The sequence below is a fragment of the Diceros bicornis genome, chromosome 36 (genome assembly GCF_020826845.1).
Source record: "Diceros bicornis minor isolate mBicDic1 chromosome 36, mDicBic1.mat.cur, whole genome shotgun sequence".
Classification (NCBI taxonomy): Eukaryota; Metazoa; Chordata; class Mammalia; order Perissodactyla; family Rhinocerotidae; genus Diceros; species Diceros bicornis.
Genome location: NC_080775.1, coordinates 36,303,211 through 36,447,389, shown reverse-complemented (window position 1 = coordinate 36,447,389; position 144,179 = coordinate 36,303,211).

The window sequence follows — 144,179 nt, the reverse complement described above, 5'->3', positions numbered from 1 at the left end:
GTTTAGCTCAGTTCTGGGCATCTTTGAAATACCTATACAAACTTGTTCCTACATAGTAACTTGCATCTTTGAATGAGAATGTGCTTGCTTACAGCAATGTGCTATATGTTCTGAATGCCCGAATTGGCAATCTGTGTCAAAACTTTGTTAGGAATTATGTGATCCTTACTAGCTGGAAGTAAGGGAGATGGGGCATGAAGTTATTTCTAGGAGTTGGACACATACCAAGTTTAGCTCAGTTCTGGGCATCTTTGAAATACCTATACAAACTTGTTCCTACATAGTAACTTGCATCTTTGAATGAGAATGTGCTTGCTTACAGCAACGTGCTATATGTTCTGAATGCCCGAATTGGCAATCTGTGTCAAAACTTTGTTAGGAATTATGTGATCCTTACTAGCTGGAAGTAAGGGAGATGGGGCATGAAGTTATTGCTAGGAGTTGGACACATACCAAGTTTAGCTCAGTTCTGGGCATCTTTGAAATACCTATACAAACTTGTTCCTACATAGTAACTTACATCATTAATGACAATGTGCTTGCTTACAGCAACGTGCTATATGTTCTGAATGCCCGAATTGGGAATCTGTGTCAAAACTTTGTTAGGAATTATGTGATTCTTACTAGCTGGAAGTAAGGGAGATGGGGCATGAAGTTATTTCTAGGAGTTGGAGACATACCAAGTTTAGCTCAGTTCTGGGCATCTTTGAAATACCTATACAAACTTGTTCCTACATAGTAACTTGCATCTTTGAATGAGAATGTGCTTGCTTGCAGCAACGTGCTATATGTTCTGAATGCCCGATTTGGGAATCTGTGTCAAAACTTTGTTAGGAATTATGTGATCCTTACTAGCTGGAAGTAAGGGAGATGGGGCATGAAGTTATTTCTAGGAGTTGGAGACATACCAAGTTTAGCTCAGTTCTGGGCATCTTTGAAATACCTATACAAACTTGTTCCTACATAGTAACTTGCAACTTTGAATGAGAATGTGCTTGCTTGCAGCAACGTGCTATATGTTCTGAATGCCCGATTTGGGAATCTGTGTCAAAACTTTGTTAGAAATTATGTGATCCTTACTAGCTGGAAGTAAGGGAGATGGGGCATGAAGTTATTTCTAGGAGTTAGACACATACCACGTTTAGCTCAGTTCTGGGCATCTTTGAAATACCTATACAAACTTGTTCCTACATAGTAACTTGCATCTTTGAATGAGAATGTGCTTGCTTACAGCAACGTGCTATATGTTCTGAATGCCCGAATTGGGAATCTGTGTCAAAACTTTGTTAGGAATTATGTGATCCTTACTAGCTGGAAGTAAGGGAGATGGGGCATGAAGTTATTTCTAGGAGTTGGAAACATACCAAGTTTAGCTCAGTTCTGGGCATCTTTGAAATACCTATACAAACTTGTTCCTACATAGTAACTTGCATCTTTCAATGAGAATGTGCTTGCTTACAGCAACGTGCTATATGTTCTGAATGCCCGAATTGGGAATCTGTGTCAAAACTTTGTTAGGAATTATGTGATCCTTACTAGCTGGAAGTAAGGGAGATGGGGCATGAAGTTATTTCTAGGAGTTGGACACATACCAAGTTTAGCTCAGTTCTGGGCATCTTTGAAATACCTATACAAACTTGTTCCTACATAGTAACTTGCATCTTTGAATGAGAATGTGCTTGCTTACAGCAACGTGCTATATGTTCTGAATGCCCGAATTGGGAATCTGTGTCAAAACTTTGTTAGGAATTATGTGATCCTTACTAGCTGGAAGTAAGGGAGATGGGGCATGAAGTTATTTCTAGGAGTTGGACACATACCAAGTTTAGCTCAGTTCTGGGCATCTTTGAAATACCTATACAAACTTGTTCCTACATAGTAACTTAGATCTTTGAATGAGAATCTGCTTGCTTACAGCAACGTGCTATATGTTCTGAATGCCCGAATTGGGAATCTGTGTCAAAACTTTGTTAGGAATTATGTGATCCTTACTAGCTGGAAGTAAGGGAGATGGGGCATGAAGTTATTTCTAGGAGTTGGACACATACCAAGTTTAGCTCAGTTCTGGGCATCTTTGAAATTCCTATACAAACTTGTTCCTACATAGTAACTTGCATCTTTGAATGAGAATGTGCTTGCTTACAGCAACGTGCTATATGTTCTGAATGCCCGAATTGGGAATCTGTGTCAAAACTTTGTTAGGAATTATGTGATCCTTACTAGCTGGAAGTAAGGGAGATGGGGCATGAAGTTATTTCTAGGAGTTGGACACATACCAAGTTTAGCTCAGTTCTGGGCATCTTTGAAATACCTATACAAACTTGTTCCTACATAGTAACTTGCATCTTTGAATGAGAATGTGCTTGCTTACAGCAACGTGCTATATGTTCTGAATGCCCGAATTGGCAATCTGTGTCAAAACTTTGTTAGGAATTATGTGATCCTTACTAGCTGGAAGTAAGGGAGATGGGGCATGAAGTTATTGCTAGGAGTTGGACACATACCAAGTTTAGCTCAGTTCTGGGCATCTTTGAAATACCTATACAAACTTGTTCCTACATAGTAACTTACATCATTAATGACAATGTGCTTGCTTACAGCAACGTGCTATATGTTCTGAATGCCCGAATTGGGAATCTGTGTCAAAACTTTGTTAGGAATTATGTGATTCTTACTAGCTGGAAGTAAGGGAGATGGGGCATGAAGTTATTTCTAGGAGTTGGAGACATACCAAGTTTAGCTCAGTTCTGGGCATCTTTGAAATACCTATACAAACTTGTTCCTACATAGTAACTTGCATCTTTGAATGAGAATGTGCTTGCTTGCAGCAACGTGCTATATGTTCTGAATGCCCGATTTGGGAATCTGTGTCAAAACTTTGTTAGGAATTATGTGATCCTTACTAGCTGGAAGTAAGGGAGATGGGGCATGAAGTTATTTCTAGGAGTTGGAGACATACCAAGTTTAGCTCAGTTCTGGGCATCTTTGAAATACCTATACAAACTTGTTCCTACATAGTAACTTGCAACTTTGAATGAGAATGTGCTTGCTTGCAGCAACGTGCTATATGTTCTGAATGCCCGATTTGGGAATCTGTGTCAAAACTTTGTTAGAAATTATGTGATCCTTACTAGCTGGAAGTAAGGGAGATGGGGCATGAAGTTATTTCTAGGAGTTAGACACATACCACGTTTAGCTCAGTTCTGGGCATCTTTGAAATACCTATACAAACTTGTTCCTACATAGTAACTTGCATCTTTGAATGAGAATGTGCTTGCTTACAGCAACGTGCTATATGTTCTGAATGCCCGAATTGGGAATCTGTGTCAAAACTTTGTTAGGAATTATGTGATCCTTACTAGCTGGAAGTAAGGGAGATGGGGCATGAAGTTATTTCTAGGAGTTGGAAACATACCAAGTTTAGCTCAGTTCTGGGCATCTTTGAAATACCTATACAAACTTGTTCCTACATAGTAACTTGCATCTTTCAATGAGAATGTGCTTGCTTACAGCAACGTGCTATATGTTCTGAATGCCCGAATTGGGAATCTGTGTCAAAACTTTGTTAGGAATTATGTGATCCTTACTAGCTGGAAGTAAGGGAGATGGGGCATGAAGTTATTTCTAGGAGTTGGACACATACCAAGTTTAGCTCAGTTCTGGGCATCTTTGAAATACCTATGCAAACTTGTTCCTACATAGTAACTTGCAACTTTGAATGAGAATGTGCTTGCTTACAGCAACGTGCTATATGTTCTGAATGCCCGAATTGGGAATGTGTGTCAAAACTTTGTTAGGAATTATGTGATCCTTACTAGCTGGAAGTAAGGGAGATTGGGCATGAAGATATTTCTAGGAGTTGGACACATACCAAGTTTAGCTCAGTTCTGGGCATCTTTGAAATACCTATACAAACTTGTTCCTACATAGTAACTTGCATCTTTGAAAGAGAATGTGCTTGCTTACAGCAACGTGCTATATGTTCTGAATGCCCGAATTGGCAATCTGTGTCAAAACTTTGTTAGGAATTATGTGATCCTTACTAGCTGGAAGTAAGGGAGATGGGGCATGAAGTTATTTCTAGGAGTTGGACACATACCAAGTTTAGCTCAGTTCTGGGCATCTTTGAAATACCTATACAAACTTGTTCCTACATAGTAACTTGCATCTTTAATGAGAATGTGCTTGCTTACAGCAACGTGCTATATGTTCTGAATTCCCGAATTGCGAATCTGTGTCAAAACTTTGTTAGGAATTATGTGATCCTTACTAGCTGGAAGTAAGGGAGATGGGGCATGAAGTTATTTCTAGGAGTTGGACACATACCAAGTTTAGCTCAGTTCTGGGCATCTTTGAAATACCTATACAAACTTGTTGCTACATAGTAACTTGCATCATTAATGAGAATGTGCTTGCTTACAGCAACGTGCTATATGTTCTGAATGCCCGAATTGGGAATCTGTGTCAAAACTTTGTTAGGAATTATGTGATCCTTACTAGCTGGAAGTAAGGGAGATGGGGCATGAAGTTATTTCTAGGAGTTGGACACATACCAAGTTTAGCTCAGTTCTGGGCATCTTTGAAATACCTATAGAAACTTGTTCCTAAATAGTAACTTGCAACTTTGAATGAGAATGTGCTTGCTTACAGCAACGTGCTATATGTTCTGAATGCCCGAATTGGGAATCTGTGTCAAAACTTTGTTAGGAATTATGTGATCCTTACTAGCTGGAAGTAAGGGAGATGGGGCATGAAGTTATTTCTAGGAGTTGGAAACATACCAAGTTTAGCTCAGTTCTGGGCATCTTTGAAATACCTATACAAACTTGTTCCTACATAGTAACTTGCAACTTTGAATGAGAATGTGCTTGCTTACAGCAACGTGCTATATGTTCTGAATGCCCGAATTGGGAATCTGTGTCAAAACTTTGTTAGGAATTATGTGATCCTTACTAGCTGGAAGTAAGGGAGATGGGGCATGAAGTTATTTCTAGGAGTTGGACACATACCAAGTTTAGCTCAGTTCTGGGCATCTTTGAAATACCTATACAAACTTGTTCCTACATAGTAACTTGCATCTTTGAATGAGAATGTGCTTGCTTACAGCAATGTGCTATATGTTCTGAATGCCCGAATTGGCAATCTGTGTCAAAACTTTGTTAGGAATTATGTGATCCTTACTAGCTGGAAGTAAGGGAGATGGGGCATGAAGTTATTTCTAGGAGTTGGACACATACCAAGTTTAGCTCAGTTCTGGGCATCTTTGAAATACCTATACAAACTTGTTCCTACATAGTAACTTGCATCTTTAATGAGAATGTGCTTGCTTACAACAACGTGCTATATGTTCTGAATGCCCGAATTGGGAATCTGTGTCAAAACTTTGTTAGGAATTATGTGATCCTTACTAGCTGGAAGTAAGGGAGATGGGGCATGAAGTTATTTCTAGGAGTTGGACACATACCAAGTTTAGCTCAGTTCTGGGCATCTTTGAAATACCTATACAAACTTGTTCCTACATAGTAACTTGCAACTTTGAATGAGAATGTGCTTGCTTACAGCAACGTGCTATATGTTCTGAATGCCCGAATTGGGAATCTGTGTCAAAACTTTGTTAGGAATTATGTGATCCTTACTAGCTGGAAGTAAGGGAGATGGGGCATGAAGTTATTTCTAGGAGTTGGACACATACCAAGTTTAGCTCAGTTCTGGGCATCTTTGAAATACCTATACAAACTTGTTCCTACATAGTAACTTGCATCTTTGAATGAGAATGTGCTTGCTTACAGCAATGTGCTATATGTTCTGAATGCCCGAATTGGCAATCTGTGTCAAAACTTTGTTAGGAATTATGTGATCCTTACTAGCTGGAAGTAAGGGAGATGGGGCATGAAGTTATTTCTAGGAGTTGGACACATACCAAGTTTAGCTCAGTTCTGGGCATCTTTGAAATACCTATACAAACTTGTTCCTACATAGTAACTTGCATCTTTAATGAGAATGTGCTTGCTTACAACAACGTGCTATATGTTCTGAATGCCCGAATTGGGAATCTGTGTCAAAACTTTGTTAGGAATTATGTGATCCTTACTAGCTGGAAGTAAGAGAGATGGGGCATGAAGTTATTTCTAGGAGTTGGACACATACCAAGTTTAGCTCAGTTCTGGGCATCTTTGAAATACCTATACAAATTTTTTGCTACATAGTAACTTGCATCATTAATGAGAATGTGCTTGCTTACAGCAACGTGCTATATGTTCTGAATGCCCGAATTGGGAATCTGTGCCAAAACTTTGTTAGGAATTATGTGATCCTTACTAGCTGGAAGTAAGGGAGATGGGGCATGAAGTTATTTCTAGGAGTTGGAGACATACCAAGTTTAGCTCAGTTCTGGGCATCTTTGAAATACCTATACAAACTTGTTCCTACATAGTAACTTGCAACTTTGAATGAGAATGTGCTTGCTTGCAGCAACGTGCTATATGTTCTGAATGCCCGATTTGGGAATCTGTGTCAAAACTTTGTTAGGAATTATGTGATCCTTACTAGCTGGAAGTAAGGGAGATGGAGCATGAAGTTATTTCTAGGAGTTGGACACATACCAAGTTTAGCTCAGTTCTGGGCATCTTTGAAATACCTATACAAACTTGTTCCTACATAGTAACTTGCATCTTTGAATGAGAATGTGCTTGCTTACAGCAACGTGCTATATGTTCTGAATGCCCGAATTGGCAATCTGTGTCAAAACTTTGTTAGGAATTATGTGATCCTTACTAGCTGGAAGTAAGGGAGATGGAGCATGAAGTTATTTCTAGGAGTTGGAGACATACCAAGTTTAGCTCAGTTCTGGGCATCTTTGAAATACCTATACAAACTTGTTCCTACATAGTAACTTGCAACTTTGAATGAGAATGTGCTTGCTTGCAGCAACGTGCTATATGTTCTGAATGCACGATTTGGGAATCTGTGTCAAAACTTTGTTAGGAATTATGTGATCCTTACTATCTGGAAGTAAGGGAGATGGGGCATGAAGTTATTTCTAGGAGTTGGACACATACCATGTTTAGCTCAGTTCTGGGCATCTTTGAAATACCTATACAAACTTGTTCCTACATAGTAACTTGCAACTTTGAATGAGAATGTGATTGCCTACAGCAACGTGCTATATGTTCTGAATGCCCGAATTGGGAATCTGTGTCAAAACTTTGTTAGGAATTATGTGATCCTTACTAGCTGGAAGTAAGTGAGATGGGGCATGAAGTTATTTCTAGGAGTTCGACACATACCAAGTTTAGCTCAGTTCTGGGCATCTTTGAAATACCTATACAAACTTGTTCCTACATAGTAACTTGCAACTTTGAATGAGAATGTGCTTGCTTACAGCAACGCGCTATATGTTCTGAATGCCCGATTTGGGAATCTGTGTCAAAACTTTGTTAGGAATTATGTGATCCTTACTAGCTGGAAGTAAGGGAGATGGGGCATGAAGTTATTTCTAGGAGTTCGACACATACCAAGTTTAGCTCAGTTCTGGGCATCTTTGAAATACCTATACAAACTTGTTCCTACATAGTAACTTGCATCTTTGAATGAGAATGTGCTTGCTTACAGCAACGTGCTATATGTTCTGAATGCCCGAATTGGCAATCTGTGTCAAAACTTTGTTAGGAATTATGTGATCCTTACTAGCTGGAACTAAGGGAGATGGGGCATGAAGTTATTTCTAGGAGTTGGACACATACGAAGTTTAGCTCAGTTCTGGGCATCTTTGAAATACCTATACAAACTTGTTCCTACATAGTAACTTGCAACTTTGAATGAGAATGTGATTGCCTGCAGCAACGTGCTATATGTTCTGAATGCCCGAATTGGGAATCTGTGTCAAAACTTTGTTAGGAATTATGTGATCCTTACTAGCTGGAAGTAAGGGAGATGGGGTATGAAGTTATTTCTAGGAGTTGGACACATACCAAGTTTAGCTCAGTTCTGGGCATCTTTGAAATACCTATACAAACTTGTTCCTACATAGTAACTTGCAACTTTGAATGAGAATGTGCTTGCTTACAGCAACGTGCTATATGTTCTGAATGCCCGAATTGGGAATCTGTGTCAAAACTTTGTTAGGAATTATGTGATCCTTACTAGCTGGAAGTAAGGGAGATGGGGCATGAAGTTATTTCTAGGAGTTGGACACATACCAAGTTTAGCTCAGTTCTGGGCATCTTTGAAATACCTATACAAACTTGTTCCTACATAGTAACTTGCAACTTTGAATGAGAATGTGCTTGCTTACAGCAACGTGCTATATGTTCTAAATGCCCGAATTGGGAATCTGTGTCAAAACTTTGTTAGGAATTATGTGATCCTTACTAGCTGGAAGTAAGGGAGATGGGGCATGAAGTTATTTCTAGGAGTTCGACACATACCAAGTTTAGCTCAGTTCTGGGCATCTTTGAAATACCTATACAAACTTGTTCCTACATAGTAACTTGCATCTTTGAATGAGAATGTGCTTGCTTACAGCAACGTGCTATATGTTCTGAATGCCCGAATTGGCAATCTGTGTCAAAACTTTGTTAGGAATTATGTGATCCTTACTAGCTGGAAGTAAGGGAGATGGGGCATGAAGTTATTTCTAGGAGTTGGACACATACCAAGTTTAGCTCAGTTCTGGGCATCTTTGAAATACCTATACAAACTTGTTCCTACATAGTAACTTGCATCTTTGAATGAGAATCTGCTTGCTTCCAGCAACGTGCTATATGTTCTGAATGCCCGAATTGGGAATCTGTGTCAAAACTTTGTTAGGAATTATGTGATCCTTACTAGCTGGAAGTAAGGGAGATGGGGCATGAAGTTATTTCTAGGAGTTGGACACATACCAAGTTTAGCTCAGTTCTGGGCATCTTTGAAATACCTATACAAACTTGTTCCTACATAGTAACTTGCAACTTTGAATGAGAATGTGATTGCCTGCAGCAACGTGCTATATGTTCTGAATGCCCGAATTGGGAATCTGTGTCAAAACTTTGTTAGGAATTATGTGATCATTACTAGCTGGAAGGGAGATGGGGCATGAAGTTATTTCTAGGAGTTGGACACATACCAAGTTTAGCTCAGTTCTGGGCATCTTTGAAATACCTATACAAACTTGTTCCTACATAGTAACTTGCAACTTTGAATGAGAATGTGCTTGCTTACAGCAACGTGCTATATGTTCTGAATGCCCGAATTGGGAATCTGTGTCAAAACTTTGTTAGGAATTATGTGATCCTTACTAGCTGGAAGTAAGGGAGATGGGGCATGAAGTTATTTCTAGGAGTTGGACACATACCAAGTTTAGCTCAGTTCTGGGCATCTTTGAAATACCTATACAAACTTGTTCCTACATAGTAACTTGCATCTTTGAATGAGAATGTGCTTGCTTACAGCAATGTGCTATATGTTCTGAATGCCCGAATTGGCAATCTGTGTCAAAACTTTGTTAGGAATTATGTGATCCTTACTAGCTGGAAGTAAGGGAGATGGGGCATGAAGTTATTTCTAGGAGTTGGACACATACCAAGTTTAGCTCAGTTCTGGGCATCTTTGAAATACCTATACAAACTTGTTCCTACATAGTAACTTGCATCTTTAATGAGAATGTGCTTGCTTACAGCAACGTGCTATATGTTCTGAATGCCCGAATTGGGAATCTGTGTCAAAAGTTTGTTAGGAATTATGTGATCCTTACTAGCTGGAAGTAAGGGAGATGGGGCATGAAGTTATTTCTAGGAGTTGGACACATACCAAGTTTAGCTCAGTTCTGGGCATCTTTGAAATACCTATACAAATTTTTTGCTACATAGTAACTTGCATCTTTGAATGAGAATGTGCTTGCTTACAGCAACGTGCTATATGTTCTGAATGCCCGAATTGGGAATCTGTGCCAAAACTTTGTTAGGAATTATGTGATCCTTACTAGCTGGAAGTAAGGGAGATGGAGCATGAAGTTATTTCTAGGAGTTGGACACATACCAAGTTTAGCTCAGTTCTGGGCATCTTTGAAATACCTATACAAACTTGTTCCTACATAGTAACTTGCATCTTTGAATGAGAATGTGCTTGCTTACAGCAACGTGCTATATGTTCTGAATGCCCGAATTGGCAATCTGTGTCAAAACTTTGTTAGGAATTATGTGATCCTTACTAGCTGGAAGTAAGGGAGATGGAGCATGAAGTTATTTCTAGGAGTTGGAGACATACCAAGTTTAGCTCAGTTCTGGGCATCTTTGAAATACCTATACAAACTTGTTCCTACATAGTAACTTGCAACTTTGAATGAGAATGTGCTTGCTTGCAGCAACGTGCTATATGTTCTGAATGCCCGATTTGGGAATCTGTGTCAAAACTTTGTTAGGAATTATGTGATCCTTACTAGCTGGAAGTAAGGGAGATGGGGCATGAAGTTATTTCTAGGAGTTCGACACATACCAAGTTTAGCTCAGTTCTGTGCATCTTTGAAATACCTATACAAACTTGTTCCTACATAGTAACTTGCATCTTTGAATGAGAATGTGCTTGCTTACAGCAACGTGCTATATGTTCTGAATGCCCGAATTGGCAATCTGTGTCAAAACTTTGTTAGGAATTATGTGATCCTTACTAGCTGGAAGTAAGGGAGATGGGGCATGAAGTTATTTCTAGGAGTTGGACACATACCAAGTTTAGCTCAGTTCTGGGCATCTTTGAAATACCTATACAAACTTGTTCCTACATAGTAACTTGCATCTTTGAATGAGAATCTGCTTGCTTACAGCAACGTGCTATATGTTCTGAATGCCCGAATTGGGAATCTGTGTCAAAACTTTGTTAGGAATTATGTGATCCTTACTAGCTGGAAGTAAGGGAGATGGGGCATGAAGTTATTTCTAGGAGTTGGACACATACCAAGTTTAGCTCAGTTCTGGGCATCCTTGAAATACCTATACAAACTTGTTCCTACATAGTAACTTGCAACTTTGAATGAGAATGTGATTGCCTGCAGCAACGTGCTATATGTTCTGAATGCCCGAATTGGGAATCTGTGTCAAAACTTTGTTAGGAATTATGTGATCCTTACTAGCTGGAAGTAAGGGAGATGGGGCATGAAGTTATTTCTAGGAGTTGGACACATACCAAGTTTAGCTCAGTTCTGGGCATCTTTGAAATACCTATACAAACTTGTTCCTACATAGTAACTTGCAACTTTGAATGAGAATGTGCTTGCTTACAGCAACGTGCTATATGTTCTGAATGCCCGAATTGGGAATCTGTGTCAAAACTTTGTTAGGAATTATGTGATCCTTACTAGCTGGAAGTAAGGGAGATGGGGCATGAAGTTATTTCTAGGAGTTGGACACATACCAAGTTTAGCTCAGTTCTGGGCATCTTTGAAATACCTATACAAACTTGTTCCTACATAGTAACTTGCAACTTTGAATGAGAATGTGCTTGCTTACAGCAACGTGCTATATGTTCTGAATGCCCGAATTGGGAATCTGTGTCAAAACTTTGTTAGGAATTATGTGATCCTTACTAGCTGGAAGTAAGGGAGATGGGGCATGAAGTTATTTCTAGGAGTTCGACACATACCAAGTTTAGCTCAGTTCTGGGCATCTTTGAAATACCTATACAAACTTGTTCCTACATAGTAACTTGCATCTTTGAATGAGAATGTGCTTGCTTACAGCAACGTGCTATATGTTCTGAATGCCCGAATTGGCAATCTGTGTCAAAACTTTGTTAGGAATTATGTGATCCTTACTAGCTGGAAGTAAGGGAGATGGGGCATGAAGTTATTTCTAGGAGTTGGACACATACCAAGTTTAGCTCAGTTCTGGGCATCTTTGAAATACCTATACAAACTTGTTCCTACATAGTAACTTGCATCTTTGATTGAGAATCTGCTTGCTTCCAGCAACGTGCTATATGTTCTGAATGCCCGAATTGGGAATCTGTGTCAAAACTTTGTTAGGAATTATGTGATCCTTACTAGCTGGAAGTAAGGGAGATGGGGCATGAAGTTATTTCTAGGAGTTGGACACATACCAAGTTTAGCTCAGTTCTGGGCATCTTTGAAATACCTATACAAACTTCTTCCTACATAGTAACTTGCAACTTTGAATGAGAATGTGCTTGCTTGCAGCAACGTGCTATATGTTCTGAATGCCCGATTTGGGAATCTGTGTCAAAACTTTGTTAGGAATTATGTGATCCTTACTAGCTGGAAGTAAGGGAGATGGGGCATGAAGTTATTTCTAGGAGTTGGACACATACCAAGTTTAGCTCAGTTCTGGGCATCTTTGAAATACCTATACAAACTTGTTCCTACATAGTAACTTGCAACTTTGAATGAGAATGTGCTTGCTTACAGCAACGTGCTATATGTTCTGCATGCCCGAATTGGGAATCTGTGTCAAAACTTTGTTAGGAATTATGTGATCCTTACTAGCTGGAAGTAAGGGAGATGGGGCATGAAGTTATTTCTAGGAGTTGGACACATACCAAGTTTAGCTCAGTTCTGGGCATCTTTGAAATACCTATACAAACTTGTTCCTACATAGTAACTTGCATCTTTGAATGAGAATGTGCTTGCTTACAGCAACGTGCTATATGTTCTGAATGCCCGAATTGGCAATCTGTGTCAAAACTTTGTTAGGAATTATGTGATCCTTACTAGCTGGAGGTAAGGGAGATGGGGCATGAAGTTATTTCTAGGAGTTGGACACATACCAAGTTTAGCTCAGTTCTGGGCATCTTTGAAATACCTATACAAACTTGTTCCTACATAGTACCTTGCATCTTTGAATGAGAATGTGCTTGCTTACAGCAACGTGCTATATGTTCTGAATGCCCGAATTGGGAATCTGTGTCAAAACTTTGTTAGGAATTATGTGATCCTTACTAGCTGGAAGTAAGGGAGATGGGGCATGAAGTTATTTCTAGGAGTTGGACACATACCAAGTTTAGCTCAGTTCTGGGCATCTTTGAAATACCTATACAAACTTGTTCCTACATAGTACCTTGCATCTTTGAATGAGAATGTGCTTGCTTACAGCAACGTGCTATATGTTCTGAATGCCCGAATTGGGAATCTGTGTCAAAACTTTGTTAGGAATTATGTGATCCTTACTAGCTGGAAGTAAGGGAGATGGGGCATGAAGTTATTTCTAGGAGTTGGACACATACCAAGTTTAGCTAAGTTCTGGGCATCTTTGAAATACCTATACAAACTTGTTCCTAAATAGTAACTTGCAACTTTGAATGAGAATGTGCTTGCTTACAGCAACGTGCTATATGTTCTGAATGCCCGAATTGGGAATGTGTGTCAAAACTTTGTTAGGAATTATGTGATCCTTACTAGCTGGAAGTAAGGGAGATTGGGCATGAAGATATTTCTAGGAGTTGGACACATACCAAGTTTAGCTCAGTTCTGGGCATCTTTGAAATACCTATACAAACTTGTTCCTACATAGTAACTTGCATCTTTGAATGAGAATGTGCTTGCTTACAGCAACGTGCTATATGTTCTGAATGCCCGAATTGGCAATCTGTGTCAAAACTTTGTTAGGAATTATGTGATCCTTACTAGCTGGAAGTAAGGGAGATGGGGCATGAAGTTATTTCTAGGAGTTGGACACATACCAAGTTTAGCTCAGTTCTGGGCATCTTTGAAATACCTATACAAACTTGTTCCTACATAGTAACTTGCATCTTTAATGAGAATGTGCTTGCTTACAGCAACGTGCTATATGTTCTGAATTCCCGAATTGGGAATCTGTGTCAAAACTTTGTTAGGAATTATGTGATCCTTACTAGCTGGAAGTAAGGGAGATGGGGCATGAAGTTATTTCTAGGAGTTGGACACATACCAAGTTTAGCTCAGTTCTGGGCATCTTTGAAATACCTATACAAACTTGTTCCTACATAGTAACTTGCATCTTTGAATGAGAATGTGCTTGCTTACAGCAACGTGCTATATGTTCTGAATGCCCGAATTGGGAAGCTGTGTCAAAACTTTGTTAGGAATTATGTGATCCTTACTAGCTGGAAGTAAGGGAGATGGGGCATGAAGTTATTTCTAGGAGTTGGACACATACCAAGTTTAGCTCAGTTCTGGGCATCTTTGAAATACCTATACAAACTTGTTCCTACATAGTAACTTGCAACTTTGAATGAGAATGTGCTTGCTTACAGCAACGTGCTATATGTTCTGCATGCCCGAATTGGGAATCTGTGTCAAAACTTTGTTAGGAATTATGTGATCCTTACTAGCTGGAAGTAAGGGAGATGGGGCATGAAGTTATTTCTAGGAGTTGGACACATACCAAGTTTAGCTCAGTTCTGGGCATCTTTGAAATACCTATACAAACTTGTTCCTACATAGTAACTTGCATCTTTGAATGAGAATGTGCTTGCTTACAGCAACGTGCTATATGTTCTGAATGCCCGAATTGGCAATCTGTGTCAAAACTTTGTTAGGAATTATGTGATCCTTACTAGCTGGAAGTAAGGGAGATGGGGCATGAAGTTATTTCTAGGAGTTGGACACATACCAAGTTTAGCTCAGTTCTGGGCATCTTTGAAATACCTATACAAACTTGTTCCTACATAGTAACTTGCATCTTTGAATGAGAATCTGCTTGCTTCCAGCAACGTGCTATATGTTCTGAATGCCCGAATTGGGAATCTGTGTCAAAACTTTGTTAGGAATTATGTGATCCTTACTAGCTGGAAGTAAGGGAGATGGGGCATGAAGTTATTTCTAGGAGTTGGACACATACCAAGATTAGCTCAGTTCTGGGCATCTTTGAAATACCTATACAAACTTGTTCCTACATAGTAACTTGCAACTTTGAATGAGAATGTGATTGCCTGCAGCAACGTGCTATATGTTCTGAATGCCCGAATTGGGAATCTGTGTCAAAACTTTGTTAGGAATTATGTGATCATTACTAGCTGGAAGAGAGATGGGGCATGAAGTTACTTCTAGGAGTTGGACACATACCAAGTTTAGCTCAGTTCTGGGCATCTTTGAAATACCTATACAAACTTGTTCCTACATAGTAACTTGCAACTTTGAATGAGAATGTGCTTGCTTGCAGCAACGTGCTATATGTTCTGAATGCCCGAATTGGGAATCTGTGTCAAAACTTTGTTAGGAATTATGTGATCCTTACTAGCTGGAAGTAAGGGAGATGGGGCATGAAGTTACTTCTAGGAGTTGGACACATACCAAGTTTAGCTCAGTTCTGGGCATCTTTGAAATACCTATACAAACTTGTTCCTACATAGTAACTTGCAACTTTGAATGAGAATGTGCTTGCTTGCAGCAACGTGCTATATGTTCTGAATGCCCGAATTGGGAATCTGTGTCAAAACTTTGTTAGGAATTATGTGATCCTTACTAGCTGGAAGTAAGGGAGATGGGGCATGAAGTTATTTCTAGGAGTTGGACACATACCAAGTTTAGCTCAGTTCTGGGCATCTTTGAAATACCTATACAAACTTGTTCCTACATAGTAACTTGCAACTTTGAATGAGAATGTGCTTGCTTACAGCAACGTGCTATATGTTCTGAATGCCCGAATTGGGAATCTGTGTCAAAACTTTGTTAGGAATTACGTGATCCTTACTAGCTGGAAGTAAGGGAGATGGGGCATGAAGTTATTTCTAGGAGTTGGACACATACCAAGTTTAGCTCAGTTCTGGGCATCTTTGAAATACCTATACAAACTTGTTCCTACATAGTAACTTGCATCTTTGAATGAGAATGTGCTTGCTTACAGCAACGTGCTATATGTTCTGAATGCCCGAATTGGCAATCTGTGTCAAAACTTTGTTAGGAATTATGTGATCCTTACTAGCTGGAAGTAAGGGAGATGGGGCATGAAGTTATTTCTAGGAGTTGGACACATACCAAGTTTAGCTCAGTTCTGGGCATCTTTGAAATACCTATACAAACTTGTTCCTACATAGTAACTTGCATCTTTAATGAGAATGTGCTTGCTTACAAGAACGTGCTATATGTTCTGAATGCCCGAATTGGGAATCTGTGTCAAAACTTTGTTAGGAATTATGTGATCCTTACTAGCTGGAAGTAAGGGAGATGGGGCATGAAGTTATTTCTAGGAGTTGGACACATACCAAGTTTAGCTCAGTTCTGGGCATCTTTGAAATACCTATACAAATTTTTTGCTACATAGTAACTTGCATCATTAATGAGAATGTGCTTGCTTACAGCAACGTGCTATATGTTCTGAAGGCCCGAATTGGGAATCTGTGCCAAAACTTTGTTAGGAATTATGTGATCCTTACTAGCTGGAAGTAAGGGAGATGGGGCATGAAGTTATTTCTAGGAGTTGGAGACATACCAAGTTTAGCTCAGTTCTGGGCATCTTTGAAATACCTATACAAACTTGTTCCTACATAGTAACTTGCATCTTTGAATGAGAATGTGCTTGCTTGCAGCAACGTGCTATATGTTCTGAATGCCCGATTTGGGAATCTGTGTCAAAACTTTGTTAGGAATTATGTGATCCTTACTAGCTGGAAGTAAGGGAGATGGAGCATGAAGTTATTTCTAGGAGTTGGACACATACCAAGTTTAGCTCAGTTCTGGGCATCTTTGAAATACCTATACAAACTTGTTCCTACATAGTAACTTGCATCTTTGAATGAGAATGTGCTTGCTTACAGCAACGTGCTATATGTTCTGAATGCCCGAATTGACAATCTGTGTCAAAACTTTGTTAGGAATTATGTGATCCTTACTAGCTGGAAGTAAGGGAGATGGAGCATGAAGTTATTTCTAGGAGTTGGAGACATACCAAGTTTAGCTCAGTTCTGGGCATCTTTGAAATACCTATACAAACTTGTTCCTACATAGTAACTTGCAACTTTGAATGAGAATGTGCTTGCTTGCAGCAACGTGCTATATGTTCTGAATGCCCGATTTGGGAATCTGTGTCAAAACTTTGTTAGGAATTATGTGATCCTTACTAGCTGGAAGTAAGGGAGATGGGGCATGAAGTTATTTCTAGGAGTTCGACACATACCAAGTTTAGCTCAGTTCTGTGCATCTTTGAAATACCTATACAAACTTGTTCCTACATAGTAACTTGCATCTTTGAATGAGAATGTGCTTGCTTACAGCAACGTGCTATATGTTCTGAATGCCCGAATTGGCAATCTGTGTCAAAACTTTGTTAGGAATTATGTGATCCTTACTAGCTGGAAGTAAGGGAGATGGGGCATGAAGTTATTTCTAGGAGTTGGACACATACCAAGTTTAGCTCAGTTCTGGGCATCTTTGAAATACCTATACAAACTTGTTCCTACATAGTAACTTGCAACTTTGAATGAGAATGTGATTGCCTGCAGCAACGTGCTATATGTTCTGAATGCCCGAATTGGGAATCTGTGTCAAAACTTTGTTACGAATTATGTGATCCTTACTAGCTGGAAGTAAGGGAGATGGGGCATGAAGTTATTTCTAGGAGTTGGACACATACCAAGTTTAGCTCAGTTCTGGGCATCTTTGAAATACCTATACAAACTTGTTCCTACATAGTAACTTGCAACTTTGAATGAGAATGTGCTTGCTTACAGCAACGTGCTATATGTTCTGAATGCCCGAATTGGGAATCTGTGTCAAAACTTTGTTAGGAATTATGTGATCCTTACTAGCTGGAAGTAAGGGAGATGGGGCATGAAGTTATTTCTAGGAGTTGGACACATACCAAGTTTAGCTCAGTTCTGGGCATCTTTGAAATACCTATACAAACTTGTTCCTACATAGTAACTTGCAACTTTGAATGAGAATGTGCTTGCTTACAGCAACGTGCTATATGTTCTGAATGCCCGAATTGGGAATCTGTGTCAAAACTTTGTTAGGAATTATGTGATCCTTACTAACTGGAAGTAAGGGAGATGGGGCATGAAGTTATTTCTAGGAGTTCGACACATACCAAGTTTAGCTCAGTTCTGGGCATCTTTGAAATACCTATACAAACTTGTTCCTACATAGTAACTTGCATCTTTGAATGAGAATCTGCTTGCTTCCAGCAACGTGCTATATGTTCTGAATGCCCGAATTGGGAATCTGTGTCAAAACTTTGTTAGGAATTATGTGATCCTTACTAGCTGGAAGTAAGGGAGATGGGGCATGAAGTTATTTCTAGGAGTTGGACACATACCAAGTTTAGCTCAGTTCTGGGCATCTTTGAAATACCTATACAAACTTGTTCCTACATAGTAACTTGCAACTTTGAATGAGAATGTGATTGCCTGCAGCAACGTGCTATATGTTCTGAATGCCCGAATTGGGAATCTGTGTCAAAACTTTGTTAGGAATTATGTGATCATTACTAGCTGGAAGAGAGATGGGGCATGAAGTTACTTCTAGGAGTTGGACACATACCAAGTTTAGCTCAGTTCTGGGCATCTTTGAAATAGCTATACAAACTTGTTCCTACATAGTAACTTGCAACTTTGAATGAGAATGTGCTTGCTTGCAGCAACGTGCTATATGTTCTGAATGCCCGAATTGGGAATCTGTGTCAAAACTTTGTTAGGAATTATGTGATCCTTACTAGCTGGAAGTAAGGGAGATGGGGCATGAAGTTACTTCTAGGAGTTGGACACATACCAAGTTTAGCTCAGTTCTGGGCATCTTTGAAATACCTATACAAACTTGTTCCTACATAGTAACTTGCAACTTTGAATGAGAATGTGCTTGCTTGCAGCAACGTGCTATATGTTCTGAATGCCCGAATTGGGAATCTGTGTCAAAACTTTGTTAGGAATTATGTGATCCTTACTAGCTGGAAGTAAGGGAGATGGGGCATGAAGTTATTTCTAGGAGTTGGACACATACCAAGTTTAGCTCAGTTCTGGGCATCTTTGAAATACCTATACAAACTTGTTCCTACATAGTAACTTGCAACTTTGAATGAGAATGTGCTTGCTTACAGCAACGTGCTATATGTTCTGAATGCCCGAATCGGGAATCTGTGTCAAAACTTTGTTAGGAATTACGTGATCCTTACTAGCTGGAAGTAAGGGAGATGGGGCATGAAGTTATTTCTAGGAGTTCGACACATACCAAGTTTAGCTCAGTTCTGGGCATCTTTGAAATACCTATACAAACTTGTTCCTACATAGTAACTTGCATCTTTGAATGAGAATGTGCTTGCTTACAGCAACGTGCTATATGTTCTGAATGCCCGAATTGGCAATCTGTGTCAAAACTTTGTTAGGAATTATGTGATCCTTACTAGCTGGAAGTAAGGGAGATGGGGCATGAAGTTATTTCTAGGAGTTGGACACATACCAAGTTTAGCTCAGTTCTGGGCATCTTTGAAATACCTATACAAACTTGTTCCTACATAGTAACTTGCATCTTTGAATGAGAATCTGCTTGCTTACAAGAACGTGCTATATGTTCTGAATGCCCGAATTGGGAATCTGTGTCAAAACTTTGTTAGGAATTATGTGATCCTTACTAGCTGGAAGTAAGGGAGATGGGGCATGAAGTTATTTCTAGGAGTTGGACACATACCAAGTTTAGCTCAGTTCTGGGCATCTTTGAAATACCTATACAAATTTTTTGCTACATAGTAACTTGCATCATTAATGAGAATGTGCTTGCTTACAGCAACGTGCTATATGTTCTGAATGCCCGAATTGGGAATCTGTGCCAAAACTTTGTTAGGAATTATGTGATCCTTACTAGCTGGAAGTAAGGGAGATGGGGCATGAAGTTATTTCTAGGAGTTGGAGACATACCAAGTTTAGCTCAGTTCTGGGCATCTTTGAAATACCTATACAAACTTGTTCCTACATAGTAACTTGCATCTTTGAATGAGAATGTGCTTGCTTGCAGCAACGTGCTATATGTTCTGAATGCCCGATTTGGGAATCTGTGTCAAAACTTTGTTAGGAATTATGTGATCCTTACTAGCTGGAAGTAAGGGAGATGGAGCATGAAGTTATTTCTAGGAGTTGGACACATACCAAGTTTAGCTCAGTTCTGGGCATCTTTGAAATACCTATACAAACTTGTTCCTACATAGTAACTTGCATCTTTGAATGAGAATGTGCTTGCTTACAGCAACGTGCTATATGTTCTGAATGCCCGAATTGACAATCTGTGTCAAAACTTTGTTAGGAATTATGTGATCCTTACTAGCTGGAAGTAAGGGAGATGGAGCATGAAGTTATTTCTAGGAGTTGGAGACATACCAAGTTTAGCTCAGTTCTGGGCATCTTTGAAATACCTATACAAACTTGTTCCTACATAGTAACTTGCAACTTTGAATGAGAATGTGCTTGCTTGCAGCAACGTGCTATATGTTCTGAATGCCCGATTTGGGAATCTGTGTCAAAACTTTGTTAGGAATTATGTGATCCTTACTAGCTGGAAGTAAGGGAGATGGGGCATGAAGTTATTTCTAGGAGTTCGACACATACCAAGTTTAGCTCAGTTCTGTGCATCTTTGAAATACCTATACAAACTTGTTCCTACATAGTAACTTGCATCTTTGAATGAGAATGTGCTTGCTTACAGCAACGTGCTATATGTTCTGAATGCCCGAATTGGCAATCTGTGTCAAAACTTTGTTAGGAATTATGTGATCCTTACTAGCTGGAAGTAAGGGAGATGGGGCATGAAGTTATTTCTAGGAGTTGGACACATACCAAGTTTAGCTCAGTTCTGGGCATCTTTGAAATACCTATACAAACTTGTTCCTACATAGTAACTTGCAACTTTGAATGAGAATGTGATTGCCTGCAGCAACGTGCTATATGTTCTGAATGCCCGAATTGGGAATCTGTGTCAAAACTTTGTTAGGAATTATGTGATCCTTACTAGCTGGAAGTAAGGGAGATGGGGCATGAAGTTATTTCTAGGAGTTGGACACATACCAAGTTTAGCTCAGTTCTGGGCATCTTTGAAATACCTATACAAACTTGTTCCTACATAGTAACTTGCATCTTTGAATGAGAATGTGCTTGCTTACAGCAACGTGCTATATGTTCTGAATGCCCGAATTGGCAATCTGTGTCAAAACTTTGTTAGGAATTATGTGATCCTTACTAGCTGGAAGTAAGGGAGATGGGGCATGAAGTTATTTCTAGGAGTTGGAAACATACCAAGTTTAGCTCAGTTCTGGGCATCTTTGAAATACCTATACAAACTTGTTCCTACATAGTAACTTGCATCTTTAATGAGAATCTGCTAGCTTACAGCAACGTGCTATATGTTCTGAATGCCCGAATTGGGAATGTGTGTCAAAACTTTGTTAGGAATTATGTGATCCTTACTAGCTGGAAGAAAGGGAGATGGGGCATGAAGTTATTTCTAGGAGTTGGACACATACCAAGTTTAGCTCAGTTCTGGGCATCTTTGAAATACCTATACAAACTTGTTCCTACATAGTAACTTGCAACTTTGAATGAGAATGTGCTTGCTTGCAGCAACGTGCTATATGTTCTGAATGCCCGATTTGGGAAACTGTGTCAAAACTTTGTTAGGAATTATGTGATCCTTACTAGCTGGAAGTAAGGGAGATGGGGCATGAAGTTATTTCTAGGAGTTGAACACATACCAAGTTTAGCTCAGTTCTGGGCGTGTTTGAAATACCTATACAAACTTGTTCCTACATAGTAACTTGCAACTTTGAATGAGAATGTGCTTGCTTACAGCAACGTGCTATATGTTCTGCATGCCCGAATTGGGAATCTGTGTCAAAACTTTGTTAGGAATTATGTGATCCTTACTAGCTGGAAGTAAGGGAGATGGGGCATGAAGTTATTTCTAGGAGTTGGACACATACCAAGTTTAGCTCAGTTCTGGGCATCTTTGAAATACCTATACAAACTTGTTCCTACATAGTAACTTGCATCTTTGAATGAGAATGTGCTTGCTTACAGCAACGTGCTATATGTTCTGAATGCCCGAATTGGGAATCTGTGTCAAAACTTTGTTAGGAATTATGTGATCCTTACTAGCTGGAGGTAAGGGAGATGGGGCATGAAGTTATTTCTAGGAGTTGGACACATACCAAGTTTAGCTCAGTTCTGGGCATCTTTGAAATACCTATACAAACTTGTTCCTACATAGTAACTTGCATCTTTGAATGAGAATCTGCTTGCTTACAGCAACGTGCTATATGTTCTGAATGCCCGAATTGGGAATCTGTGTCAAAACTTTGTTAGGAATTATGTGATCCTTACTAGCTGGAAGTAAGGGAGATGGGGCATGAAGTTATTTCTAGGAGTTGGACACATACCAAGTTTAGCTCAGTTCTGGGCATCTTTGAAATACCTATACAAACTTGTTCCTACATAGTACCTTGCATCTTTGAATGAGAATGTGCTTGCTTACAGCAACGTGCTATATGTTCTGAATGCCCGAATTGGGAATCTGTGTCAAAACTTTGTTAGGAATTATGTGATCCTTACTAGCTGGAAGTAAGGGAGATGGGGCATGAAGTTATTTCTAGGAGTTGGACACATACCAAGTTTAGCTCAGTTCTGGGCATCTTTGAAATACCTATACAAACTTGTTCCTACATAGTAACTTGCAACTTTGAATGAGAATGTGCTTGCTTACAGCAACGTGCTATATGTTCTGAATGCCCGAATTGGGAATGTGTGTCAAAACTTTGTTAGGAATTATGTGATCCTTACTAGCTGGAAGTAAGGGAGATTGGGCATGAAGATATTTCTAGGAGTTGGACACATACCAAGTTTAGCTCAGTTCTGGGCATCTTTGAAATACCTATACAAACTTGTTCCTACATAGTAACTTGCATCTTTGAATGAGAATGTGCTTGCTTACAGCAACGTGCTATATGTTCTGAATGCCCGAATTGGGAATCTGTGTCAAAACTTTGTTAGGAATTATGTGATCCTTACTAGCTGGAAGTAAGGGAGATGGGGCATGAAGTTATTTCTAGGAGTTGGACACATACCAAGTTTAGCTCAGTTCTGGGCATCTTTGAAATACCTATACAAACTTGTTCCTACATAGTAACTTGCATCTTTAATGAGAATGTGCTTGCTTACAGCAACGTGCTATATGTTCTGAATGCCCGAATTGGGAATCTGTGTCAAAACTTTGTTAGGAATTATGTGATCCTTACTAGCTGGAAGTAAGGGAGATGGGGCATGAAGTTATTTCTAGGAGTTGGACACATACCAAGTTTAGCTCAGTTCTGGGCATCTTTGAAATACCTATACAAACTTGTTGCTACATAGTAACTTGCATCATTAATGAGAATGTGCTTGCTTACAGCAACGTGCTATATGTTCTGAATGCCAGAATTGGGAATCTGTGTCAAAACTTTGTTAGGAATTATGTGATCCTTAGTAGCTGGAAGTAAGGGAGATGGGGCATGAAGTTATTTCTAGGAGTTGGACACATACCAAGTTTAGCTCAGTTCTGGGCATCTTTGAAATACCTATACAAACTTGTTCCTACATAGTAACTTGCAACTTTGAATGAGAATGTGCTTGCTTACAGCAACGTGCTATATGTTCTGAATGCCCGAATTGGGAATCTGTGTCAAAACTTTGTTAGGAATTATGTGATCCTTACTAGCTGGAAGTAAGGGAGATGGGGCATGAAGTTATTTCTAGGAGTTGGACACATACCAAGTTTAGCTCAGTTCTGGGCATCTTTGAAATACCTATACAAACTTGTTCCTACATAGTAACTTGCATCTTTAATGAGAATGTGCTTGCTTACAGCAACGTGCTATATGTTCTGAATTCCCGAATTGGGAATCTGTGTCAAAACTTTGTTAGGAATTATGTGATCCTTACTAGCTGGAAGTAAGGGAGATGGGGCATGAAGTTATTTCTAGGAGTTGGACACATACCAAGTTTAGCTCAGTTCTGGGCATCTTTGAAATACCTATACAAACTTGTTGCTACATAGTAACTTGCATCATTAATGAGAATGTGCTTGCTTACAGCAACGTGCTATATGTTCTGAATGCCCGAATTGGGAATCTGTGTCAAAACTTTGTTAGGAATTATGTGATCCTTACTAGCTGGAAGTAAGGGAGATGGGGCATGAAGTTATTTCTAGGAGTTGGACACATACCAAGTTTAGCTCAGTTCTGGGCATCTTTGAAATACCTATACAAACTTGTTCCTACATAGTAACTTGCAACTTTGAATGAGAATGTGCTTTCTTACAGCAACGTGCTATATGTTCTGAATGCCCGAATTGGGAATCTGTGTCAAAACTTTGTTAGGAATTATGTGATCCTTACTAGCTGGAAGTAAGGGAGATGGGGCATGAAGTTATTTCTAGGAGTTGGACACATACCAAGTTTAGCTCAGTTCTGGGCATCTTTGAAATACCTATACAAACTTGTTCCTACATAGTAACTTGCAACTTTGAATGAGAATGTGCTTGCTTACAGCAACGTGCTATATGTTCTGAATGCCCGAATTGGGAATCTGTGTCAAAACTTTGTTAGGAATTATGTGATCCTTACTAGCTGGTAGTAAGGGAGATGGGGCATGAAGTTATTGCTAGGAGTTGGACACATACCAAGTTTAGCTCAGTTCTGGGCATCTTTGAAATACCTATACAAACTTGTTGCTACATAGTAACTTGCATCATTAATGAGAATGTGCTTGCTTACAGCAACGTACTATATGTTCTGAATGCCCGAATTGGCAATCTGTGTCAAAACTTTGTTAGGAATTATGTGATCCTTACTAGCTGGAAGTAAGGGAGATGGGGCATGAAGTTATTTCTAGGAGTTGGACACATACCAAGTTTAGCTCAGTTCTGGGCATCTTTGAAATACCTATACAAACTTGTTCCTACATGGTAACTTGCATCTTTAATGAGAATGTGCTTGCTTACAGCAACGTGCTATATGTTCTGAATGCCCGAATTGGGAATCTGTGTCAAAACTTTGTTAGGAATTATGTGATCCTTACTAGCTGGAAGTAAGGGAGATGGGGCATGAAGTTATTTCTAGGAGTTGGACACATACCAAGTTTAGCTCAGTTCTGGGCATCTTTGAAATACCTATACAAATTTTTTGCTACATAGTAACTTGCATCATTAATGAGAATGTGCTTGCTTACAGCAACGTGCTATATGTTCTGAATGCCCGAATTGGGAATCTGTGCCAAAACTTTGTTTGGAATTATGTGATCCTTACTAGCTGGAAGTAAGGGAGATGGGGCATGAAGTTATTTCTATGAGTTGGAGACATACCAAGTTTAGCTCAGTTCTGGGCATCTTTGAAATACCTATACAAACTTGTTCCTACATAGTAACTTGCATCTTTGAATGAGAATGTGCTTGCTTACAGCAACGTGCTATATGTTCTGAATGCCCGAATTGGCAATCTGTGTCAAATCTTTGTTAGGAATTATGTGATCCTTACTAGCTGGAAGTAAGGGAGATGGGGCATGATGTTATTTCTAGGAGTTGGACACATACCCAGTTTAGCTCAGTTCTGGGCATCTTTGAAATACCTATACAAACTTGTTCCTACATAGTAACTTGCATCTTTGAATGAGAATCTGCTTGCTTACAGCAACGTGCTATATGTTCTGAATGCCCGAATTGGGAATCTGTGTCAAAACTTTGTTAGGAATTATGTGATCCTTACTAGCTGGAAGTAAGGGAGATGGGGCATGAAGTTATTTCTAGGAGTTGGACACATACCAAGTTTAGCTCAGTTCTGGGCATCTTGGAAATACCTATACAAACTTGTTCCTACATAGTAACTTGCAACTTTGAATGAGAATGTGATTGCCTGCAGCAACGTGCTATATGTTCTGAATGCCCGAATTGGGAATCTGTGTCAAAACTTTGTTAGGAATTATGTGATCCTTACTAGCTGGAAGTAAGGGAGATGGGGCATGAAGTTATTTCTAGGAGTTGGACACATACCAAGTTTAGCTCAGTTCTGGGCATCTTTGAAATACCTATACAAACTTGTTCCTACATAGTAACTTGCAACTTTGAATGAGAATGTGCTTGCTTACAGCAACGTGCTATATGTTCTGAATGCCCGAATTGGGAATCTGTGTCAAAACTTTGTTAGGAATTATGTGATCCTTACTAGCTGGAAGTAAGGGAGATTGGGCATGAAGATATTTCTAGGAGTTGGACACATACCAACTTTAGCTCAGTTCTGGGCATCTTTGAAATACCTATACAAACTTGTTCCTACATAGTAACTTGCATCTTTGAATGAGAATGTGCTTGCTTACAGCAACGTGCTATATGTTCTGAATGCCCGAATTGGGAATCTGTGTCAAAACTTTGTTAGGAATTATGTGATCCTTACTAGCTGGAAGTAAGGGAGATGGGGCATGAAGTTATTTCTAGGAGTTGGACACATACCAAGTTTAGCTCAGTTCTGGGCATCTTTGAAATACCTATACAAACTTGTTCCTACATAGTAACTTGCATCTTTAATGAGAATGTGCTTGCTTACAGCAACGTGCTATATGTTCTGAATTCCCGAATTGGGAATCTGTGTCAAAACTTTGTTAGGAATTATGTGATCCTTACTAGCTGGAAGTAAGGGAGATGGGGCATGAAGTTATTTCTAGGAGTTGGACACATACCAAGTTTAGCTCAGTTCTGGGCATCTTTGAAATACCTATACAAACTTGTTGCTACATAGTAACTTGCATCATTAATGAGAATGTGCTTGCTTACAGCAACGTGCTATATGTTCTGAATGCCCGAATTGGGAATCTGTGTCAAAACTTTGTTAGGAATTATGTGATCCTTACTAGCTGGAAGTAAGGGAGATGGGGCATGAAGTTATTTCTAGGAGTTGGACACATACCAAGTTTAGCTCAGTTCTGGGCATCTTTGAAATACCTATACACACTTGTTCCTACATAGTAACTTGCAACTTTGAATGAGAATGTGCTTGCTTACAGCAACGTGCTATATGTTCTGAATGCCCGAATTGGGAATCTGTGTCAAAACTTTGTTAGGAATTATGTGATCCTTACTAGCTGGAAGTAAGGGAGATGGGGCATGAAGTTATTGCTAGGAGTTGGACACATACCAAGTTTAGCTCAGTTCTGGGCATCTTTGAAATACCTAGACAAACTTGTTCCTACATAGTAACTTGCATCTTTAATGAGAATGTGCTTGCTTACAGCAACGTGCTATATGTTCTGAATGCCCGAATTGGGAATCTGTGTCAAAACTTTGTTAGGAATTATGTGATCCTTACTAGCTGGAAGTAAGGGAGATGGGGCATGAAGTTATTTCTAGGAGTTGGACACATACCAAGTTTAGCTCAGTTCTGGGCATCTTTGAAATACCTATACAAACTTGTTGCTACATAGTAACTTGCATCATTAATGAGAATGTGCTTGCTTACAGCAACGTGCTATATGTTCTGAATGCCCGAATTGGGAATCTGTGTCAAAACTTTGTTAGGAATTATGTGATCCTTACTAGCTGGAAGTAAGGGAGATGGGGCATGAAGTTATTTCTAGGAGTTGGACACATACCAAGTTTAGCTCAGTTCTGGGCATCTTTGAAATACCTATACAAACTTGTTCCTACATAGTAACTTGCAACTTTGAATGAGAATGTGCTTGCTTACAGCAACGTGCTATATGTTCTGAATGCCCGAATTGGGAATCTGTGTCAAAACTTTGTTAGGAATTATGTGATCCTTACTAGCTGGAAGTAAGGGAGATGGGGCATGAAGTTATTTCTAGGAGTTGGACACATACCAAGTTTAGCTCAGTTCTGGGCATCTTTGAAATACCTATACAAACTTGTTCCTACATAGTAACTTGCAACTTTGAATGAGAATGTGCTTGCTTACAGCAACGTGCTATATGTTCTGAATGCCCGAATTGGGAATCTGTGTCAAAACTTTGTTAGGAATTATGTGATCCTTACTAGCTGGAAGTAAGGGAGATGGGGCATGAAGTTATTTCTAGGAGTTGGACACATACCAAGTTTAGCTCAGTTCTGGGCATCTTTGAAATACCTATACAAACTTGTTCCTACATAGTAACTTGCAACTTTGAATGAGAATGTGCTTGCTTACAGCAACGTGCTATATGTTCTGAATGCCCGAATTGGGAATCTGTGTCAAAACTTTGTTAGGAATTATGTGATCCTTACTAGCTGGTAGTAAGGGAGATGGGGCATGAAGTTATTGCTAGGAGTTGGACACATACCAAGTTTAGCTCAGTTCTGGGCATCTTTGAAATACCTATACAAACTTGTTGCTACATAGTAACTTGCATCATTAATGAGAATGTGCTTGCTTACAGCAACGTACTATATGTTCTGAATGCCCGAATTGGCAATCTGTGTCAAAACTTTGTTAGGAATTAAGTGATCCTTACTAGCTGGAAGTAAGGGAGATGGGGCATGAAGTTATTTCTAGGAGTTGGACACATACCAAGTTTAGCTCAGTTCTGGGCATCTTTGAAATACCTATACAAACTTGTTCCTACATGGTAACTTGCATCTTTAATGAGAATGTGCTTGCTTACAGCAACGTGCTATATGTTCTTAATGCCCGAATTGGGAATCTGTGTCAAAACTTTGTTAGGAATTATGTGATCCTTACTAGCTGGAAGTAAGGGAGATGGGGCATGAAGTTATTTCTAGGAGTTGGACACATACCAAGTTTAGCTCAGTTCTGGGCATCTTTGAAATACCTATACAAATTTTTTGCTACATAGTAACTTGCATCATTAATGAGAATGTGCTTGCTTACAGCAACGTGCTATATGTTCTGAATGCCCGAATTGGGAATCTGTGCCAAAACTTTGTTTGGAATTATGTGATCCTTACTAGCTGGAAGTAAGGGAGATGGGGCATGAAGTTATTTCTAGGAGTTGGAGACATACCAAGTTTAGCTCAGTTCTGGGCATCTTTGAAATACCTATACAAACTTGTTCCTACATAGTAACTTGCATCTTTGAATGAGAATGTGCTTGCTTACAGCAACGTGCTATATGTTCTGAATGCCCGAATTGGCAATCTGTGTCAAATCTTTGTTAGGAATTATGTGATCCTTACTAGCTGGAAGTAAGGGAGATGGGGCATGATGTTATTTCTAGGAGTTGGACACATACCCAGTTTAGCTCAGTTCTGGGCATCTTTGAAATACCTATACAAACTTGTTCCTACATAGTAACTTGCATCTTTGAATGAGAATCTGCTTGCTTACAGCAACGTGCTATATGTTCTGAATGCCCGAATTGGGAATCTGTGTCAAAACTTTGTTAGGAATTATGTGATCCTTACTAGCTGGAAGTAAGGGAGATGGGGCATGAAGTTATTTCTAGGAGTTGGACACATACCAAGTTTAGCTCAGTTCTGGGCATCTTTGAAATACCTATACAAACTTGTTCCTACATAGTAACTTGCAACTTTGAATGAGAATGTGATTGCCTGCAGCAACGTGCTATATGTTCTGAATGCCCGAATTGGGAATCTGTGTCAAAACTTTGTTAGGAATTATGTGATCCTTACTAGCTGGAAGTAAGGGAGATGGGGCATGAAGTTATTTCTAGGAGTTGGACACATACCAAGTTTAGCTCAGTTCTGGGCATCTTTGAAATACCTATACAAACTTGTTCCTACATAGTAACTTGCAACTTTGAATGAGAATGTGCTTGCTTACAGCAACGTGCTATATGTTCTGAATGCCCGAATTGGGAATCTGTGTCAAAACTTTGTTAGGAATTATGTGATCCTTACTAGCTGGAAGTAAGGGAGATGGGGCATGAAGTTATTTCTAGGAGTTGGACACATACCAAGTTTAGCTCAGTTCTGGGCATCTTTGAAATACCTATACAAACTTGTTCCTACATAGTAACTTGCAACTTTGAATGAGAATGTGCTTGCTTACAGCAACGTGCTATATGTTCTGCATGCCCGAATTGGGAATCTGTGCCAAAACTTTGTTAGGAATTATGTGATCCTTACTAGCTGGAAGTAAGGGAGATGGGGCATGAAGTTATTTCTAGGAGTTGGACACATACCAAGTTTAGCTCAGTTCTGGGCATCTTTGAAATACCTATACAAACTTGTTCCTAAATAGTAACTTGCATCTTTGAATGAGAATGTGCTTGCTTACAGCAACGTGCTATATGTTCTGAATGCCCGAATAGGCAAACTGTGTCAAAACTTTGTTAGGAATTATGTGATCCTTACTAGCTGGAAGTAAGGGAGATTGGGCATGAAGTTATTTCTAGGAGTTGGACACATACCAAGTTTAGCTCAGTTCTGGGCATCTTTGAAATACCTATACAAACTTGTTCCAACATAGTAACTTGCATCTTTGAATGAGAATCTGCTTGCTTACAGCAACGTGCTATATGTTCTGAATGCCCGAATTGGGAATCTGTGTCAAAACTTTGTTAGGAATTATGTGATCCTTACTAGCTGGAAGTAAGGGAGATGGGGCATGAAGTTATTTCTAGGAGTTGGACACATACCAAGTTTAGCTCAGTTCTGGGCATCTTTGAAATACCTATACAAACTTGTTCCTACATAGTAACTTGCATCTTTAATGAGAATCTGCTAGCTTACAGCAACGTGCTATATGTTCTGAATGCCCGAATTGGGAATGTGTGTCAAAACTTTGTTAGGAATTATGTGATCCTTACTAGCTGGAAGTAAGGGAGATGGGGCATGAAGTTATTTCGAGGAGTTGGACACATACCAAATTTAGCTCAGTTCTGGGCATCTTTGAAATACCTATACAAACTTGTTCCTACATAGTAACTTGCAACTTTGAATGAGAATGTGCTTGCTTGCAGCAACGTGCTATATGTTCTGAATGCCCGATTTGGGAATCTGTGTCAAAACTTTGTTAGGAATTATGTGATCCTTACTAGCTGGAAGTAAGGGAGATGGGGCATGAAGTTATTTCTAGGAGTTGGACACATACCAAGTTTAGCTCAGTTCTGGGCATCTTTGAAACACCTATACAAACTTGTTCCTACATAGTAACTTGCAACTTTGAATGAGAATGTGCTTGCTTACAGCAACGTGCTATATGTTCTGAATGCCCGAATTGGGAATCTGTGTCAAAACTTTGTTAGGAATTATGTGATCCTTACTAGCTGGAAGTAAGGGAGATGGGGCATGAAGTTATTTCTAGGAGTTGGACACATACCAAGTTTAGCTCAGTTCTGGGCATCTTTGAAATACCTATACAAACATGTTCCTACATAGTAACTTGCATCTTTGAATGAAAATGTGATTGCTTACAGCAACGTGCTATATGTTCTGAATGCCCGAATTGGGAATCTGTGTCAAAACTTTGTTAGGAATTATGTGATCCTTACTAGCTGGAAGTAAGGGAGATGGGGCATGAAGTTATTTCTAGGAGTTGGACACATACCAAGTTTAGCTCAGGTCTGGGCATCTTTGAAATACCTATACAAACTTGTTCCTACATAGTACCTTGCGTCTTTGAATGAGAATGTGCTTGCTTACAGCAACGTGCTATATGTTCTGAATGCCCGAATTGGGAATCTGTGTCAAAACTTTGTTAGGAATTATGTGATCCTTACTAGCTGGAAGTAAGGGAGATGGGGCATGAAGTTATTTCTAGGAGTTGGACACATACCAAGTTTAGCTCAGTTCTGGGCATCTTTGAAATACCTATACAAACTTGTTCCTACATAGTAACTTGCAACTTTGAATGAGAATGTGCTTGCTTACAGCAACGTGCTATATGTTCTGAATGCCCGAATTGGGAATGTGTTTCAAAACTTTGTTAGGAATTATGTGATCCTTACTAGCTGGAAGTAAGGGAGATTGGGCATGAAGATATTTCTAGGAGTTGGACACATACCAAGTTTAGCTCAGTTCTGGGCATCTTTGAAATACCTATACAAACTTGTTCCTACATAGTAACTTGCATCTTTGAATGAGAATGTGCTTGCTTACAGCAACGTGCTATATGTTCTGAATGCCCGAATTGGCAATCTGTGTCAAAACTTTGTTAGGAATTATGTGATCCTTACTAGCTGGAAGTAAGGGAGATGGGGCATGAAGTTATTTCTAGGAGTTGGACACATACCAAGTTTAGCTCAGTTCTGGGCATCTTTGAAATACCTATACAAACTTGTTCCTACATAGTAACTTGCATCTTTAATGAGAATGTGCTTGCTTACAGCAACGTGCTATATGTTCTGAATTCCTGAATTGGGAATCTGTGTCAAAACTTTGTTAGGAATTATGTGATCCTTACTAGCTGGAAGTAAGGGAGATGGGGCATGAAGTTATTTCTAGGAGTTGGACACATACCAAGTTTAGCTCAGTTCTGGGCATCTTTGAAATACCTATACAAACTTGTTGCTACATAGTAACTTGCATCATTAATGAGAATGTGCTTGCTTACAGCAACGTGCTATATGTTCTGAATGCCCGAATTGGGAATCTGTGTCAAAACTTTGTTAGGAATTATGTGATCCTTACTAGCTGGAAGTAAGGGAGATGGGGCATGAAGTTATTTCTAGGAGTTGGACACATACCAAGTTTAGCTCAGTTCTGGGCATCTTTGAAATACCTATACAAACTTGTTCCTACATAGTAACTTGCAACTTTGAATGAGAATGTGCTTGCTTACAGCAACGTGCTATATGTTCTGAATGCCCGAATTGGGAATCTGTGTCAAAACTTTGTTAGGAATTATGTGATCCTTACTAGCTGGAAGTAAGGGAGATGGGGCATGAAGTTATTTCTAGGAGTTGGACACATACCAAGTTTATCTCAGTTCTGGGCATCTTTGAAATACCTATACAAACTTGTTCCTACATAGTAACTTGCATCTTTAATGAGAATGTGCTTGCTTACAGCAACGTGCTATATGTTCTGAATTCCCGAATTGGGAATCTGTGTCAAAACTTTGTTAGGAATTATGTGATCCTTACTAGCTGGAAGTAAGGGAGATGGGGCATGAAGTTATTTCTAGGAGTTGGACACATACCAAGTTTAGCTCAGTTCTGGGCATCTTTGAAATACCTATACAAACTTGTTGCTACATAGTAACTTGCATCATTAATGAGAATGTGCTTGCTTACAGCAACGTGCTATATGTTCTGAATGCCCGAATAGGGAATCTGTGTCAAAACTTTGTTAGGAATTATGTGATCCTTACTAGCTGGAAGTAAGGGAGATGGGGCATGAAGTTATTTCTAGGAGTTGGACACATACCAAGTTTAGCTCAGTTCTGGGCATCTTTGAAATACCTATACAAACTTGTTCCTACATAGTAACTTGCAACTTTGAATGAGAATGTGCTTGCTTACAGCAACGTGCTATATGTTCTGAATGCCCGAATTGGGAATCTGTGTCAAAACTTTGTTAGGAATTATGTGATCCTTACTAGCTGGAAGTAAGGGAGATGGGGCATGAAGTTATTTCTAGGAGTTGGACACATACCAAGTTTAGCTCAGTTCTGGGCATCTTTGAAATACCTATACAAACTTGTTCCTACATAGTAACTTGCAACTTTGAATGAGAATGTGCTTGCTTACAGCAACGTGCTATATGTTCTGAATGCCCGAATTGGGAATCTGTGTCAAAACTTTGTTAGGAATTATGTGATCCTTACTAGCTGGTAGTAAGGGAGATGGGGCATGAAGTTATTGCTAGGAGTTGGACACATACCAAGTTTAGCTCAGTTCTGGGCATCTTTGAAATACCTATACAAACTTGTTGCTACATAGTAACTTGCATCATTAATGAGAATGTGCTTGCTTACAGCAACGTACTATATGTTCTGAATGCCCGAATTGGCAATCTGTGTCAAAACTTTGTTAGGAATTATGTGATCCTTACTAGCTGGAAGTAAGGGAGATGGGGCATGAAGTTATTTCTAGGAGTTGGACACATACCAAGTTTAGCTCAGTTCTGGGCATCTTTGAAATACCTATACAAACTTGTTCCTACATGGTAACTTGCATCTTTAATGAGAATGTGCTTGCTTACAGCAACGTGCTATATGTTCTGAATGCCCGAATTGGGAATCTGTGTCAAAACTTTGTTAGGAATTATGTGATCCTTACTAGCTGGAAGTAAGGGAGATGGGGCATGAAGTTATTTCTAGGAGTTGGACACATACCAAGTTTAGCTCAGTTCTGGGCATCTTTGAAATACCTATACAAATTTTTTGCTACATAGTAACTTGCATCATTAATGAGAATGTGCTTGCTTACAGCAACGTGCTATATGTTCTGAATGCCCGAATTGGGAATCTGTGCCAAAACTTTGTTTGGAATTATGTGATCCTTACTAGCTGGAAGTAAGGGAGATGGGGCATGAAGTTATTTCTAGGAGTTGGAGACATACCAAGTTTAGCTCAGTTCTGGGCATCTTTGAAATACCTATACAAACTTGTTCCTACATAGTAACTTGCATCTTTGAATGAGAATGTGCTTGCTTACAGCAACGTGCTATATGTTCTGAATGCCCGAATTGGCAATCTGTGTCAAATCTTTGTTAGGAATTATGTGATCCTTACTAGCTGGAAGTAAGGGAGATGGGGCATGATGTTATTTCTAGGAGTTGGACACATACCCAGTTTAGCTCAGTTCTGGGCATCTTTGAAATACCTATACAAACTTGTTCCTACATAGTAACTTGCATCTTTGAATGAGAATCTGCTTGCTTACAGCAACGTGCTATATGTTCTGAATGCCCGAATTGGGAATCTGTGTCAAAACTTTGTTAGGAATTATGTGATCCTTACTAGCTGGAAGTAAGGGAGATGGGGCATGAAGTTATTTCTAGGAGTTGGACACATACCAAGTTTAGCTCAGTTCTGGGCATCTTTGAAATACCTATACAAACTTGTTCCTACATAGTAACTTGCAACTTTGAATGAGAATGTGATTGCCTGCAGCAACGTGCTATATGTTCTGAATGCCCGAATTGGGAATCTGTGTCAAAACTTTGTTAGGAATTATGTGATCCTTACTAGCTGGAAGTAAGGGAGATGGGGCATGAAGTTATTTCTAGGAGTTGGACACATACCAAGTTTAGCTCAGTTCTGGGCATCTTTGAAATACCTATACAAACTTGTTCCTACATAGTAACTTGCAACTTTGAATGAGAATGTGCTTGCTTACAGCAACGTGCTATATGTTCTGAATGCCCGAATTGGGAATCTGTGTCAAAACTTTGTTAGGAATTATGTGATCCTTACTAGCTGGAAGTAAGGGAGATGGGGCATGAAGTTATTTCTAGGAGTTGGACACATACCAAGTTTAGCTCAGTTCTGGGCATCTTTGAAATACCTATACAAACTTGTTCCTACATAGTAACTTGCAACTTTGAATGAGAATGTGCTTGCTTGCAGCAACGTGCTATATGTTCTGAATGCCCGATTTGGGAATCTGTGTCAAAACTTTGTTAGGAATTATGTGATCCTTACTAGCTGGAAGTAAGGGAGATGGGGCATGAAGTTATTTCTAGGAGTTGGACACATACCAAGTTTAGCTCAGTTCTGGGCGTCTTTGAAATACCTATACAAACTTGTTCCTACATAGTAACTTGCAACTTTGAATGAGAATGTGCTTGCTTACAGCAACGTGCTATATGTTCTGCATGCCCGAATTGGGAATCTGTGTCAAAACTTTGTTAGGAATTATGTGATCCTTACTAGCTGGAAGTAAGGGAGATGGGGCATGAAGTTATTTCTAGGAGTTGGACACATACCAAGTTTATCTCAGTTCTGGGCATCTTTGAAATACCTATACAAACTTGTTCCTACATAGTAACTTGCATCTTTAATGAGAATGTGCTTGCTTACAGCAACGTGCTATATGTTCTGAATTCCCGAATTGGGAATCTGTGTCAAAACTTTGTTAGGAATTATGTGATCCTTACTAGCTGGAAGTAAGGGAGATGGGGCATGAAGTTATTTCTAGGAGTTGGAGACATACCAAGTTTAGCTCAGTTCTGGGCATCTTTGAAATACCTATACAAACTTGTTGCTACATAGTAACTTGCATCATTAATGAGAATGTGCTTGCTTACAGCAACGTGCTATATGTTCTGAATGCCCGAATAGGGAATCTGTGTCAAAACATTGTTAGGAATTATGTGATCCTTACTAGCTGGAAGTAAGGGAGATGGGGCATGAAGTTATTTCTAGGAGTTGGACACATACCAAGTTTAGCTCAGTTCTGGGCATCTTTGAAATACCTATACAAACTTGTTCCTACATAGTAACTTGCAACTTTGAATGAGAATGTGCTTGCTTACAGCAACGTGCTATATGTTCTGAATGCCCGAATTGGGAATCTGTGTCAAAACTTTGTTAGGAATTATGTGATCCTTACTAGCTGGAAGTAAGGGAGATGGGGCATGAAGTTATTTCTAGGAGTTGGACACATACCAAGTTTAGCTCAGTTCTGGGCATCTTTGAAATACCTATACAAACTTGTTCCTACATAGTAACTTGCAACTTTGAATGAGAATGTGCTTGCTTACAGCAACGTGCTATATGTTCTGAATGCCCGAATTGGGAATCTGTGTCAAAACTTTGTTAGGAATTATGTGATCCTTACTAGCTGGTAGTAAGGGAGATGGGGCATGAAGTTATTGCTAGGAGTTGGACACATACCAAGTTTAGCTCAGTTCTGGGCATCTTTGAAATACCTATACAAACTTGTTGCTACATAGTAACTTGCATCATTAATGAGAATGTGCTTGCTTACAGCAACGTACTATATGTTCTGAATGCCCGAATTGGCAATCTGTGTCAAAACTTTGTTAGGAATTATGTGATCCTTACTAGCTGGAAGTAAGGGAGATGGGGCATGAAGTTATTTCTAGGAGTTGGACACATACCAAGTTTAGCTCAGTTCTGGGCATCTTTGAAATACCTATACAAACTTGTTCCTACATGGTAACTTGCATCTTTAATGAGAATGTGCTTGCTTACAGCAACGTGCTATATGTTCTGAATGCCCGAATTGGGAATCTGTGTCAAAACTTTGTTAGGAATTATGTGATCCTTACTAGCTGGAAGTAAGGGAGATGGGGCATGAAGTTATTTCTAGGAGTTGGACACATACCAAGTTTAGCTCAGTTCTGGGCATCTTTGAAATACCTATACAAATTTTTTGCTACATAGTAACTTGCATCATTAATGAGAATGTGCTTGCTTACAGCAACGTGCTATGTGTTCTGAATGCCCGAATTGGGAATCTGTGCCAAAACTTTGTTTGGAATTATGTGATCCTTACTAGCTGGAAGTAAGGGAGATGGGGCATGAAGTTATTTCTAGGAGTTGGAGACATACCAAGTTTAGCTCAGTTCTGGGCATCTTTGAAATACCTATACAAACTTGTTCCTACATAGTAACTTGCATCTTTGAATGAGAATGTGCTTGCTTACAGCAACGTGCTATATGTTCTGAATGCCCGAATTGGCAATCTGTGTCAAATCTTTGTTAGGAATTATGTGATCCTTACTAGCTGGAAGTAAGGGAGATGGGGCATGATGTTATTTCTAGGAGTTGGACACATACCCAGTTTAGCTCAGTTCTGGGCATCTTTGAAATACCTATACAAACTTGTTCCTACATAGTAACTTGCATCTTTGAATGAGAATCTGCTTGCTTACAGCAACGTGCTATATGTTCTGAATGCCCGAATTGGGAATCTGTGTCAAAACTTTGTTAGGAATTATGTGATCCTTACTAGCTGGAAGTAAGGGAGATGGGGCATGAAGTTATTTCTAGGAGTTGGACACATACCAAGTTTAGCTCAGTTCTGGGCATCTTTGAAATACCTATACAAACTTGTTCCTACATAGTAACTTGCAACTTTGAATGAGAATGTGATTGCCTGCAGCAACGTGCTATATGTTCTGAATGCCCGAATTGGGAATCTGTGTCAAAACTTTGTTAGGAATTATGTGATCCTTACTAGCTGGAAGTAAGGGAGATGGGGCATGAAGTTATTTCTAGGAGTTGGACACATACCAAGTTTAGCTCAGTTCTGGGCATCTTTGAAATACCTATACAAACTTGTTCCTACATAGTAACTTGCAACTTTGAATGAGAATGTGCTTGCTTACAGCAACGTGCTATATGTTCTGAATGCCCGAATTGGGAATCTGTGTCAAAACTTTGTTAGGAATTATGTGATCCTTACTAGCTGGAAGTAAGGGAGATGGGGCATGAAGTTATTTCTAGGAGTTGGACACATACCAAGTTTAGCTAAGTTCTGGGCATCTTTGAAATACCTATACAAACTTGTTCCTACATAGTAACTTGCAACTTTGAATGAGAATGTGCTTGCTTGCAGCAACGTGCTATATGTTCTGAATGCCCGATTTGGGAATCTGTGTCAAAACTTTGTTAGGAATTATGTGATCCTTACTAGCTGGAGGTAAGGGAGATGGGGCATGAAGTTATTTCTAGGAGTTGGACACATACCAAGTTTAGCTCAGTTCTGGGCATCTTTGAAATACCTATACAAACTTGTTCCTACATAGTAACTTGCATCTTTGAATGAGAATGTGCTTGCTTACAGCAACGTGCTATATGTTCTGAATGCCCGAATTGGGAATCTGTGTCAAAACTTTGTTAGGAATTATGTGATCCTTACTAGCTGGAAGTAAGGGAGATGGGGCATGAAGTTATTTCTAGGAGTTGGACACATACCAAGTTTAGCTCAGTTCTGGGCATCTTTGAAATACCTATACAAACTTGTTCCTACATAGTACCTTGCATCTTTGAATGAGAATGTGCTTGCTTACAGCAACGTGCTATATGTTCTGAATGCCCGAATTGGGAATCTGTGTCAAAACTTTGTTAGGAATTATGTGATCCTTACTAGCTGGAAGTAAGGGAGATGGGGCATGAAGTTATTTCTAGGAGTTGGACACATACCAAGTTTAGCTCAGTTCTGGGCATCTTTGAAACACCTATACAAACTTGTTCCTACATAGTAACTTGCAACTTTGAATGAGAATGTGCTTGCTTACAGCAACGTGCTATATGTTCTGAATGCCCGAATTGGGAATGTGTGTCAAAACTTTGTTAGGAATTATGTGATCCTTACTAGCTGGAAGTAAGGGAGATTGGGCATGAAGATATTTCTAGGAGTTGGACACATACCAAGTTTAGCTCAGTTCTGGGCATCTTTGAAATACCTATACAAACTTGTTCCTACATAGTAACTTGCATCTTTGAATGAGAATGTGCTTGCTTACAGCAACGTGCTATATGTTCTGAATGCCCGAATTGGCAATCTGTGTCAAAACTTTGTTAGGAATTATGTGATCCTTACTAGCTGGAAGTAAGGGAGATGGGGCATGAAGTTATTTCTAGGAGTTGGACACATACCAAGTTTAGCTCAGTTCTGGGCATCTTTGAAATACCTATACAAACTTGTTCCTACATAGTAACTTGCATCTTTAATGAGAATGTGCTTGCTTACAGCAACGTGCTATATGTTCTGAATTCCCGAATTGGGAATCTGTGTCAAAACTTTGTTATGAATTATGTGATCCTTACTAGCTGGAAGTAAGGGAGATGGGGCATGAAGTTATTTCTAGGAGTTGGACACATACCAAGTTTAGCTCAGTTCTGGGCATCTTTGAAATACCTATACAAACTTGTTCCTACATAGTAACTTGCAACTTTGAATGAGAATGTGCTTGCTTACAGCAACGTGCTATATGTTCTGAATGCCCGAATTGGGAATCTGTGTCAAAACTTTGTTAGGAATTATGTGATCCTTACTAGCTGGAAGTAAGGGAGATGGGGCATGAAGTTATTTCTAGGAGTTGGACACATACCAAGTTTATCTCAGTTCTGGGCATCTTTGAAATACCTATACAAACTTGTTCCTACATAGTAACTTGCATCTTTAATGAGAATGTGCTTGCTTACAGCAACGTGCTATATGTTCTGAATTCCCGAATTGGGAATCTGTGTCAAAACTTTGTTAGGAATTATGTGATCCTTACTAGCTGGAAGTAAGGGAGATGGGGCATGAAGTTATTTCTAGGAGTTGGACACATACCAAGTTTAGCTCAGTTCTGGGCATCTTTGAAATACCTATACAAACTTGTTCCTACATAGTAACTTGCATCTTTGAATGAGAATGTGCTTGCTTACAGCAACGTGCTATATGTTCTGAATGCCCGAATTGGGAATCTGTGTCAAAACTTTGTTAGGAATTATGTGATCCTGACTAGCTGGAAGTAAGGGAGATGGGGCATGAAGTTATTTCTTGGAGTTGGAGACATACCAAGTTTAGCTCAGTTCTGGGCATCTTTGAAATACCTATACAAACTTGTTCCTACATAGTAACTTGCAACTTTGAATGAGAATGTGCTTGCTTGCAGCAACGTGCTATATGTTCTGAATGCCCGATTTGGGAATCTGTGTCAAAACTTTGTTAGGAATTATGTGATCCTTACTAGCTGGAAGTAAGGGAGATGGAGCATGTAGTTATTTCTAGGAGTTCGACACATACCAAGTTTAGCTCAGTTCTGGGCATCTTTGAAATACCTATACAAACTTGTTCCTACATAGTAACTTGCATCTTTGAATGAGAATGTGCTTGCTTACAACAACGTGCTATATGTTCTGAATGCCCGAATTGGCAATCTGTGTCAAAACTTTGTTAGGAATTATGTGATCCTTACTAGCTGGAAGTAAGGGAGATGGGGCATGAAGTTATTTCCAGGAGTTGGACACATACCAAGTTTAGCTCAGTTCTGGGCATCTTTGAAATACCTATACAAACTTGTTCCTACATAGTAACTTGCATCTTTGAATTAGAATCTGCTTGCTTACAGCAACGTGCTATATGTTCTGAATGCCCGAATTGGGAATCTGTGTCAAAACTTTGTTAGGAATTATGTGATCCTTACTAGCTGGAAGTAAGGGAGATGGGGCATGAAGTTATTTCTAGGAGTTTGACACATACCAAGTTTAGCTCAGTTCTGTGCATCTTTGAAATACCTATACAAACTTGTTCCTACATAGTAACTTGCATCTTTGAATGAGAATGTGCTTGCTTACAGCAACGTGCTATATGTTCTGAATGCCCGAATTGGCAATCTGTGTCAAAACTTTGTTAGGAATTATGTGATCCTTACTAGCTGGAAGTAAGGGAGATGGGGCATGAAGTTATTTCTAGGAGTTGGACACATACCAAGTTTAGCTCAGTTCTGGGCATCTTTGAAATACCTATACAAACTTGTTCCTACATAGTAACTTGCAACTTTGAATGAGAATGTGATTGCCTGCAGCAACGTGCTATATGTTCTGAATGCCCGAATTGGGAATCTGTGTCAAAACTTTGTTAGGAATTATGTGATCCTTACTAGCTGGAAGTAAGGGAGATGGGGCATGAAGTTATTTCTAGGAGTTGGACACATACCAAGTTTAGCTCAGTTCTGGGCATCTTTGAAATACCTATACAAACTTGTTCCTACATAGTAACTTGCAACTTTGAATGAGAATGTGCTTGCTTACAGCAACGTGCTATATGTTCTGAATGCCCGAATTGGGAATCTGTGTCAAAACTTTGTTAGGAATTATGTGATCCTTACTAGCTGGAAGTAAGGGAGATGGGGCATGAAGTTATTTCTAGGAGTTGGACACATACCAAGTTTAGCTCAGTTCTGGGCATCTTTGAAATACCTATACAAACTTGTTCCTACATAGTAACTTGCAACTTTGAATGAGAATGTGCTTGCTTACAGCAACGTGCTATATGTTCTGAATGCCCGAATTGGGAATCTGTGTCAAAACTTTGTTAGGAATTATGTGATCCTTACTAGCTGGAAGTAAGGGAGATGGGGCATGAAGTTATTTCTAGGAGTTCGACACATACCAAGTTTAGCTCAGTTCTGGGCATCTTTGAAATACCTATACAAACTTGTTCCTACATAGTAACTTGCATCTTTGAATGAGAATGTGCTTGCTTACAGCAACGTGCTATATGTTCTGAATGCCCGAATTGGCAATCTGTGTCAAAACTTTGTTAGGAATTATGTGATCCTTACTAGCTGGAAGTAAGGGAGATGGGGCATGAAGTTATTTCTAGGAGTTGGACACATACCAAGTTTAGCTCAGTTCTGGGCATCTTTGAAATACCTATACAAACTTGTTCCTACATAGTAACTTGCATCTTTGAATGAGAATCTGCTTGCTTACAGCAACGTGCTATATGTTCTGAATGCCCGAATTGGGAATCTGTGTCAAAACTTTGTTAGGAATTATGTGATCCTTACTAGCTGGAAGTAAGGGAGATGGGGCATGAAGTTATTTCTAGGAGTTGGACACATACCAAGTTTAGCTCAGTTCTGGGCATCTTTGAAATACCTATACAAACTTGTTCCTACATAGTAACTTGCATCTTTAATGAGAATCTGCTACCTTACAGCAACGTGCTATATGTTCTGAATGCCCGAATTGGGAATCTGTGTCAAAACTTTGTTAGGAATTATGTGATCCTTACTAGCTGGAAGTAAGGGAGATGGGGCATGAAGTTATTTCTAGGAGTTGGACACATACCAAGTTTAGCTCAGTTCTGGGCATCTTTGAAATACCTATACAAACTTGTTCCTACATAGTAACTTGCAACTTTGAATGAGAATGTGCTTGCTTGCAGCAACGTGCTATATGTTCTGAATGCCCGATTTGGGAATCTGTGTCAAAACTTTGTTAGGAATTATGTGATCCTTACTAGCTGGAAGTAAGGGAGATGGGGCATGAAGTTATTTCTAGGAGTTGGACACATACCAAGTTTAGCTCAGTTATGGGCGTCTTTGAAATACCTATACAAACTTGTTCCTACATAGTAACTTGCAACTTTGAATGAGAATGTGCTTGCTTACAGCAACGTGCTATATGTTCTGCATGCCCGAATTGGGAATCTGTGTCAAAACTTTGTTAGGAATTATGTGATCCTTACTAGCTGGAAGTAAGGGAGATGGGGCATGAAGTTATTTCTAGGAGTTGGACACATACCAAGTTTAGCTCAGTTCTGGGCATCTTTGAAATACCTATACAAACTTGTTCCTACATAGTAACTTGCATCTTTGAATGAGAATGTGCTTGCTTACAGCAACGTGCTATATGTTCTGAATGCCCGAATTGGGAATCTGTGTCAAAACTTTGTTAGGAATTATGTGATCCTTACTAGCTGGAGGTAAGGGAGATGGGGCATGAAGTTATTTCTAGGAGTTGGACACATACCAAGTTTAGCTCAGTTCTGGGCATCTTTGAAATACCTATACAAACTTGTTCCTACATAGTAACTTGCATCTTTGAATGAGAATGTGCTTGCTTACAGCAACGTGCTATATGTTCTGAATGCCCGAATTGGGAATCTGTGTCAAAACTTTGTTAGGAATTATGTGATCCTTACTAGCTGGAAGTAAGGGAGATGGGGCATGAAGTTATTTCTAGGAGTTGGAGACATACCAAGTTTAGCTCAGTTCTGGGCATCTTTGAAATACCTATACAAACTTGTTCCTACATAGTACCTTGCATCTTTGAATGAGAATGTGCTTGCTTAAAGCAACGTGCTATATGTTCTGAATGCCCGAATTGGGAATCTGTGTCAAAACTTTGTTAGGAATTATGTGATCCTTACTAGCTGGAAGTAAGGGAGATGGGGCATGAAGTTATTTCTAGGAGTTGGACACATACCAAGTTTAGCTCAGTTCTGGGCATCTTTGAAATACCTATACAAACTTGTTCCTACATAGTAACTTGCATCTTTGAATGAGAATGTGCTTGCTTACAGCAACGTGCTATATGTTCTGAATGCCCGAATTGGGAATGTGTGTCAAAACTTTGTTAGGAATTATGTGATCCTTACTAGCTGGAAGTAAGGGAGATTGGGCATGAAGATATTTCTAGGAGTTGGACACATACCAAGTTTAGCTCAGTTCTGGGCATCTTTGAAATACCTATACAAACTTGTTCCTACATAGTAACTTGCATCTTTGAATGAGAATGTGCTTGCTTACAGCAACGTGCTATATGTTCTGAATGCCCGAATTGGCAATCTGTGTCAAAACTTTGTTAGGAATTATGTGATCCTTACTAGCTGGAAGTAAGGGAGATGGGGCATGAAGTTATTTCTAGGAGTTGGACACATACCAAGTTTAGCTCAGTTCTGGGCATCTTTGAAATACCTATACAAACTTGTTCCTACATAGTAACTTGCATCTTTAATGAGAATGTGCTTGCTTACAGCAACGTGCTATATGTTCTGAATTACCGAATTGGGAATCTGTGTCAAAACTTTGTTAGGAATTATGTGATCCTTACTAGCTGGAAGTAAGGGAGATGGGGCATGAAGTTATTTCTAGGAGTTTGACACATACCAAGTTTAGCTCAGTTCTGGGCATCTTTGAAATACCTATACAAACTTGTTGCTACATAGTAACTTGCATCATTAATGAGAATGTGCTTGCTTACAGCAACGTGCTATATGTTCTGAATGCCCGAATTGGGAATCTGTGTCAAAACTTTGTTAGGAATTATGTGATCCTTACTAGCTGGAAGTAAGGGAGATGGGGCATGAAGTTATTTCTACGAGTTGGACACATACCAAGTTTAGCTCAGTTCTGGGCATCTTTGAAATACCTATACAAATTTTTTGCTACATAGTAACTTGCATCATTAATGAGAATGTGCTTGCTTACAGCAACGTGCTATATGTTCTGAATGCCCGAATTGGGAATCTGTGCCAAAACTTTGTTTGGAATTATGTGATCCTTACTAGCTGGAAGTAAGGGAGATGGGGCATGAAGTTATTTCTAGGAGTTGGAGACATACCAAGTTTAGCTCAGTTCTGGGCATCTTTGAAATACCTATACAAACTTGTTCCTACATAGTAACTTGCATCTTTGAATGAGAATGTGCTTGCTTACAGCAACGTGCTATATGTTCTGAATGCCCGAATTGGCAATCTGTGTCAAATCTTTGTTAGGAATTATGTGATCCTTACTAGCTGGAAGTAAGGGAGATGGGGCATGATGTTATTTCTAGGAGTTGGACACATACCCAGTTTAGCTCAGTTCTGGGCATCTTTGAAATACCTATACAAACTTGTTCCTACATAGTAACTTGCATCTTTGAATGAGAATGTGCTTGCTTACAGCAACGTGCTATATGTTCTGAATGCCCGAATTGGGAATCTGTGTCAAAACTTTGTTAGGAATTATGTGATCCTTACTAGCTGGAAGTAAGGGAGATGGGGCATGAAGTTATTTCTAGGAGTTGGACACATACCAAGTTTAGCTCAGTTCTGGGCATCTTTGAAATACCTATACAAACTTGTTCCTACATAGTAACTTGCAACTTTGAATGAGAATGTGATTGCCTGCAGCAACGTGCTATATGTTCTGAATGCCCGAATTGGGAATCTGTGTCAAAACTTTGTTAGGAATTATGTGATCCTTACTAGCTGGAAGTAAGGGAGATGGGGCATGAAGTTATTTCTAGGAGTTGGACACATACCAAGTTTAGCTCAGTTCTGGGCATCTTTGAAATACCTATACAAACTTGTTCCTACATAGTAACTTGCAACTTTGAATGAGAATGTGCTTGCTTACAGCAACGTGCTATATGTTCTGAATGCCCGAATTGGGAATCTGTGTCAAAACTTTGTTAGGAATTATGTGATCCTTACTAGCTGGAAGTAAGGGAGATGGGGCATGAAGTTATTTCTAGGAGTTGGACACATACCAAGTTTAGCTCAGTTCTGGGCATCTTTGAAATACCTATACAAACTTGTTCCTACATAGTAACTTGCAACTTTGAATGAGAATGTGCTTGCTTACAGCAACGTGCTATATGTTCTGCATGCCCGAATTGGGAATCTGTGTCAAAACTTTGTTAGGAATTATGTGATCCTTACTAGCTGGAAGTAAGGGAGATGGGGCATGAAGTTATTTCTAGGAGTTGGACACATACCAAGTTTAGCTCAGTTCTGGGCATCTTTGAAATACCTATACAAATTTTTTGCTACATAGTAACTTGCATCATTAATGAGAATGTGCTTGCTTACAGCAACGTGCTATATGTTCTGAATGCCCGAATTGGGAATCTGTGCCAAAACTTTGTTTGGAATTATGTGATCCTTACTAGCTGGAAGTAAGGGAGATGGGGCATGAAGTTATTTCTAGGAGTTGGAGACATACCAAGTTTAGCTCAGTTCTGGGCATCTTTGAAATACCTATACAAACTTGTTCCTACATAGTAACTTGCATCTTTGAATGAGAATGTGCTTGCTTACAGCAACGTGCTATATGTTCTGAATGCCCGAATTGGCAATCTGTGTCAAATCTTTGTTAGGAATTATGTGATCCTTACTAGCTGGAAGTAAGGGAGATGGGGCATGATGTTATTTCTAGGAGTTGGACACATACCAAGTTTAGCTGAGTTCTGGACATCTTTGAAATACCTATACAAACTTGTTCCTACATAGTAACTTGCATCTTTGAATGAGAATCTGCTTGCTTACAGCAACGTGCTATATGTTCTGAATGCCCGAATTGGGAATCTGTGTCAAAACTTTGTTAGGAATTATGTGATCCTTACTAGCTGGAAGTAAGGGAGATGGGGCATGAAGTTATTTCTAGGAGTTGGACACATACCAAGTTTAGCTCAGTTCTGGGCATCTTTGAAATACCTATACAAACTTGTTCCTACATAGTAACTTGCAACTTTGAATGAGAATGTGATTGCCTGCAGCAAAGTGCTATATGTTCTGAATGCCCGAATTGGGAATCTGTGTCAAAACTTTGTTAGGAATTATGTGATCCTTACTAGCTGGAAGTAAGGGAGATGGGGCATGAAGTTATTTCTAGGAGTTGGACACATACCAAGTTTAGCTCAGTTCTGGGCATCTTTGAAATACCTATACAAACTTGTTCCTACCTAGTAACTTGCAACTTTGAATGAGAATCTGCTTGCTTACAGCAACGTGCTATATGTTCTGAATGCCCGAATTGGGAATCTGTGTCAAAACTTTGTTAGGAATTATGTGATCCTTACTAGCTGGAAGTAAGGGAGATGGGGCATGAAGTTATTTCTAGGAGTTGGACACATACCAAGTTTAGCTCAGTTCTGGGCATCTTTGAAATACCTATACAAACTTGTTCCTACATAGTAACTTGCAACTTTGAATGAGAATGTGCTTGCTTACAGCAACGTGCTATATGTTCTGCATGCACGAATTGGGAATCTGTGTCAAAACTTTGTTAGGAATTATGTGATCCTTACTAGCTGGAAGTAAGGGAGATGGGGCATGAAGTTATTTCTAGGAGTTGGACACATACCAAGTTTAGCTCAGTTCTGGGCATCTTTGAAATACCTATACAAACTTGTTCCTAAATAGTAACTTGCATCTTTGAATGAGAATGTGCTTGCTTACAGCAACGTGCTATATGTTCTGAATGCCCGAATTGGCAAACTGTGTCAAAACTTTGTTAGGAATTATGTGATCCTTACTAGCTGGAAGTAAGGGAGATGGGGCATGAAGTTATTTCTAGGAGTTGGACACATACCAAGTTTAGCTCAGTTCTGGGCATCTTTGAAATACCTATACAAACTTGTTCCTACATAGTAACTTGCATCTTTGAATGAGAATCTGCTTGCTTACAGCAACGTGCTATATGTTCTGAATGCCCGAATTGGGAATCTGTGTCAAAACTTTGTTAGGAATTATGTGATCCTTACTAGCTGGAAGTAAGGGAGATGGGGCATGAAGTTATTTGTAGGAGTTGGACACATACCAAGTTTAGCTCAGTTCTGGGCATCTTTGAAATACCTATACAAACTTGTTCCTACATAGTAACTTGCATCTTTAATGAGAATCTGCTAGCTTGCAGCAACGTGCTATATGTTCTGAATGCCCGAATTGGGAATCTGTGTCAAAACTTTGTTAGGAATTATGTGATCCTTACTAGCTGGAAGTAAGGGTGATGGGGCATGAAGTTATTTCGAGGAGTTGGACACATACCAAGTTTAGCTCAGTTCTGGGCATCTTTGAAATACCTATACAAACTTGTTCCTACATAGTAACTTGCAACTTTGAATGAGAATGTGCTTGCTTGCAGCAACGTGCTATATGTTCTGAATGCCCGATTTGGGAATCTGTGTCAAAACTTTGTTAGGAATTATGTGATCCTTACTAGCTGGAAGTAAGGGAGATGGGGCATGAAGTTATTTCTAGGAGTTGGACACATACCAAGTTTAGCTCAGTTCTGGGCATCTTTGAAACACCTATACAAACTTGTTCCTACATAGTAACTTGCATCTTTAATGAGAATGTGCTTGCTTACAGCAACGTGCTATATGTTCTGAATGCCCGAATTGGGAATCTGTGTCAAAACTTTGTTAGGAATTATGTGATCCTTACTAGCTGGAAGTAAGGGAGATGGGGCATGAAGTTATTTCTAGGAGTTGGACACATACCAAGTTTAGCTCAGTTCTGGGCATCTTTGAAATACCTATACAAACTTGTTCCTACATAGTAACTTGCATCTTTGAATGAGAATGTGCTTGCTTACAGCAACGTGCTATATGTTCTGAATGCCCGAATTGGGAATCTGTGTCAAAACTTTGTTAGGAATTATGTGATCCTGACTAGCTGGAAGTAAGGGAGATGGGGCATGAAGTTATTTCTTGGAGTTGGAGACATACCAAGTTTAGCTCAGTTCTGGGCATCTTGAAATACCTATACAAACTTGTTCCTACATAGTAACTTGCAACTTTGAATGAGAATGTGCTTGCTTGCAGCAACGTGCTATATGTTCTGAATGCCCGATTTGGGAATCTGTGTCAAAACTTTGTTAGGAATTATGTGATCCTTACTAGCTGGAAGTAAGGGAGATGGAGCATGTAGTTATTTCTAGGAGTTGGACACATACCAAGTTTAGCTCAGTTCTGGGCATCTTTGAAATACCTATACAAACTTGTTCCTAAATAGTAACTTGCATCTTTGAATGAGAATGTGCTTGCTTACAACAACGTGCTATATGTTCTGAATGCCCGAATTGGCAATCTGTGTCAAAACTTTGTTAGGAATTATGTGATCCTTACTAGCTGGAAGTAAGGGAGATGGGGCATGAAGTTATTTCTAGGAGTTGGACACATACCAAGTTTAGCTCAGTTCTGGGCATCTTTGAAATACCTATACAAACTTGTTGCTACATAGTAACTTGCATCTTTGAATGAGAATGTGCTTGCTTACAGCAACGTGCTATATGTTCTGAATGCCCGAATTGGGAATCTGTGTCAAATCTTTGTTAGGAATTATGTGATCCTTACTAGCTGGAAGTAAGGGAGATGGGGCATGAAGTTATTTCTAGGAGTTGGACACATACCAAGTTTAGCTCAGTTCTGGGCATCTTTGAAATACCTATACAAACTTGTTCCTACATAGTAACTTGCATCTTTGAATGAGAATGTGCTTGCTTACAGCAACGTGCTATATGTTCTGAATGCCCGAATTGGCAATCTGTGTCAAAACTTTGTTAGGAATTATGTGATCCTTACTAGCTGGAAGTAAGGGAGATGGGGCATGAAGTTATTTCTAGGAGTTGGACACATACCAAGTTTAGCTCAGTTCTGGGCATCTTTGAAATACCTATACAAACTTGTTCCTACATAGTAACTTGCATCTTTGAATGAGAATGTGCTTGCTTACAGCAACGTGCTATATGTTCTGAATGCCCGAATTGGGAATCTGTGTCAAAACTTTGTTAGGAATTATGTGATCCTTACTAGCTGGAAGTAAGGGAGATGGGGCATGAAGTTATTTCTAGGAGTTGGACACATACCAAGTTTAGCTCAGTTCTGGGCATCTTTGAAATACCTATACAAACTTGTTCCTACATAGTAACTTGCATCTTTGAATGAGAATGTGCTTGCTTACAGCAACGTGCTATATGTTCTGAATGCCCGAATTGGGAATCTGAGTCAAAACTTTGTTAGGAATTATGTGATCCTTACTAGCTGGAAGTAAGGGAGATGGGGCATGAAGTTATTTCTAGGAGTTGGACACATACCAAGTTTAGCTCAGTTCTGGGCATCTTTGAAATACCTATACAAACTTGTTCCTACATAGTAACTTGCAACTTTGAATGAGAATGTGCTTGCTTACAGCAACGTGCTATATGTTCTGAATGCCCGAATTGGGAATGTGTGTCAAAACTTTGTTAGGAATTATGTGATCCTTACTAGCTGGAAGTAAGGGAGATTGGGCATGAAGATATTTCTAGGAGTTGGACACATACCAAGTTTAGCTCAGTTCTGGGCATCTTTGAAATACCTATACAAACTTGTTCCTACATAGTAACTTGCATCTTTGAATGAGAATGTGCTTGCTTACAGCAACGTGCTATATGTTCTGAATGCCCGAATTGGCAATCTGTGTCAAAACTTTGTTAGGAATTATGTGATCCTTACTAGCTGGAAGTAAGGGAGATGGGGCATGAAGATATTTCTAGGAGTTGGACACATACCAAGTTTAGCTCAGTTCTGGGCATCTTTGAAATACCTATACAAACTTGTTCCTACATAGTAACTTGCATCTTTAATGAGAATGTGCTTGCTTACTGCAACGTGCTATATGTTCTGAATTCCCGAATTGCGAATCTGTGTCAAAACTTTGTTAGGAATTATGTGATCCTTACTAGCTGGAAGTAAGGCAGATGGGGCATGAAGTTATTTCTAGGAGTTGGACACATACCAAGTTTAGCTCAGTTCTGGGCATCTTTGAAATACCTATACAAACTTGTTGCTACATAGTAACTTGCATCATTAATGAGAATGTGCTTGCTTACAGCAACGTGCTATATGTTCTGAATGCCCGAATTGGGAATCTGTGTCAAAACTTTGTTAGGAATTATGTGATCCTTACTAGCTGGAAGTAAGGGAGATGGGGCATGAAGTTATTTCTAGGAGTTGGACACATACCAAGTTTAGCTCAGTTCTGGGCATCTTTGAAATACCTATACAAACTTGTTCCTAAATAGTAACTTGCAACTTTGAATGAGAATGTGCTTGCTTACAGCAACGTGCTATATGTTCTGAATGCCCGAATTGGGAATCTGTGTCAAAACTTTGTTAGGAATTATGTGATCCTTACTAGCTGGAAGTAAGGGAGATGGGGCATGAAGTTATTTCTAGGAGTTGGACACATACCAAGTTTAGCTCAGTTCTGGGCATCTTTGAAATACCTATACAAACTTGTTCCTACATAGTAACTTGCAACTTTGAATGAGAATGTGCTTGCTTACAGCAACGTGCTATAAGTTCTGAATGCCCGAATTGGGAATCTGTGTCAAAACTTTGTTAGGAATTATGTGATCCTTACTAGCTGGAAGTAAGGGAGATGGGGCATGAAGTTATTTGTAGGAGTTGGACACATACCAAGTTTAGCTCAGTTCTGGGCATCTTTGAAATACCTATACAAACTTGTTCCTACATAGTAACTTGCATCTTTGAATGAGAATGTGCTTGCTTACAAAAATGTGCTATATGTTCTGAATGCCCGAATTGGCAATCTGTGTCAGAACTTTGTTAGGAATTATGTGATCCTTACTAGCTGGAAGTAAGGGAGATGGGGCATGAAGTTATTGCTAGGAGTTGGACACATACCAAGTTTAGCTCAGTTCTGGGAATCTTTGAAATACCTATACAAACTTGTTGCTACATAGTAACTTGCATCATTAATGAGAATGTGCTTGCTTACAGCAACGTGCTATATGTTCTGAATGCCCGAATTGGGAATCTGTGTCAAAACTTTGTTAGGAATTATGTGATCCTTACTAGCTGGAAGTAAGGGAGATGGGGCATGAAGTTATTTCTAGGAGTTGGACACATACCAAGTTTAGCTCAGTTCTGGGCATCTTTGAAATACCTATACAAACTTGTTCCTAAATAGTAACTTGCAACTTTGAATGAGAATGTGCTTGCTTACAGCAACGTGCTATATGTTCTGAATGCCCGAATTGGGAATCTGTGTAAAACTTTGTTAGGAATTATGTGATCCTTACTAGCTGGAAGTAAGTGAGATGGGGCATGAAGTTATTTCTAGGAGTTGGACACATACCAAGTTTAGCTCAGTTCTGGGCATCTTTGAAATACCTATACAAACTTGTTCCTACATAGTAACTTGCATCTTTGAATGAGAATGTGCTTGCTTACAGCAACGTGCTATATGTTCTGAATGCCCGAATTGGCAATCTGTGTCAAAACTTTGTTAGGAATTATGTGATCCTTACTAGCTGGAAGTAAGGGAGATGGGGCATGAAGTTATTTCTAGGAGTTGGACACATACCAAGTTTAGCTCAGTTCTGGGCATCTTTGAAATACCTACACAAACTTGTTCCTACATAGTAACTTGCATCTTTAATGAGAATGTGCTTGCTTACAGCAACGTGCTATATGTTCTGAATTCCCGAATTGCGAATCTGTGTCAAAACTTTGTTAGGAATTATGTGATCCTTACTAGCTGGAAGTAAGGGAGATGGGGCATGAAGTTATTTCTAGGAGTTGGACACATACCAAGTTTAGCTCAGTTCTGGGCATCTTTGAAATACCTATACAAACTTGTTGCTACATAGTAACTTGCATCATTAATGAGAATGTGCTTGCTTACAGCAACGTGCTATATGTTCTGAATGCCCGAATTGGGAATCTGTGCCAAAACTTTGTTAGGAATTATGTGATCCTTACTAGCTGGAAGTAAGGGAGATGGGGCATGAAGATATTTCTAGGAGCTGGAGACATACCAAGTTTAGCTCAGTTCTGGGCATCTTTGAAATACCTATACAAACTTGTTCCTACATAGTAACTTGCAACTTTGAATGAGAATGTGCTTGCTTGCAGCAACGTGCAATATGTTCTGAATGCCCGATTTGGGAATCTGTGTCAAAACTTTGTTAGGAATTATGTGATCCTTACTAGCTGGAAGTAAGGGAGATGGAGCATGAAGTTATTTCTAGGAGTTGGACACATACCAAGTTTAGCTCAGTTCTGGGCATCTTTGAAATACCTATACAAACTTGTTCCTACATAGTAACTTGCATCTTTGAATGAGAATGTGCTTGCTTACAGCAATGTGCTATGTTCTGAATGCCCGAATTGGGAATCTGTGTCAAAACTTTGTTAGGAATTATGTGATCCTTACTAGCTGGAAGTAAGGGAGATGGGGCATGAAGTTATTTCTAGGAGTTGGACGCATACCAAGTTTAGCTCAGTTCTGGGCATCTTTGAAATACCTATACAAACTTGTTCCTACATAGTAACTTGCAACTTTGAATGAGAATGTGCTTGCTTACAGCAACGTGCTATATGTTCTGAATGCCCGAATTGGGAATCTGTGTCAAATCTTTGTTAGGAATTATGTGATCCTTACTAGCTGGAAGTAAGGGAGATGGGGCATGAAGTTATTTCTAGGAGTTGGACGCATACCAAGTTTAGCTCAGTTCTGGGCATCTTTGAAATACCTATACAAACTTGTTCCTACATAGTAACTTGCAACTTTGAATGAGAATGTGCTTGCTTACAGCAACGTGCTATATGTTCTGAATGCCCGAATTGGGAATCTGTGTCAAAACTTTGTTAGGAATTATGTGATCCTTACTAGCTGGAAGTAAGGGAGATGGGGCATGAAGTTATTTCTAGGAGTTGGACGCATACCAAGTTTAGCTCAGTTCTGGGCATCTTTGAAATACCTATAAAAACTTGTTCCTACATAGTAACTTGCATCTTTGAATGAGAATCTGCTTGCTTACAGCAACGTGCTATATGTTCTGAATGCCCGAATTGGGAATCTGTGTCAAAACTTTGTTAGGAATTATGTGATCCTTACTAGCTGGAAGTAAGGGAGATAGGGCTTGAAGTTATTTCTAGGAGTTGGACACATACCAAGTTTAGCTCAGTTCTGGGCATCTTTGAAATACCTATACAAACTTGTTCCTACATAGTAACTTGCATCATTAATGAGAATGTGCTTGCTTACAGCAACGTGCTATATGTTCTGAATGCCCGAATTGGGAATCTGTGTCAAAACTTTGTTAGGAATTATGTGATCCTTACTAGCTGGAAGTAAGGGAGATGGGGCATGAAGTTATTTCTAGGAGTTGGACACATACCAAGTTTAGCTCAGTTCTGGGCATCTTTGAAATACCTATACAAACTTGTTCCTACATAGTAACTTGCATCTTTAATGAGAATGTGCTTGCTTACAGCAACGTGCTATATGTTCTGAATGCCCGAATTGGCAATCTGTGTCAAAACTTTGTTAGGAATTATGTGATCCTTACTAGCTGGAAGTAAGGGAGATGGGGCCTGAAGTTATTTCTAGGAGTTGGACACATAGCAAGTTTAGCTCAGTTCTGGGCATCTTTGAAATACCTATACAAACTTGTTCCTACATAGTAACTTGCAACTTTGAATGAGAATGTGCTTGCTTACAGCAACGTGCTATATGTTCTGAATGCCCGAATTGGGAATCTGTGTCAAAACTTTGTTAGGAATTATGTGATCCTTACTAGCTGGAAGTAAGGGAGATGGGGCATGAAGTTATTTCTAGGAGTTGGACACATACCAAGTTTAGCTCAGTTCTGGGCATCTTTGAAATACCTATACAAACTTGTTCCTACATAGTAACTTGCATCTTTGAATGAGAATGTGCTTGCTTACAGCAACGTGCTATATGTTCTGAATGCCCGAATTGGGAATCTGTGTCAAAACTTTGTTAGGAATTATGTGATCCTTACTAGCTGGAAGTAAGGGAGATGGGGCATGAAGTTATTTCTAGGAGTTGGACACATACCAAGTTTAGCTCAGTTCTGGGCATCTTTGAAATACCTATACAAACTTGTTCCTACATAGTAACTTGCATCTTTGAATGAGAATGTGCTTGCTTACAGCAACGTGCTATATGTTCTGAATGCCCGAATTGGGAATCTGTGTCAAAACTTTGTTAGGAATTATGTGATCCTTACTAGCTGGAAGTAAGGGAGATGGGGCATGAAGTTATTTCTAGGAGTTGGACACATACCAAGTTTAGCTGAGTTCTGGGCATCTTTGAAATACCTATACAAACTTGTTCCTACATAGTAACTTGCATCTTTGAATGAGAATGTGCTTGCTTACAGCAACGTGCTATATGTTCTGAATGCCCGAATTGGGAATCTGAGTCAAAACTTTGTTAGGAATTATGTGATCCTTACTAGCTGGAAGTAAGGGAGATGGGGCATGAAGTTATTTCTAGGAGTTGGACACATACGAAGTTTAGCTCAGTTCTGGGCATCTTTGAAATACCTATACAAACTTGTTCCTACATAGTAACTTGCAACTTTGAATGAGAATGTGCTTGCTTACAGCAACGTGCTATATGTTCTGAATGCCCGAATTGGGAATGTGTGTCAAAACTTTGTTAGGAATTATGTGATCCTTACTAGCTGGAAGTAGGGGAGATTCGGCATGAAGATATTTCTAGGAGTTGGACACATACCAAGTTTAGCTCAGTTCTGGGCATCTTTGAAATACCTATACAAACTTGTTCCTACATAGTAACTTGCATCTTTGAATGAGAATGTGCTTGCTTACAGCAACGTGCTATATGTTCTGAATGCCCGAATTGGCAATCTGTGTCAAAACTTTGTTAGGAATTATGTGATCCTTACTAGCTGGAAGTAAGGGAGATGGGGCATGAAGTTATTTCTAGGAGTTGGACACATACCAAGTTTAGCTCAGTTCTGGGCATCTTTGAAATACCTATACAAACTTGTTCCTACATAGTAACTTGCATCTTTAATGAGAATGTGCTTGCTTACAGCAACGTGCTATATGTTCTGAATTCCCGAATTGCGAATCTGTGTCAAAACTTTGTTAGGAATTATGTGATCCTTACTAGCTGGAAGTAAGGCAGATGGGGCATGAAGTTATTTCTAGGAGTTGGACACATACCAAGTTTAGCTCAGTTCTGGGCATCTTTGAAATACCTATACAAACTTGTTGCTACATAGTAACTTGCATCATTAATGAGAATGTGCTTGCTTACAGCAACGTGCTATATGTTCTGAATGCCCGAATTGGGAATCTGTGTCAAAACTTTGTTAGGAATTATGTGATCCTTACTAGCTGGAAGTAAGGGAGATGGGGCATGAAGTTATTTCTAGGAGTTGGACACATACCAAGTTTAGCTCAGTTCTGGGCATCTTTGAAATACCTATACAAACTTGTTCCTACATAGTAACTTGCAACTTTGAATGAGAATGTGCTTGCTTACAGCAACGTGCTATATGTTCTGAATGCCCTAATTGGGAATCTGTGTCAAAACTTTGTTAGGAATTATGTGATCCTTACTAGCTGGAAGTAAGGGAGATGGGGCATGAAGTTATTTCTAGGAGTTGGACACATACCAAGTTTAGCTCAGTTCTGGGCATCTTTGAAATACCTATACAAACTTGTTCCTACATAGTAACTTGCAACTTTGAATGAGAATGTGCTTGCTTACAGCAACGTGCTATATGTTCTGCATGCACGAATTGGGAATCTGTGTCAAAACTTTGTTAGGAATTATGTGATCCTTACTAGCTGGAAGTAAGGGAGATGGGGCATGAAGTTATTTCTAGGAGTTGGACACATACCAAGTTTAGCTCAGTTCTGGGCATCTTTGAAATACCTATACAAACTTGTTCCTAAATAGTAACTTGCATCTTTGAATGAGAATGTGCTTGCTTACAGCAACGTGCTATATGTTCTGAATGCCCGAATTGGCAAACTGTGTCAAAACTTTGTTAGGAATTATGTGATCCTTACTAGCTGGAAGTAAGGGAGATGGGGCATGAAGTTATTTCTAGGAGTTGGACACATACCAAGTTTAGCTCAGTTCTGGGCATCTTTGAAATACCTATACAAACTTGTTCCTACATAGTAACTTGCATCTTTGAATGAGAATCTGCTTGCTTACAGCAACGTGCTATATGTTCTGAATGCCCTAATTGGGAATCTGTGTCAAAACTTTGTTAGGAATTATGTGATCCTTACTAGCTGGAAGTAAGGGAGATGGGGCATGAAGTTATTTCTAGGAGTTGGACACATACCAAGTTTAGCTCAGTTCTGGGCATCTTTGAAATACCTATACAAACTTGTTCCTACATAGTAACTTGCAACTTTGAATGAGAATGTGCTTGCTTACAGCAACGTGCTATATGTTCTGCATGCACGAATTGGGAATCTGTGTCAAAACTTTGTTAGGAATTATGTGATCCTTACTAGCTGGAAGTAAGGGAGATGGGGCATGAAGTTATTTCTAGGAGTTGGACACATACCAAGTTTAGCTCAGTTCTGGGCATCTTTGAAATACCTATACAAACTTGTTCCTAAATAGTAACTTGCATCTTTGAATGAGAATGTGCTTGCTTACAGCAACGTGCTATATGTTCTGAATGCCCGAATTGGCAAACTGTGTCAAAACTTTGTTAGGAATTATGTGATCCTTACTAGCTGGAAGTAAGGGAGATGGGGCATGAAGTTATTTCTAGGAGTTGGACACATACCAAGTTTAGCTCAGTTCTGGGCATCTTTGAAATACCTATACAAACTTGTTCCTACATAGTAACTTGCATCTTTGAATGAGAATCTGCTTGCTTACAGCAACGTGCTATATGTTCTGAATGCCCGAATTGGGAATCTGTGTCAAAACTTTGTTAGGAATTATGTGATCCTTACTAGCTGGAAGTAAGGGAGATGGGGCATGAAGTTATTTGTAGGAGTTGGACACATACCAAGTTTAGCTCAGTTCTGGGCATCTTTGAAATACCTATACAAACTTGTTCCTACATAGTAACTTGCATCTTTAATGAGAATCTGCTAGCTTGCAGCAACGTGCTATATGTTCTGAATGCCCGAATTGGGAATCTGTGTCAAAACTTTGTTAGGAATTATGTGATCCTTACTAGCTGGAAGTAAGGGAGATGGGGCATGAAGTTATTTCGAGGAGTTGGACACAAACCAAGTTTAGCTCAGTTCTGGGCATCTTTGAAATACCTATACAAACTTGTTCCTACATAGTAACTTGCAACTTTGAATGAGAATGTGCTTGCTTGCAGCAACGTGCTATATGTTCTGAATGCCCGATTTGGGAATCTGTGTCAAAACTTTGTTAGGAATTATGTGATCCTTACTAGCTGGAAGTAAGGGAGATGGGGCATGAAGTTATTTCTAGGAGTTGGACACATACCAAGTTTAGCTCAGTTCTGGGCATCTTTGAAACACCTATACAAACTTGTTCCTACATAGTAACTTGCAACTTTGAATGAGAATGTGCTTGCTTACAGCAACGTGCTATATGTTCTGAATGCCCGAATTGGGAATCTGTGTCAAAACTTTGTTAGGAATTATGTGATCCTTACTAGCTGGAAGTAAGGGAGATGGGGCATGAAGTTATTTCTAGGAGTTGGACACATACCAAGTTTAGCTCAGTTCTGGGCATCTTTGAAATACCTATACAAACTTGTTCCTACATAGTAACTTGCATCTTTGAATGAGAATGTGCTTGCTTACAGCAACGTGCTATATGTTCTGAATGCCCGAATTGGGAATCTGTGTCAAAACTTTGTTAGGAATTATGTGATCCTGACTAGCTGGAAGTAAGGGAGATGGGGCATGAAGTTATTTCTTGGAGTTGGAGACATACCAAGTTTAGCTCAGTTCTGGGCATCTTGAAATACCTATACAAACTTGTTCCTACATAGTAACTTGCAACTTTGAATGAGAATGTGCTTGCTTGCAGCAACGTGCTATATGTTCTGAATGCCCGAATTGGCAATCTGTGTCAAAACTTTGTTAGGAATTATGTGATCCTTACTAGCTGGAAGTAAGGGAGATGGAGCATGTAGTTATTTCTAGGAGTTCGACACATACCAAGTTTAGCTCAGTTCTGGGCATCTTTGAAATACCTATACAAACTTGTTCCTAAATAGTAACTTGCATCTTTGAATGAGAATGTGCTTGCTTACAACAACGTGCTATATGTTCTGAATGCCCGAATTGGCAATCTGTGTCAAAACTTTGTTAGGAATTATGTGATCCTTACTAGCTGGAAGTAAGGGAGATGGGGCATGAAGTTATTTCCAGGAGTTGGACACATACCAAGTTTAGCTCAGTTCTGGGCATCTTTGAAATACCTATACAAACTTGTTCCTACATAGTAACTTGCAGCTTTGAATGAGAATCTGCTTGCTTACAGCAACGTGCTATATGTTCTGAATGCCCGAATTGGGAATCTGTGTCAAAACTTTGTTAGGAATTATGTGATCCTTACTAGCTGGAAGTAAGGGAGATGGGGCATGAAGTTATTTCTAGGAGTTGGACACATACCAAGTTTAGCTCAGTTCTGGGCATCTTTGAAATACCTATACAAACTTGTTCCTACATAGTAACTTGCAACTTTGAATGAGAATGTGCTTGCTTACAGCAACCTGCTATATGTTCTGAATGCCCGAATTGGGAATCTGTGTCAAAACTTTGTTAGGAATTATGTGATCCTTACTAGCTGGAAGTAAGGGAGATGGGGCATGAAGTTATTTCTAGGAGTTGGAGACATACCAAGTTTAGCTCAGTTCTGGGCATCTTTGAAATACCTATACAAACTTGTTCCTACATAGTAACTTGCAACTTTGAATGAGAATGTGCTTGCTTACAGCAACGTGCTATAGGTTCTGAATGCCCGAATTGGGAATCTGTGTCAAAACTTTGTTAGGAATTATGTGATCCTTACTAGCTGGAAGTAAGGGAGATGGGGCATGAAGTTATTTCTTGGAGTTGGAGACATACCAAGTTTAGCTCAGTTCTAGGCATCTTTGAAATACCTATACAAACTTGTTCCTACATAGTAACTTGCAACTTTGAATGAGAATGTGCTTGCTTGCAGCAACGTGCTATATGTTCTGAATGCCCGATTTGGGAATCTGTGTCAAAATTTTGTTAGGAATTATGTGATCCTTACTAGCTGGAAGTAAGGGAGATGGGGCATGAAGTTATTTCTAGGAGTTGGACACATACCAAGATTAGCTCAGTTCTGGGCATCTTTGAAATACCTATACAAACTTGTTCCTACATAGTAACTTGCAACTTTGAATGAGAATGTGCTTGCTTACAGCAACGTGCTATATGTTCTGAATTCCCGAATTGGCAATCTGTGTCAAAACTTTGTTAGGAATTATGTGATCCTTACTAGCTGGAAGTAAGGGAGATGGGGCATGAAGTTATTTCTAGGAGTTGGACACATACCAAGTTTAGCTCAGTTCTGGGCATCTTTGAAATACCTATACAAACTTGTTCCTACATAGTAACTTGCATCTTTGAATGAGAATGTGCTTGCTTACAGCAACGTGCTATATGTTCTGAATGCCCGAATTGGGAATCTGAGTCAAAACTTTGTTAGGAATTATGTGATCCTTACTAGCTGGAAGTAAGGGAGATGGGGCATGAAGTTATTTCTAGGAGTTGGACACATACCAAGTTTAGCTCAGTTCTGGGCATCTTTGAAATACCTATACAAACTTGTTCCTACATAGTAACTTGCAACTTTGAATGAGAATGTGCTTGCTTACAGCAACGTGCTATATGTTCTGAATGCCCGAATTGGGAATGTGTGTCAAAACTTTGTTAGAAATTATGTGATCCTTACTAGCTGGAAGTAAGGGAGATGGGGCATGAAGATATTTCTAGGAGTTGGACACATACCAAGTTTAGCTCAGTTCTGGGCATCTTTGAAATACCTATACAAACTTGTTCCTACATAGTAACTTGCATCTTTGAATGAGAATGTGCTTGCTTACAGCAACGTGCTATATGTTCTGAATGCCCGAATTGGGAATCTGTGTCAAAACTTTGTTAGGAATTATGTGATCCTTACTAGCTGGAAGTAAGGGAGATGGGGCATGAAGTTATTTCTAAGAGTTGGACACATACCAAGTTTAGCTCAGTTCTGGGCATCTTTGAAATACCTATACAAACTTGTTCCTACATAGTAACTTGCATCTTTAATGAGAATGTGCTTGCTTACAGCAACGTGCTATATGTTCTGAATTCCCGAATTGCGAATCTGTGTCAAAACTTTGTTAGGAATTATGTGATCCTTACTAGCTGGAAGTAAGGGAGATGGGGCATGAAGTTATTTCTAGGAGTTGGACACATACCAAGTTTAGCTCAGTTCTGGGCATCTTTGAAATACCTATACAAACTTGTTGCTACATAGTAACTTGCATCTTTGAATGAGAATGTGCTTGCTTACAGCAACGTGCTATATGTTCTGAATGCCCGAATTGGGAATCTGTGTCAAATCTTTGTTAGGAATTATGTGATCCTTACTAGCTGGAAGTAAGGGAGATGGGGCATGAAGTTATTTCTAGGAGTTGGACACATACCAAGTTTAGCTCAGTTCTGGGCATCTTTGAAATACCTATACAAACTTGTTCCTACATAGTAACTTGCATCTTTGAATGAGAATGTGCTTGCTTACAGCAACGTGCTATATGTTCTGAATGCCCGAATTGGCAATCTGTGTCAAAACTTTGTTAGGAATTATGTGATCCTTACTAGCTGGAAGTAAGGGAGATGGGGCATGAAGTTATTTCTAGGAGTTGGACACATACCAAGTTTAGCTCAGTTCTGGGCATCTTTGAAATACCTATACAAACTTGTTCCTACATAGTAACTTGCATCTTTGAATGAGAATGTGCTTGCTTACAGCAACGTGCTATATGTTCTGAATGCCCGAATTGGGAATCTGTGTCAAAACTTTGTTAGGAATTATGTGATCCTTACTAGCTGGAAGTAAGGGAGATGGGGCATGAAGTTATTTCTAGGAGTTGGACGCATACCAAGTTTAGCTCAGTTCTGGGCATCTTTGAAATACCTATACAAACTTGTTCCTACATAGTAACTTGCATCTTTGAATGAGAATGTGCTTGCTTACAGCAACGTGCTATATGTTCTGAATGCCCGAATTGGGAATCTGAGTCAAAACTTTGTTAGGAATTATGTGATCCTTACTAGCTGGAAGTAATGGAGATGGGGCATGAAGTTATTTCTAGGAGTTGGACACATACCAAGTTTAGCTCAGTTCTGGGCATCTTTGAAATACCTATACAAACTTGTTCCTACATAGTAACTTGCAACTTTGAATGAGAATGTGCTTGCTTACAGCAACGTGCTATATGTTCTGAATGCCCGAATTGGGAATGTGTGTCAAAACTTTGTTAGGAATTATGTGATCCTTACTAGCTGGAAGTAAGGGAGATTGGGCATGAAGATATTTCTAGGAGTTGGACACATACCAAGTTTAGCTCAGTTCTGGGCATCTTTGAAATACCTATACAAACTTGTTCCTACATAGTAACTTGCATCTTTGAATGAGAATGTGCTTGCTTACAGCAACGTGCTATATGTTCTGAATGCCCGAATTGGCAATCTGTGTCAAAACTTTGTTAGGAATTATGTGATCCTTACTAGCTGGAAGTAAGGGAGATGGGGCATGAAGTTATTTCTAGGAGTTGGACACATACCAAGTTTAGCTCAGTTCTGGGCATCTTTGAAATACCTATACAAACTTGTTCCTACATAGTAACTTGCATCTTTAATGAGAATGTGCTTGCTTACTGCAACGTGCTATATGTTCTGAATTCCCGAATTGCGAATCTGTGTCAAAACTTTGTTAGGAATTATGTGATCCTTACTAGCTGGAAGTAAGGCAGATGGGGCATGAAGTTATTTCTAGGAGTTGGACACATACCAAGTTTAGCTCAGTTCTGGGCATCTTTGAAATACCTATACAAACTTGTTGCTACATAGTAACTTGCATCATTAATGAGAATGTGCTTGCTTACAGCAACGTGCTATATGTTCTGAATGCCCGAATTGGGAATCTGTGTCAAAACTTTGTTAGGAATTATGTGATCCTTACTAGCTGGAAGTAAGGGAGATGGGGCATGAAGTTATTTCTAGGAGTTGGACACATACCAAGTTTAGCTCAGTTCTGGGCATCTTTGAAATACCTATACAAACTTGTTCCTAAATAGTAACTTGCAACTTTGAATGAGAATGTGCTTGCTTACAGCAACGTGCTATATGTTCTGAATGCCCGAATTGGGAATCTGTGTCAAAACTTTGTTAGGAATTATGTGATCCTTACTAGCTGGAAGTAAGGGAGATGGGGCATGAAGTTATTTCTAGGAGTTGGACACATAGCAAGTTTAGCTCAGTTCTGGGCATCTTTGAAATACCTATACAAACTTGTTCCTACATAGTAACTTGCAACTTTGAATGAGAATGTGCTTGCTTACAGCAACGTGCTATAAGTTCTGAATGCCCGAATTGGGAATCTGTGTCAAAACTTTGTTAGGAATTATGTGATCCTTACTAGCTGGAAGTAAGGGAGATGGGGCATGAAGTTATTTCTAGGAGTTGGACACATACCAAGTTTAGCTCAGTTCTGGGCATCTTTGAAATACCTATACAAACTTGTTCCTACATAGTAACTTGCATCTTTGAACGAGAATGTGCTTGCTTACAAAAATGTGCTATATGTTCTGAATGCCCGAATTGGCAATCTGTGTCAAAACTTTGTTAGGAATTATGTGATCCTTACTAGCTGGAAGTAAGGGAGATGGGGCATGAAGTTATTGCTAGGAGTTGGACACATACCAAGTTTAGCTCAGTTCTGGGCATCTTTGAAATACCTATACAAACTTGTTGCTACATAGTAACTTGCATCATTAATGAGAATGTGCTTGCTTACAGCAACGTGCTATATGTTCTGAATGCCCGAATTGGGAATCTGTGTCAAAACTTTGTTAGGAATTATGTGATCCTTACTAGCTGGAAGTAAGGGAGATGGGGCATGAAGTTATTTCTAGGAGTTGGACACATACCAAGTTTAGCTCAGTTCTGGGCATCTTTGAAATACCTATACAAACTTGTTCCTAAATAGTAACTTGCAACTTTGAATGAGAATGTGCTTGCTTACAGCAACGTGCTATATGTTCTGAATGCCCGAATTGGGAATCTGTGTAAAACTTTGTTAGGAATTATGTGATCCTTACTAGCTGGAAGTAAGGGAGATGGGGCATGAAGTTATTTCTAGGAGTTGGACACATACCAAGTTTAGCTCAGTTCTGGGCATCTTTGAAATACCTATACAAACTTGTTCCTACATAGTAACTTGCATCTTTGAATGAGAATGTGCTTGCTTACAGCAACGTGCTATATGTTCTGAATGCCCGAATTGGCAATCTGTGTCAAAACTTTGTTAGGAATTATGTGATCCTTACTAGCTGGAAGTAAGGGAGATGGGGCATGAAGTTATTTCTAGGAGTTGGACACATACCAAGTTTAGCTCAGTTCTGGGCATCTTTGAAATACCTACACAAACTTGTTCCTACATAGTAACTTGCATCTTTAATGAGAATGTGCTTGCTTACAGCAACGTGCTATATGTTCTGAATTCCCGAATTGCGAATCTGTGTCAAAACTTTGTTAGGAATTATGTGATCCTTACTAGCTGGAAGTAAGGGAGATGGGGCATGAAGTTATTTCTAGGAGTTGGACACATACCAAGTTTAGCTCAGTTCTGGGCATCTTTGAAATACCTATACAAACTTGTTGCTACATAGTAACTTGCATCATTAATGAGAATGTGCTTGCTTACAGCAACGTGCTATATGTTCTGAATGCCCGAATTGGGAATCTGTGCCAAAACTTTGTTAGGAATTATGTGATCCTTACTAGCTGGAAGTAAGGGAGATGGGGCATGAAGTTATTTCTAGGAGCTGGAGACATACCAAGTTTAGCTCAGTTCTGGGCATCTTTGAAATACCTATACAAACTTGTTCCTACATAGTAACTTGCAACTTTGAATGAGAATGTGCTTGCTTGCAGCAACGTGCTATATGTTCTGAATGCCCGATTTGGGAATCTGTGTCAAAACTTTGTTAGGAATTATGTGATCCTTACTAGCTGGAAGTAAGGGAGATGGAGCATGAAGTTATTTCTAGGAGTTGGACACATACCAAGTTTAGCTCAGTTCTGGGCATCTTTGAAATACCTATACAAACTTGTTCCTACATAGTAACTTGCATCTTTGAATGAGAATGTGCTTGCTTACAGCAACGTGCTATATGTTCTGAATGCCCGAATTGGGAATCTGTGTCAAAACTTTGTTAGGAATTATGTGATCCTTACTAGCTGGAAGTAAGGGAGATGGGGCATGAAGTTATTTCTAGGAGTTGGACGCATACCAAGTTTAGCTCAGTTCTGGGCATCTTTGAAATACCTATACAAACTTGTTCCTACATAGTAACTTGCAACTTTGAATGAGAATGTGCTTGCTTACAGCAACGTGCTATATGTTCTGAATGCCCGAATTGGGAATCTGTGTCAAATCTTTGTTAGGAATTATGTGATCCTTACTAGCTGGAAGTAAGGGAGATGGGGCATGAAGTTATTTCTAGGAGTTGGACGCATACCAAGTTTAGCTCAGTTCTGGGCATCTTTGAAATACCTATACAAACTTGTTCCTACATAGTAACTTGCATCTTTGAATGAGAATGTGCTTGCTTACAGCAACGTGCTATATGTTCTGAATGCCCGAATTGGGAATCTGTGTCAAAACTTTGTTAGGAATTATGTGATCCTTACTAGCTGGAAGTAAGGGAGATGGGGCATGAAGTTATTTCTAGGAGTTGGACGCATACCAAGTTTAGCTCAGTTCTGGGCATCTTTGAAATACCTATACAAACTTGTTCCTACATAGTAACTTGCAACTTTGAATGAGAATGTGCTTGCTTACAGCAACGTGCTATATGTTCTGAATGCCCGAATTGGGAATCTGTGTCAAAACTTTGTTAGGAATTATGTGATCCTTACTAGCTGGAAGTAAGGGAGATGGGGCATGAAGTTATTTCTAGGAGTTGGACGCATACCAAGTTTAGCTCAGTTCTGGGCATCTTTGAAATACCTATACAAACTTGTTCCTACATAGTAACTTGCATCATTAATGAGAATGTGCTTGCTTACAGCAACGTGCTATATGTTCTGAATGCCCGAATTGGGAATCTGTGTCAAAACTTTGTTAGGAATTATGTGATCCTTACTAGCTGGAAGTAAGGGAGATGGGGCATGAAGTTATTTCTAGGAGTTGGACACATACCAAGTTTAGCTCAGTTCTGGGCATCTTTGAAATACCTATACAAACTTGTTCCTACATAGTAACTTGCATCTTTAATGAGAATGTGCTTGCTTACAGCAACGTGCTATATGTTCTGAATGCCCGAATTGGCAATCTGTGTCAAAACTTTGTTAGGAATTATGTGATCCTTACTAGCTGGAAGTAAGGGAGATGGGGCCTGAAGTTATTTCTAGGAGTTGGACACATAGCAAGTTTAGCTCAGTTCTGGGCATCTTTGAAATACCTATACAAACTTGTTCCTACATAGTAACTTGCAACTTTGAATGAGAATGTGCTTGCTTACAGCAACGTGCTATATGTTCTGAATGCCCGAATTGGGAATCTGTGTCAAAACTTTGTTAGGAATTATGTGATCCTTACTAGCTGGAAGTAAGGGAGATGGGGCATGAAGTTATTTCTAGGAGTTGGACACATACCAAGTTTAGCTCAGTTCTGGGCATCTTTGAAATACCTATACAAACTTGTTCCTACATAGTAACTTGCATCTTTGAATGAGAATGTGCTTGCTTACAGCAACGTGCTATATGTTCTGAATGCCCGAATTGGGAATCTGTGTCAAAACTTTGTTAGGAATTATGTGATCCTTACTAGCTGGAAGTAAGGGAGATGGGGCATGAAGTTATTTCTAGGAGTTGGACACATACCAAGTTTAGCTCAGTTCTGGGCATCTTTGAAATACCTATACAAACTTGTTCCTACATAGTAACTTGCATCTTTGAATGAGAATGTGCTTGCTTACAGCAACGTGCTATATGTTCTGAATGCCCGAATTGGGAATCTGTGTCAAAACTTTGTTAGGAATTATGTGATCCTTACTAGCTGGAAGTAAGGGAGATGGGGCATGAAGTTATTTCTAGGAGTTGGACACATACCAAGTTTAGCTCAGTTCTGGGCATCTTTGAAATACCTATACAAACTTGTTCCTACATAGTAACTTGCATCTTTGAATGAGAATGTGCTTGCTTACAGCAACGTGCTATATGTTCTGAATGCCCGAATTGGGAATCTGAGTCAAAACTTTGTTAGGAATTATGTGATCCTTACTAGCTGGAAGTAAGGGAGATGGGGCATGAAGTTATTTCTAGGAGTTGGACACATACCAAGTTTAGCTCAGTTCTGGGCATCTTTGAAATACCTATACAAACTTGTTCCTACATAGTAACTTGCAACTTTGAATGAGAATGTGCTTGCTTACAGCAACGTGCTATATGTTCTGAATGCCCGAATTGGGAATGTGTGTCCAAACTTTGTTAGGAATTATGTGATCCTTACTAGCTGGAAGTAAGGGAGATTGGGCATGAAGATATTTCTAGGAGTTGGACACATACCAAGTTTAGCTCAGTTCTGGGCATCTTTGAAATACCTATACAAACTTGTTCCTACATAGTAACTTGCATCTTTGAATGAGAATGTGCTTGCTTACAGCAACGTGCTATATGTTCTGAATGCCCGAATTGGCAATCTGTGTCAAAACTTTGTTAGGAATTATGTGATCCTTACTAGCTGGAAGTAAGGGAGATGGGGCATGAAGTTATTTCTAGGAGTTGGACACATACCAAGTTTAGCTCAGTTCTGGGCATCTTTGAAATACCTATACAAACTTGTTCCTACATAGTAACTTGCATCTTTAATGAGAATGTGCTTGCTTACAGCAACGTGCTATATGTTCTGAATTCCCGAATTGCGAATCTGTGTCAAAACTTTGTTAGGAATTATGTGATCCTTACTAGCTGGAAGTAAGGCAGATGGGGCATGAAGTTATTTCTAGGAGTTGGACACATACCAAGTTTAGCTCAGTTCTGGGCATCTTTGAAATACCTATACAAACTTGTTGCTACATAGTAACTTGCATCATTAATGAGAATGTGCTTGCTTACAGCAACGTGCTATATGTTCTGAATGCCCGAATTGGGAATCTGTGTCAAAACTTTGTTAGGAATTATGTGATCCTTACTAGCTGGAAGTAAGGGAGATGGGGCATGAAGTTATTTCTAGGAGTTGGACACATACCAAGTTTAGCTCAGTTCTGTGCATCTTTGAAATACCTATACAAACTTGTTCCTAAATAGTAACTTGCAACTTTGAATGAGAATGTGCTTGCTTACAGCAACGTGCTATATGTTCTGAATGCCCGAATTGGGAATCTGTGTCAAAACTTTGTTAGGAATTATGTGATCCTTACTAGCTGGAAGTAAGGGAGATGGGGCATGAAGTTATTTCTAGGAGTTGGACACATAGCAAGTTTAGCTCAGTTCTGGGCATCTTTGAAATACCTATACAAACTTGTTCCTACATAGTAACTTGCAACTTTGAATGAGAATGTGCTTGCTTACAGCAACGTGCTATATGTTCTGAATGCCTGAATTGGGAATGTGTGTCCAAACTTTGTTAGGAATTATGTGATCCTTACTAGCTGGAAGTAAGGGAGATTGGGCATGAAGATATTTCTAGGAGTTGGACACATACCAAGTTTAGCTCAGTTCTGGGCATCTTTGAAATACCTATACAAACTTGTTCCTACATAGTAACTTGCATCTTTGAATGAGAATGTGCTTGCTTACAGCAACGTGCTATATGTTCTGAATGCCCGAATTGGGAATCTGTGTCAAAACTTTGTTAGGAATTATGTGATCCTTACTAGCTGGAAGTAAGGGAGATGGGGCATGAAGTTATTTCTAGGAGTTGGACACATACCAAGTTTAGCTCAGTTCTGGGCATCTTTGAAATACCTATACAAACTTGTTCCTACATAGTAACTTGCATCTTTAATGAGAATGTGCTTGCTTACAGCAACGTGCTATATGTTCTGAATTCCCGAATTGCGAATCTGTGTCAAAACTTTGTTAGGAATTATGTGATCCTTACTAGCTGGAAGTAAGGCAGATGGGGCATGAAGTTATTTCTAGGAGTTGGACACATACCAAGTTTAGCTCAGTTCTGGGCATCTTTGAAATACCTATACAAACTTGTTGCTACATAGTAACTTGCATCATTAATGAGAATGTGCTTGCTTACAGCAACGTGCTATATGTTCTGAATGCCCGAATTGGGAATCTGTGTCAAAACTTTGTTAGGAATTATGTGATCCTTACTAGCTGGAAGTAAGGGAGATGGGGCATGAAGTTATTTCTAGGAGTTGGACACATAGCAAGTTTAGCTCAGTTCTGTGCATCTTTGAAATACCTATACAAACTTGTTCCTAAATAGTAACTTGCAACTTTGAATGAGAATGTGCTTGCTTACAGCAACGTGCTATATGTTCTGAATGCCCGAATTGGGAATCTGTGTCAAAACTTTGTTAGGAATTATGTGATCCTTACTAGCTGGAAGTAAGGGAGATGGGGCATGAAGTTATTTCTAGGAGTTGGACACATACCAAGTTTAGCTCAGTTCTGGGCATCTTTGAAATACCTATACAAACTTGTTCCTACATAGTAACTTGCAACTTTGAATGAGAATGTGCTTGCTTACAGCAACGTGCTATATGTTCTGAATGCCCGAATTGGGAATCTGTGTCAAAACTTTGTTAGGAATTATGTGATCCTTACTAGCTGGAAGTAAGGGAGATGGGGCATGAAGTTATTTCTAGGAGTTGGACACATACCAAGTTTAGCTCAGTTCTGGGCATCTTTGAAATACCTATACAAACTTGTTCCTACATAGTAACTTGCATCTTTGAATGAGAATGTGCTTGCTTACAGCAATGTGCTATATGTTCTGAATGCCCGAATTGGCAATCTGTGTCAAAACTTTGTTAGGAATTATGTGATCCTTACTAGCTGGAAGTAAGGGAGATGGGGCATGAAGTTATTGCTAGGAGTTGGACACATACCAAGTTTAGCTCAGTTCTGGGCATCTTTGAAATACCTATACAAACTTGTTGCTACATAGTAACTTGCATCATTAATGAGAATGTGCTTGCTTACAGCAACGTGCTATATGTTCTGAATGCCCGAATTGGCAATCTGTGTCAAAACTTTGTTAGGAATTATGTGATCCTTACTAGCTGGAAGTAAGGGAGATGGGGCATGAAGTTATTTCTAGGAGTTGGACACATACCAAGTTTAGCTCAGTTCTGGGCATCTTTGAAAGACCTATACAAACTTGTTCCTAAATAGTAACTTGCAACTTTGAATGAGAATGTGCTTGCTTACAGCAACGTGCTATATGTTCTGAATGCCCGAATTGGGAATCTGTGTAAAACTTTGTTAGGAATTATGTGATCCTTACTAGCTGGAAGTAAGGGAAATGGGGCATGAAGTTATTTCTAGGAGTTGGACACATACCAAGTTTAGCTCCGTTCTGGGCATCTTTGAAATACCTATACAAACTTGTTCCTACATAGTAACTTGCATCTTTAATGAGAATGTGCTTGCTTACAGCAACGTGCTATATGTTCTGAATTCCCGAATTGCGAATCTGTGTCAAAACTTTGTTAAGAATTATGTGATCCTTACTAGCTGGAAGTAAGGGAGATGGGGCATGAAGTTATTTCTAGGAGTTGGACACATACCAAGTTTAGCTCAGTTCTGGGCATCTTTGAAATACCTATACAAACTTGTTGCTACCTAGTAACTTGCATCTTTGAATGAGAATGTGCTTGCTTACAGCAACGTGCTATATGTTCTGAATGCCCGAATTGGGAATGTGTGTCAAAACTTTGTTAGGAATTATGTGATCCTTACTAGCTGGAAGTAAGGGAGATTGGGCATGAAGATATTTCTAGGAGTTGGACACATACCAAGTTTAGCTCAGTTCTGGGCATCTTTGAAATACCTATACAAACTTGTTCCTACATAGTAACTTGCATCTTTGAATGAGAATGTGCTTGCTTACAGCAACGTGCTATATGTTCTGAATGCCCGAATTGGCAATCTGTGTCAAAACTTTGTTAGGAATTATGTGATCCTTACTAGCTGGAAGTAAGGGAGATGGGGCATGAAGTTATTTCTAGGAGTTGGACACATACCAAGTTTAGCTCAGTTCTGGGCATCTTTGAAATACCTATACAAACTTGTTCCTACATAGTAACTTGCATCTTTAATGAGAATGTGCTTGCTTACAGCAACGTGCTATATGTTCTGAATTCCCGAATTGCGAATCTGTGTCAAAACTTTGTTAGGAATTATGTGATCCTTACTAGCTGGAAGTAAGGGAGATGGGGCATGAAGTTATTTCTAGGAGTTGGACACATACCAAGTTTAGCTCAGTTCTGGGCATCTTTGAAATACCTATACAAACTTGTTGCTACATAGTAACTTGCATCATTAATGAGAATGTGCTTGCTTACAGCAACGTGCTATATGTTCTGAATGCCCGAATTGGGAATCTGTGTCAAAACTTTGTTAGGAATTATGTGATCCTTACTAGCTGGTAGTAAGGGAGATGGGGCATGAAGTTATTTCTAGGAGTTGGACACATACCAAGTTTAGCTCAGTTCTGTGCATCTTTGAAATACCTATACAAACTTGTTCCTAAATAGTAACTTGCAACTTTGAATGAGAATGTGCTTGCTTACAGCAACGTGCTATATGTTCTGAATGCCCGAATTGGGAATCTGTGTCAAAACTTTGTTAGGAATTATGTGATCCTTACTAGCTGGAAGTAAGGGAGATGGGGCATGAAGTTATTTCTAGGAGTTGGACACATAGCAAGTTTAGCTCAGTTCTGGGCATCTTTGAAATACCTATACAAACTTGTTCCTACATAGTAACTTGCAACTTTGAATGAGAATGTGCTTGCTTACAGCAACGTGCTATATGTTCTGAATGCCCGAATTGGGAATCTGTGTCAAAACTTTGTTAGGAATTATGTGATCCTTACTAGCTGGAAGTAAGGGAGATGGGGCATGAAGTTATTTCTAGGAGTTGGACACATACCAAGTTTAGCTCAGTTCTGGGCATCTTTGAAATACCTATACAAACTTGTTCCTACATAGTAACTTGCATCTTTGAATGAGAATGTGCTTGCTTACAGCAATGTGCTATATGTTCTGAATGCCCGAATTGGCAATCTGTGTCAAAACTTTGTTAGGAATTATGTGATCCTTACTAGCTGGAAGTAAGGGAGATGGGGCATGAAGTTATTGCTAGGAGTTGGACACATACCAAGTTTACCTCAGTTCTGGGCATCTTTGAAATACCTATACAAACTTGTTGCTACATAGTAACTTGCATCATTAATGAGAATGTGCTTGCTTACAGCAACGTGCTATATGTTCTGAATGCCCGAATTGGGAATCTGTGTCAAAACTTTGTTAGGAATTATGTGATCCTTACTAGCTGGAAGTAAGGGAGATGGGGCATGAAGTTATTTCTAGGAGTTGGACACATACCAAGTTTAGCTCAGTTCTGGGCATCTTTGAAATACCTATACAAACTTGTTCCTAAATAGTAACTTGCAACTTTGAATGAGAATGTGCTTGCTTACAGCAACGTGCTATATGTTCTGAATGCCCGAATTGGGAATCTGTGTAAAACTTTGTTAGGAATTATGTGATCCTTACTAGCTGGAAGTAAGGGAGATGGGGCATGAAGTTATTTCTAGGAGTTGGACACATACCAAGTTTAGCTCAGTTCTGGGCATCTTTGAAATACCTATACAAACTTGTTCCTACATAGTAACTTGCATCTTTGAATGAGAATGTGCTTGCTTACAGCAATGTGCTATATGTTCTGAATGCCCGAATTGGCAATCTGTGTCAAAACTTTGTTAGGAATTATGTGATCCTTACTAGCTGGAAGTAAGGGAGATGGGGCATGAAGTTATTGCTAGGAGTTGGACACATACCAAGTTTAGCTCAGTTCTGGGCATCTTTGAAATACCTATACAAACTTGTTCCTACATAGTAACTTGCATCTTTGAATGAGAATGTGCTTGCTTACAGCAACGTGCTATATGTTCTGAATGCCCGAATTGGCAATCTGTGTCAAAACTTTGTTAGGAATTATGTGATCCTTACTAGCTGGAAGTAAGGGAGATGGGGCATGAAGTTATTGCTAGGAGTTGGACACATACCAAGTTTAGCTCAGTTCTGGGCATCTTTGAAATACCTATACAAACTTGTTCCTACATAGTAACTTGCATCTTTGAATGAGAATGTGCTTGCTTACAGCAACATGCTATATGTTCTGAATGCCCGAATTGGCAATCTGTGTCAAAACTTTGTTAGGAATTATGTGATCCTTACTAGCTGGAAGTAAGGGAGATGGGGCATGAAGTTATTTCTAGGAGTTGGACACATACCAAGTTTAGCTCAGTTCTGGGCATCTTTGAAATACCTATACAAACTTGTTCCTACATAGTAACTTGCATCTTTAATGAGAATGTGCTTGCTTACAGCAACGTGCTATATGTTCTGAATTCCCGAATTGCGAATCTGTGTCAAAACTTTGTTAGGAATTATGTGATCCTTACTAGCTGGAAGTAAGGGAGATGGGGCATGAAGTTATTTCTAGGAGTTGGACACATACCAAGTTTAGCTCAGTTCTGGGCATCTTTGAAATACCTATACAAACTTGTTGCTACATAGTAACTTGCATCTTTGAATGAGAATGTGCTTGCTTACAGCAACGTGCTATATGTTCTGAATGCCCGAATTGGGAATCTGTGTCAAAACTTTGTTAGGAATTATGTGATCCTTACTAGCTGGAAGTAAGGGAGATGGGGCATGAAGTTATTTCTAGGAGTTGGACACATACCAAGTTTAGCTCAGTTCTGGGCATCTTTGAAATACCTATACAAACTTGTTCCTACATAGTAACTTGCATCTTTGAATGAGAATGTGCTTGCTTACAGCATCGTGCTATATGTTCTGAATGCCCGAATTGGCAATCTGTGTCAAAACTTTGTTAGGAATTATGTGATCCTTACTAGCTGGAAGTAAGGGAGATGGGGCATGAAGTTATTGCTAGGAGTTGGACACATACCAAGTTTAGCTCAGTTCTGGGCATCTTTGAAATACCTATACAAACTTGTTGCTACATAGTAACTTGCATCATTAATGAGAATGTGCTTGCTTACAGCAACGTGCTATATGTTCTGAATGCCCGAATTGGGAATCTGTGTCAAAACTTTGTTAGGAATTATGTGATCCTTACTAGCTGGAAGTAAGGGAGATGGGGCATGAAGTTATTTCTAGGAGTTGGACACATACCAAGTTTAGCTCAGTTCTGGGCATCTTTGAAATACCTATACAAACTTGTTCCTAAATAGTAACTTGCAACTTTGAATGAGAATGTGCTTGCTTACAGCAACGTGCTATATGTTCTGAATGCCCGAATTGGGAATCTGTGTCAAAACATTGTTAGGAATTATGTGATCCTTACTAGCTGGAAGTAAGGGAGATGGGGCATGAAGTTATTTCTAGGAGTTGGACACATACCAAGTTTAGCTCAGTTCTGGGCATCTTTGAAATACCTATACAAACTTGTTCCTACATAGTAACTTGCATCTTTGAATGAGAATGTGCTTGCTTACAGCAATGTGCTATATGTTCTGAATGCCCGAATTGGCAATCTGTGTCAAAACTTTGTTAGGAATTATGTGATCCTTACTAGCTGGAAGTAAGGGAGATGGGGCATGAAGTTATTGCTAGGAGTTGGACACATACCAAGTTTAGCTCAGTTCTGGGCATCTTTGAAATACCTATACAAATTTTTTGCTACATAGTAACTTTCATCATTAATGAGAATGTGCTTGCTTACAGCAACGTGCTATATGTTCTGAATGCCCGAATTGGGAATCTGTGCCAAAACTTTGTTAGGAATTATGTGATCCTTACTAGCTGGAAGTAAGGGAGATGGGGCATGAAGTTATTTCTAGGAGTTGGACACATAGCAAGTTTAGCTCAGTTCTGGGCATCTTTGAAGTACCTATACAAACTTGTTCCTACATAGTAACTTGCAACTTTGAATGAAAATGTGCTTGCTTACAGCAACGTGCTATATGTTCTGAATGCCCGAATTGGGAATCTGTGTCAAAACTTTGTTAGGAATTATGTGATCCTTACTAGCTGGAAGTAAGGGAGATGGGGCATGAAGTTATTTCTAGGAGTTGGACACATACCAAGTTTAGCTCAGTTCTGGGCATCTTTGAAATACCTATACAAACTTGTTCCTACGTAGTAACTTGCAACTTTGAATGAGAATCTGCTTGCTTACAGCAACGTGCTATATGTTCTGAATGCCCGAATTGGGAATCTGTGTCAAAACTTTGTTAGGAATTATGTGATCCTTACTAGCTGGAAGTAAGGGAGATGGGGCATGAAGTTATTTCTAGGAGTTGGACACATACCAAGTTTAGCTCAGTTCTGGGCATCTTTGAAATACCTATACAAACTTGTTCCTACGTAGTAACTTGCATCTTTGAATGAGAATGTGCTTGCTTGCAGCAACGTGCTATATGTTCTGAATGCCCGAATAGGGAATCTGTGTCAAAACTTTGTTAGGAATTATGTGATCCTTACTAGCTGGAAGTAAGGGAGATGGGGCATGAAGTTATTTCTAGGAGTTGGACACATACCAAGTTTAGCTCAGTTCTGGGCATCTTTGAAATACCTATACAAACTTGTTCCTACATAGTAACTTGCATCTTTGAATGAGAATGTGCTTGCTTGCAGCAACGTGCTATATGTTCTGAATGCCCGAATTGGCAATCTGTGTCAAAACTTTGTTAGGAATTATGTGATCCTTACTAGCTGGAAGTAAGGGAGATGGGGCATGAAGTTATTTCTAGGAGTTGGACACATACCAAGATTAGCTCACTTCTGGGCATCTTTGAAATACCTATACAAACTTGTTCCTACACAGTAACTTGCAACTTTGAATGAGAATGTGCTTGCTTACAGCAACGTGCTATATGTTCTGAATGCCCGAATTGGCAAACTGTGTCAAAACTTTGTTAGGAATTATGTGATCCTTACTAGCTGGAAGTAAGGCAGATGGGGCATGAAGTTATTTCTTGGAGTTGGACACATACCAAGTTTAGCTCAGATCTGGGCATCTTTGAAATACCTATACAAACTTGTTCCTACCTAGTAACTTGCATCTTTGAATGAGAATGTGCTTGCTTGCAGCAACGTGCTATATGTTCTGAATGCCCGAATAGGGAATCTGTGTCAAAACTTTGTTAGGAATTATGTGATCCTTACTAGCTGGAAGTAAGGGAGATGGGGCATGAAGTTATTTCTAGGAGTTGGACACATACCAAGTTTAGCTCAGTTCTGGGCATCTTTGAAATACCTATACAAACTTGTTCCTACATAGTAACTTGCATCTTTGAATGAGAATGTGCTTGCTTACAGCAACGTGCTATATGTTCTGAATGCCCGAATTGGGAATCTGTGTCAAAACTTTGTTAGGAATTATGTGATCCTTACTAGCTGGAAGTAAGGGAGATGGGGCATGAAGTTATTTCTAGGAGTTGGACACATACCAAGTTTAGCTCAGTTCTGGGCATCTTTGAAATACCTATACAAACTTGTTCCTACATAGTAACTTGCATCTTTGAATGAGAATGTGCTTGCTTACAGCAACGTGCTATATGTTCTGAATGCCCGAATTGGGAATCTGTGTCAAAACTGTTAGGAATTATGTGATCCTTACTAGCTGGAAGTAAGGGAGATGGGGCATGATGTTATTTCTAGGAGTTGGACACATAGCAAGTTTAGCTGAGTTCTGGGCATCTTTGAAATACCTATACAAACTTGTTCCTACATAGTAACTTGCATCTTTGAATGAGAATGTGCTTGCTTACAGCAACGTGCTATATGTTCTGAATGCCCGAATTGGGAATCTGTGTCAAAACTTTGTTAGGAATTATGTGATCCTTACTAGCTGGAAGTAAGGGAGATGGGGCATGAAGTTATTTCTAGGAGTTGGACACATACCAAGTTTAGCTCAGTTCTGGGCATCTTTGAAGTACCTATACAAACTTATTCCTACATAGTAACTTGCAACTTTGAATGAAAATGTGCTTGCTTACAGCAACGTGCTATATGTTCTGAATGCCCGAATTGGGAATCTGTGTCAAAACTTTGTTAGGAATTATGTGATCCTTACTAGCTGGAAGTAAGGCAGATGGGGCATGAAGTTATTTCTTGGAGTTGGACACATACCAAGTTTAGTTCAGATCTGGGCATCTTTGAAATACCTATACAAACTTGTTCCTACCTAGTAACTTGCATCTTTGAATGAGAATGTGCTTGCTTGCAGCAACGTGCTATATGTTCTGAATGCCCGAATAGGGAAACTGTGTCAAAACTTTGTTAGGAATTATGTGATCCTTACTAGCTGGAAGTAAGGGAGATGGGGCATGAAGTTATTGCTAGGAGTTGGACACATACCAAGTTTAGCTCAGTTCTGGGCATCTTTGAAATACCTATACAAACTTGTTCCTACATAGTAACTTGCATCTTTGAATGAGAATGTGCTTGCTTACAGCAACGTGCTATATGTTCTGAATGCCCGAATTGGCAATCTGTGTCAAAACTTTGTTAGGAATTATGTGATCCTTACTAGCTGGAAGTAAGGGAGATGGGGCATGAAGTTATTGCTAGGAGTTGGACACATACCAAGTTTAGCTCAGTTCTGGGCATCTTTGAAATACCTATACAAACTTGTTCCTACATAGTAACTTGCATCTTTGAATGAGAATGTGCTTGCTTACAGCAACATGCTATATGTTCTGAATGCCCGAATTGGCAATCTGTGTCAAAACTTTGTTAGGAATTATGTGATCCTTACTAGCTGGAAGTAAGGGAGATGGGGCATGAAGTTATTTCTAGGAGTTGGACACATACCAAGTTTAGCTCAGTTCTGGGCATCTTTGAAATACCTATACAAACTTGTTCCTACATAGTAACTTGCATCTTTAATGAGAATGTGCTTGCTTACAGCAACGTGCTATATGTTCTGAATTCCCGAATTGCGAATCTGTGTCAAAACTTTGTTAGGAATTATGTGATCCTTACTAGCTGGAAGTAAGGGAGATGGGGCATGAAGTTATTTCTAGGAGTTGGACACATACCAAGTTTAGCTCAGTTCTGGGCATCTTTGAAATACCTATACAAACTTGTTGCTACATAGTAACTTGCATCTTTGAATGAGAATGTGCTTGCTTACAGCAACGTGCTATATGTTCTGAATGCCCGAATTGGGAATCTGTGTCAAAACTTTGTTAGGAATTATGTGATCCTTACTAGCTGGAAGTAAGGGAGATGGGGCATGAAGTTATTTCTAGGAGTTGGACACATACCAAGTTTAGCTCAGTTCTGGGCATCTTTGAAATACCTATACAAACTTGTTCCTACATAGTAACTTGCATCTTTGAATGAGAATGTGCTTGCTTACAGCATCGTGCTATATGTTCTGAATGCCCGAATTGGCAATCTGTGTCAAAACTTTGTTAGGAATTATGTGATCCTTACTAGCTGGAAGTAAGGGAGATGGGGCATGAAGTTATTGCTAGGAGTTGGACACATACCAAGTTTAGCTCAGTTCTGGGCATCTTTGAAATACCTATACAAACTTGTTGCTACATAGTAACTTGCATCATTAATGAGAATGTGCTTGCTTACAGCAACGTGCTATATGTTCTGAATGCCCGAATTGGGAATCTGTGTCAAAACTTTGTTAGGAATTATGTGATCCTTACTAGCTGGAAGTAAGGGAGATGGGGCATGAAGTTATTTCTAGGAGTTGGACACATACCAAGTTTAGCTCAGTTCTGGGCATCTTTGAAATACCTATACAAACTTGTTCCTAAATAGTAACTTGCAACTTTGAATGAGAATGTGCTTGCTTACAGCAACGTGCTATATGTTCTGAATGCCCGAATTGGGAATCTGTGTCAAAACATTGTTAGGAATTATGTGATCCTTACTAGCTGGAAGTAAGGGAGATGGGGCATGAAGTTATTTCTAGGAGTTGGACACATACCAAGTTTAGCTCAGTTCTGGGCATCTTTGAAATACCTATACAAACTTGTTCCTACATAGTAACTTGCATCTTTGAATGAGAATGTGCTTGCTTACAGCAATGTGCTATATGTTCTGAATGCCCGAATTGGCAATCTGTGTCAAAACTTTGTTAGGAATTATGTGATCCTTACTAGCTGGAAGTAAGGGAGATGGGGCATGAAGTTATTGCTAGGAGTTGGACACATACCAAGTTTAGCTCAGTTCTGGGCATCTTTGAAATACCTATACAAATTTTTTGCTACATAGTAACTTTCATCATTAATGAGAATGTGCTTGCTTACAGCAACGTGCTATATGTTCTGAATGCCCGAATTGGGAATCTGTGCCAAAACTTTGTTAGGAATTATGTGATCCTTACTAGCTGGAAGTAAGGGAGATGGGGCATGAAGTTATTTCTAGGAGTTGGACACATAGCAAGTTTAGCTCAGTTCTGGGCATCTTTGAAGTACCTATACAAACTTGTTCCTACATAGTAACTTGCAACTTTGAATGAAAATGTGCTTGCTTACAGCAACGTGCTATATGTTCTGAATGCCCGAATTGGGAATCTGTGTCAAAACTTTGTTAGGAATTATGTGATCCTTACTAGCTGGAAGTAAGGGAGATGGGGCATGAAGTTATTTCTAGGAGTTGGACACATACCAAGTTTAGCTCAGTTCTGGGCATCTTTGAAATACCTATACAAACTTGTTCCTACGTAGTAACTTGCAACTTTGAATGAGAATCTGCTTGCTTACAGCAACGTGCTATATGTTCTGAATGCCCGAATTGGGAATCTGTGTCAAAACTTTGTTAGGAATTATGTGATCCTTACTAGCTGGAAGTAAGGGAGATGGGGCATGAAGTTATTTCTAGGAGTTGGACACATACCAAGTTTAGCTCAGTTCTGGGCATCTTTGAAATACCTATACAAACTTGTTCCTACGTAGTAACTTGCATCTTTGAATGAGAATGTGCTTGCTTGCAGCAACGTGCTATATGTTCTGAATGCCCGAATAGGGAATCTGTGTCAAAACTTTGTTAGGAATTATGTGATCCTTACTAGCTGGAAGTAAGGGAGATGGGGCATGAAGTTATTTCTAGGAGTTGGACACATACCAAGTTTAGCTCAGTTCTGGGCATCTTTGAAATACCTATACAAACTTGTTCCTACATAGTAACTTGCATCTTTGAATGAGAATGTGCTTGCTTGCAGCAACGTGCTATATGTTCTGAATGCCCGAATTGGCAATCTGTGTCAAAACTTTGTTAGGAATTATGTGATCCTTACTAGCTGGAAGTAAGGGAGATGGGGCATGAAGTTATTTCTAGGAGTTGGACACATACCAAGATTAGCTCACTTCTGGGCATCTTTGAAATACCTATACAAACTTGTTCCTACACAGTAACTTGCAACTTTGAATGAGAATGTGCTTGCTTACAGCAACGTGCTATATGTTCTGAATGCCCGAATTGGCAAACTGTGTCAAAACTTTGTTAGGAATTATGTGATCCTTACTAGCTGGAAGTAAGGCAGATGGGGCATGAAGTTATTTCTTGGAGTTGGACACATACCAAGTTTAGCTCAGATCTGGGCATCTTTGAAATACCTATACAAACTTGTTCCTACCTAGTAACTTGCATCTTTGAATGAGAATGTGCTTGCTTGCAGCAACGTGCTATATGTTCTGAATGCCCGAATAGGGAATCTGTGTCAAAACTTTGTTAGGAATTATGTGATCCTTACTAGCTGGAAGTAAGGGAGATGGGGCATGAAGTTATTTCTAGGAGTTGGACACATACCAAGTTTAGCTCAGTTCTGGGCATCTTTGAAATACCTATACAAACTTGTTCCTACATAGTAACTTGCATCTTTGAATGAGAATGTGCTTGCTTACAGCAACGTGCTATATGTTCTGAATGCCCGAATTGGGAATCTGTGTCAAAACTTTGTTAGGAATTATGTGATCCTTACTAGCTGGAAGTAAGGGAGATGGGGCATGAAGTTATTTCTAGGAGTTGGACACATACCAAGTTTAGCTCAGTTCTGGGCATCTTTGAAATACCTATACAAACTTGTTCCTACATAGTAACTTGCATCTTTGAATGAGAATGTGCTTGCTTACAGCAACGTGCTATATGTTCTGAATGCCCGAATTGGGAATCTGTGTCAAAACTGTTAGGAATTATGTGATCCTTACTAGCTGGAAGTAAGGGAGATGGGGCATGATGTTATTTCTAGGAGTTGGACACATAGCAAGTTTAGCTGAGTTCTGGGCATCTTTGAAATACCTATACAAACTTGTTCCTACATAGTAACTTGCATCTTTGAATGAGAATGTGCTTGCTTACAGCAACGTGCTATATGTTCTGAATGCCCGAATTGGGAATCTGTGTCAAAACTTTGTTAGGAATTATGTGATCCTTACTAGCTGGAAGTAAGGGAGATGGGGCATGAAGTTATTTCTAGGAGTTGGACACATACCAAGTTTAGCTCAGTTCTGGGCATCTTTGAAGTACCTATACAAACTTATTCCTACATAGTAACTTGCAACTTTGAATGAAAATGTGCTTGCTTACAGCAACGTGCTATATGTTCTGAATGCCCGAATTGGGAATCTGTGTCAAAACTTTGTTAGGAATTATGTGATCCTTACTAGCTGGAAGTAAGGCAGATGGGGCATGAAGTTATTTCTTGGAGTTGGACACATACCAAGTTTAGTTCAGATCTGGGCATCTTTGAAATACCTATACAAACTTGTTCCTACCTAGTAACTTGCATCTTTGAATGAGAATGTGCTTGCTTGCAGCAACGTGCTATATGTTCTGAATGCCCGAATAGGGAATCTGTGTCAAAACTTTGTTAGGAATTATGTGATCCTTACTAGCTGGAAGTAAGGGAGATGGGGCATGAAGTTATTTCTAGGAGTTGGACACATACCAAGTTTAGCTCAGTTCTGGGCATCTTTGAAATACCTATACAAACTTGTTCCTACATAGTAACTTGCAACTTTGAATGAGAATGTGCTTGCTTGCAGCAACTTGCTATATGTTCTGAATGCCCGAATAGGGAATCTGTGTCAAAACTTTGTTAGGAATTATGTGATCCTTACTAGCTGGAAGTAAGGGAGATGGGGCATGAAGTTATTTCTAGGAGTTGGACACATACCAAGTTTAGCTCAGTTCTGGGCATCTTTGAAATACCTATACAAACTTGTTCCTACATAGTAACTTGCAACTTTGAATGAAAATCTGCTTGCTTACAGCAACGTGCTATATGTTCTGAATGCCCGAATTGGGAATCTGTGTCAAAACTTTGTTAGGAATTATGTGATCCTTACTAGCTGGAAGTAAGGGAGATGGGGCATGAAGTTATTTCTAGGAGTTGGACACATACCAAGTTTAGCTCAGTTCTGGGCATCTTTGAAATACCTATACAAACTTGTTCCTACATAGTAACTTGCATCTTTGAATGAGAATGTGCTTGCTTACAGCAACGTGCTATATGTTCTGAATGCCCGAATTGGGAATCTGTGTCAAAACTGTTAGGAATTATGTGATCCTTACTAGCTGGAAGTAAGGGAGATGGGGCATGAAGTTATTTCTAGGAGTTGGACACATACCAAGTTTAGCTCAGTTCTGGGCATCTTTGAAATACCTATACAAACTTGTTCCTACATAGTAACTTGCATCTTTGAATGGGAATCTGCTTGCTTACAGCAACGTGCTATATGTTCTGAATGCCCGAATTGGCAATCTGTGTCAAAACTTTGTTAGGAATTATGTGATCCTTACTAGCTGGAAGTAAGGGAGATGGGGCATGAAGTTATTTCTAGGAGTTGGACACATACCAAGTTTAGCTCAGTTCTGGGCATCTTTGAAATACCTATACAAACTTGTTCCTACATAGTAACTTGCATCTTTGAATGAGAATGTGCTTGCTTACAGCAACGTGCTATATGTTCTGAAGGCCCGAATTGGGAATCTGTGTCAAAACTTTGTTAGGAATTATGTGATCCTTACTAGCTGGAAGTAAGGGAGATGGGGCATGAAGTTATTTCTAGGAGTTGGACACATACCAAGTTTAGCTCAGTTCTGGGCATCTTTGAAATACCTATACAAACTTGTTCCTACATAGTAACTTGCATCTTTGAATGAGAATGTGCTTGCTTGCAGCAACGTGCTATATGTTCTGAATGCCCGAATTGGCAATCTGTGTCAAAACTTTGTTAGGAATTATGTGATCCTTACTAGCTGGAAGTAAGGGAGATGGGGCATGAAGTTATTTCTAGGAGTTGGACACATACCAAGTTTAGCTCAGTTCTGGGCATCTTTGAAATACCTATACAAACTTGTTCCTACATAGTAACTTGCAACTTTGAATGAGAATGTGCTTGCTTGCAGCAACTTGCTATATGTTCTGAATGCCCGAATTGGCAATCTGTGTCAAAACTTTGTTAGGAATTATGTGATCCTTACTAGCTGGAAGTAAGGGAGATGGGGCATGAAGTTATTTCTAGGAGTTGGACACATACCAAGTTTAGCTCAGTTCTGGGCATCTTTGAAATACCTATACAAACTTGTTCCTACATAGTAACTTGCAACTTTGAATGAAAATCTGCTTGCTTACAGCAACGTGCTATATGTTCTGAATGCCCGAATTGGGAATCTGTGTCAAAACTTTGTTAGGAATTATGTGATCCTTACTAGCTGGAAGTAAGGGAGATGGGGCATGAAGTTATTTCTAGGAGTTGGACACATACCAAGTTTAGCTCAGTTCTGGGCATCTTTGAAATACCTATACAAACTTGTTCCTACATAGTAACTTGCATCTTTGAATGAGAATGTGCTTGCTTACAGCAACGTGCTATATGTTCTGAATGCCCGAATTGGGAATCTGTGTCAAAACTGTTAGGAATTATGTGATCCTTACTAGCTGGAAGTAAGGGAGATGGGGCATGAAGTTATTTCTAGGAGTTGGACACATACCAAGTTTAGCTCAGTTCTGGGCATCTTTGAAATACCTATACAAACTTGTTCCTACATAGTAACTTGCATCTTTGAATGGGAATCTGCTTGCTTACAGCAACGTGCTATATGTTCTGAATGCCCGAATTGGCAATCTGTGTCAAAACTTTGTTAGGAATTATGTGATCCTTACTAGCTGGAAGTAAGGGAGATGGGGCATGAAGTTATTTCTAGGAGTTGGACACATACCAAGTTTAGCTCAGTTCTGGGCATCTTTGAAATACCTATACAAACTTGTTCCTACATAGTAACTTGCATCTTTTAATGAGAATGTGCTTGCTTACAGCAACGTGCTATATGTTCTGAAGGCCCGAATTGGGAATCTGTGTCAAAACTTTGTTAGGAATTATGTGATCCTTACTAGCTGGAAGTAAGGGAGATGGGGCATGAAGTTATTTCTAGGAGTTGGACACATACCAAGTTTAGCTCAGTTCTGGGCATCTTTGAAATACCTATACAAACTTGTTCCTACATAGTAACTTGCATCTTTGAATGAGAATGTGCTTGCTTGCAGCAACGTGCTATATGTTCTGAATGCCCGAATTGGCAATCTGTGTCAAAACTTTGTTAGGAATTATGTGATCCTTACTAGCTGGAAGTAAGGGAGATGGGGCATGAAGTTATTTCTAGGAGTTGGACACATACCAAGTTTAGCTCAGTTCTGGGCATCTTTGAAATACCTATACAAACTTGTTCCTACATAGTAACTTGCATCTTTGAATGAGAATGTGCTTGCTTACAGCAACGTGCTATATGTTCTGAATGCCCGAATTGGCAATCTGTGTCAAAACTTTGTTAGGAATTATGTGATCCTTACTAGCTGGAAGTAAGGGAGATGGGGCATGAAGTTATTTCTAGGAGTTGGACACATACCAAGATTAGCTCAGTTCTGGGCATCTTTGAAATACCTATACAAACTTGTTCCTACACAGTAACTTGCAACTTTGAATGAGAATGTGCTTGCTTACAGCAACGTGCTATATGTTCTGAATGCCCGAATTGGGAATCTGTGTCAAAACTTTGTTAGGAATTATGTGATCCTTACTAGCTGGAAGTAAGGGAGATGGGGCATGAAGTTATTTCTAGGAGTTGGACACATAGCAAGTTTAGCTCAGTTCTGGGCATCTTTGAAATACCTATACAAACTTGTTCCTACATAGTAACTTGCATCTTTGAATGAGAATGTGCTTGCTTACAGCAACGTGCTATATGTTCTGAATGCCCGAATTGGGAATCTGTGTCAAAACTTTTTAGGAATTATGTGATCCTTACTAGCTGGAAGAAAGGGAGATGGGGCATGAAGTTATTTCTAGGAGTTGGACACATACCAAGTTTAGCTCAGTTCTGGGCATCTTTGAAATACCTATACAAACTTGTTCCTACATAGTAACTTGCAACTTTGAATGAGAATGTGCTTGCTTACAGCAACGTGCTATATGTTCTGAATGCCCGAATTGGCAATCTGTGTCAAAACTTTGTTAGGAATTATGTGATCCTTACTAGCTGGAAGTAAGGGAGATGGGGCATGAAGTTATTTCTAGGAGTTGGACACATACCAAGTTTAGCTCAGTTCTGGGCATCTTTGAAATACCTATACAAACTTGTTCCTACATAGGAACTTCCATCTTTGAATGAGAATGTGCTTGCTTCCAGCAACGTGCTATATGTTCTGAATGCCCGAATTGGCAATCTGTGTCAAAACTGTTAGGAATTATGTGATCCTTACTAGCTGGAAGTTAGGGAGATGGGGCATGAAGTTATTTCTAGGAGTTGGACACATACCAAGTTTAGCTCAGTTCTGGGCATCTCTGAAATACCTATACAAACTTGTTCCTACATAGTAACTTGCAACTTTGAATGAGAATGTGCTTGCTTGCAGCAACGTGCTATATGTTCTGAATGCCCGAATAGGGAATCTGTGTCAAAACTTTGTTAGGAATTATGTGATCCTTACTAGCTGGAAGTAAGGGAGATGGGGCATGAAGTTATTTCTAGGAGTTGGACACATACCAAGTTTAGCTCAGTTCTGGGCATCTTTGAAATACCTATACAAACTTGTTCCTACATAGTAACTTGCATCTTTGAATGAGAATGTGCTTGCTTACAGCAACGTGCTATATGTTCTGAATGCCCGAATTGGGAATCTGTGTCAAAACTGTTAGGAATTATGTGATCCTTACTAGCTGGAAGTAAGGGAGATGGGGCATGAAGTTATTTCTAGGAGTTGGACACATACCAAGTTTAGCTCAGTTCTGGGCATCTTTGAAATACCTATACAAACTTGTTCCTACATAGTAACTTGCAACTTTGAATGAAAATGTGATTGCTTACAGCAACGTGCTATATGTTCTGAATGCCCGAATTGGGAATCTGTGTCAAAACTTTGTTAGGAATTATGTGATCCTTACTAGCTGGAAGTAAGGGAGATGGGGCATGAAGTTATTTCTAGGAGTTGGACACATACCAAGTTTAGCTCAGTTCTGGGCATCTTTGAAATACCTATACAAACTTGTTCCTACATGGTAACTTGCAACATTGAATGAGAATGTGCTTGCTTACAGCAACGTGCTATATGTTCTGAATGCCCGAATTGGGAATCTGTGTCAAAACTTTGTTAGGATTTATGTGATCCTTACTAGCTGGAAGTAAGGGAGATGGGGCATGAAGTTATTTCTAGGAGTTGGACACATACCAAGTTTAGCTCAGTTCTGGGCATCTTTGAAATACCTATACAAACTTGTTCATACATAGTAACTTGCATCTTTGAATGAGAATGTGCTTGCTTACAGCAACGTGCTATATGTTCTGAATGCCCGAATTGGCAATCTGTGTCAAAACTTTGTTAGGAATTATGTGATCCTTACTAGCTGGAAGTAAGGGAGATGGGGCATGAAGTTATTTCTAGGAGTTGGACACATACCAAGTTTAGCTCAGTTCTGGGCATCTTTGAAATACCTATACAAACTTGTTCCTACATAGTAACTTGCATCTTTGAATGAGAATGTGCTTGCTTACAGCAACGTGCTATATGTTCTGAATGCCCGAATTGGCAATCTGTGTCAAAACTTTGTTAGGAATTATGTGATCCTTACTAGCTGGAAGTAAGGGAGATGGGGCATGCAGTTATTTCTAGGAGTTGGACACATACCAAGTTTAGCTCAGTTCTGGGCATCTTTGAAATACCTATACAAACTTGTTCCTACCTAGTAACTTGCAACTTTGAATGAGAATGTGCTTGCTTGCAGCAACGTGCTATATGTTCTGAATGCCCGAATTGGGAATCTGTGTCAAAACTTTGTTAGGAATTATGTGATCCTTACTAGCTGGAAGTAAGGCAGATGGGGCATGAAGTTATTTCTTGGAGTTGGACACATACCAAGTTTAGCTCAGATCTGGGCATCTTTGAAATACCTATACAAACTTGTTCCTACCTAGTAACTTGCATCTTTGAATGAGAATGTGCTTGCTTGCAGCAACGTGCTATATGTTCTGAATGCCCGAATAGGGAATCTGTGTCAAAACTTTGTTAGGAATTATGTGATCCTTACTAGCTGGAAGTAAGGGAGATGGGGCATGAAGTTATTTCTAGGAGTTGGACACATACCAAGTTTAGCTCAGTTCTGGGCATCTTTGAAATACCTATACAAACTTGTTCCTACATAGTAACTTGCAACTTTGAATGAGAATGTGCTTGCTTGCAGCAACGTGCTATAAGTTCTGAATGCCCGAATTGGGAATCTGTGTCAAAACTTTGTTAGGAATTATGTGATCCTTACTAGCTGGAAGTAAGGGAGATGGGGCATGAAGTTATTTCTAGGAGTTGGACACATACCAAGTTTAGCTCAGTTCTGGGCATCTTTGAAATACCTATACAAACTTGTTCCTACATAGTAACTTGCAACTTTGAATGAGAATGTGCTTGCTTACAGCAACGTGCTATATGTTCTGAATGCCCGAATTGGGAATCTGTGTCAAAACTTTGTTAGGAATTATGTGATCCTTACTAGCTGGAAGTAAGGGAGATGGGGCATGAAGTTATTTCTAGGAGTTGGACACATACCAAGTTTAGCTCAGTTCTGGGCATCTTTGAAATACCTATACAAACTTGTTCCTACATAGTAACTTGCATCTTTGAATGAGAATGTGCTTGCTTACAGCAACGTGCTATATGTTCTGAATGCCCGAATTGGGAATCTGTGTCAAAACTGTTAGGAATTATGTGATCCTTACTAGCTGGAAGTAAGGGAGATGGGGCATGATGTTATTTCTAGGAGTTGGACACATACCAAGTTTAGCTCAGTTCTGGGCATCTTTGAAGTACCTATACAAACTTGTTCCTACATAGTAACTTGCAACTTTGAATGAAAATGTGCTTGCTTACAGCAACGTGATATATGTTCTGAATGCCCGAATTGGGAATCTGTGTCAAAACTTTGTTAGGAATTATGTGATCCTTACTAGCTGGAAGTAAGGCAGATGGGGCATGAAGTTATTTCTTGGAGTTGGACACATACCAAGTTTAGCTCAGATCTGGGCATCTTTGAAATACCTATACAAACTTGTTCCTACCTAGTAACTTGCATCTTTGAATGAGAATGTGCTTGCTTGCAGCAACGTGCTATATGTTCTGAATGCCCGAATAGGGAATCTGTGTCAAAACTTTGTTAGGAATTATGTGATCCTTACTAGCTGGAAGTAAGGGAGATGGGGCATGAAGTTATTTCTAGGAGTTGGACACATACCAAGTTTAGCTCAGTTCTGGGCATCTTTGAAATACCTATACAAACTTGTTCCTACATAGTAACTTGCAACTTTGAATGAGAATGTGCTTGCTTGCAGCAACGTGCTATATGTTCTGAATGCCCGAATAGGGAATCTGTGTCAAAACTTTGTTAGGAATTATGTGATCCTTACTAGCTGGAAGTAAGGGAGATGGGGCATGAAGTTATTTCTAGGAGTTGGACACATACCAAGTTTAGCTCAGTTCTGGGCATCTTTGAAATACCTATACAAACTTGTTCCTACATAGTAACTTGCAACTTTGAATGAGAATGTGCTTGCTTACAGCAACGTGCTATATGTTCTGAATGCCCGAATTGGGAATCTGTGTCAAAACTTTGTTAGGAATTATGTGATCCTTACTAGCTGGAAGTAAGGGAGATGGGGCATGAAGTTATTTCTAGGAGTTGGACACATACCAAGTTTAGCTCAGTTCTGGGCATCTTTGAAATACCTATACAAACTTGTTCCTACACAGTAACTTGCATCTTTGAATGTGAATGTGCTTGCTTACAGCAACGTGCTATATGTTCTGAATGCCCGAATTGGGAATCTGTGTCAAAACTGTTAGGAATTATGTGATCCTTACTAGCTGGAAGTAAGGGAGATGGGGCATGATGTTATTTCTAGGAGTGGGACACATAGCAAGTTTAGCTGAGTTCTGGGCATCTTTGAAATACCTATACAAACTTGTTCCTACATAGTAACTTGCATCTTTGAATGAGAATGTGCTTGCTTACAGCAACGTGCTATATGTTCTGAATGCCCGAATTGGGAATCTGTGTCAAAACTTTGTTAGGAATTATGTGATCCTTACTAGCTGGAAGTAAGGGAGATGGGGCATGAAGTTATTTCTAGGAGTTGGACACATACCAAGTTTAGCTCAGTTCTGGGCATCTTTGAAGTACCTATACAAACTTGTTCCTACATAGTAACTTGCAACTTTGAATGAGAATGTGCTTGCTTACAGCAACGTGCTATATGTTCTGAATGCCCGAATTGGCAATCTGTGTCAAAACTGTTAGGAATTATGTGATCCTTACTAGCTGGAAGTAAGGGAGATGGGGCATGAAGTTATTTCTAGGAGTTGGACACATACCAAGTTTAGCTCAGTTCTGGGCATCTTTGAAATACCTATACAAACTTGTTCCTACATAGTAACTTGCATCTTTGAATGGGAATCTGCTTGCTTACAGCAACGTGCTATATGTTCTGAATGCCCGAATTGGCAATCTGTGTCAAAACTTTGTTAGGAATTATGTGATCCTTACTAGCTGGAAGTAAGGGAGATGGGGCATGAAGTTATTTCTAGGAGTTGGACACATACCAAGTTTAGCTCAGTTCTGGGCATCTTTGAAGTACCTATACAAACTTGTTCCTACATAGTAACTTGCAACTTTGAATGAGAATGTGCTTGCTTACAGCAACGTGCTATATGTTCTGAATGCCCGAATTGGCAATCTGTGTCAAAACTGTTAGGAATTATGTGATCCTTACTAGCTGGAAGTAAGGGAGATGGGGCATGAAGTTATTTCTAGGAGTTGGACACATACCAACTTTAGCTCAGTTCTGGGCATCTTTGAAATACCTATACAAACTTGTTCCTACATAGTAACTTGCATCTTTGAATGGGAATCTGCTTGCTTACAGCAACGTGCTATATGTTCTGAATGCCCGAATTGGGAATCTGTGTCAAAACTTTGTTAGGAATTATGTGATCCTTACTAGCTGGAAGTAAGGCAGATGGGGCATGAAGTTATTTCTTGGAGTTGGACACATACCAAGTTTAGCTCAGATCTGGGCATCTTTGAAATACCTATACAAACTTGTTCCTACCTAGTAACTTGCAGCTTTGAATGAGAATGTGCTTGCTTGCAGCAACGTGCTATATGTTCTGAATGCCCGAATAGGGAATCTGTGTCAAAACTTTGTTAGGAGTTATGTGATCCTTACTAGCTGGAAGTAAGGGAGATGGGGCATGAAGTTATTTCTAGGAGTTGGACACATACCAAGTTTAGCTCAGTTCTGGGCATCTTTGAAATACCTATACAAACTTGTTCCTACATAGTAACTTGCATCTTTGAATGAGAATGGGCTTGCTTGCAGCAACGTGCTATATGTTCTGAATGCCCGAATAGGGAATCTGTGTCAAAACTTTGTTAGGAATTATGTGATCCTTACTAGCTGGAAGTAAGGGAGATGGGGCATGAAGTTATTTCTAGGAGTTGGACACATACCAAGTTTAGCTCAGTTCTGGGCATCTTTGAAATACCTATACAAACTTGTTCCTACATAGTAACTTGCAACTTTGAATGAGAATGTGCTTGCTTACAGCAACGTGCTATATGTTCTGAATGCCCGAATTGGGAATCTGTGTCAAAACTTTGTTAGGAATTATGTGATCCTTACTAGCTGGAAGTAAGGGAGATGGGGCATGAAGTTATTTCTAGGAGTTGGACACATACCAAGTTTAGCTCAGTTCTGGGCATCTTTGAAATACCTATACAAACTTGTTCCTACATAGTAACTTGCATCTTTGAATGTGAATGTGCTTGCTTACAGCAACGTGCTATATGTTCTGAATGCCCGAATTGGGAATCTGTGTCAAAACTGTTAGGAATTATGTGATCCTTACTAGCTGGAAGTAAGGGAGATGGGGCATGATGTTATTTCTAGGAGTGGGACACATAGCAAGTTTAGCTGAGTTCTGGGCATCTTTGAAATACCTATACAAACTTGTTCCTACATAGTAACTTGCATCTTTGAATGAGAATGTGCTTGCTTACAGCAACGTGCTATATGTTCTGAATGCCCGAATTGGGAATCTGTGTCAAAACTTTGTTAGGAATTATGTGATCCTTACCAGCTGGAAGTAAGGGAGATGGGGCATGAAGTTATTTCTAGGAGTTGGACACATACCAAGTTTAGCTCAGTTCTGGGCATCTTTGAAGTACCTATACAAACTTGTTCCTACATAGTAACTTGCAACTTTGAATGAGAATGTGCTTGCTTACAGCAACGTGCTATATGTTCTGAATGCCCGAATTGGCAATCTGTGTCAAAACTGTTAGGAATTATGTGATCCTTACTAGCTGGAAGTAAGGGAGATGGGGCATGAAGTTATTTCTAGGAGTTGGACACATACCAAGTTTAGCTCAGTTCTGGGCATCTTTGAAATACCTATACAAACTTGTTCCTACATAGTAACTTGCATCTTTGAATGGGAATCTGCTTGCTTACAGCAACGTGCTATATGTTCTGAATGCCCGAATTGGCAATCTGTGTCAAAACTTTGTTAGGAATTATGTGATCCTTACTAGCTGGAAGTAAGGGAGATGGGGCATGAAGTTATTTCTAGGAATTGGACACATACCAAGTTTAGCTCAGTTCTGGGCATCTTTGAAATACCTATACAAACTTGTTCCTACATAGTAACTTGCATCTTTGAATGAGAATGTGCTTGCTTACAGCAACGTGCTATATGTTCTGAAGGCCCGAATAGGGAATCTGTGTCAAAACTTTGTTAGGAATTATGTGATCCTTACTAGCTGGAAGTAAGGGAGATGGGGCATGAAGTTATTTCTAGGAGTTGGACACATACCAAGTTTAGCTCAGTTCTGGGCATCTTTGAAATACCTATACAAACTTGTTCCTACATAGTAACTTGCATCTTTGAATGAGAATGTGCTTGCTTGCAGCAACGTGCTATATGTTCTGAATGCCCGAATTGGCAATCTGTGTCAAAACTTTGTTAGGAATTATGTGATCCTTACTAGCTGGAAGTAAGGGAGATGGGGCATGATGTTATTTCTAGGAGTTGGACACATACCAAGTTTAGCTCAGTTCTGGGCATCTTTGAAATACCTATACAAACTTGTTCCTACACAGTAACTTGCATCTTTGAATGAGAATGTGCTTGCTTACAGCAACGTGCTATATTTTCTGAATGCCCGAATTGGCAATCTGTGTCAAAACTTTGTTAGGAATTATGTGATCCTTACTAGCTGGAAGTAAGGGAGATGGGGCATGAACTTATTTCTAGGAGTTGGACACATACCAAGTTTAGCTCAGTTCTGGGCATCTTTGAAATACCTATACAAACTTGTTCCTACACAGTAACTTGCAACTTTGAATGAGAATGTGCTTGCTTACAGCAACGTGCTATATGTTCTGAATGCCCGAATTGGGAATCTGTGTCAAAACTTTGTTAGGAATTATGTGATCCTTACTAGCTGGAAGTAAGGGAGATGGGGCATGAAGTTATTTCTAGGAGTTGGACACATACCAAGTTTAGCTCAGTTCTGGGCATCTTTGAAATACCTATACAAACTTGTTCCTACATAGTAACTTGCATCTTTGAATGAGAATGTGCTTGCTTACAGCAACGTGCTATATGTTCTGAATGCCCGAATTGGGAATCTGTGTCAAAACTTTTTAGGAATTATGTGATCCTTACTAGCTGGAAGTAAGGGAGATGGGGCATGAAGTTATTTCTAGGAGTTGGACACATACCAAGTTTAGCTCAGTTCTGGGCATCTTTGAAATACCTATACAAACTTGTTCCTACATAGTAACTTGCAACTTTGAATGAAAATGTGCTTGCTTACAGCAACGTGCTATATGTTCTGAATGCCCGAATTGGGAATCTGTGTCAAAACTTTGTTAGGAATTATGTCATCCTTACTAGCTGGAAGTAAGGAAGATGGGGCATGAAGTTATTTCTAGGAGTTGGACACATACCAAGTTTAGCTCAGTTCTGGGCATCTTTGAAATACCTATACAAACTTGTTCCTACATAGTAACTTGCATCTTTGAATGAGAATGTGCTTGCTTGCAGCAACGTGCTATATGTTCTGAATGCCCGAATTGGGAATCTGTGTCAAAACTTTGTTAGGAATTATGTGATCCTTACTAGCTGGAAGTAAGGGAGATGGGGCATGAAGTTATTTCTAGGAGTTGGACACATAGCAAGTTTAGCTCAGTTCTGGGCATCTTTGAAATACCTATACAAACTTGTTCCTACATAGTAACTTGCATCTTTGAATGAGAATCTGCTTGCTTACAGCAACGTGCTATATGTTCTGAATGCCCGAATAGGGAATCTGTGTCAAAACTTTGTTAGGAATTATGTGATCCTTACTAGCTGGAAGTAAGGGAGATGGGGCATGAAGTTATTTCTAGGAGTTGGACAAATACCAAGTTTAGCTCAGTTCTGGGCATCTTTGAAATACCTATACAAACTTGTTCCTACATAGTAACTTGCAACTTTGAATGAGAATGTGCTTGCTTACAGCAACGTGCTATATGTTCTGAATGCCCGAATTGGGAATCTGTGTCAAAACTTTGTTAGGAATTATGTGATCCTTACTAGCTGGAAGTAAGGGAGATGGGGCATGAAGTTATTTCTAGGAGTTGGACACATACCAAGTTTAGCTCAGTTCTGGGCATCTTTGAAATACCTATACAAACTTGTTCCTACATAGGAACTTGCATCTTTGAATGAGAATCTGCTTGCTTCCAGCAACGTGCTATATGTTCTGAATGCCCGAATTGGCAATCTGTGTCAAAACTGTTAGGAATTATGTGATCCTTACTAGCTGGAAGTAAGGGAGATGGGGCATGAAGTTATTTCTAGGAGTTGGACACATACCAAGTTTAGCTCAGTTCTGGGCATCTTTGAAATACCTATACAAACTTGTTCCTACATAGTAACTTGCATGTTTGAATGAGAATGTGCTTGCTTACAACAACGTGCTATATGTTCTGAATGCCCGAATTGGGAATCTGTGTCAAAACTGTTAGGAATTATGTGATCCTTACTAGCTGGAAGTAAGGGAGATGGGGCATGATGTTATTTCTAGGAGTTGGACACATACCAAGTTTAGCTCAGTTCTGGGCATCTTTGAAGTACCTATACAAACTTGTTCCTACATAGTAACTTGCAACTTTGAATGAGAATGTGCTTGCTTATAGCAACGTGCTATATGTTCTGAATGCCCGAATTGGGAATCTGTGTCAAAACTTTGTTAGGAATTATGTGATCCTTACTAGCTGGAAGTAAGGGAGATGGGGCATGAAGTTATTTCTAGGAGTTGGACACATACCAAGTTTAGCTCAGTTCTGGGCATCTTTGAAATACCTATACAAACTTGTTCCTACATAGTAACTTGCATCTTTGAATGGGAATCTGCTTGCTTACAGCAACGTGCTATATGTTCTGAATGCCCGAATTGGCAATCTGTGTCAAAACTTTGTTAGGAATTATGTGATCCTTACTAGCTGGAAGTAAGGGAGATGGGGCATGAAGTTATTTCTAGGAGTTGGACACATACCAAGTTTAGCTCAGTTCTGGGCATCTTTGAAATACCTATACAAACTTGTTCCTACATAGTAACTTGCATCTTTGAATGAGAATGTGCTTGCTTACAGCAAAGTGCTATATGTTCTGAAGGCCCGAATTGGGAATCTGTGTCAAAACTTTGTTAGGAATTATGTGATCCTTACTAGCTGGAAGTAAGGGAGATGGGGCATGAAGTTATTTCTAGGAGTTGGACACATACCAAGTTTAGCTCAGTTCTGGGCATCTTTGAAATACCTATACAAACTTGTTCCTACATAGTAACTTGCATCTTTGAATGAGAATGTGCTTGCTTACAGCAACGTGCTATATGTTCTGAATGCCCGAATTGGCAATCTGTGTCAAAATTTTGTTAGGAATTATGTGATCCTTACTAGCTGGAAGTAAGGGAGATGGGGCATGAAGTTATTTCTAGGAGTTGGACACATACCAAGTTTAGCTCAGTTCTGGGCATCTTTGAAATACCTATACAAACTTGTTCCTACACAGTAACTTGCATCTTTGAATGAGAATGTGCTTGCTTACAGCAACGTGCTATATTTTCTGAATGCCCGAATTGGCAATCTGTGTCAAATCTTTGTTAGGAATTATGTGATCCTTACTAGCTGGAAGTAAGGGAGATGGGGCATGAAGTTATTTCTAGGAGTTGGACACATACCAAGTTTAGCTCAGTTCTGGGCATCTTTGAAATACCTATACAAACTTGTTCCTACACAGTAACTTGCAACTTTGAATGAGAATGTGCTTGCTTACAGCAACGTGCTATATGTTCTGAATGCCCGAATTGGGAATCTGTGTCAAAACTTTGTTAGGAATTATGTGATCCTTACTAGCTGGAAGTAAGGGAGATGGGGCATGAAGTTATTTCTAGGAGTTGGACACATACCAAGTTTAGCTCAGTTCTGGGCATCTTTGAAATACCTATACAAACTTGTTCCTACATAGTAACTTGCATCTTTGAATGAGAATGTGCTTGCTTACAGCAACGTGCTATATGTTCTGAATGCCCGAATTGGGAATCTGTGTCAAAACTTTTTAGGAATTATGTGATCCTTACTAGCTGGAAGTAAGGGAGATGGGGCATGAAGTTATTTCTAGGAGTTGGACACATACCAAGTTTAGCTCAGTTCTGGGCATCTTTGAAGTACCTATACAAACTTGTTCCTACATAGTAACTTGCAACTTTGAATGAAAATGTGCTTGCTTATAGCAACGTGCTATATGTTCTGAATGCCCGAATTGGGAATCTGTGTCAAAACTTTGTTAGGAATTATGTGATCCTTACTAGCTGGAAGTAAGGCAGATGGGGCATGAAGTTATTTCTTGGAGTTGGACACATACCAAGTTTAGCTCAGATCTGGGCATCTTTGAAATACCTATACAAACTTGTTCCTACCTAGTAACTTGCATCTTTGAATGAGAATGTGCTTGCTTGCAGCAACGTGCTATATGTTCTGAATGCCCGAATAGGGAATCCCTGTCAAAACTTTGTTAGGAATTATGTGATCCTTACTAGTTGGAAGTAAGGGAGATGGGGCATGAAGTTATTTCTAGGAGTTGGACACATACCAAGTTTAGCTCAGTTCTGGGCATCTCTGAAATACCTATAGAAACTTGTTCCTACATAGTAACTTGCAACTTTGAATGAGAATGTGCTTGCTTACAGCAACGTGCTATATGTTCTGAATGCCCGAATTGGGAATCTGTGTCAAAACTTTGTTAGGAATTATGTGATCCTTACTAGCTGGAAGTAAGGGAGATGGGGCATGAAGTTATTTCTAGGAGTTGGACACATACCAAGTTTAGCTCAGTTCTGGGCATCTTTGAAATACCTATACAAACTTGTTCCTACATAGTAACTTGCATCTTTGAATGAGAATGTGCTTGCTTACAGCAACGTGCTATATGTTCTGAATGCCCGAATTGGCAATCTGTGTCAAAACTTTGTTAGGAATTATGTGATCCTTACTAGCTGGAAGTAAGGGAGATGGGGCATGAAGTTATTTCTAGGAGTTGGACACATAGCAAGTTTAGCTCAGTTCTGGGCATCTTTGAAATACCTATACAAACTTGTTCCTACATAGTAACTTGCATCTTTGAATGAGAATCTGCTTGCTTACAGCAACGTGCTATATGTTCTGAATGCCCGAATTGGGAATCTGTGTCAAAACTTTGTTAGGAATTATGTGATCCTTACTAGCTGGAAGTAAGGGAGATGGGGCATGAAGTTATTTCTAGGAGTTGGACACATAACAAGTTTAGCTCAGTTCTGGGCATCTTTGAAATACCTATACAAACTTGTTCCTACATAGGAACTTGCATCTTTGAATGAGAATGTGCTTGCTTCCAGCAACGTGCTATATGTTCTGAATGCCCGAATTGGCAATCTGTGTCAAAACTGTTAGGAATTATGTGATCCTTACTAGCTGGAAGTAAGGGAGATGGGGCATGAAGTTATTTCTAGGAGTTGGACACATACCAAGTTTAGCTCAGTTCTGGGCATCTTTGAAATACCTATACAAACTTGTTCCTACATAGTAACTTGCAACTTTGAATGAGAATGTGCTTGCTTACAGCAACGTGCTATATGTTCTGAATGCCCGAATTGGGAATCTGTGTCAAAACTGTTAGGAATTATGTGATCCTTACTAGCTGGAAGTAAGGGAGATGGGGCATGATGTTATTTCTAGGAGTTGGACACATACCAAGTTAACTCAGTTCTGGGCATCTTTGAAGTACCTATACAAACTTGTTCCTACATAGTAACTTGCAACTTGAATGAAAATGTGCTTGCTTATAGCAACGTGCTATGTGTTCTGAATGCCCGAATTGGGAATCTGTGTCAAAACTTTGTTAGGAATTATGTGATCCTTACTAGCTGGAAGTAAGGCAGATGGGGCATGAAGTTATTTCTTGGAGTTGGACACATACCAAGTTTAGCTCAGATCTGGGCATCTTTGAAATACCTATACAAACTTGTTCCTACCTAGTAACTTGCATCTTTGAATGAAAATGTGCTTGCTTGCAGCAACGTGCTATATGTTCTGAATGCCCGAATAGGGAATCCCTGTCAAAACTTTGTTAGGAATTATGTGATCCTTACTAGTTGGAAGTAAGGGAGATGGGGCATGAAGTTATTTCTAGGAGTTGGACACATACCAAGTTTAGCTCAGTTCTGGGCATCTCTGAAATACCTATAGAAACTTGTTCCTACATAGTAACTTGCAACTTTGAATGAGAATGTGCTTGCTTACAGCAACGTGCTATATGTTCTGAATGCCCGAATTGGGAATCTGTGTCAAAACTTTGTTAGGAATTATGTGATCCTTACTAGCTGGAAGTAAGGGAGATGGGGCATGAAGTTATTTCTAGGAGTTGGACACATAGCAAGTTTAGCTCAGTTCTGGGCATCTTTGAAATACCTATACAAACTTGTTCCTACATAGTAACTTGCATCTTTGAATGAGAATGTGCTTGCTTACAGCAACGTGCTATATGTTCTGAATGCCCGAATTGGCAATCTGTGTCAAAACTTTGTTAGGAATTATGTGATCCTTACTAGCTGGAAGTAATGGAGATGGGGCATGAAGTTATTTCTAGGAGTTGGACACATACCAAGTTTAGCTCAGTTCTGGGCATCTTTGAAATACCTATACAAACTTGTTCCTACATAGTAACTTGCATCTTTGAATGAGAATGTGCTTGCTTACAGCAACGTGCTATATGTTCTGAATGCCCGAATTGGGAATCTGTGTCAAAACTGTTAGGAATTATGTGATCCTTACTAGCTGGAAGTAAGGGAGATGGGGCATGAAGTTATTTCTAGGAGTTGGACACATACCAAGTTTAGCTCAGTTCTGGGCATCTTTGAAATACCTATACAAACTTGTTCCTACATGGTAACTTGCAACTTTGAATGAGAATGTGCTTGCTTACAGCAACGTGCTATATGTTCTGAATGCCCGAATAGGGAATCTGTGTCAAAACTTTGTTAGGAATTATGTGATCCTTACTAGCTGGAAGTAAGTGAGATGGGGCATGAAGTTATTTCTAGGAGTTGGACACATAGCAAGTTTAGCTCAGTTCTGGGCATCTTTGAAATACCTATACAAACTTGTTCCTACCTAGTAACTTGCATCTTTGAATGAGAATGTGCTTGCTTACAGCAACGTGCTATATGTTCTGAATGCCCGAATTGGCAATCTGTGTCAAAACTTTGCTAGGAATTATGTGATCCTTACTAGCTGGAAGTAAGGGAGATGGGGCATGAAGTTATTTCTAGGAGTTGGACACATACCAAGTTTAGCTCAGTTCTGGGCATCTTTGAAATACCTATACAAACTTGTTCCTACATAGTAACTTGCAACTTTGAATGAGAATGTGCTTGCTTACAGCAACGTGCTATATGTTCTGAATGCCCGAATTGGGAATCTGTGTCAAAACTTTGTTAGGAATTATGTGATCCTTACTAGCTGGAAGTAAGGGAGATGGGGCATGAAGTTATTTCTAGGAGTTGGACACATACCAAGTTTAGCTCAGTTCTGGGCATCTTTGAAATACCTATACAAACTTGTTCCTACATAGTAACTTGCATCTTTGAATGAGAATGTGCTTGCTTACAGCAACGTGCTATATGTTCTGAATGCCCGAATTGGGAATCTGTGTCAAAACTTTGTTAGGAATTATGTGATCCTTACTAGCTGGAAGTAAGGGAGATGGGGCATGAAGTTATTTCTAGGAGTTGGACACATACCAAGTTTAGCTCAGTTCTGGGCATCTTTGAAATACCTATACAAACTTGTTCCTACATAGTAACTTGCATCTTTGAATGAGAATGTGCTTGCTTACAGCAACGTGCTATATGTTCTGAATGCCCGAATTGGGAATCTGTGTCAAAACTATTAGGAATTATGTGATCCTTACTAGCTGGAAGTAAGGGAGATGGGGCATGATGTTATTTCTAGGAGTTGGACACATACCAAGTTTAGCTCAGTTCTGGGCATCTTTGAAATACCTATACAAACTTGTTCCTACATAGTAACTTGCAACTTTGAATGAAAATGTGATTGCTTACAGCAACGTGCTATATGTTCTGAATGCCCGAATTGGGAATCTGTGTCAAAACTTTGTTAGGAATTATGTGATCCTTACTAGCTGGAAGTAAGGGAGATGGGGCATGAAGTTATTTCTAGGAGTTGGACACATACCAAGTTTAGCTCAGTTCTGGGCATCTTTGAAATACCTATACAAACTTGTTCCTACCTAGTAACTTGCAACTTTGAATGAGAATCTGCTTGCTTACAGCAACGTGCTATATGTTCTGAATGCCCGAATTGGGAATCTGTGTCAAAACTTTGTTAGGAATTATGTGATCCTTACTAGCTGGAAGTAAGGGAGATGGGGCATGAAGTTATTTCTAGGAGTTGGACACATACCAAGTTTAGCTCAGTTCTGGGCATCTTTGAAATACCTATACAAACTTGTTCCTACCTAGTAACTTGCAACTTTGAATGAGAATGTGCTTGCTTGCAGCAACGTGCTATATGTTCTGAATGCCCGAATTGGGAATCTGTGTCAAAACTTTGTTAGGAATTATGTGATCCTTACTAGCTGGAAGTAAGGCAGATGGGGCATGAAGTTATTTCTAGGAGTTGGACACATACCAAGTTTAGCTCAGTTCTGGGCATCTTTGAAATACCTATACAAACTTGTTCCTACATAGTAACTTGCATCTTTGAATGAGAATGTGCTTGCTTACAGCAACGTGCTATATGTTCTGAATGCCCGAATTGGGAATCTGTGTCAAAACTTTGTTAGGAATTATGTGATCCTTACTAGCTGGAAGTAAGGGAGATGGGGCATGAAGTTATTTCTATGAGTTGGACACATACCAAGTTTAGCTCAGTTCTGGGCATCTTTGAAATACCTATACAAACTTGTTCCTACAAAGTAACTTGCAACTTTGAATGAAAATGTGCTTGCTTACAGCAACGTGCTATATGTTCTGAATGCCCGAATTGGGAATCTGTGTCAAAACTTTGTTAGGAATTATGTGATCCTTACTAGCTGGAAGTAAGGGAGATGGGGCATGAAGTTATTTCTAGGAGTTGGACACATAGCAAGTTTAGCTCAGTTCTGGGCATCTTTGAAATACCTATACAAACTTGTTCCTACATAGTAACTTGCATCTTTGAATGGGAATCTGCTTGCTTACAGCAACGTGCTATATGTTCTGAATGCCCGAATTGGGAATCTGTGTCAAAACTGTTAGGAATTATGTGATCCTTACTAGCTGGAAGTAAGGGAGATGGGGCATGAAGTTATTTCTAGGAGTTGGACACATACCAAGTTTAGCTCAGTTCTGGGCATCTTTGAAATACCTATACAAACTTGTTCCTACATAGTAACTTGCAACTTTGAATGAAAATGTGATTGCTTACAGCAACGTGCTATCTGTTCTGAATGCCCGAATTGGGAATCTGTGTCAAAACTTTGTTAGGAATTACGTGATCCTTACTAGCTGGAAGTAAGGGAGATGGGGCATGAAGTTATTTCTAGGAGTTGGACACATACCAAGTTTAGCTCAGTTCTGGGCATCTTTGAAATACCTATACAAACTTGTTCCTACATAGTAACTTGCAACTTTGAATGAAAATGTGATTGCTTACAGCAACGTGCTATATGTTCTGAATGCCCGAATTGGGAATCTGTGTCAAAACTTTGTTAGGAATTATGTGATCCTTACTAGCTGGAAGTAAGGGAGATGGGGCATGAAGTTATTTCTAGGAGTTGGACACATACCAAGTTTAGCTCAGTTCTGGGCATCTTTGAAATACCTATACAAACTTGTTCCTACCTAGTAACTTGCAACTTTGAATGAGAATCTGCTTGCTTACAGCAACGTGCTATATGTTCTGAATGCCCGAATTGGGAATCTGTGTCAAAACTTTGTTAGGAATTATGTGATCCTTACTAGCTGGAAGTAAGGGAGATGGGGCATGAAGTTATTTCTAGGAGTTGGACACATACCAAGTTTAGCTCAGTTCTGGGCATCTTTGAAATACCTATACAAACTTGTTCCTACCTAGTAACTTACAACTTTGAATGAGAATGTGCTTGCTTGCAGCAACGTGCTATATGTTCTGAATGCCCGAATTGGGAATCTGTGTCAAAACTTTGTTAGGAATTATGTGATCCTTACTAGCTGGAAGTAAGGGAGATGGGGCATGAAGTTATTTCTAGGAGTTGGACACATACCAAGTTTAGCTCAGTTCTGGGCATCTTTGAAATACCTATACAAACTTGTTCCTACCTAGTAACTTGCAACTTTGAATGAGAATGTGCTTGCTTGCAGCAACGTGCTATATGTTCTGAATGCCCGAATTGGGAATCTGTGTCAAAACTTTGTTAGGAATTATGTGATCCTTACTAGCTGGAAGTAAGGCAGATGGGGCATGAAGTTATTTCTAGGAGTTGGACACATACCAAGTTTAGCTCAGTTCTGGGCATCTTTGAAATACCTATACAAACTTGTTCCTACATAGTAACTTGCATCTTTGAATGAGAATGTGCTTGCTTACAGCAACGTGCTATATGTTCTGAATGCCCGAATTGGGAATCTGTGTCAAAACTTTGTTAGGAATTATGTGATCCTTACTAGCTGGAAGTAAGGGAGATGGGGCATGAAGTTATTTCTAGGAGTTGGACACATACCAAGTTTAGCTCAGTTCTGGGCATCTTTGAAATACCTATACAAACTTGTTCCTACAAAGTAACTTGCAACTTTGAATGAAAATGTGCTTGCTTACAGCAACGTGCTATATGTTCTGAATGCCCGAATTGGGAATCTGTGTCAAAACTTTGTTAGGAATTATGTGATCCTTACTAGCTGGAAGTAAGGGAGATGGGGCATGAAGTTATTTATAGGAGTTGGACACATAGCAAGTTTAGCTCAGTTCTGGGCATCTTTGAAATACCTATACAAACTTGTTCCTACATAGTAACTTGCATCTTTGAATGGGAATCTGCTTGCTTACAGCAACGTGCTATATGTTCTGAATGCCCGAATTGGGAATCTGTGTCAAAACTGTTAGGAATTATGTGATCCTTACTAGCTGGAAGTAAGGGAGATGGGGCATGAAGTTATTTCTAGGAGTTGGACACATACCAAGTTTAGCTCAGTTCTGGGCATCTTTGAAATACCTATACAAACTTGTTCCTACATAGTAACTTGCAACTTTGAATGAAAATGTGATTGCTTACAGCAACGTGCTATATGTTCTGAATGCCCGAATTGGGAATCTGTGTCAAAACTTTGTTAGGAATTACGTGATCCTTACTAGCTGGAAGTAAGGGAGATGGGGCATGAAGTTATTTCTAGGAGTTGGACACATACCAAGTTTAGCTCAGTTCTGGGCATCTTTGAAATACCTATACAAACTTGTTCCTACATAGTAACTTGCAACTTTGAATGAAAATGTGATTGCTTACAGCAACGTGCTATATGTTCTGAATGCCCGAATTGGGAATCTGTGTCAAAACTTTGTTAGGAATTATGTGATCCTTACTAGCTGGAAGTAAGGGAGATGGGGCATGAAGTTATTTCTAGGAGTTGGACACATACCAAGTTTAGCTCAGTTCTGGGCATCTTTGAAATACCTATACAAACTTGTTCCTACCTAGTAACTTGCAACTTTGAATGAGAATCTGCTTGCTTACAGCAACGTGCTATATGTTCTGAATGCCCGAATTGGGAATCTGTGTCAAAACTTTGTTAGGAATTATGTGATCCTTACTAGCTGGAAGTAAGGGAGATGGGGCATGAAGTTATTTCTAGGAGTTGGACACATACCAAGTTTAGCTCAGTTCTGGGCATCTTTGAAATACCTATACAAACTTGTTCCTACCTAGTAACTTGCAACTTTGAATGAGAATGTGCTTGCTTGCAGCAACGTGCTATATGTTCTGAATGCCCGAATTGGGAATCTGTGTCAAAACTTTGTTAGGAATTATGTGATCCTTACTAGCTGGAAGTAAGGGAGATGGGGCATGAAGTTATTTCTAGGAGTTGGACACATACCAAGTTTAGCTCAGTTCTGGGCATCTTTGAAATACCTATACAAACTTGTTCCTACATAGTAACTTGCATCTTTGAATGAGAATGTGCTTGCTTACAGCAACGTGCTATATGTTCTGAATGCCCGAATTGGGAATCTGTGTCAAAACTTTGTTAGGAATTATGTGATCCTTACTAGCTGGAAGTAAGGGAGATGGGGCATGAAGTTATTTCTAGGAGTTGGACACATACCAAGTTTAGCTCAGTTCTGGGCATCTTTGAAATACCTATACAAACTTGTTCCTACAAAGTAACTTGCAACTTTGAATGAAAATGTGCTTGCTTACAGCAACGTGCTATATGTTCTGAATGCCCGAATTGGGAATCTGTGTCAAAACTTTGTTAGGAATTATGTGATCCTTACTAGCTGGAAGTAAGGGAGATGGGGCATGAAGTTATTTCTAGGAGTTGGACACATAGCAAGTTTAGCTCAGTTCTGGGCATCTTTGAAATACCTATACAAACTTGTTCCTACATAGTAACTTGCATCTTTGAATGGCAATCTGCTTGCTTACAGCAACGTGCTATATGTTCTGAATGCCCGAATTGGGAATCTGTGTCAAAACTGTTAGGAATTATGTGATCCTTACTAGCTGGAAGTAAGGGAGATGGGGCATGAAGTTATTTCTAGGAGTTGGACACATACCAAGTTTAGCTCAGTTCTGGGCATCTTTGAAATACCTATACAAACTTGTTCCTACATAGTAACTTGCAACTTTGAATGAAAATGTGATTGCTTACAGCAACGTGCTATATGTTCTGAATGCCCGAATTGGGAATCTGTGTCAAAACTTTGTTAGGAATTACGTGATCCTTACTAGCTGGAAGTAAGGGAGATGGGGCATGAAGTTATTTCTAGGAGTTGGACACATACCAAGTTTAGCTCAGTTCTGGGCATCTTTGAAATACCTATACAAACTTGTTCCTACATAGTAACTTGCAACTTTGAATGAGAATGTGCTTGCTTGCAGCAACGTGCTATATGTTCTGAATGCCCGAATTGGGAATCTGTGTCAAAACTTTGTTAGGAATTATGTGATCCTTACTAGCTGGAAGTAAGGCAGATGGGGCATGAAGTTATTTCTTGTAGTTGGACACATACCAAGTTTAGCTCAGATCTGGGCATCTTTGAAATACCTATACAATCTTGTTCCTACCTAGTAACTTGCATCTTTGAATGAGAATGTGCTTGCTTGCAGCAACGTGCTATATGTTCTGAATGCCCGAATAGGGAATCTGTGTCAAAACTTTGTTAGGAATTATGCGATCCTTACTAGCTGGAAGTAAGGGAGATGGGGCATGAAGTTATTTCTAGGAGTTGGACACATACCAAGTTTAGCTCAGTTCTGGGCATCTTTGAAATACCTATACAAACTTGTTCCTACATAGTAACTTGCATCTTTGAATGAGAATGTGCTTGCTTACAGCAACGTGCTATATGTTCTGAATGCCCGAATTGGGAATCTGTGTCAAAACTTTGTTAGGAATTATGTGATCCTTACTAGCTGGAAGTAAGGGAGATGGGGCATGAAGTTATTTCTAGGAGTTGGACACATACCAAGTTTAGCTCAGTTCTGGGCATCTTTGAAATACCTATACAAACTTGTTCCTACAAAGTAACTTGCAACTTTGAATGAAAATGTGCTTGCTTACAGCAACGTGCTATATGTTCTGAATGCCCGAATTGGGAATCTGTGTCAAAACTTTGTTAGGAATTATGTGATCCTTACTAGCTGGAAGTAAGGGAGATGGGGCATGAAGTTATTTCTAGGAGTTGGACACATAGCAAGTTTAGCTCAGTTCTAGGCATCTTTGAAATACCTATACAAACTTGTTCCTACATAGTAACTTGCATCTTTGAATGGGAATCTGCTTGCTTACAGCAACGTGCTATATGTTCTGAATGCCCGAATTGGGAATCTGTGTCAAAACTGTTAGGAATTATGTGATCCTTACTAGCTGGAAGTAAGGGAGATGGGGCATGAAGTTATTTCTAGGAGTTGGACACATACCAAGTTTAGCTCAGTTCTGGGCATCTTTGAAATACCTATACAAACTTGTTCCTACATAGTAACTTGCAACTTTGAATGAAAATGTGATTGCTTACAGCAACGTGCTATATGTTCTGAATGCCCGAATTGGGAATCTGTGTCAAAACTTTGTTAGGAATTATGTGATCCTTACTAGCTGGAAGTAAGGGAGATGGGGCATGAAGTTATTTCTAGGAGTTGGACACATACCAAGTTTAGCTCAGTTCTGGGCATCTTTGAAATACCTATACAAACTTGTTCCTACCTAGTAACTTGCAACTTTGAATGAAAATCTGCTTGCTTACAGCAACGTGCTATATGTTCTGAATGCCCGAATTGGGAATCTGTGTCAAAACTTTGTTAGGAATTATGTGATCCTTACTAGCTGGAAGTAAGGGAGATGGGGCATGAAGTTATTTCTAGGAGTTGGACACATACCAAGTTTAGCTCAGTTCTGGGCATCTTTGAAATACCTATACAAACTTGTTCCTACATAGTAACTTGCAACTTTGAATGAGAATGTGCTTGCTTGCAGCAACGTGCTATATGTTCTGAATGCCCGAATAGGGAATCTGTGTCAAAACTTTGTTAGGAATTATGTGATCCTTACTAGCTGGAAGTAAGGGAGATGGGGCATGAAGTTATTTCTAGGAGTTGGACACATACCAAGTTTAGCTCAGTTCTGGGCATCTTTGAAATACCTATACAAACTTGTTCCTACCTAGTAACTTGCAACTTTGAATGAGAATGTGCTTGCTTGCAGCAACGTGCTATATGTTCTGAATGCCCGAATAGGGAATCTGTGTCAAAACTTTGTTAGGAATTATGTGATCCTTACTAGCTGGAAGTAAGGGAGATGGGGCATGAAGTTATTTCTAGGAGTTGGACACATACCAAGTTTAGCTCAGTTCTGGGCATCTTTGAAATACCTATACAAACTTGTTCCTACATAGTAACTTGCAACTTTGAATGAGAATGTGCTTGCTTACAGCAACGTACTATATGTTCTGAATGCCCGAATTGGGAATCTGTGTCAAAACTTTGTTAGGAATTATGTGATCCTTACTAGCTGGAAGTAAGGGAGATGGGGCATGAAGTTATTTCTAGGAGTTGGACACATACCAAGTTTAGCTCAGTTCTGGGCATCTTTGAAATACCTATACAAACTTGTTCCTACATAGTAACTTGCATCTTTGAATGAGAATGTGCTTGCTTACAGCAACGTGCTATATGTTCTGAATGCCCGAATTGGCAATCTGTGTCAAAACTTTGTTAGGAATTATGTGATCCTTACTAGCTGGAAGTAATGGAGATGGGGCATGAAGTTATTTCTAGGAGTTGGACACATACCAAGTTTAGCTCAGTTCTGGGCATCTTTGAAATACCTATACAAACTTGTTGCTACATAGTAACTTGCATCTTTGAATGAGAATGTGCTTGCTTACAGCAACGTGCTATATGTTCTGAATGCCCGAATTGGGAATCTGTGTCAAAACTGTTAGGAATTATGTGATCCTTACTAGCTGGAAGTAAGGGAGATGGGGCATGAAGTTATTTCTAGGAGTTGGACACATACCAAGTTTAGCTCAGTTCTGGGCATCTTTGAAATACCTATACAAACTTGTTCCTACATAGTAACTTGCAACTTTGAATGAAAATGTGATTGCTTACAGCAACGTGCTATATGTTCTGAATGCCCGAATTGGGAATCTGTGTCAAAACTTTGTTAGGAATTATGTGATCCTTACTAGCTGGAAGTAAGGGAGATGGGGCATGAAGTTATTTCTAGGAGTTGGACACATACGAAGTTTAGCTCAGTTCTGGGCATCTTTGAAATACCTATACAAACTTGTTCCTACATAGTAACTTGCAACTTTGAATGAGAATGTGCTTGCTTACAGCAACGTGCTATATGTTCTGAATGCCCGAATTGGGAATCTGTGTCAAAACTTTGTTAGGAATTATGTGATCCTTACTAGCTGGAAGTAAGGGAGATGGGGCATGAAGTTATTTCTAGGAGTTGGACACATACCAAGTTTAGCTCAGTTCTGGGCATCTTTGAAATACCTATACAAACTTGTTCCTACATAGTAACTTGCATCTTTGAATGAGAATGTGCTTGCTTACAACAACGTGCTATATGTTCTGAATCCCCGAATTGGCAATCTGTGTCAAAACTTTGTTAGGAATTATGTGATCCTTACTAGCTGGAAGTAAGGGAGATGGGGCATGAAGTTATTTCTAGGAGTTGGACACATACCAAGTTTAGCTCAGTTCTGGGCATCTTTGAAATACCTATACAAACTTGTTCCTACATAGTAACTTGCATCTTTGAATGAGAATGTGCTTGCTTACAGCAACGTGCTATATGTTCTGAATGCCCGAATTGGCAATCTGTGTCAAAACTTTGTTAGGAATTATGTGATCCTTACTAGCTGGAAGTAATGGAGATGGGGCATGAAGTTATTTCTAGGAGTTGGACACATATCAAGTTTAGCTCAGTTCTGGGCATCTTTGAAATACCTATACAAACTTGTTCCTACATAGTAACTTGCATCTTTGAATGAGAATGTGCTTGCTTACAGCAACGTGCTACATGTTCTGAATGCCCGAATTGGGAATCTGTGTCAAAACTGTTAGGAATTATGTGATCCTTACTAGCTGGAAGTAAGGGAGATGGGGCATGAAGTTATTTCTAGGAGTTGGACACATACCAAGTTTAGCTCAGTTCTGGGCATCTTTGAAATACCTATACAAACTTGTTCCTACATAGTAACTTGCATCTTTGAATGAGAATGTGCTTGCTTACAGCAACGTGCTATATGTTCTGAATGCCCGAACTGGCAATCTGTGTCAAAACTGTTAGGAATTATGTGATCCTTACTAGCTGGAAGTAAGGGAGATGGGGCATGAAGTTATTTCTAGGAGTTGGACACATACAAAGTTTAGCTCAGTTCTGGGCATCTTTGAAATACCTATACAAACTTGTTCCTACATAGTAACTTGCAACTTTGAATGGGAATCTGCTTGCTTACAGCAACGTGCTATATGTTCTGAATGCCCGAATTGGGAATCTGTGTCAAAACTTTGTTAGGAATTATGTGATCCTTACTAGCTGGAAGTAATGGAGATGGGGCATGAAGTTATTTCTAGTAGTTGGACACATACCAAGTTTAGCTCAGTTCTGGGCATCTTTGAAATACCTATACAAACTTGTTCCTACATAGTAACTTGCATCTTTGAATGAGAATGTGCTTGCTTACAGCAACGTGATATATGTTCTGAAGGCCCGAATTGGGAATCTGTGTCAAAACTTTGTTAGGAATTATGTGATCCTTACTAGCTGGAAGAAAGGAAGATGGGGCATGAAGTTATTTCTAGGAGTTGGACACATACCAAGTTTAGCTCAGTTCTGGGCATCTTTGAAATACCTATACAAACTTGTTCCTACATAGTAACTTGCAACTTTGAATGAGAATGTGCTTGCTTACAGCAACGTGCTATATGTTCTGAATGCCCGAATTGGGAATCTGTGTCAAAACTTTGTTAGGAATTATGTGATCCTTACTAGCTGGAAGTAAGGGAGATGGGGCATGAAGTTATTTCTAGGAGTTGGACACATACCAAGTTTAGCTCAGTTCTGGGCATCTTTGAAATACCTATACAAACTTGTTCCTACATAGTAACATGCAACTTTGAATGAGAATGTGCTTGCTTGCAGCAACGTGCTATATGTTCTGAATGCCCGAATAGGGAATCTGTGTCAAAACTTTGTTAGGAATTATGTGATCCTTACTAGCTGGAAGTAAGGGGGATGGGGCATGAAGTTACTTCTTGGAGTTGGACACATACCAAGTTTAGCTCAGTTCTGGGCATCTTTGAAATACCTATACAAACTTGTTCCTACCTAGTAACTTGCATCTTTGAATGAGAATGTGCTTGCTTGCAGCAACGTGCTATATGTTCTGAATGCCCGAATAGGGAATCTGTGTCAAAACTTTGTTAGAAATTATGTGATCCTTACTAGCTGGAAGTAAGGGAGATGGGGCATGAGGTTACTTCTAGGAGTTGGACACATACCAAGTTGAGCTCAGTTCTGGGCATCTTTGAAATACCTATACAAACTTGTTCCTACCTAGTAACTTGCATCTTTGAATGAGAATCTGCTTGCTTACAGCAACGTGCTATATGTTCTGAATGCCCGAATAGGGAATCTGTGTCAAAACTTTGTTAGGAATTATGTGATCCTTACTAGCTGGAAGTAAGGGAGATGGGGCATGAAGTTACTTCTAGGAGTTGGACACATACCAAGTTGAGCTCAGTTCTGGGCATCTTTGAAATACCTATACAAACTTGTTCCTACCTAGTAACTTGCAACTTTGAATGAAAATGTGCTTGCTTACAGCAACGTGCTATATGTTCTGAATGCCCGAATTGGGAATCTGTGTCAAAACTTTGTTAGGAATTATGTGATCCTTACTAGCTGGAAGTAAGGGAGATGGGGCATGAAGTTATTTCTAGGAGTTGGACACATACCAAGTTTAGCTCAGTTCTGGGCATCTTTGAAATACCTATACAAACTTGTTCCTACATAGTAACTTGCATCTTTGAATGAGAATGTGCTTGCTTACAGCAACGTGCTATATGTTCTGAATGCCCGAATTGGCAATCTGTGTCAAAACTTTGTTAGGAATTATGTGATCCTTACTAGCTGGAAGTAATGGAGATGGGGCATGAAGTTATTTCTAGGAGTTGGACACATACCAAGTTTAGCTCAGTTCTGGGCATCTTTGAAATACCTATACAAACTTGTTGCTACATAGTAACTTGCATCTTTGAATGAGAATGTGCTTGCTTACAGCAACGTGCTATATGTTCTGAATGCCCGAATTGGGAATCTGTGTCAAAACTGTTAGGAATTATGTGATCCTTACTAGCTGGAAGTAAGGGAGATGGGGCATGAAGTTATTTCTAGGAGTTGGACACATACCAAGTTTAGCTCAGTTCTGGGCATCTTTGAAATACCTATACAAACTTGTTCCTACATAGTAACTTGCAACTTTGAATGAAAATGTGATTGCTTACAGCAACGTGCTATATGTTCTGAATGCCCGAATTGGGAATCTGTGTCAAAACTTTGTTAGGAATTATGTGATCCTTACTAGCTGGAAGTAAGGGAGATGGGGCATGAAGTTATTTCTAGGAGTTGGACACATACCAAGTTTAGCTCAGTTCTGGGCATCTTTGAAATACCTATACAAACTTGTTCCTACATAGTAAGTTGCAACTTTGAATGAGAATGTGCTTGCTTACAGCAACGTGCTATATGTTCTGAATGCCCGAATTGGGAATCTGTGTCAAAACTTTGTTAGGAATTATGTGATCCTTACTAGCTGGAAGTAAGGGAGATGGGGCATGAAGTTATTTCTAGGAGTTGGACACATAGCAAGTTTAGCTCAGTTCTGGGCATCTTTGAAATACCTATACAAACTTGTTCCTACATAGTAACTTGCATCTTTGAATGAGAATGTGCTTGCTTACAGCAACGTGCTATATGTTCTGAATCCCCGAATTGGCAATCTGTGTCAAAACTTTGTTAGGAATTATGTGATCCTTACTAGCTGGAAGTAAGGGAGATGGGGCATGAAGTTATTTCCAGGAGTTGGACACATACCAAGTTTAGCTCAGTTCTGGGCATCTTTGAAATACCTATACAAACTTGTTCCTACATAGTAACTTGCATCTTTGAATGAGAATCTGCTTGCTTACAGCAACGTGCTATATGTTCTGAATGCCCGAATAGGGAATCTGTGTCAAAACTTTGTTAGGAATTATGTGATCCTTACTAGCTGGAAGTAAGGGAGATGGGGCATGAAGTTACTTCTAGGAGTTGGACACATACCAAGTTTAGCTCAGTTCTGGGCATCTTTGAAATACCTATACAAACTTGTTCCTACATAGTAACTTGCATCTTTGAATGAGAATGTGCTTGCTTACAGCAATGTGCTATATGTTCTGAATGCCCGAATTGGCAATCTGTGTCAAAACTTTGTTAGGAATTATGTGATCCTTACTAGCTGGAAGTTATGGAGATGGGGCATGAAGTTATTTCTAGGAGTTGGACACATACCAAGTTTAGCTCAGTTCTGGGCATCTTTGAAATACCTATACAAACTTGTTCCTACATAGTAACTTGCATCTTTGAATGAGAATGTGCTTGCTTACAGCAACGTGATATATGTTCTGAATGCCCGAATTGGGAATCTGTGTCAAAACTGTTAGGAATTATGTGATCCTTACTAGCTGGAAGTAAGGGACATGGGGCATGAAGTTATTTCTAGGAGTTGGACACATACCAAGTTTAGCTCAGTTCTGGGCATCTTTGAAATACCTATACAAACTTGTTCCTACATAGTAACTTGCAACTTTGAACGAAAATGTGATTGCTTACAGCAACGTGCTATATGTTCTGAATGCCCGAATTGGGAATCTGTGTCAAAACTTTGTTAGGAATTATGTGATCCTTACTAGCTGGAAGTAAGGGAGATGGGGCATGAAGTTATTTCTAGGAGTTGGACACATACCAAGTTTAGCTCCGTTCTGGGCATCTTTGAAATATCTATACAAACTTGTTCCTACATAGTAACTTGCAACTTTGAATGAGAATGTGCTTGCTTACAGCAACGTGCTATATGTTCTGAATGCCCGAATTGGGAATCTGTGTCAAAACTTTGTTAGGAATTATGTGATCCTTACTAGCTGGAAGTAAGGGAGATGGGGCATGAAGTTATTTCTAGGAGTTGGACACATATCAAGTTTAGCTCAGTTCTGGGCATCTTTGAAATACCTATACAAACTTGTTCCTACATAGTAACTTGCATCTTTGAATGAGAATGTGCTTGCTTACAACAACGTGCTATATGTTCTGAATGCCCGAATTGGCCATCTGTGTCAAAACATTGTTAGGAATTATGTGATCCTTACTAGCTGGAAGTAAGGGAGATGGGGCATGAAGTTATTTCTAGGAGTTGGACACATACCAAGTTTAGCTCAGTTCTGGGCATCTTTGAAATACCTATACAAACTTGTTCCTACAAAGTAACTTGCAACTTTGAATGAAAATGTGCTTGCTTACAGCAACGTGCTATATGTTCTGAATGCCCGAATTGGGAATCTGTGTCAAAACTTTGTTAGGAATTATGTGATCCTTACTAGCTGGAAGTAAGGGAGATGGGGCATGAAGTTATTTCTAGGAGTTGGACACATACCAAGTTTAGCTCAGTTCTGGGCATCTTTGAAATACCTATACAAACTTGTTCCTACATAGTAACTTGCAACTTTGAATGAGAATGTGCTTGCTTACAGCAGCGTGCTATATGTTCTGAATGCCCGAATTGGGAATCTGTGTCAAATCTTTGTTAGGAATTATGTGATCCTTACTAGCTGGAAGTAAGGGAGATGGGGCATGAAGTTATTTCTAGGAGTTGGACACATACCAAGTTTAGCTCAGTTCTGGGCATCTTTGAAATACCTATACAAACTTGTTCCTACATAGTAACTTGCATCTTTGAATGAGAATGTGCTTGCTTACAGCAACGTGCTATATGTTCTGAATGCCCTAATTGGCAATCTGTGTCAAAACTTTGTTAGGAATTATGTGATCCTTACTAGCTGGAAGTAAGGGAGATGGGGCATGAAGTTATTTCTAGGAGTTGGAAACATAGCAAGTTTAGCTCAGTTCTGGGCATCTTTGAAATACCTATACAAACTTGTTCCTACATAGTAACTTGCATCTTTGAATGAGAATGTGCTTGCTTACAGCAACGTGCTATATGTTCTGAATGCCCGAATTGGGAATCTGTGTCAAAACTTTGTTAGGAATTATGTGATCCTTACTAGCTGGAAGTAAGGGAGATGGGGCATGAAGTTATTTCTAGGAGTTGGACACATACCAAGTTTAGCTCAGTTCTGGGCATCTTTGAAATACCTATACAAACTTGTTCCTACATAGTAACTTGCATCTTTGAATGAGAATGTGCTTGCTTACAGCAACGTGCTATATGTTCTGAATGCCCTAATTGGCAATCTGTGTCAAAACTTTGTTAGGAATTATGTGATCCTTACTAGCTGGAAGTAAGGGAGATGGGGCATGAAGTTATTTCTAGGAGTTGGAAACATAGCAAGTTTAGCTCAGTTCTGGGCATCTTTGAAATACCTATACAAACTTGTTCCTACATAGTAACTTGCATCTTTGAATGAGAATGTGCTTGCTTACAGCAACGTGCTATATGTTCTGAATGCCCGAATTGGCAATCTGTGTCAAAAATGTTAGGAATTATGTGATCCTTACTAGCTGGAAGTAAGGGAGATGGGGCATGAAGTTATTTCTAGGAGTTGGACACATACCAAGTTTAGCTCAGTTCTGGGCATCTTTGAAATACCTATACAAACTTGTTCCTACATAGTAACTTGCAACTTTGAATGAAAATGTGATTGCTTACAGCAACGTGCTATATGCTCTGAATGCCCGAATTGGGAATCTGTGTCAAAACTTTGTTAGGAATTATGTGATCCTTACTAGCTGGAAGTAAGGGAGATGGGGCATGAAGTTATTTCTAGGAGTTGGACACATACCAAGTTTAGCTCAGTTCTGGGCATCTTTGAAATACCTATACAAACTTGTTCCTACCTAGTAACTTGCAACTTTGAATGAGAATCTGCTTGCTTACAGCAACGTGCTATATGTTCTGAATGCCCGAATTGGGAATCTGTGTCAAAACTTTGTTAGGAATTATGTGATCCTTACTAGCTGGAAGTAAGGGAGATGGGGCATGAAGTTATTTCTAGGAGTTGGACACATACCAAGTTTAGCTCAGTTCTGGGCATCTTTGAAATACCTATACAAACTTGTTCCTACATGGACACTTGCAACTTTGAATGAAAATGTGCTTGCTTACAGCAACGTGCTATATGTTCTGAATGCCCGAATTGGGAATTTGTGTCAAAACATTGTTAGGAATTATGTGATCCTTACTAGCTGGAAGTAAGGGAGATGGGGCATGAAGTTATTTCTAGGAGTTGGACACATACCAAGTTTAGCTCAGTTCTGGGCATCTTTGAAATAACTATACAAACTTGTTCCTACCTAGTAACTTGCATCTTTGAATGAGAATCTGCTTGCTTACAGCAACGTGCTATATGTTCTGAATGCCCGAATTGGGAATCTGTGTCAAAACTTTGTTAGGAATTATGTGATCCTTACTAGCTGGAAGTAAGGGAGATGGGGCATGAAGTTATTTCTAGGAGTTGGACACATACCAAGTTTAGCTCAGTTCTGGGCATCTTTGAAATACCTATACAAACTTGTTCCTACATAGTAACTTGCAACTTTGAATGAGAATGTGCTTGCTTACAGCTACGTGCTATATGTTCTGAATGCCCGAATTGGGAATCTGTGTCAAAACTTTGTTAGGAATTATGTGATCCTTACTAGCTGGAAGTAAGGGAGATGGGGCATGAAGTTATTTCTAGGAGTTGGACACATACCAAGTTTAGCTCAGTTCTGGGCATCTTTGAAATACCTATACAAACTTGTTCCTACCTAGTAACTTGCAACTTTGAATGAGAATGTGCTTGCTTACAGCAACGTGCTATATGTTCTGAATGCCCGAATAGGGAGGCTGTGTCAAAACTTTGTTAGGAATTATGTGATCCTTACTAGCTGGAAGTAAGGGAGATGGGGCATGAAGTTATTTCTGGGAGTTGGAGACATACCAAGTTTAGCTCAGTTCTGGGCATCTTTGAAATACCTATACAAACTTGTTCCTACATAGTAACTTGCATCTTTGAATGAGAATGTGCTTGCTTGCAGCAACGTGCTATATGTTCTGAATGCCCGAATAGGGAATCTGTGTCAAAACTTTGTTAGGAATTATGTGATCCTTACTAGCTGGAAGTAAGGGAGATGGGGCATGAAGTTATTTCTAGGAGTTGGACACATACCAAGTTTAGCTCAGTTCTGGGCATCTTTGAAATATCTATACAAACTTGTTCCTACATAGTAACTTGCAACTTTGAATGAGAATGTGCTTGCTTACAGCAACGTGCTATATGTTCTGAATGCCCGAATTGGGAATCTGTGTCAAAACTTTGTTAGGAATTATGTGATCCTTACTAGCTGGAAGTAAGGGAGATGGGGCATGAAGTTATTTCTAGGAGTTGGACACATAGCAAGTTTAGCTCAGTTCTGGGCATCTTTGAAATACCTATACAAACTTGTTCCTACATAGTAACTTGCATCTTTGAATGAGAATGTGCTTGCTTACAACAACGTGCTATATGTTCTGAATGCCCGAATTGGCCATCTGTGTCAAAACTTTGTTAGGAATTATGTGATCCTTACTAGCTGGAAGTAAGGGAGATGGGGCATGAAGTTATTTCTAGGAGTTGGACACATACCAAGTTTAGCTCAGTTCTGGGCATCTTTGAAATACCTATACAAACTTGTTCCTACAAAGTAACTTGCAACTTTGAATGAAAATGTGCTTGCTTACAGCAACGTGCTATATGTTCTGAATGCCCGAATTGGGAATCTGTGTCAAAACTTTGTTAGGAATTATGTGATCCTTACTAGCTGGAAGTAAGGGAGATGGGGCATGAAGTTATTTCTAGGAGTTGGACACATACCAAGTTTAGCTCAGTTCTGCGCATCTTTGAAATACCTATACAAACTTGTTCCTACATAGTAACTTGCAACTTTGAATGAGAATGTGCTTGCTTACAGCAGCGTGCTATATGTTCTGAATGCCCGAATTGGGAATCTGTGTCAAAACTTTGTTAGGAATTATGTGATCCTTACTAGCTGGAAGTAAGGGAGATGGGGCATGAAGTTATTTCTAGGAGTTGGACACATATCAAGTTTAGCTCAGTTCTGGGCATCTTTGAAATACCTATACAAACTTGTTCCTACATAGTAACTTGCATCTTTGAATGAGAATGTGCTTGCTTACAGCAACGTGCTATATGTTCTGAATGCCCGAATTGGGAATCTGTGTCAAAACTTTGTTAGGAATTATGTGATCCTTACTAGCTGGAAGTAAGGGAGATGGGGCATGAAGTTATTTCTAGGAGTTGGACACATACCAAGTTTAGCTCGGTTCAGGGCATCTTTGAAATACCTATACAAACTTGTTCCTACAAAGTAACTTGCATCTTTGAATGAAAATGTGCTTGCTTACAGCAACGTGCTATATGTTCTGAATGCCCGAATTGGGAATCTGTGTCAAAACTTTGTTAGGAATTATGTGATCCTTACTAGCTGGAAGTAAGGGAGATGGGGCATGAAGTTATTTCTAGGAGTTGGACACATACCAAGTTTAGCTCAGTTCTGGGCATCTTTGAAATACCTATACAAACTTGTTCCTACATAGTAACTTGCAACTTTGAATGAGAATGTGCTTGCTTACAGCAGCGTGCTATATGTTCTGAATGCCCGAATTGGGAATCTGTGTCAAAACTTTGTTAGGAATTATGTGATCCTTACTAGCTGGAAGTAAGGGAGATGGGGCATGAAGTTATTTCTAGGAGTTGGACACATACCAAGTTTAGCTCAGTTCTGGGCATCTTTGAAATACCTATACAAACTTGTTCCTACATAGTAACTTGCATCTTTGAATGAGAATGTGCTTGCTTACAGCAACGTGCTATATGTTCTGAATGCCCGAATTGGGAATCTGTGTCAAAACTTTGTTAGGAATTATGTGATCCTTACTAGCTGGAAGTCAGGGAGATGGGGCATGAAGTTATTTCTAGGAGTTGGACACATACCAAGTTTAGCTCAGTTCTGGGCATCTTTGAAATACCTATACAAACTTGTTCCTACATAGTAACTTGCAACTTTGAATGAGAATGTGCTTGCTTACAGCAGCGTGCTATATGTTCTGAATGCCCGAATTGGGAATCTGTGTCAAAACTTTGTTAGGAATTATGTGATCCTTACTAGCTGGAAGTAAGGGAGATGGGGCATGAAGTTATTTCTAGGAGTTGGACACATACCAAGTTTAGCTCAGTTCTGGGCGTCTTTGAAATACCTATACAAACTTGTTCCTACATAGTAACTTGCATCTTTGAATGAGAATGTGCTTGCTTACAGCAACGTGCTATATGTTCTGAATGCCCGAATTGGCAATCTGTGTCAAAACTTTGTTAGGAATTATGTGATCCTTACCAGCTGGAAGTAAGGGAGATGGGGCATGAAGTTATTTCTAGGAGTTGGACACATATCAAGTTTAGCTCAGTTCTGGGCATCTTTGAAATACCTATACAAACTTGTTCCTACATAGTAACTTGCATCTTTGAATGAGAATGTGCTTGCTTACAGCAACGTGCTATATGTTCTGAATGCCCGAATTGGGAATCTGTGTCAAAACTTTGTTAGGAATTATGTGATCCTTACTAGCTGGAAGTAAGGGAGATGGGGCATGAAGTTATTTCTAGGAGTTGGACACATAGCAAGTTTAGCTCAGTTCAGGGCATCTTTGAAATACCTATACAAACTTGTTCCTACATAGTAACTTGCATCTTTGAATGGGAATCTGCTTGATTACAGCAACGTGCTATATGTTCTGAATACCCGAATTGGGAATCTGTGTCAAAACTTTGTTAGGAATTATGTGATCCTTACTAGCTGGAAGTAAGGGATATGGGGCATGAAGTTATTTCTAGGAGTTGGACACATACCAAGTTTAGCTCAGTTCTGGGCATCTTTGAAATACCTATACAAACTTGTTCCTACATAGTAACTTGCAACTGTGAATGAGAATGTGCTTGCAAACAGCAACCTGCTATATGTTCTGAATGCCCGAATTGGGAATCTGTGTCAAAACTTTGTTAGGAATTATGTGATCCTTACTAGCTGGAAGTAAGGGAGATGGGGCATGAAGTTATTTCTAGGAGTTGGACACATAGCAAGTTTAGCTCAGTTCTGGGCATCTTTGAAATACCTATACAAACTTGTTCCTACATAGTAACTTGCATCTTTGAATGAGAATGTGCTTGCTTACAGCAACGTGCTATATGTTCTGAATGCCCGAATTGGCAATCTGTGTCAAAACTTTGCTAGGAATTATGTGATCCTTACTAGCTGGAAGTAAGGGAGATGGGGCATGAAGTTACTTCTAGGAGTTGGACACATACCAAGTTTAGCTCAGTTCTGGGCATCTTTGAAATACCTATACAAACTTGTTCCTACATAATAACTTGCAACTTTGAATGAGAATGTGCTTGCTTACAGCAACGTGCTATATGTTCTGAATGCCCGAATTGGGAATCTGTGTCAAAACTTTGTTAGGAATTATGTGATCCTTACTAGCTGGATGTAAGGGAGATGGGGCATGAAGTTATTTCTAGGAGTTGGACACATACCAAGTTTAGCTCTGTTCTGGGCATCTTTGAAATACCTATACAAACTTGTTCCTACATAGTAACTTGCATCTTTGAATGAGAATGTGCTTGCTTACAGCAACGTGCTATATGTTCTGAATGCCCTAATTGGCAATCTGTGTCAAAACTTTGTTAGGAATTATGTGATCCTTACTAGCTGGAAGTAAGGGAGATGGGGCATGAAGTTATTTCTAGGAGTTGGACACATAGCAAGTTTAGCTCAGTTCTGGGCATCTTTGAAATACCTATACAAACTTGTTCCTACATAGTAACTTGCATCTTTGAATGAGAATGTGCTTGCTTACAGCAACGTGCTATATGTTCTGAATGCCCGAATTGGGAATCTGTGTCAAAAATGTTAGGAATTATGTGATCCTTACTAGCTGGAAGTAAGGGAGATGGGGCATGAAGTTATTTCTAGTAGTTGGAAACATACCAAGTTTAGCTCAGTTCTGGGCATCTTTGAAATACCTATACAAACTTGTTCCTACATAGTAACTTGCAACTTTGAATGAAAATGTGATTGCTTACAGCAACGTGCTATATGTTCTGAATGCCCGAATTGGGAATCTGTGTCAAAACTTTGTTAGGAATTATGTGATCCTTACTAGCTGGAAGTAAGGGAGATGGGGCATGAAGTTATTTCTAGGAGTTGGACACATACCAAGTTTAGCTCAGTTCTGGGCATCTTTGAAATACCTATACAAACTTGTTCCTACCTAGTAACTTGCAACTTTGAATGAGAATCTGCTTGCTTACAGCAACGTGCTATATGTTCTGAATGCCCGAATTGGGAATCTGTGTCAAAACTTTGTTAGGAATTATGTGATCCTTACTAGCTGGAAGTAAGGGAGATGGGGCATGAAGTTATTTCTAGGAGTTGGACACATACCAAGTTTAGCTCAGTTCTGGGCATCTTTGAAATACCTATACAAACTTGTTCCTACATGGACACTTGCAACTTTGAATGAAAATGTGCTTGCTTACAGCAACGTGCTATATGTTCTGAATGCCCGAATTGGGAATTTGTGTCAAAACATTGTTAGGAATTATGTGATCCTTACTAGCTGGAAGTAAGGGAGATGGGGCATGAAGTTATTTCTAGGAGTTGGACACATACCAAGTTTAGCTCAGTTCTGGGCATCTTTGAAATACCTATACAAACTTGTTCCTACCTAGTAACTTGCATCTTTGAATGAGAATCTGCTTGCTTACAGCAACGTGCTATATGTTCTGAATGCCCGAATTGGGAATCTGTGTCAAAACTTTGTTAGGAATTATGTCATCCTTACTAGCTGGAAGTAAGGGAGATGGGGCATGAAGTTATTTCTAGGAGTTGGACACATACCAAGTTTAGCTCAGTTCTGGGCATCTTTGAAATACCTATACAAACTTGTTCCTACATAGTAACTTGCAACTTTGAATGAGAATGTGCTTGCTTACAGCAACGTGCTATATGTTCTGAATGCCCGAATTGGGAATCTGTGTCAAAACTTTGTTAGGAATTATGTGATCCTTACTAGCTGGAAGTAAGGGAGATGGGGCATGAAGTTATTTCTAGGAGTTGGACACATACCAAGTTTAGCTCAGTTCTGGGCATCTTTGAAATACCTATACAAACTTGTTCCTACCTAGTAACTTGCAACTTTGAATGAGAATGTGCTTGCTTACAGCAACGTGCTATATGTTCTGAATGCCCGAATAGGGAGGCTGTGTCAAAACTTTGTTAGGAATTATGTGATCCTTACTAGCTGGAAGTAAGGGAGATGGGGCATGAAGTTATTTCTGGGAGTTGGAGACATACCAAGTTTAGCTCAGTTCTGGGCATCTTTGAAATACCTATACAAACTTGTTCCTACATAGTAACTTGCATCTTTGAATGAGAATGTGCTTGCTTGCAGCAACGTGCTATATGTTCTGAATGCCCGAATAGGGAATCTGTGTCAAAACTTTGTTAGGAATTATGTGATCCTTACTAGCTGGAAGTAAGGGAGATGGGGCATGAAGTTATTTCTAGGAGTTGGACACATACCAAGTTTAGCTCAGTTCTGGGCATCTTTGAAATACCTATACAAACTTGTTCCTACATAGTAACTTGCATCTTTGAATGAGAATGTGCTTGCTTGCAGCAACGTGCTATATGTTCTGAATGAGCGAATTGGCAATCTGTGTCAAAACTTTGTTAGGAATTATGTGATCCTTACTAGCTGGAAGTAAGGGAGATGGGGCATGAAGTTATTTCTAGGAGTTGGACACATACCAAGTTTAGCTCAGTTCTGGGCATCTTTGAAATACCTATACAAACTTGTTCCTACATAGTAAGTTGCATCTTTGAATGAGAATGTGCTTGCTTACAGCAACGTGCTATATGTTCTGAATGCCCGAATTGGCAATCTGTGTCAAAACTTTGTTAGGAATTATGTGATCCTTACTAGCTGGAAGTAAGGGAGATGGGGCATGAAGTTATTTCTAGGAGTTGGACACATACCAATTTTAGCTCAGTTCTGGGCATCTTTGAAGTACCTATACAAACTTGTTCCTACATAGTATCTTGCAACTTTGAATGAAAATGTGCTTGCTTACAGCAACGTGCTATATGTTCTGAAAGCCCGAATTGGCAATCTGTGTCAAAACTTTGTTAGGAATTATGTGATCCTTACTAGCTGGAAGTAAGGGAGATGGGGCATGAAGTTATTTCTAGGAGTTGGACACATACCAAGTTTAGCTCAGTTCTGGGCATCTTTGAAATACCTATACAAACTTGTTCCTACATAGTAACTTGCATCTTTGAATGAGAATGTGCTTGCTTACAGCAACGTGCTATATGTTCTGAATGCCCGAATTGGCAATCTGTGTCAAAACTGTTAGGAATTATGTGATCCTTACTAGCTGGAAGTAAGGGAGATGGGGCATGAAGTTATTTCTAGGAGTTGGACACATACCAAGTTTAGCTCAGTGCTGGGCATCTTTGAAATACCTATACAAACTTGTTCCTACATAGTAACTTGCAACTTTGAATGAGAATGTGCTTGCTTACAGCAACGTGCTATATGTTCTGAATGCCCGAATTGGCAATCTGTGTCAAAACTTTGTTAGGAATTATGTGATCCTTACTAGCTGGAAGTAAGGGAGATGGGGCATGAAGTTATTTCTAGGAGTTGGACACATACCAAGTTTAGCTCAGTTCTGGGCATCTTTGAAATACATATACAAACTTGTTCCTACATAGTAACTTGCAACTTTGAATGAAAATGTGATTGCTTACAGCAACGTGCTATATGTTCTGAAGGCCCGAATTGGGAATCTGTGTCAAAACTTTGTTAGGAATTATGTGATCCTTACTAGCTGGAAGTAAGGGAGATGGGGCATGAAGTTATTTCTAGGAGTTGGACACATATCAAGTTTAGCTCAGTTCTGGGCATCTTTGAAATACCTATACAAACTTGTTCCTACATAGTAACTTGCATCTTTGAATGAGAATGTGCTTGCTTACAGCAACGTGCTATATGTTCTAAATGCCCGAATTGGGAATCTGTGTCAAAACTTTGTTAGGAATTATGTGATCCTTACTAGCTGGAAGTAAGGGAGATGGGGCATGAAGTTATTTCTAGGAGTTGGACACATAGCAAGTTTAGCTCAGTTCAGGGCATCTTTGAAATACCTATACAAACTTGTTCCTACATAGTAACTTGCATCTTTGAATGGGAATCTGCTTGCTTACAGCAACGTGCTATATGTTCTGAATGCCCGAATTGGGAATCTGTGTCAAAACTTTGTTAGGAATTATGTGATCCTTACTAGCTGGAAGTAAGGGAGATGGGGCATGAAGTTATTTCTAGGAGTTGGACACATACCAAGTTTAGCTCAGTTCTGGGCATCTTTGAAATACCTATACAAACTTGTTCCTACATAGTAACTTGCATCTTTGAATGAGAATGTGCTTGCTTACAGCAACGTGCTATATGTTCTGAATGCCCGAATTGGGAATCTGTGTCAAAACTTTGTTAGGAATTATGTGATCCTTACTAGCTGGAAGTAAGGGAGATGGGGCATGAAGTTATTTCTAGGAGTTGGACACATACCAAGTTTAGCTCAGTTCTGGGCATCTTTGAAATACCTATACAAACTTGTTCCTACATAGTAACTTGCAACTTTGAATGAAAATGTGATTGCTTACAGCAACGTGCTATATGTTCTGAATGCCCGAATTGGGAATCTGTGTCAAAACTTTGTTAGGAATTATGTGATCCTTACTAGCTGGAAGTAAGGGAGATGGGGAATGAAGTTATTTCTAGGAGTTGGACACATACCAAGTTTAGCTCAGTTCTGGGCATCTTTGAAATACCTATACAAACTTGTTCCTACCTAGTAACGTGCAACTTTGAATGAGAATCTGCTTGCTTACAGCAACGTGCTATATGTTCTGAATGCCCGAATTGGGAATCTGTGTCAAAACTTTGTTAGGAATTATGTGATCCTTACTAGCTGGAAGTAAGGGAGATGGGGCATGAAGTTATTTCTAGGAGTTGGACACATACCAAGTTTAGCTCAGTTCTGGGCATCTTTGAAATACCTATACAAACTTGTTCCTACATGGTAACTTGCAACTTTGAATGAAAATGTGCTTGCTTACAGCAACGTGCTATATGTTCTGAATGCCCGAATTGGCAATCTGTGTCAAAACTTTGTTAGGAATTATGTGATCCTTACCAGCTGGAAGTAAGGGAGATGGGGCATGAAGTTATTTCTAGGAGTTGGACACATATCAAGTTTAGCTCAGTTCTGGGCATCTTTGAAATACCTATACAAACTTGTTCCTACATAGTAACTTGCATCTTTGAATGAGAATGTGCTTGCTTACAGCAACGTGCTATATGTTCTGAATGCCCGAATTGGGAATCTGTGTCAAAACTTTGTTAGGAATTATGTGATCCTTACTAGCTGGAAGTAAGGGAGATGGGGCATGAAGTTATTTCTAGGAGTTGGACACATAGCAAGTTTAGCTCAGTTCAGGGCATCTTTGAAATACCTATACAAACTTGTTCCTACATAGTAACTTGCATCTTTGAATGGGAATCTGCTTGCTTACAGCAACGTGCTATATGTTCTGAATACCCGAATTGGGAATCTGTGTCAAAACTTTGTTAGGAATTATGTGATCCTTACTAGCTGGAAGTAAGGGAGATGGGGCATGAAGTTATTTCTAGGAGTTGGACACATACCAAGTTTAGCTCAGTTCTGGGCATCTTTGAAATACCTATACAAACTTGTTCCTACATAGTAACTTGCAACTTTGAATGAGAATGTGCTTGCAAACAGCAACGTGCTATATGTTCTGAATGCCCGAATTGGGAATCTGTGTCAAAACTTTGTTAGGAATTATGTGATCCTTACTAGCTGGAAGTAAGGGAGATGGGGCATGAAGTTATTTCTAGGAGTTGGACACATAGCAAGTTTAGCTCAGTTCTGGGCATCTTTGAAATACCTATACAAACTTGTTCCTACATAGTAACTTGCATCTTTGAATGAGAATGTGCTTGCTTACAGCAACGTGCTATATGTTCTGAATGCCCGAATTGGCAATCTGTGTCAAAACTTTGCTAGGAATTATGTGATCCTTACTAGCTGGAAGTAAGGGAGATGGGGCATGAAGTTACTTCTAGGAGTTGGACACATACCAAGTTTAGCTCAGTTCTGGGCATCTTTGAAATACCTATACAAACTTGTTCCTACATAGTAACTTGCAACTTTGAATGAGAATGTCCTTGCTTACAGCAACGGCTATATGTTCTGAATGCCCGAATTGGGAATCTGTGTCAAAACTTTGTTAGGAATTATGTGATCCTTACTAGCTGGATGAAAGGGAGATGGGGCATGAAGTTATTTCTAGGAGTTGGACACATACCAAGTTTAGCTCTGTTCTGGGCATCTTTGAAATACCTATACAAACTTGTTCCTACATAGTAACTTGCATCTTTGAATGAGAATGTGCTTGCTTACAGCAACGTGCTATATGTTCTGAATGCCCTAATTGGCAATCTGTGTCAAAACTTTGTTAGGAATTATGTGATCCTTACTAGCTGGAAGTAAGGGAGATGGGGCATGAAGTTATTTCTAGGAGTTGGACACATACCAAGTTTAGCTCAGTTCTGGGCATCTTTGAAATACCTATACAAACTTGTTCCTACATAGTAACTTGCATCTTTGAATGAGAATGTGCTTGCTTACAGCAACGTGCTATATGTTCTGAATGCCCGAATTGGGAATCTGTGTCAAAAATGTTAGGAATTATGTGATCCTTACTAGCTGGAAGTAAGGGAGATGGGGCATGAAGTTATTTCTAGGAGTTGGACACATACCAAGTTTAGCTCAGTTCTGGGCATCTTTGAAATACCTATACAAACTTGTTCCTACGTAGTAACTTGCAACTTTGAATGAAAATGTGATTGCTTACAGCAACGTGCTATATGCTCTGAATGCCCGAATTGGGAATCTGTGTCAAAACTTTGTTAGGAATTATGTGATCCTTACTAGCTGGAAGTAAGGGAGATGGGGCATGAAGTTATTTCTAGGAGTTGGACACATACCAAGTTTAGCTCAGTTCTGGGCATCTTTGAAATACCTATACAAACTTGTTCCTACCTAGTAACTTGCAACTTTGAATGAGAATCTGCTTGCTTACAGCAACGTGCTATATGTTCTGAATGCCCGAATTGGGAATCTGTGTCAAAACTTTGTTAGGAATTATGTGATCCTTACTAGCTGGAAGTAAGGGAGATGGGGCATGAAGTTATTTCTAGGAGTTGGACACATACCAAGTTTAGCTCAGTTCTGGGCATCTTTGAAATACCTATACAAACTTGTTCCTACATGGACACTTGCAACTTTGAATGAAAATGTGCTTGCTTACAGCAACGTGCTATATGTTCTGAATGCCCGAATTGGGAATTTGTGTCAAAACATTGTTAGGAATTATGTGATCCTTACTAGCTGGAAGTAAGGGAGATGGGGCATGAAGTTATTTCTAGGAGTTGGACACATACCAAGTTTAGCTCAGTTCTGGGCATCTTTGAAATAACTATACAAACTTGTTCCTACCTAGTAACTTGCATCTTTGAATGAGAATCTGCTTGCTTACAGCAACGTGCTATATGTTCTGAATGCCCGAATTGGGAATCTGTGTCAAAACTTTGTTAGGAATTATGTCATCCTTACTAGCTGGAAGTAAGGGAGATGGGGCATGAAGTTATTTCTAGGAGTTGGACACATACCAAGTTTAGCTCAGTTCTGGGCATCTTTGAAATACCTATACAAACTTGTTCCTACATAGTAACTTGCAACTTTGAATGAGAATGTGCTTGCTTACAGCTACGTGCTATATGTTCTGAATGCCCGAATTGGGAATCTGTGTCAAAACTTTGTTAGGAATTATGTGATCCTTACTAGCTGGAAGTAAGGGAGATGGGGCATGAAGTTATTTCTAGGAGTTGGACACATACCAAGTTTAGCTCAGTTCTGGGCATCTTTGAAATACCTATACAAACTTGTTCCTACCTAGTAACTTGCAACTTTGAATGAGAATGTGCTTGCTTACAGCAACGTGCTATATGTTCTGAATGCCCGAATAGGGAGGCTGTGTCAAAACTTTGTTAGGAATTATGTGATCCTTACTAGCTGGAAGTAAGGGAGATGGGGCATGAAGTTATTTCTGGGAGTTGGAGACATACCAAGTTTAGCTCAGTTCTGGGCATCTTTGAAATACCTATACAAACTTGTTCCTACATAGTAACTTGCATCTTTGAATGAGAATGTGCTTGCTTGCAGCAACGTGCTATATGTTCTGAATACCCGAATAGGGAATCTGTGTCAAAACTTTGTTAGGAATTATGTGATCCTTACTAGCTGGAAGTAAGGGAGATGGGGCATGAAGTTATTTCTGGGAGTTGGACACATACCAAGTTTAGCTCAGTTCTGGGCATCTTTGAAATATCTATACAAACTTGTTCCTACATAGTAACTTGCAACTTTGAATGAGAATGTGCTTGCTTACAGCAACGTGCTATATGTTCTGAATGCCCGAATTGGGAATCTGTGTCAAAACTTTGTTAGGAATTATGTGATCCTTACTAGCTGGAAGTAAGGGAGATGGGGCATGAAGTTATTTCTAGGAGTTGGACACATAGCAAGTTTAGCTCAGTTCTGGGCATCTTTGAAATACCTATACAAACTTGTTCCTACATAGTAACTTGCATCTTTGAATGAGAATGTGCTTGCTTAAAACAACGTGCTATATGTTCTGAATGCCCGAATTGGCCATCTGTGTCAAAACTTTGTTAGGAATTATGTGATCCTTACTAGCTGGAAGTAAGGGAGATGGGGCATGAAGTTATTTCTAGGAGTTGGACACATACCAAGTTTAGCTCAGTTCTGGGCATCTTTGAAATACCTATACAAACTTGTTCCTACATAGTAACTTGCATCTTTGAATGAGAATGTGCTTGCTTACAGCAACGTGCTATATGTTCTGAATGCCCGAATTGGGAATCTGTGTCAAAACTTTGTTAGGAATTATGTGATCCTTACTAGCTGGAAGTAAGGGAGATGGGGCATGAAGTTATTTCTAGGAGTTGGACACATACCAAGTTTAGCTCAGTTCTGGGCATCTTTGAAATACCTATACAAACTTGTTCCTACATAGTAACTTGCAACTTTGAATGAAAATGTGATTGCTTACAGCAACGTGCTATATGTTCTGAATGCCCGAATTGGGAATCTGTGTCAAAACTTTGTTAGGAATTATGTGATCCTTACTAGCTGGAAGTAAGGGAGATGGGGAATGAAGTTATTTCTAGGAGTTGGACACATACCAAGTTTAGCTCAGTTCTGGGCATCTTTGAAATACCTATACAAACTTGTTCCTACCTAGTAACGTGCAACTTTGAATGAGAATCTGCTTGCTTACAGCAACGTGCTATATGTTCTGAATGCCCGAATTGGGAATCTGTGTCAAAACTTTGTTAGGAATTATGTGATCCTTACTAGCTGGAAGTAAGGGAGATGGGGCATGAAGTTATTTCTAGGAGTTGGACACATACCAAGTTTAGCTCAGTTCTGGGCATCTTTGAAATACCTATACAAACTTGTTCCTACATGGTAACTTGCAACTTTGAATGAAAATGTGCTTGCTTACAGCAACGTGCTATATGTTCTGAATGCCCGAATTGGCAATCTGTGTCAAAACATTGTTAGGAATTATGTGATCCTTACCAGCTGGAAGTAAGGGAGATGGGGCATGAAGTTATTTCTAGGAGTTGGACACATATCAAGTTTAGCTCAGTTCTGGGCATCTTTGAAATACCTATACAAACTTGTTCCTACATAGTAACTTGCATCTTTGAATGAGAATGTGCTTGCTTACAGCAACGTGCTATATGTTCTGAATGCCCGAATTGGGAATCTGTGTCAAAACTTTGTTAGGAATTATGTGATCCTTACTAGCTGGAAGTAAGGGAGATGGGGCATGAAGTTATTTCTAGGAGTTGGACACATAGCAAGTTTAGCTCAGTTCAGGGCATCTTTGAAATACCTATACAAACTTGTTCCTACATAGTAACTTGCATCTTTGAATGGGAATCTGCTTGCTTACAGCAACGTGCTATATGTTCTGAATACCCGAATTGGGAATCTGTGTCAAAACTTTGTTAGGAATTATGTGATCCTTACTAGCTGGAAGTAAGGGAGATGGGGCATGAAGTTATTTCTAGGAGTTGGACACATACCAAGTTTAGCTCAGTTCTGGGCATCTTTGAAATACCTATACAAACTTGTTCCTACATAGTAACTTGCAACTTTGAATGAGAATGTGCTTGCAAACAGCAACGTGCTATATGTTCTGAATGCCCGAATTGGGAATCTGTGTCAAAACTTTGTTAGGAATTATGTGATCCTTACTAGCTGGAAGTAAGGGAGATGGGGCATGAAGTTATTTCTAGGAGTTGGACACATAGCAAGTTTAGCTCAGTTCTGGGCATCTTTGAAATACCTATACAAACTTGTTCCTACATAGTAACTTGCATCTTTGAATGAGAATGTGCTTGCTTACAGCAACGTGCTATATGTTCTGAATGCCCGAATTGGCAATCTGTGTCAAAACTTTGCTAGGAATTATGTGATCCTTACTAGCTGGAAGTAAGGGAGATGGGGCATGAAGTTACTTCTAGGAGTTGGACACATACCAAGTTTAGCTCAGTTCTGGGCATCTTTGAAATACCTATACAAACTTGTTCCTACATAGTAACTTGCAACTTTGAATGAGAATGTCCTTGCTTACAGCAACGGCTATATGTTCTGAATGCCCGAATTGGGAATCTGTGTCAAAACTTTGTTAGGAATTATGTGATCCTTACTAGCTGGATGAAAGGGAGATGGGGCATGAAGTTATTTCTAGGAGTTGGACACATACCAAGTTTAGCTCTGTTCTGGGCATCTTTGAAATACCTATACAAACTTGTTCCTACATAGTAACTTGCATCTTTGAATGAGAATGTGCTTGCTTACAGCAACGTGCTATATGTTCTGAATGCCCTAATTGGCAATCTGTGTCAAAACTTTGTTAGGAATTATGTGATCCTTACTAGCTGGAAGTAAGGGAGATGGGGCATGAAGTTATTTCTAGGAGTTGGACACATACCAAGTTTAGCTCAGTTCTGGGCATCTTTGAAATACCTATACAAACTTGTTCCTACATAGTAACTTGCATCTTTGAATGAGAATGTGCTTGCTTACAGCAACGTGCTATATGTTCTGAATGCCCGAATTGGGAATCTGTGTCAAAAATGTTAGGAATTATGTGATCCTTACTAGCTGGAAGTAAGGGAGATGGGGCATGAAGTTATTTCTAGGAGTTGGACACATACCAAGTTTAGCTCAGTTCTGGGCATCTTTGAAATACCTATACAAACTTGTTCCTACGTAGTAACTTGCAACTTTGAATGAAAATGTGATTGCTTACAGCAACGTGCTATATGCTCTGAATGCCCGAATTGGGAATCTGTGTCAAAACTTTGTTAGGAATTATGTGATCCTTACTAGCTGGAAGTAAGGGAGATGGGGCATGAAGTTATTTCTAGGAGTTGGACACATACCAAGTTTAGCTCAGTTCTGGGCATCTTTGAAATACCTATACAAACTTGTTCCTACCTAGTAACTTGCAACTTTGAATGAGAATCTGCTTGCTTACAGCAACGTGCTATATGTTCTGAATGCCCGAATTGGGAATCTGTGTCAAAACTTTGTTAGGAATTATGTGATCCTTACTAGCTGGAAGTAAGGGAGATGGGGCATGAAGTTATTTCTAGGAGTTGGACACATACCAAGTTTAGCTCAGTTCTGGGCATCTTTGAAATACCTATACAAACTTGTTCCTACATGGACACTTGCAACTTTGAATGAAAATGTGCTAGCTTACAGCAACGTGCTATATGTTCTGAATGCCCGAATTGGGAATTTGTGTCAAAACATTGTTAGGAATTATGTGATCCTTACTAGCTGGAAGTAAGGGAGATGGGGCATGAAGTTATTTCTAGGAGTTGGACACATACCAAGTTTAGCTCAGTTCTGGGCATCTTTGAAATAACTATACAAACTTGTTCCTACCTAGTAACTTGCATCTTTGAATGAGAATCTGCTTGCTTACAGCAACGTGCTATATGTTCTGAATGCCCGAATTGGGAATCTGTGTCAAAACTTTGTTAGGAATTATGTCATCCTTACTAGCTGGAAGTAAGGGAGATGGGGCATGAAGTTATTTCTAGGAGTTGGACACATACCAAGTTTAGCTCAGTTCTGGGCATCTTTGAAATACCTATACAAACTTGTTCCTACATAGTAACTTGCAACTTTGAATGAGAATGTGCTTGCTTACAGCTACGTGCTATATGTTCTAAATGCCAGAATTGGGAATCTGTGTCAAAACTTTGTTAGGAATTATGTGATCCTTACTAGCTGGAAGTAAGGGAGATGGGGCATGAAGTTATTTCTAGGAGTTGGACACATACCAAGTTTAGCTCAGTTCTGGGCATCTTTGAAATACCTATACAAACTTGTTCCTACCTAGTAACTTGCAACTTTGAATGAGAATGTGCTTGCTTACAGCAACGTGCTATATGTTCTGAATGCCCGAATAGGGAGGCTGTGTCAAAACTTTGTTAGGAATTATGTGATCCTTACTAGCTGGAAGTAAGGGAGATGGGGCATGAAGTTATTTCTGGGAGTTGGAGACATACCAAGTTTAGCTCAGTTCTGGGCATCTTTGAAATACCTATACAAACTTGTTCCTACATAGTAACTTGCATCTTTGAATGAGAATGTGCTTGCTTGCAGCAACGTGCTATATGTTCTGAATACCCGAATAGGGAATCTGTGTCAAAACTTTGTTAGGAATTATGTGATCCTTACTAGCTGGAAGTAAGGGAGATGGGGCATGAAGTTATTTCTGGGAGTTGGACACATACCAAGTTTAGCTCAGTTCTGGGCATCTTTGAAATATCTATACAAACTTGTTCCTACATAGTAACTTGCAACTTTGAATGAGAATGTGCTTGCTTACAGCAACGTGCTATATGTTCTGAATGCCCGAATTGGGAATCTGTGTCAAAACTTTGTTAGGAATTATGTGATCCTTACTAGCTGGAAGTAAGGGAGATGGGGCATGAAGTTATTTCTAGGAGTTGGACACATAGCAAGTTTAGCTCAGTTCTGGGCATCTTTGAAATACCTATACAAACTTGTTCCTACATAGTAACTTGCATCTTTGAATGAGAATGTGCTTGCTTAAAACAACGTGCTATATGTTCTGAATGCCCGAATTGGCCATCTGTGTCAAAACTTTGTTAGGAATTATGTGATCCTTACTAGCTGGAAGTAAGGGAGATGGGGCATGAAGTTATTTCTAGGAGTTGGACACATACCAAGTTTAGCTCAGTTCTGGGCATCTTTGAAATACCTATACAAACTTGTTCCTACAAAGTAACTTGCAACTTTGAATGAAAATGTGCTTGCTTACAGCAACGTGCTATATGTTCTGAATGCCCGAATTGGGAATCTGTGTCAAAACTTTGTTAGGAATTATGTGATCCTTACTAGCTGGAAGTAAGGGAGATGGGGCATGAAGTTATTTCTAGGAGTTGGACACATACCAAGTTTAGCTCAGTTCTGCGCATCTTTGAAATACCTATACAAACTTGTTCCTACATAGTAACTTGCAACTTTGAATGAGAATGTGCTTGCTTACAGCAGCGTGCTATATGTTCTGAATGCCCGAATTGGGAATCTGTGTCAAAACTTTGTTAGGAATTATGTGATCCTTACTAGCTGGAAGTAAGGGAGATGGGGCATGAAGTTATTTCTAGGAGTTGGACACATATCAAGTTTAGCTCAGTTCTGGGCATCTTTGAAATACCTATACAAACTTGTTCCTACATAGTAACTTGCATCTTTGAATGAGAATGTGCTTGCTTACAGCAACGTGCTATATGTTCTGAATGCCCGAATTGGGAATCTGTGTCAAAACTTTGTTAGGAATTATGTGATCCTTACTAGCTGGAAGTAAGGGAGATGGGGCATGAAGTTATTTCTAGGAGTTGGACACATACCAAGTTTAGCTCAGTTCTGGGCATCTTTGAAATACCTATACAAACTTGTTCCTACAAAGTAACTTGCATCTTTGAATGAAAATGTGCTTGCTTACAGCAACGTGCTATATGTTCTGAATGCCCGAATTGGGAATCTGTGTCAAAACTTTGTTAGGAATTATGTGATCCTTACTAGCTGGAAGTAAGGGAGATGGGGCATGAAGTTATTTCTAGGAGTTGGACACATACCAAGTTTAGCTCAGTTCTGGGCATCTTTGAAATACCTATACAAACTTGTTCCTACATAGTAACTTGCAACTTTGAATGAGAATGTGCTTGCTTACAGCAGCGTGCTGTATGTTCTGAATGCCCGAATTGGGAATCTGTGTCAAAACTTTGTTAGGAATTATGTGATCCTTACTAGCTGGAAGTAAGGGAGATGGGGCATGAAGTTATTTCTAGGAGTTGGACACATACCAAGTTTAGCTCAGTTCTGGGCATCTTTGAAATACCTATACAAACTTGTTCCTACATAGTAACTTGCATCTTTGAATGAGAATGTGCTTGCTTACAGCAACGTGCTATATGTTCTGAATGCCCGAATTGGGAATCTGTGTCAAAACTTTGTTAGGAATTATGTGATCCTTACTAGCTGGAAGTAAGGGAGATGGGGCATGAAGTTATTTCTAGGAGTTGGACACATACCAAGTTTAGCTCAGTTCTGGGCATCTTTGAAATACCTATACAAACTTGTTCCTACAAAGTAACTTGCAACTTTGAATGAAAATGTGCTTGCTTACAGCAACGTGCTATATGTTCTGAATGCCCGAATTGGGAATCTGTGTCAAAACTTTGTTAGGAATTATGTGATCCTTACTAGCTGGAAGTAAGGGAGATGGGGCATGAAGTTATTTCTAGGAGTTGGACACATACCAAGTTTAGCTCAGTTCTGGGCATCTTTGAAATACCTATACAAACTTGTTCCTACATAGTAACTTGCAACTTTGAATGAGAATGTGCTTGCTTACAGCAGCGTGCTATATGTTCTGAATGCCCGAATTGGGAATCTGTGTCAAAACTTTATTAGGAATTATGTGATCCTTACTAGCTGGAAGTAAGGGAGATGGGGCATGAAGTTATTTCTAGGAGTTGGACACATACCAAGTTTAGCTCAGTTCTGGGCGTCTTTGAAATACCTATACAAACTTGTTCCTACATAGTAACTTGCATCTTTGAATGAGAATGTGCTTGCTTACAGCAACGTGCTATATGTTCTGAATGCCCGAATTGGCAATCTGTGTCAAAACTTTGTTAGGAATTATGTGATCCTTACCAGCTGGAAGTAAGGGAGATGGGGCATGAAGTTATTTCTAGGAGTTGGACACATATCAAGTTTAGCTCAGTTCTGGGCATCTTTGAAATACCTATACAAACTTGTTCCTACATAGTAACTTGCATCTTTGAATGGGAATCTGCTTGCTTACAGCAACGTGCTATATGTTCTGAATACCCGAATTGGGAATCTGTGTCAAAACTTTGTTAGGAATTATGTGATCCTTACTAGCTGGAAGTAAGGGAGATGGGGCATGAAGTTATTTCTAGGAGTTGGACACATACCAAGTTTAGCTCAGTTCTGGGCATCTTTGAAATACCTATACAAACTTGTTCCTACATAGTAACTTGCAACTTTGAATGAGAATGTGCTTGCAAACAGCAACCTGCTATATGTTCTGAATGCCCGAATTGGGAATCTGTGTCAAAACTTTGTTAGGAATTATGTGATCCTTACTAGCTGGAAGTAAGGGAGATGGGGCATGAAGTTATTTCTAGGAGTTGGACACATAGCAAGTTTAGCTCAGTTCTGGGCATCTTTGAAATACCTATACAAACTTGTTCCTACATAGTAACTTGCATCTTTGAATGAGAATGTGCTTGCTTACAGCAACGTGCTATATGTTCTGAATGCCCGAATTGGCAATCTGTGTCAAAACTTTGCTAGGAATTATGTGATCCTTACTAGCTGGAAGTAAGGGAGATGGGGCATGAAGTTACTTCTAGGAGTTGGACACATACCAAGTTTAGCTCAGTTCTGGGCATCTTTGAAATACCTATACAAACTTGTTCCTACATAATAACTTGCAACTTTGAATGAGAATGTGCTTGCTTACAGCAACGTGCTATATGTTCTGAATGCCCGAATTGGGAATCTGTGTCAAAACTTTGTTAGGAATTATGTGATCCTTACTAGCTGGATGTAAGGGAGATGGGGCATGAAGTTATTTCTAGCAGTTGGACACATACCAAGTTTAGCTCTGTTCTGGGCATCTTTGAAATACCTATACAAACTTGTTCCTACATAGTAACTTGCATCTTTGAATGAGAATGTGCTTGCTTACAGCAACGTGCTATATGTTCTGAATGCCCTAATTGGCAATCTGTGTCAAAACTTTGTTAGGAATTATGTGATCCTTACTAGCTGGAAGTAAGGGAGATGGGGCATGAAGTTATTTCTAGGAGTTGGACACATAGCAAGTTTAGCTCAGTTCTGGGCATCTTTGAAATACCTATACAAACTTGTTCCTACATAGTAACTTGCATCTTTGAATGAGAATGTGCTTGCTTACAGCAACGTGCTATATGTTCTGAATGCCCGAATTGGAAATCTGTGTCAAAAATGTTAGGAATTATGTGATCCTTACTAGCTGGAAGTAAGGGAGATGGGGCATGAAGTTATTTCTAGGAGTTGGACACATACCAAGTTTAGCTCAGTTCTGGGCATCTTTGAAATACCTATACAAACTTGTTCCTACATAGTAACTTGCAACTTTGAATGAAAATGTGATTGCTTACAGCAACGTGCTATATGTTCTGAATGCCCGAATTGGGAATCTGTGTCAAAACTTTGTTAGGAATTATGTGATCCTTACTAGCTGGAAGTAAGGGAGATGGGGCATGAAGTTATTTCTAGGAGTTGGACACATACCAAGTTTAGCTCAGTTCTGGGCATCTTTGAAATACCTATACAAACTTGTTCCTACCTAGTAACTTGCAACTTTAAATGAGAATCTGCTTGCTTACAGCAACGTGCTATATGTTCTGAATGCCCGAATTGGGAATCTGTGTCAAAACTTTGTTAGGAATTATGTGATCCTTACTAGCTGGAAGTAAGGGAGATGGGGCATGAAGTTATTTCTAGGAGTTGGACACATACCAAGTTTAGCTCAGTTCTGGGCATCTTTGAAATACCTATACAAACTTGTTCCTACATGGACACTTGCAACTTTGAATGAAAATGTGCTTGCTTACAGCAACGTGCTATATGTTCTGAATGCCCGAATTGGGAATTTGTGTCAAAAAATTGTTAGGAATTATGTGATCCTTACTAGCTGGAAGTAAGGGAGATGGGTCATGAAGTTATTTCTAGGAGTTGGACACATACCAAGTTTAGCTCAGTTCTGGGCATCTTTGAAATACCTATACAAACTTGTTCCTACCTAGTAACTTGCATCTTTGAATGAGAATCTGCTTGCTTACAGCAACGTGCTATATGTTCTGAATGCCCGAATTGGGAATCTGTGTCAAAACTTTGTTAGGAATTATGTCATCCTTACTAGCTGGAAGTAAGGGAGATGGGGCATGAAGTTATTTCTAGGAGTTGGACACATACCAAGTTTAGCTCAGTTCTGGGCATCTTTGAAATACCTATACAAACTTGTTCCTACATAGTAACTTGCAACTTTGAATGAGAATGTGCTTGCTTACAGCAACGTGCTATATGTTCTGAATGCCCGAATTGGGAATCTGTGTCAAAACTTTGTTAGGAATTATGTGATCCTTACTAGCTGGAAGTAAGGGAGATGGGGCATGAAGTTATTTCTAGGAGTTGGACACATACCAAGTTTAGCTCAGTTCTGGGCATCTTTGAAATACCTATACAAACTTGTTCCTACCTAGTAACTTGCAACTTTGAATGAGAATGTGCTTGCTTACAGCAACGTGCTATATGTTCTGAATGCCCGATAGGGAGGCTGTGTCAAAACTTTGTTAGGAATTATGTGATCCTTACTAGCTGGAAGTAAGGGAGATGGGGCATGAAGTTATTTCTGGGAGTTGGAGACATACCAAGTTTAGCTCAGTTCTGGGCATCTTTGAAATACCTATACAAACTTGTTCCTACATAGTAACTTGCATCTTTGAATGAGAATGTGCTTGCTTACAGCAACGTGCTATATGTTCTGAATGCCCGAATAGGGAATCTGTGTCAAAACTTTGTTAGGAATTATGTGATCCTTACTAGCTGGAAGTAAGGGAGATGGGGCATGAAGTTATTTCTAGGAGTTGGACACATACCAAGTTTAGCTCAGTTCTGGGCATCTTTGAAATACCTATACAAACTTGTTCCTACATAGTAACTTGCATCTTTGAATGAGAATGTGCTTGCTTGCAGCAACGTGCTATATGTTCTGAATGAGCGAATTGGCAATCTGTGTCAAAACTTTGTTAGGAATTATGTGATCCTTACTAGCTGGAAGTAAGGGAGATGGGGCATGAAGTTATTTCTAGGAGTTGGACACATACCAAGTTTAGCTCAGTTCTGGGCATCTTTGAAATACCTATACAAACTTGTTCCTACATAGTAAGTTGCATCTTTGAATGAGAATGTGCTTGCTTACAGCAACGTGCTATATGTTCTGAATGCCCGAATTGGCAATCTGTGTCAAAACTTTGTTAGGAATTATGTGATCCTTACTAGCTGGAAGTAAGGGAGATGGGGCATGAAGTTATTTCTAGGAGTTGGACACATACCAATTTTAGCTCAGTTCTGGGCATCTTTGAAGTACCTATACAAACTTGTTCCTACATAGTAACTTGCAACTTTTAATGAAAATGTGCTTGCTTACAGCAACGTGCTATATGTTCTGAAAGCCCGAATTGGCAATCTGTGTCAAAACTTTGTTAGGAATTATGTGATCCTTACTAGCTGGAAGTAAGGGAGATGGGGCATGAAGTTATTTCTAGGAGTTGGACACATACCAAGTTTAGCTCAGTTCTGGGCATCTTTGAAATACCTATACAAACTTGTTCCTACATAGTAACTTGCATCTTTGAATGAGAATGTGCTTGCTTACAGCAACGTGCTATATGTTCTGAATGCCCGAATTGGCAATCTGTGTCAAAACTGTTAGGAATTATGTGATCCTTACTAGCTGGAAGTAAGGGAGATGGGGCATGAAGTTATTTCTAGGAGTTGGACACATAGCAAGTTTAGCTCAGTTCTGGGCATCTTTGAAATACCTATACAAACTTGTTCCTACATAGTAACTTGCATCTTTGAATGAGAATGTGCTTGCTTACAGCAACGTGCTATATGTTCTGAATGCCCGAATTGGCAATCTGTGTCAAAACTTTGCTAGGAATTATGTGATCCTTACTAGCTGGAAGTAAGGGAGATGGGGCATGAAGTTACTTCTAGGAGTTGGACACATACCAAGTTTAGCTCAGGTCTGGGCATCTTTGAAATACCTATACAAACTTGTTCCTACATAGTAACTTGCAACTTTGAATGAGAATGTGCTTGCTTACAGCAACGTGCTATATGTTCTGAATGCCCGAATTGGGAATCTGTGTCAAAACTTTGTTAGGAATTATGTGATCCTTACTAGCTGGAAGTAAGGGAGATGGGGCATGAAGTTATTTCTAGGAGTTGGACACATACCAAGTTTAGCTCTGTTCTGGGCATCTTTGAAATACCTATACAAACTTGTTCCTACATAGTAACTTGCATCTTTGAATGAGAATGTCCTTGCTTACAGCAACGTGCTATATGTTCTGAATGCCCGAATTGGCAATCTGTGTCAAAACTTTGTTAGGAATTATGTGATCCTTACTAGCTGGAAGTAAGGGAGATGGGGCATGAAGTTATTTCTAGGAGTTGGACACATAGCAAGTTTAGCTCAGTTCTGGGTATCTTTGAAATACCTATACAAACTTGTTCCTACATAGTAACTTTCATCTTTGAATGAGAATGTGCTTGCTTACAGCAACGTGCTATATGTTCTGAATGCCCGAATTGGGAATCTGTGTCAAAACTGTTAGGAATTATGTGATCCTTACTAGCTGGAAGTAAGGGAGATGGGGCATGAAGTTATTTCTAGGAGTTGGACACATACCAAGTTTAGCTCAGTTCTGGGCATCTTTGAAATACCTATACAAACTTGTTCCTACATAGTAACTTGCAACTTTCAATGAAAATGTGATTGCTTACAGCAACGTGCTATATGTTCTGAATGCCCGAATTGGGAATCTGTGTCAAAACTTTGTTAGGAATTATGTGATCCTTACAAGCTGGAAGTAAGGGAGATGGGGCATGAAGTTACTTCTAGGAGTTGGACACATACCAAGTTGAGCTCAGTTCTGGGCATCTTTGTAATACCTATACAAACTTGTTCCTACCTAGTAACTTGCAACTTTGAATGAAAATGTGCTTGCTTACAGCAACGTGCTATATGTTCTGAATGCCCGAATTGGGAATCTGTGTCAAAACTTTGTTAGGAATTATGTGATCCTTACTAGCTGGAAGTAAGGGAGATGGGGCATGAAGTTATTTCTAGGAGTTGGACACATACCAAGTTTAGCTCAGTTCTGGGCATCTTTGAAATACCTATACAAACTTGTTCCTACATAGTAACTTGCATCTTTGAATGAGAATGTGCTTGCTTACAGCAACGTGCTATATGTTCTGAATGCCCGAATTGGCAATCTGTGTCAAAACTTTGTTAGGAATTATGTGATCCTTACTAGCTGGAAGTAATGGAGATGGGGCATGAAGTTATTTCTAGGAGTTGGACACATACCAAGTTTAGCTCAGTTCTGGGCATCTTTGAAATACCTATACAAACTTGTTCCTACATAGTAACTTGCATCTTTGAATGAGAATGTGCTTGCTTACAGCAACGTGCTATATGTTCTGAATGCCCGAATTGGGAATCTGTGTCAAAACTGTTAGGAATTATGTGATCCTTACTAGCTGGAAGTAAGGGAGATGGGGCATGAAGTTATTTCTAGGAGTTGGACACATACCAAGTTTAGCTCAGTTCTGGGCATCTTTGAAATACCTATACAAACTTGTTCCTACATAGTAACTTGCATCTTTGAATGAAAATGTGATTGCTTACAGCAACGTGCTATATGTTCTGAATGCCCGAATTGGGAATCTGTGTCAAAACTTTGTTAGGAATTATGTGATCCTTACTAGCTGGAAGTAAGGGAGATGGGGCATGAAGTTATTTCTAGGAGTTGGACACATACCAAGTTTAGCTCAGTTCTGGGCATCTTTCAAATACCTATACAAACTTGTTCCTACATAGTAACTTGCAACTTTGAATGAGAATGTGCTTGCTTACAGCAACGTGCTATATGTTCTGAATGCCCGAATTGGGAATCTGTGTCAAAACTTTGTTAGGAATTATGTGATCCTTACTAGCTGGAAGTAAGGGAGATGGGGCATGAAGTTATTTCTAGGAGTTGGACACATAGCAAGTTTAGCTCAGTTCTGGGCATCTTTGAAATACCTATACAAACTTGTTCCTACATAGTAACTTGCATCTTTGAATGAGAATGTGCTTGCTTACAACAACGTGCTATATGTTCTGAATGCCCGAATTGGCAATCTGTGTCAAAACTTTGTTAGGAATTATGTGATCCTTACTAGCTGGAAGTAAGGGAGATGGGGCATGAAGTTATTTCTAGGAGTTGGACACATACCAAGTTTAGCTCAGTTCTGGGCATCTTTGAAATACCTATACAAACTTGTTCCTACATAGTAACTTGCATCTTTGAATGAGAATGTGCTTGCTTACAGCAACGTGCTATATGTTCTGAATGCCCGAATTGGGAATCTGTGTCAAAACTTTGTTAGGAATTATGTGATCCTTACTAGCTGGAAGTAAGGGAGATGGGGCATGAAGTTATTTCTAGGAGTTGGACACATACCAAGTTTAGCTCAGTTCTGGGCATCTTTGAAATACCTATACAAACTTGTTCCTACAAAGTAACTTGCAACTTTGAATGGGAATCTGCTTGCTTACAGCAACGTGCTATATGTTCTGAATGCCCGAATTGGGAATCTGTGTCAAAACTTTGTTAGGAATTATGTGATCCTTACTAGCTGGAAGTAAGGGAGATGGGGCATGAAGTTATTTCTAGGAGTTGGACACATACCAAGTTTAGCTCAGTTCTGGGCATCTTTGAAATACCTATACAAACTTGTTCCTACATAGTAACTTGCAACTTTGAATGAGAATGTGCTTGCTTACAGCAGCGTGCTATATGTTCTGAATGCCCGAATTGGGAATCTGTGTCAAAACTTTGTTAGGAATTATGTGATCCTTACTAGCTGGAAGTAAGGGAGATGGGGCATGAAGTTATTTCTAGGAGTTGGACACATACCAAGTTTAGCTCAGTTCTGGGCATCTTTGAAATACCTATACAAACTTGTTCCTACATAGTAACTTGCATCTTTGAATGAGAATGTGCTTGCTTACAGCAACGTGCTATATGTTCTGAATGCCCGAATTGGCAATCTGTGTCAAAACTTTGTTAGGAATTATGTGATCCTTACTAGCTGGAAGTAAGGGAGATGGGGCATGAAGTTATTTCTAGGAGTTGGACACATATCAAGTTTAGCTCAGTTCTGGGCATCTTTGAAATACCTATACAAACTTGTTCCTACATAGTAACTTGCATCTTTGAATCAGAATGTGCTTGCTTGCAGCAACGTGCTATATGTTCTGAATGCCCGAATTGGGAATCTGTGTCAAAACTTTGTTAGGAATTATGTGATCCTTACTAGCTGGAAGTAAGGGAGATGGGGCATGAAGTTATTTCTAGGAGTTGGACACATAGCGAGTTTAGCTCAGTTCAGGGCATCTTTGAAATACCTATACAAACTTGTTCCTACATAGTAACTTGCATCTTTGAATGGGAATCTGCTTGCTTACAGCAACGTGCTATATGTTCTGAATGCCCGAATTGGGAATCTGTGTCAAAACTTTGTTAGGAATTATGTGATCCTTACTAGCTGGAAGTAAGGGAGATGGGGCATGAAGTTATTTCTAGGAGTTGGACACATACCAAGTTTAGCTCAGTTCTGGGCATCTTTGAAATACCTATACAAACTTGTTCCTACATAGTAACTTGCAACTTTGAATGAGAATGTGCTTGCTTACAGCAACGTGCTATATGTTCTGAATGCCCGAATTGGGAATCTGTGTCAAAACTTTGTTAGGAATTATGTGATCCTTACTAGCTGGAAGTAAGGGAGATGGGGCATGAAGTTATTTCTAGGAGTTGGACACATAGCAAGTTTAGCTCAGTTCTGGGCATCTTTGAAATACCTATACAAACTTGTTCCTACATAGTAACTTGCATCTTTGAATGAGAATGTGCTTGCTTACAGCAACGTGCTATATGTTCTGAATGCCCGAATTGGCAATCTGTGTCAAAACTTTGCTAGGAATTATGTGATCCTTACTAGCTGGAAGTAAGGGAGATGGGGCATGAAGTTATTTCTAGGAGTTGGACACATACCAAGTTTAGCTCAGTTCTGGGCATCTTTGAAATACCTATACAAACTTGTTCCTACATAGTAACTTGCAACTTTGAATGAGAATGTGCTTGCTTACAGCAACGTGCTATATGTTCTGAATGCCCGAATTGGGAATCTGTGTCAAAACTTTGTTAGGAATTATGTGATCCTTACTAGCTGGAAGTAAGGGAGATGGGGCATGAAGTTATTTCTAGGAGTTGGACACATACCAAGTTTAGCTCAGTTCTGGGCATCTTTGAAATACCTATACAAACTTGTTCATACATAGTAACTTGCATCTTTGAATGAGAATGTACTTGCTTACAGCAACGTGCTATATGTTCTGAATGCCCGAATTGGCAATCTGTGTCAAAACTTTGTTAGGAATTATGTGATCCTTACTAGCTGGAAGTAAGGGAGATGGGGCATGAAGTTATTTCTAGGAGTTGGACACATAGCAAGTTTAGCTCAGTTCTGGGCATCTTTGAAATACCTATACAAACTTGTTCCTACATAGTAACTTGCATCTTTGAATGAGAATGTGCTTGCTTACAGCAACGTGCTATATGTTCTGAATGCCCGAATTGGGAATCTGTGTCAAAACTGTTAGGAATTATGTGATCCTTACTAGCTGGAAGTAAGGGAGATGGGGCATGAAGTTATTTCTAGGAGTTGGACACATACCAAGTTTAGCTCAGTTCTGGGCATCTTTGAAATACCTATACAAACTTGTTCCTACATAGTAACTTGCAACTTTGAATGAAAATGTGATTGCTTACAGCAACGTGCTATATGTTCTGAATGCCCGAATTGGCAATCTGTGTCAAAACTTTGTTAGGAATTATGTGATCCTTACTAGCTGGAAGTAAGGGAGATGGGGCATGAAGTTATTTCTAGGAGTTGGACACATACCAAGTTTAGCTCAGTTCTGGGCATCTTTGAAATACCTATACA